The sequence below is a fragment of the Rana temporaria genome, chromosome 2 (genome assembly GCF_905171775.1).
Source record: "Rana temporaria chromosome 2, aRanTem1.1, whole genome shotgun sequence".
NCBI classification, from domain to species: Eukaryota; Metazoa; Chordata; class Amphibia; order Anura; family Ranidae; genus Rana; species Rana temporaria.
The window spans coordinates 485,871,625-486,015,803 of NC_053490.1; the positions used below are offsets into that span (position 1 = coordinate 485,871,625).

The 144,179-nt window shown below is 43.5% G+C and overlaps 1 protein-coding gene across 1 annotated transcript; it reads right to left on the reverse strand.

The window, feature by feature from the left end:
* Window positions 1-13,481: 13,481 nt before the first annotated feature.
* On the reverse strand, window positions 13,482-115,832 carry NRIP1 (nuclear receptor interacting protein 1). Its single transcript, XM_040338804.1, has 2 exons — window positions 115,681-115,832; window positions 13,482-17,605 (listed from the first exon to the last, which is right to left on the reverse strand). The coding sequence occupies exon 2, from the start codon at window positions 17,315-17,317 to the stop codon at window positions 13,895-13,897; it is 3,423 nt and encodes a 1,140-aa protein (XP_040194738.1). The 5' UTR covers window positions 17,318-17,605; window positions 115,681-115,832; the 3' UTR covers window positions 13,482-13,894.
* Between the last annotated feature and the right edge of the window lie 28,347 nt (window positions 115,833-144,179).

A 144,179-nucleotide genomic window follows, 5' to 3' on the forward strand; every position in this document is an offset into this window, starting at 1 on the left:
TGTCATTTGGAGGAGTTGTGTCTCTTCTTTGGTGTCAGTGGGAGGTCATATGCCCAATTGTTGGTGTCCATGGGAGGACACATGCCTAATTGTTGGTGTCAGTGGATGGAATAGTGTCCCAAGGGCTGGATAAAAGCAAGCAAAGGGCCACATCCGACCCGGCCTGCAGTTTGGAGACCACTGCTCTACAGTAAACTCATCAAGCGATGTCTGGCTTTGTGCACAGTCATGCTGGGAAAGTAAAGGACCTTCCCAAAGCTGTCGCTTCAAAGCAAAATTGTCTAAAATGTTTGGTATGTATGCTGCTGCATTAACAGAACACTTCACTGGAAACATCAAAACTCAGTAACTTGAAGAGGTGTCCAAGTGTAGTTGAAGGTGTGAAAGTCGGGTCTTAACAAAACTTTGGCCATACAGTGCACCTGCTTTGAAGCAAGATTTTTAAAAGTATAAAATGGTTAACAGGTTCACTTGACATCTCTTTAAGATTCAGGTATACTATAGTTCACCCAAAAGGACAATCATAAGACTGATGTAAGTAAAGACAGACAGAAGAGCAGAAGAAGCCTCAGGCCCCGTACACACGACCGAGTTTCTCGGCAGAATTCAGCCAGAAACTCGATGGGAGACGTATTCTGCCGAGGAAATTGGTTGTGTGTACACTTTTGGCCGAGGAAACCGACGAGGAACTCGTCGAGCCAAATAGAGAACATGTTCTCTATTTCCTCGTTAGTCAATGGGGAAACTTGGCTCGCCGAGATCCTCGGCGGCTTCACAAGGAACTCGACGAGCAAAACGATGTGTTTTGCCCGTCGAGTTTCTCGGACGTGTGTACGGGGCCTCAGACTTAGCCTGCACCCACTACTGGTGCATACAGCCAAAGAGAGCCTTGATTGGCTCCTCAAAGCTAAAGCAAGTTGATCTGGCAAAAGAGTTAAATTACTCAGAAGCATACATTTAAAATTGCTCACCATATTGGGATTCTGTGATTACTAAAATAAATACAATTCTTGGTACACATATTAGTAACTCATATTGCATACAAGGATATTTTGACTCAGCTAACTTAGATCCCTCTACAACACTAGCAGTAATTGTTGCTGTTTGAGGCCTGCAGAATGGTTGTACTAAAATTAGTCTCCACTGGAGCACCCTTGGTAGTGGAATGGCCAGTAACGACCTGTACCTGAAAAAAATTACATACGAACAGAAGGGTGCACTATGTACCGTATATACTAGAGTATAAGCCGAGGCCCTAATTTTACCACAAAAAACTGGGAAAATGTATTGACTCGAGTATAAGCCTAGGGTGAGAATGCAGCAGCTACTGTAAGCGGAAAAGAGGGTCAACAATGCCCATTTGCAGCTTCACTGTGCCCATTTGCAACCTTACTGTGCCCAGGGCTTTTTTCAGGGGGAACTCAGTTCCACCACCTCTGGCTCAGACCCTTTGTTGCCTGCTCACCACAATCACTTGTAAACACAGAAGTCCGGTTTCTGTGTTTACAAGCAACAGCTCTGCACTCTGTGTGTAACCCCCTGAACTCTGCACTCTATATGTAATGCAATCCTGGAATTTAATACCCCTTTAAGACCCTTCTACTGTTTGTGAAATCTGAACGGGGCCGTGGTTGAGTTCCTGCACCTATTTTCTGAGAAAAAAAGCTCTGACAGTGCCCATTGCAGCCTTACTGTGCCCATTCTGACTGTGCCCATTGTAGCTTACTGTGCCCATTGCAGCCTTACTGTGCCCATTCTCACTGTGCCCATTGCAGCCTTACTGTGCCCATTCTCACTGTTTCCATTGTAGCCTTACTGTGCCCATTCTCACTGTGCCCATTCCAGCCTCAGTGTACCTGTATTCTTGACAGGCTACGGGCATCCATTTTTCAAAAGTCGCGGCTTCCTCCTGGTCCGTGATAGGCGTTTGACACTGAGTTCGACTACCGCCTATCACGGAGGTCCTCTCATCCTCGGACTCAGTTTCCCAGCAGACACTGTGTTCAGTGTTCTGCCAATCGCGGACCTTCTTTCATCCTCAAACAAGAGGACGTCCATGATAGGCGGAAAACTAAACACAGTGTCTGCTGGAAAAGTCAGAGGATGAGAGGCCCTTCATGATAGGAGACAGGGGAACACAGTGTCAAACGCCTATCACGGACAAGGGGGAAGCCGCGACTTTTGAAAAATGGATGCCCGTGACCCGACAGGTACACTGACTCATGTATAAGCTGAGGGGGCCATCTTCAGCCCTAAAAAAAGGGCTGAAAATCTCAGCTTCTACTCGAGTATATACGGTAATTACTTCAACACCTGAGGAAAATGGCATGATGCTACCCAAGGTGCTTCATAAAAAATTGGTATCTTTTATTGAGTTTATCTTGAAACTTGTAATTGTTGTACCTCTATCCACTATGTAAGTCATCCCACTTTGTGCCAATGCCAATATAAACCGATCAGCCATAATATTAAAATTACTGACAAGTACAATTAATAACATTGACTATCTCATTACAAAGGCATCTGAAAGTCAAGGGGATATATTAGGCAGCAAGTAAACATGTCCCTGAAATTAATGTGTTGAAATAAAAAAAATAGGCATTGCAGTTTGTTGCGCATGGGGCAGCGTAGCCACAGACCGGTCAGGGTACTCATGCTGACCCGTGTCCAGAGCCATGAGTACCTACACTGTTCATGAGTACCAGAACTGGAAGACGGAGCAATAGAAGAAGGTGGCCTGGTCTGATGAATCTCATTTTCTTTTACATCATGTGGATGGCCGGGTGCGTGTGCGTTGCTTACCTTGGAAAGAGATGGCACCAGGATGTCGCATAGGAAGGCGGCAAGCCGGCGGAGGTAGTGTGATGCTTTGGGCAACGTTCTGCTGGAAACCAAGTACAATCCTTCATAGAAAAAGCACACAGTACTGATGTATGAACATCAGACACTCCAGGAAAAAAAAAAAGAAAACGCGGGGATGGACTGTAAATTACTTGAGCGTATTTTTGCATACACATGCATAAAAGTTCTTCTAACTTTATTTTAATCAAGGGAGTGTAGTGTAAATGTGCAACGTAGCTTTCTCATTTTTTTTTTTTGTTTTTTAAGCTATATGCAGTGCATGTTTACACACCTGTGTGTACAGGCAGATTGGAAACCATGATCTGCATTGACATCAGTTTAAAAAAAAGAAAAAAAGCTTGTATGCCTAAAAACGCTGCATTTTAAGCAGTAGTGTGCAAGAGGCCTAAATCTGCAACCTTTCCCAATACAGTATAGGCAACTATAATATTGGAGCCAGAGAGCCAGGCATGTAGAATACTTAAAAATAGGTCAGCAACAACAGTCCTTGTATTTCCCTCAGTACAGATTTTCTTTAAAGCGGTGGTTCACCCTGCAGAACAACATTTCAGCATAAAATTCGGCATAGTAGCGCGAGCTACAGTATGCCTGTCTGTATTTTTTTATCCCCGTACTCACAGTGCAATCGTACATAGACGATTCCGTCTGCCGCGGGGAATGGGCGTTCCTAGCAAGAGGGAGGGTGATTGACGGCCGGCTCTGGCACGTCACGCTCCCCGAAGACAGCCGGAGTAGGTCTCGGCTCTTCACGGCGCCTGCGCACAGGCTATGCGCAGGCGCCGTGAAGAGCCAAGCCTATTTCGGCTATTTCCGGAGAAGCGTGACGTGCCAGGGCAGGCTGTCAATCACCTTCCCTCTCCATAGGAACGCCCATTCCCCGGAATCTTCAATATACAATTGCACAGTGAGTACGGGGATAAAAAAATACAGACAGGCATACTGTAGCTCGCGCTACTATGCCGAATTTAATGCTAGAAAAAAAAATATATATATTTTTATATAGGGTGAACCCCCGCTTTAAACTAAACTATACTCATATTTAATATAAAACATAACCAGTCATGAAAAGCAGGCGTAGAAGTACCTGAATAAATGTTAGTACAAGGACTTCAGTTGGTATAAGAGCAGGGTACAGTAAAGCATTTCCAAAAGCACACTGGCCTTTAACATGCTGAAGCCTGTACGCAAAATGCCAAATCTTGAGTATTTCTTGTGTTTGAAAGCTTGGTTCCATCCATGTCTGCACCTTACTACTGGCCAGTAAGGGGGCCCCCCCATTAGTGAATGAGAGATATTGAGAGATTTTAGCATAATTCTGCAATTTTGGTAAAATGCATTGGAATCAGCGAGGAAGGTGAAATTGTGGTGGTTTTAAGGTGTGCAACTGGCTTTAAATGGCTCTTTAAATTTACACTAAATGCTGGAAAAAAAAATCAAGTATGTATTCTTAAGATAGATGTGCGAAAGTTAAAATTCAGCAGCTACAAAAACTGTAGCTGCTGACTTTTAATAAACAGACGTTCACCTGGCCAAGGATCCAGCACCATCCTCTCCCATGCCAGTTTTTTACAAACGGTATGTGTGTTTTTCGACTGAGACAGACACTATAATGGATAGATGCATCAATATACAGTCTTTTCATGTTGTGCTATATATTGTTGTTTCATTATTTTTAGATTGAGAATCTACAATCATACACTCCTGTGGCCCCTGATGAAGGTCTTTAGCTTGTTCATTAGACCAGAAACGCGTTGGGCAATTTCTACCGTCCCCTGAAGAGTGTTTTTATCTTCTATGTTGTTTTTCACTGGGTATTTCTGTTCTCTTTTTTTCTTTTACACGGGACACACGTTCGTCCCTGGTGTTATCTATCTCTGTACGTCTGTATTACAATTGTACCTGCTACAGAGCATATATATACCTTGACATCAAGGTTTATTCTCTGAACAAGTGTCAATCCAATTTTGTCTGATCCACTAAATAAACATTTTTTAACCAAACCTGGAGTCTGGCCTCTAAAGTCCCATCTGGGGGTATTCTTTCTTTTTTCATATTACCAGGGATGTGGCCATCTCTCCAGTCCATGGATCTATGAACTTCCTTCTTTATATATTTAAAGTTCATGTGTGTGTAAAGGCAGGTGGTCCCCAAATTTTAACCACTTCACCCCCGTAAGAATTGTCCCCCTTCCTGACCAGAGAATTTTTTACGATTTGACACTGCGTCACTGTAGCTGACAATTGCGCAGTTGTTGACGCTTTACCCAAACAAAATTGACATCCTTTTTTTCCCCACAAATAGAGCTTTCTTTTGGTGGTATTTGATCACATCTGCGTTTTTTTTTTTCCGCGCTATAAACAAAGAGCATCAATTTTGAAAAAAAAGCAATATTTTGGTATAATAAATATCTCCCAAAAATACATAAAAAAAAATGTTCCCCTCAGTTTAGGCCGATACGTATTCTTTTACATATTTTTGGTAAAAAAAAAAAAAAACGCAATAAGCGTATATTGATTGGTTTGTGCAAAGGTTATATAGTCTACAAAATAGGGGATAGATTTATGGCATTTTTCTTATTCATTTTTTTTTTTTTACTAGTAATGGCGGTGATCTGCAATTTTGACATTATGGCGGACACATCGGACACTTTTGACACTATTTTGGGACCATTGTCATTTATACAGCGATCAGTGCTATAAATAGCCACAGGTTACTGTATAAATGACACTGGCAGGGAAGGGGTTAAAACACTAAGGGGGGGTTAAAGGGGTTAAGTGTGTCCTAAGGAGTGATTCTAACTGTGGGGGGATGGGCTACCACTGACATGACAGCGATCACTGCTCCCGATGACAGGGAGCAGTAGATCCCTGTCATGTCACTAGGCAGAACAGGGAAAAGCCTTGTTTACATAGGCATCTCCCCGTTCGGCCTCTCGGTCTCACGATCGCGGGCCACCGGCGAACATAGATCTCACGTTCGCAGGACCCATGGCGGCAAATTCGAAGGGACGTACAGGTACGCCCATTTGCCTGTACGAGCCCTTCTGCCAGCATATTTCTGTGTGCGCCGGTCGGCAAGCCGTTAAGTAGTGAATGAGTATGGATTATTTTTAGAGAATAAGGATATAATTTAGTGTCCCTTTAAGGTTACACACGGATCCATGTCCTGTCAGGGAGAGAGGAGACCGATCTGTGTCTCTTGTACATAGGGACACAGATCGGTCACCTCCCCCAGTTACCCCCTCCCCCCACAGTTAGTAACACTCACTAAGGTACACATTTAACCCCTCCCTCACCCCCTAGTGTTAACCCCTTCAATGCCAGTCACATTTATACAGTAATTGGTGCATATTTATAGCACTGGTCGCAGTATAAATGTGAATGGTGCCAAAAACGTGTCAAAAGTGTCCGATGTGTCCGCCATAATGTCGCAGTACCAATAAAAATATCGCAGATCGCCGCCATTACTAGTAAAAAAATAAAAATAATAATTCTGTCCCTTATTTTGTAGGCGCTATAACTTTTGCGCAAACCATTCGCTTATTGCGTTTTTTTATACCAAAAATATGTAAAATACGTATCGGCCTAGACTGAGAAAAAAAATTTGAGCTATTGACCGCGCAATTGTCAGTTAAAGCGACGCAGTGCCGAATCGCAAAAAGTCCTCTGGTCAGGAAGGGGGTTTAAGTGCCCAGTAAGGAAGTGGTTAAGCAAATTCTGCCCACTTTTATGTCTGGTAAAGCAACCATGTGTTTTAGGAGGAAACAAAGCGGTCGATTTACTAAACCAAAAGAGTGCAAAATCTGGTTCAGCTCTGCAAAGAAACCAATCAGCTTCCAGTTTTTTTTTTTTGTCAAAGCTTTATTGAACAAGCTGAAGCTACCACAGCCGCACCAGATTTTGCACTCTCCAGTTTTAGTAAATCAACCCCAAAGTGTTTATGGTATTTCAAAAACAATAAATAACAAGCATATTACTATTTATTTCTTTATTCAAATCCTTACTAGGAAATGAACGTTACATTATTAAAAAAATAATAAAAGAATCACACTGCATTATATACAAGGCTTGTGACATCACAGGAAAACAAAAAAACTCCATCTGAACACAAATAAACATTTTCTATAAACTTCAAAACCCCAAAATGATGGAAACCAGATTTCGCTGGGTGGCGCTTGATTACTTCATTTACTATGTTTTATTTTTTATATAAAAAATTTAATCTAGAAAATGCATAACGTTACAGTATTGGGCTTTCAATTGAAACGGAGACTCTTGTTCAAATCAAATCCTGCTAATGGTTTATTTGACTAAACAGAAAAAAGTACAAAAAACACAATACTGTTATTTGAATTAGCGTCTGACCTGGCTGTTTAAAGTCACTATGCACAGGACATTTTCCCATGCATCGACCATGCAGAAGTAAATCACATTTTTAAATAAAATTTTATTTCTGTACATTTCACCCCAAAGTTACAATTTGAAGGTACAATAATATGCACTCATGCAAAACGAAAAAAAAAATAAGGAAAAATATATATACACATGTATTCACAGACTTTATATAACCCCCAAAGAAGATTTTCTTTAAAACAATACAAAAAATTTCTCTGACTTTTATGGAAAACATTATATACAGCAATCTTTAAAAAAAACATCTGAACATACCAATGCATTAAATGACTGACACGTTATATTTACAGATTCAGTCACACGTCTGTACATCTTTTCAAGAAAGGCAATTGCCTAAGACATATTGTTTTGTTTGTACATGTTCAAAAAAATACATTTTATTTCGCAAATGTTAAGCTCAACTGAATATTTCTTTTTTTTTCACAGCTTCAAAAAAAAAAAAAAAATATTGTTTTCTGAATGGAAAAATACAATAACAATGAAGAGCTTATAATTAGCAGGTACAGCAGCAGGTACTTGGTGCTCCCAAAGCAACGGGTAAAGAAATAAAAAATTATGAATGAGATTATTTTGCCATATAAATGAGTTTATATTGGTAGCAGCCAAGCAGACTCTGGCTCTCATTTTTTTTTAGAGGAACTCACAGAATGTATAGAAGAAGCCGATTGGCTGCCATAGGGGAAAAAAAACCTCACTTCAAAACAATGTGTAAACAATCATTATAGAACTTTTTTTAATAAAGTGAAAAGAAAAAATATGTAAATAACAAATAAGCGTAATTTTAACTGGTTTTCTATACAATGCATGCCATTTAAAAGAGGCACAGTCACTTTGCCCATTCAGGTGCTTTTTTGCCACCTTCCCACTGCAGAAGACCACCATTTAAAATTTTTGGTGTCAAGACTTTTTTTACTGGTGGATGCCAGCCAATGACTATATTGGGGCTTGGTGATTGGCTGCTCAAACCAAAACATCATCACATGCACTTCAAAAGCTGGCGTTCATTATCCATTATACCCACTAAGCGAGGGCTCTGAATGAGCGGGTAGATGGCAAAGGAGGCCAAATCTTCGATTACACCCTTCTGCAGTAGTGGGCTAACTGGAGACAATGAATGGACAAATTGATGGCATATAGTTAACACCAGCTTCATGACCACACTGCTGTCATCTGCTAAAAATATACTGTACAGACAATATAACATGTTTGCAAAAATAGCAATATATAAATGGAAAAACCTAACTATCATATGAAAGTTATTGTCCATTTTTTTTTTTTTTTTTTGCTTTTATTTCACCTTTTAACTCAAAATGCTTCTATATACACAAAAATATATATTTTAGGCACACACCAAGTGAGAACATAGAGCATTATTGTTATCTTCAGTGTTTTTCTAGTAGTAAACCTTCTCTCTAGCTGCCTATTATTTGATAGAAGATTTTCAGTGTATCGTATAAAACATTATTCTATTTTTTCCCCCCTAAACTTTAGAACCCAAATTGTTCTGATCGATATTCACACTGGCAATATCAGCTGAGGAGTGCACTAGAATGACGAGTCCGTCTTATCAAAAGGAGGCTTCTTTTTTTTGTAATAGATTGTCAGGAAGCTAAACTGCAGGGGATTTAAATTACCTAACTCCAGCCAATACTTTGGCCCCTCTTACATGAGAGATTCGATCGGGGTCCAGCCGTCTTTTCTTCAGCCAGAATGGACATTAATTTTCCTCTATGGTGTGGCAGATGAAAATAGACTTGTGTCTGTTTACACCCAGTTACCTCCAATAAATTCCAGATACAATAAAACAGAAAAAAAAAAAAAAAAAAAAGAAGGGGTACATTCCCCTCCAGCTGACTGGATCAAGTCGGAGGGCAGCTGGGTGTAAAACAGACAGCCGGTCCATTTACATCGGGTTGTGTGCGTGTTCGCTCTGCATAAGCGGAAAAGGCACAAACCCGTCATGCACCCATTCAGCAGGGTATCAAAAGGTCGATTCCCCGCTGAGCAAAACGGACCTGGTCTATGTGAAAGGGTCCTTACATAGTTTAGGATGGATGAAGAAAGTGTTAGAGCAGGGGTCTCAAACTGCTGGCCCTCCAGCTGGTGCGAAACTACAAGTCCCATGAGGCATTGCACGGCTGAGGCCCCGTACACACGTCCGAGGAACTCGACGGGCAAAACTCATCGTTTTGCTCGTCGAGTTCTGTGTGAAGCCGCCGGGGATCTCGGCGAGCCAACTTTCTTCATTGAACAAAGAGGAAATAGAGAACATGTTCTCTATTTGGCTCGACGAGGAACTTGTCGGCTTCCTCGGCCGAAAGTGTACACACGGCCAGTTTTCTCTGCAGAATTCAGCTCCGATCGAGTTTCCGGCTGAATTCTGCCGAGAAACACGGTCGTGTGTACGGGGCCTGACAGTTACAAGTATGACTCCCACAGGCAGAGGCATGATGTGACTTGTAGTTTTGCAACAGCTGGAGGGCCACCAGTTTGAGACCCCTGGGTTAGAGCCTCTATCAGGGCTTTCAACTGGCAGAATACAATAGCACTGCTTGGGGGGGGGACATTTCCCCATCAACACCGACTGTGCTGATGGGGAATTCAAGCAATTTTCTTTCCTTCCACCACCATCTATGGCCAGCCTTGGACTTTCATGAACCTGGAATTTCAGCGCATATGATAGACATGATTTGATCATCGCTTAGAACAACTGGGTGACAACTGAAGCGTGTAGAAATAGGGGTGTTTATATATGTGCCATTTGAAACCCCTTGGTGATCATTCCCTTCCCTATAGAGAAAAGGGAACTAACCAAGTGTGCAGAACATGCATGCATTACAAAAGCAAACTGGCATGGGTCCTTGTGATAAGGAGTAATGGAGGAGTGAGCGTCATTGGCCAGCCTTTGTGGCATATCACACCAGCTTTTTGTGGCAGCTACAGATTTCTTCAGTTTGTAACTGGCTACAGAGTTGCTTTTGCTTGCTACAATATTTCTCTTGTCAGCTACAAAGCTTGGATGTTTGTCAATCACCAGCTTATGGGTTGGGTATCCTGAGTAGCTGCCGAAGCTTCTAAATCCCAAGGTTGGATCCATATCTTTCCATCTTTGTCCCGATGCATTTTCCATAAACATGCATCAAACTGCATGTCAACACACATTGATGTGCAATAAAGTGCCTTGCAATGTACAACTTCACATGTTGATGTGCTACCAACGATTTCAGTGAAAAATGCATCAGGCAAAATAATGTACCAAAAAGGCCAAGGCGTGACTGAGCTACAAGTCACTGGGTTGCTGTAATATTTATCTTTCATTAAAACGCTGAAACGATCCGTATCTCTTGTGACATGGCCCAAACTCCTTTAGCCTAAAAGTTATCTAGTTCAGTATAAAGCTGCATAAGCAAGATATAGCCCAATTTTTGTTCTGGTGTTGGCATTTTATGGACATGGTGTTTATGTTATTATCATCTATTTAACTTAGAATTTTTTTATCAAATCTTAAAAAAAAAAAAAAAAAAAAGAATCAATCAGATGTCAAACCATTAAAGCTGGATTTGTTGTCGTAGGTTAAGAAAAGAAAGTGTCAATACAAGCTTCAATATTGTTAGCGCAGGAACTGACACTCCTTATTTCATTTACCACTAGGTTACACCACGGTGACCTTGTGGTAACTAGCCATGGCTCACTGTGCTGGCTGCATTGATTTTACATTAAAGAACAGCTGCCAGGAACATAAAACTATCCAAAACTAAACTATAATTATTGCAGTAAGAGTTAAATACTAAAAAGAGAGGGGGGGGGGGGTCACTTTCCTTTTAGTCACTTAAAATTAATGTCACTATATTCAGGCAGCTGACTGACTTAAATATGTTAATAAAAGGTTCATGTATACAGTTTAATTAAATACACGAGATGGACAAATAATATTTAGAATATATAAACCACAACTGACCTGCTGTAGCCCAATTAAAATGTCTTAGCGTGCTCAGGACAATGGTAGCTAGGGGCCAACACTATCTGATCAACATGCACATTTGGGGCGTATTCACATTTCTGTGCTTAAAAACATTTGTGCATTTTCTTGTATGAAGCTGCAAGCATGAACAGACATGCAACTGTACAAATTTGCCATAAGGAAGTTGATGATTGTACTAAATGTGCTTTAGGTGCATATTATGGTGCAATAAAGCATGCCTACAATGCAGAACTTAGGGCTTGGATTCACACCTTTGGACTTAATATGCAATACAAATATTAACCCCCAAAGGTAATGTGCTGTATATGCCTGGTCCAGTGTGTTGTCATTCCTTCTCGACACCCCCCATATGTGTGCACTGAGGGACCATTCAAAGTGAATGGGCTGCCTTATAGCAAAGCACCTTAATGCACTAAAACACACCAAAAGGTGTGACTAGGCCCTTATGCAGCTCACTGTGTAACCTAAGCCAAAGCAGGCACACCTAAATCAACAGTGGCGAGTAGAAACTATGAGATAGAGTCTAAGGGCCCATTCACACATGTGCGTTACTGCAACATGCCATAAAGCAATGTACATGCATTCGTGCACTGCCATTCATGTTCAATGGCAACCCAATGCACCCATTTTCAATAATAATAATAATAATAATTAAAAAAAGTACAGAAATACCTTTTTTTTTATTCAACCTGTGCAAATTTTATATACCCCCCCCCCCCCCCAATGAAGTCTGGCCAGAAAAGCAATCTGACAGCTTTGACCTGAACCAGCAAATGGGTATGCGCAGAAGGTGGAAGGTTCCAGCCCACTAAATTATTCCTCCCAGCTTAAAAGCCCCCAACTACCTAAACCTGATTTGCAACCAAATTACTCTTTTATAAGTAAGAAAATTGCAATAATCCCACCAAATTGTGACATTTGGGCACATGAAATACTGGTTGAGAATCAATAGTTTTGTATTCCAGTATTCAGTCAACTAGAACTTTAAATAGTTTAGATCTCATTCATCTAGCCTCCGTGAAATCATGCCTACCTCTTTGAAAGGACGTCTATTATTTCACAGCAAGACACCAAACTGAAAAAATAATTCTTTGCACAATGTGTGTGCAGGTCCTTAATGTTTATTGTCCTCCTGTCTGTGCCTAAGTGAACTTTCAAGTTTCCAAGGCAGAATGAATCAAAAAATGTAAACAGAATATTTTATGAGCAATATTTTATAGCGACGATAATGTAAGCAACAGGAGGGCTTACGCACAAGGCTGCTTTTGCTTAGTTTGAATTTTGCTGTAGAAGCAGGAAAGAGAAGGGAAAACAGCACTCCCATGGAGAAAATGATTCTCTATTTAAAAACAGGCCTAGTCCTCTTCAAGGCACATCAAGCCATGAGTTAAAGTAAGAACCTTGCCTGATGCTTTCTCTTAAAAAGGTGTGGGCTTAGCCCATTCAAAGCAAAACAAAATGTTTGCCGTAATGCCACTCCGCCAGCTGCTTATGCTCAACTTCTTTTTACTCCCACACCACTCTGTGCACCTACAGGAGCCTGGAGAAGAATTCTTGCGTCTGCTCTAGGCTACAGTTAGGTGTGTACACAGGACTGAGGATTTCCTTCATTGCCCAATGTTGCAGGCCAAGCTACCCGAGTGGCAATTTTAAAATACCACTGTCAATGATTGGGAGAAGGAGTTACTCACATGCTTCTCTATACCTGGAACTACCTGGCATGTCATTTTGCTTTCCTGGGTAAACAGTTCCATGAGAGAGCAAAGAAAATAAAAGTACACGCAACTATGGGCGCTGGGCATTGAAAATAATCTGTAATTTTGCTCTGCATGGTCAAAGCACAAGTTTGCTTTGGGAATGCCACCTGAGACAAGATTTTCACCTAACCTTACCTGTAGCATGAATGGCCTTATCTTGAAAGGGCAAACATGGGTACACACACATTGCTCTACTGATTTCAGCACAGCAATGTATGTTTATCCATTTCACTTACATTACTCTACTGTATGTTGTTTTTAGCAATTAGGTTGAGACCCGGTTCACAATGGGGCGACTCGTCAGGCGACACAGCCGCCTGACAAGTCGCGTCCCATTGTAGTGAATGGAACCGTTCTAATAGGAGCGGCGCATGTCGCTCCGACTTAGAAAAAGGTTCGTTACTACTTTGGGGGCGATTCGGGGCTACTTGCATTGACTTCAATACTGAAGTCATTTTGCAAGTTGCCTCTCAAGACGCCTTGAGATCGCCTTGCCGAATCGCCTCCAAAGTCGGGTCGCCTGTGTGTGAACCGGCTCTGAAGGTTGCCATGAAGTGGAATGCAGTAACCATAATATAGAAAGGTTTTAAACAAAAAGAAAAAACTTTGTGCACGCTCAGCCCAAAATTGCTGACATTATCCTCAATACAAAATGTGAAATTCAGATCTGCAGCTGCTAAATTATACAACAGGCAAAGAGAAAATTATGTACATATAGAAATAGGCTACAGTCATAAGCAAAATCATGAACTTAGGTAGATGAAATGAAACCATGTTCGGAAAATCATGCTTTACTTTTGTAATCATGCATGTTAAACTTTGAAAAAAAATATATATATTTTGAAACATTGAAAGCAAAAAGGGTAATTTTTTTCATTAAATTATTCAGGTTCCTTTTTTATTGAAAGCATATCGAAGAGCCCGTACTTGCTGCCATTGGAATTGTGTAAAGTTTTATTTACATTGTGATTGGAAGGCTTATTAAAACCAAGCATATTGGTTCCTGGGGAGTGGAAGGGTTCTCTTTTTAATGTCATCTCTGCTGCTTGTCCCAACAAAGATTCTGTCCAGCCGGTCTGATCCCGGAAATTATGACCAGCTGCTGAATGTGCCCCCTTTTGCAACATATAATACAATATGGGATTTGTTTTTGTCAGCCTTGGAGAATCCTTTCCGCGATCATTTTTTTCGTTGTCTGCAATAACCCATTTGATGGGACCTTTGTCACTAGGATTTGGACACATATTAATCTGTCCAAGCTCAGTCCGTGGGGAGCTATTTCTGAGAATGTCTGGGGAAGAATGAGGAGGGTTCTTTAATGGAGATGGATACTGAAATGCCATTTGACCAAAACTATTTTGCTGAGAAGGTTTTCCCATAAACATATTCAGTGATGGAAGAATAAGTTCAGAATTGCCTACTAAGTTGCTTTGGTTTCCCCTCATCAACTCTTCAACTGCAACATTATTCCTATGCTGAGAGTCTCGGATACAGTTTTCTGAAAGCAAAAGCTGTTTCAGCACATTAAAACCTTTACTCTCTCTTGACCAGCCTACATTTTTATTTTCACTGAAGACATTCTGAGCCATAAGATGTTTCTGGTCATGATCCATCCTTGTGCCATTCACTTCTTCCCGAAGGAAAGATGACTCGCTTGCACAGGGTGTATAACAAAACTGCCTGTTTCCAGTGTCTGGAGAAATAGGTTTTGCTATTTTGACATGGCTTTCTGTAGGATCATTGGGATGGATTTTTCTTTTTTTGGGTACTATGCAAGACATCTTTGATTCAACTTGCTTGGATTCTGGGTGGTGGATGTTTAAACCTAGATCACAAGAGTCAAATACATCATTGGTCTGACGTAATAAGCGGCTCAAAAGACCATTTTTTGAAACTGATAAATCATGTGGGGTAGGGTGCAGAGATTTTATGTCCTCAGAGGGAGGCCTAGGTGCCTTCTGAAGAAATATACCAGTGTTTGGGGTATTTGCCTCTCTTGTTTGATGGTAATTGGATTCATCTTCTTGCTCGGTTTTGATTTTGACAGCTACAATCTGCTCATCTGACAAATTTTCAGTCCTATCTGGTATGATTTCATCTTTAACAATAGGTTTCTGCACTGTTTCACTTCTGCATTTGTTAGGTGCAGCGAGAAGTAGCTGAAGTACTGTGCGTCGTTCTAAAAGGTTCTCAATTTCAGATCCAGGAAACCTAGAATCTAATGGAGTAGATGGTCTGCTATATCCCCTACCTTCATCAAATGGATGTGACTGATTTGTGATTAGAGGACTGTTTAGTCTGTCAATCAACCCTACAGCATTGGAATTAATTGCACCCATTGGTTTCTGTGGCCTTTGTTCCTCCGAAGTAGTGCTCTGCATTCCACATTGAGCTAAATTTTGTAGCAGCTTGCTAGCGCTAAAAGCAGCATTCGTTTGTGCATTGTCTTTTGGTGTGGGGACTGCAGTTTGAAGTGTTTTGCTTCTTGTAAGCTCCACCAAATGCTTTGAAGCTGGATTAATAATTCTTTCTGGCTGAACACTGCCTACATAGGTAGGGAAGTTGGGCTTAACTGGAAATGGCTGATGAATTAGATTTAAAGGAGATGCAGATGCTGTAGACCTATGCAAAGACAGTGTGTTTAATGGAGAATTATGAATGCTAGGACTTTCTGAAAGATGGACTGGTGGGGTCAAGTTAAACTTTGACAAATCAGCTGTCTTTTGTTGTGTTCGTGGTTCTTCCATTATTCGTGTGTCATCCAATATTGCAGGACTGTCATCCATTTTATGGCCAAGAAGCAACTGTAATAGTGTTACTTTCTGATATGGTTTTAGCGTTGAATCCATGGAAGAGTCTTTGTTTTCCATACCATTTTCAAGTCCATTAACTTTTGGTTCCCAGGTTTTAAGCAAAGATTCTGTTAAATTATCTATAGAGGCTGCTGAGTGCAATGATTGAGGCTTATCAGTCCGATTTTTGAAGGACAAATCTATAGGAGCACAGTTAGAATGAGTACTTTCATCATCACTGCTTTCCTCTTCTGTAAAACTAGGATTGTTATCCGAGTAGTCATCTGTAGTTGTTGGTGTAGCACTTTCTTCAAAAAGAGAATATTTTTCACTATGTACATGGCTTTTTCCAACACTTGAACCATTGTGGCTTTTGAGAAGATGCAAAAGCAAACTGTTGTTGGGTGAAGGCTTTGGATGGTTTTTATCTATATGATTCTTATAACCAACTGATTTAAGGGGAGAACTTGGAACTCCAAGTTGACTTGAAAAAGGAGACATACTGCCTGGATCACTTAGTCCATTAGTTATTGTCCGAGTTTGACTGCTTAGGCTATTTGAAACATTTGCTGACAACTGGAACCGGTTAAGATCTTTTTCAGAGCTCTCCTTTAGTCTTGCCATGGCAGCCAGTCTTTCACTGGCTAACTGACTTGCACTCTGTGCTTTTAAGGCATGTTCCCTAGAGTATTGCTGCAAGTGTGCTTCACTAGAGAGCAGCAGAGCCAACTGACTGCAGGCCACGCTCGGTTTGGGTGAGACAGTAGGACTTGACCTTTTCTCCACCATGTTTGCAACAGCTTGAAGTCTTGCAGCACATGAAACTTGCTCACTTGTGCTTTTGGCAGCACTCTGGGCAGGAAGAGGAGGTTCAATGTGCTTCTCCGGTAGCGCATTTTTACTTAAAACAGTCAGATTGTTCTCAACGATTTTATCTTTTGATCTGCTCTTATTTAATAGTGACCTTAGATGATTGGAGGCCATTCCATAACACGGGTCCTCTTTTTCTTCATGAACGACATCTTGGTTGATGGGAAATCCTTGGTCTTTCAGACTCTGTTTTATCTGCTGAGTCAGAGCAACACTTTGCAGCCTGGAACTAAAAGACTGAAGTAAAGAGGCAAGCAACGTGCTATCCTGCTTCCCTTTGGGGACATTCTCGCCCACTCCAGTTAAAAGAGGTTCATCCTTGCCATTCACACTGGGAGAATCAGATAAGCGTCTCCTCTTTGCAGCGTTCCAGTCTTCTGAAGATTGCAAGAGCCTGGCTTTCTTGTGATGCAACATGCCAGACCCTTGACCATCACTGTGAACGGAGGCATTATTCTTACAGTTATTGAAAACACTGCCAGAAATGTTAAAGTTGTCTTCAATTTTTACACGGCCAACAGAATGTTTGTCAACCACCGTCCCAGAACCTCCAGCTGCTTGATGCATTAGTAATCCTTCTAGGTAGGTTAAAACAATAGAATCCTGTTGTTTTTCAGAGCTAAGCTCTTCTCCATGAGTCATGTTCAACAAACGTATACGGAGAAGCTCTGTCTTTATCGACTTTAGACGAAACAAGAGTCGGAGCAAATTTTCGAAAGTAGGTGGCTGCTATTTTAAAACAGCATTGTATGAGGAATTTCAAATAGATGTCCACTGAAAAACCATTGCCAAAAAATGGAAAGTCCCATCTTAAATTAAGGTTGATACAGCATGTTTAAATGCGACTTTTCCTTGGAATATTTCTCATTTAAATAAGTTGTCACAGATTTTCCACTGAAACGGCACTTCCATCCTTTTCCAAGAATTTACCTGTGAAAAACAAAAAACACAAGACAACCATAAGAACTATTGTTATGATTAGCCAACATCATTCATATTTAAGTTAATTTTACACAGATAAGACTATTATACTAGGTAATACTAGGACATACTAGATCCAATAAGTTAGTATTCTCCTACAGTATTTCAAAATATCTTTTAAAGGTTAATTTTTCAAATTTTGCCATTTTTGTCTCATTTAAGACATTTACTTCATGTTCTGTAGTCACAACATGAAGCGAGAAGAATTGTTTCCAAAGTGAAGCAATTTCTTTTAGAAAACGATCACCAGGACCAGTGTTACTATTGGAAGATGTTCCCTCTTTTTCTGTTCTGGTGAAAACTTTCAGCCCCAGTGATAATGGTCAACAGGAAGAAAGGGTTAAAGGTGACACAAACAGCAACAAAACAAGACAGGGTTCCCCCCCTCTATCCAAAAAAATAAAAAAATATAGCACTATAATACAGTCAAATAGAAAATCATTCTTAAAAAGCTTAAAAGGGGTGTTCCAGCCAATTTTTATGTTTATTAAAAGTCAGCAGCTACAAAAAGTGTAGCTGCTGGCTTTTAATAAACATACACTTACCTGCTCCAGAGTTCCATGACGCGCCGGCCAGGGCTCCGCTCCTCTCCCCCCCCTCCCCGGCCGGCGTCTTCATTTCAACTGTGGGCACCCGGCCGTGACAGCTTTCAGCTTCACGGCCGGGCACCCACTGCGCGCGGCGCCGTCTGATTGGACAGGAGATCGCCTAGGACCTGTGACGTGTCCTAGGCGATCGCCTACAGGGAGGGGCTGCTGTAGGCGATTAAGCTTAATCGCCTAACCAGTCTCTCGGCGGAAGGAGGAAGTGGGACAGGAAGTCCCACTCCTCCTGAAGCCCCCACTCCCCCCCCAAAAAAATTACATGCCAAATGTGGCATGTAAGGGGGTGAGGAGTGGGATAAGCGGAAGTTCCAATTTTGGGTGGAACTCAGCTTTAAAAACCATGCAAGGGGCGCCCATACATGTAGTGAATCCTCATTACATGCATCTCACTATATTAAATACACTGCTGTTGATCGTGTTTTCATGGCCAATAAACATTAAATTCTAAATGTCACTGTAAATAATCTCATTACATCATATAGGTAAATGCACAGGTCCACCAAATCAAGGACCCAGTCTGGTGTCCAACATAAACTCATATACAACGGGCACTGCTCTCTGCACACAAATCTTAGCCATGTGCCCGCTTTAAATCTGCACAGGTTACAGGGATATATTTAAGAGTTCCTGTTACTACACCTACAAATAATGGAGTTCCAGTGTTTCCAGTTAAGGATACTGGTAATGTAGACAATATAGACACAACTGTGCATTTCCAACCTTGGGGCAACCAGTTTGCGGAAGACCCTTTTCTGTTCTAACATGTTTATTCACAAAGTCGGGGTATATAAAGACTTGGTTTAATATATGGTCTGGAGGAACTTTGGGTCTGCTCATCTAACATTCGTGTTCAACCTCACAAATGCTAAATGTTCACAAATTCTCACAGACACTCTCCATAGTTGTGAAGGGGCAACTCCATATTGCTGCCTATATTTTTGGAATAGAATGTTTGTCTGGCCATATGGAGTAGATACATAGCATAAAGCAATTGTCCACACTTTTCACATCACATTCAGCATTTCTGCAGATTTTCCTCCACTGCTTTGCCAACGCTCATCCTGATCTCTTTGCTTTCCCCAAGCCTGTTAAGTACCTACCTCTTCCCAACAAAGAAAGCCCAATTACAGTTTTTAGTTGCATGGAATCTTACATGCATGTTAGGCTGGATTCACACCTATGCATTTTTAGTGCTTTTTGCAGATTTGCACTACAGAACGTGTTCCATAGGAAACAATGTTAAATGGACTGTAGTGCAAATATGCATTTTTAGCGCTTTTTGCATTTTGCAGAGGTGTGAATTCAGCCTAAGAGACTGTTCACACTGGGGCGAATCGTCAGGCGACTCAGCCGCCTGACAAGTCGCGTCCCATTCTATTCAATAGAACTGTTCTAATAGGAGCGACGCAAGTCACTCCGAATTAGAAAAAGGTTCTTGTACGACTTTGGCAGGCGACTTGCATTGACTTCTATACAGAAGTCATTTTGCAAGTCGCCTCTGAAGTCGTCTTCAGGACGCCTTGCCGAGTCGCCCCCAAAGTCGTGCCGCACCAGTGTGAACCGGCTCTTAGGGGATTACACAAGCTATTTGATTCCGTGACTTCTGAAAAACTAATTTGTGAACTAAAAGATCTTCCGAGATATATGCTTGGACCATTCTTTTAAAGCGGAGTTCCACCCAAAAGTGTAACTACCGCTTTAAGCACTCCTCGCCCCCTGACATGCCACATTTAGCATGTCATTTTTTTTTATGGGGGGGGGGGGTGTTTACATTACTTTAGTGGGACTTCCTGTCCCACTTCCTGACTCCTTTTTTGGGCCGCCTAGGCGACTCCTCTCTCCCTAGGCGGCCCCTCCCTGCCAGCGATCTTCTGGGACAACTTAGGTCCCAGAATATCAGCTGGCAAATAGGAGACCACAGCGCGACTCACGCACGGCCGTGAAGCCGTAAGCTGTCACGCCCAGATGACCACAGTTACGATGGCGGCGCCGAGTAGAGGAGGGGGAGAGGAGTGAGCCTCCGGGAAGCCACATTGCTGCACTGTGGGGCAGGTAAGTGTTGGTTTATTAAAAGTCAGCAGCTATGCTTTTTGTAGCTGCCGACTTTTAATAAACTAAAACACAGGTGGAACTCCACTTTAGGGTCAATAAAAAGACCCTTTATATACCCTTTCAGAGCGCCTTTTTCCATTTTTTTATTTCATTTTTTCACTGGCTGTTTAACAGCTCAAGATTCATGACAGAAACTCAAACACTGGAAAGTCAACTCGTACCACTCTTAAAATAGATTTAATACAGGGTAAGTCCACAATTGCAATGTCAAGGTCATAGAGTAGACTGTAAGATTACAGACAGGACTGATGTAACAGCTGGCACTTGATCCAAGCTCGTGGGGTTTAGACTACACTTACCATACACGCTTAATTTACACATACTGTACATTGTGTCACAAGCGTTTATCACGCTTAGGAACATACAGGTATTTGGCCCTGTGTGACATCCAGTGGGAAAATGTGTAGATAGTCTTACAGATACTGATTACAACTGAGTTTATAACTCACGCTAAGTTTGCAAGTAAACAATTTTCTGTCTTTGAGATATTTCAGACTCTTCCGATCTTATATGGAAATTTGTGATAGCGAAATTTCAGATAATGTGAAACTGCTATGATGCAAATTGAATACATATAATCACAGGGCACCACAGCGAATGTTAAAATGGCAATATTTTAGTCAAATATGCAGTCGTAGCTCAAATTAAATCATTGTGAAATCGTGCAAAAAAAAAAAACTACCACAGCCCTCACCTTACAGAGCACACAGCGACCGTGAAGTCAGTGTTAGTCTGTATGAGGGATTACACTGGGCTAAAGACCTTATACCCCCCAACCCCACGTGACCCTAACCTCACCTAGCTACTGGCTGCTCTCAAACCATGCAGTACCACATATTTTGATGGGCTCCAGCAGGCAAAGGTAGCAAAGAGAGGGCGATGAAGGTAACTGAAGCAGGAAATAATGATCTATGCAACTACATGCCCTTCCAAATGAATATATAGCATCTTTAATCCAGACACTTTGGCACAAAGGCAAGATTTTGGTGGGTGGCTACTGATAGGTGGAGCCTGGAATAAATGGGCATGGCCGTGCCCAAAAAGTGCAGTTTGGGAAAACTGAGGGTAAGCCCTGAATAGATTGTCAACATTGATTTAAATGTGAGGACAACACCACAAGAACCTGGGGTTGTTAAATGAAACATGTGATGAGAAGCATGGAGGCTTCCATTACGGACAACTCTTCCTCAAAAAGTTAGGTCCCTGCCTATCCAGTGTCCCAGGTTAATCCAGTGGGTTCAATACTTTGAATCATGCCTCAAATCAGCAAGCAAATAACAAGTTCTGACTTCACTCTGACTTTCCTGAACTGCATGCTTGTTGAGGGTCAATGTCTCACAAAGTACGGAGGCTGGAGACAGCGAAAATGGCAACTCTGCGAGGGTCTTATTTAAAAGTGCAACTCTGAACACTTAATCAGTAAACCAGGGAAGGGAGAAGGTAGTGTGTAAAGTAGATCCAACTTTCATACATCTAAGGAACCCTGCAAAATTTTCTGGCAAAGTGTCCTGTATTCCATTATGTATTTTTATATAGTCAAGCCTGGTGGACAGAGATGGAGGTGTAGACAACTAGGTCCAAAAAGTACCCTGTGAAAGAGTTTTAGGCTTGGTACAGTCAATGGTGAACAACGGTGTGTAATTAACAAAATCCACTCAAGCAGACCTTTTCCACTAGTGGACATTATCTCTTTAAGAAGGAAAATTACACAATGGCAGACAGTCCATGAAAAGCCCCCTATCTTCCTTACATCTCCAGTAATTTCTCAACGCGCCTTCAAAGCTTAGCCTGTGCGAAATGCCTGGGGTTCCGGGTATGGGGAGCATGAAACCTACTTCCATGCAAAGTACTTGGTTCTTGTGGCCAATCACTAGGCCCGGGCACCATTACATGTCGGAGAGGGTGAAGTCACAGCTCATTCTAGTCTGACAATCAATGTGGGGTATTTTTATGCCAACTGCTATGGAGGAGAAAGTGGCGGGGGACTAGAGCTGCACGATTAATCGTCAAGAATCGGTATCGCGATCTTTTTCCCGTTGCGATTCTTGACACAGGGTTTCACGATCTTTGACATGAAAAGAATTTTCTCTCTGCACTTTGGTATGCAAAGAATTTCTTCTCTGCTCTCAGCCAAAAGTCAAAGTCTGGGCAATCTGCCATGTTTTTAAAACATTCTTTATTTAAGGAATAAACTTCTGTATGTAAATTAGGAACGTTTAATCACTTAAACACCAAACCTTTTTCTGACAGCTCTTTTTTGGAAAAAAATAATTTAATGAATTAAAAAAAAAAAAAAACTAGCCAGTAAAGTTAGCCCATTTTTTTTATTTTTTTGTATAAATGTAAAAGATTTTACGCAGTGAGAATCGTGATCTTTATTCTAAGCAAAACAATCGTGATTCTCATTTTGGCCAGAATTGTGCAGCTCTACTGCTGAAAAAGTAAATATCAGCTGATGATAGTGCGCCTCTTTCACAGACAATGCCACTATGTCTTCAATGGTCAAAGTGACAGTGCCTCTTTAAACATTTAAATATTGAGTAAAAGATGTTAAGAATTCTATTAGACCTTTGGGTGAAAACATCAACCCTGTGGCACATATCTTCTAACCCTTTATAAAATATTATTTTTTAATAAAGATGACTTTATTATGTAAGAAAGTAGAGCAGTGATCCTTTTTTTTATAAGAATAAGATGCGTTTCCTTTAAATTAGTCTCTTGGCTTACTGGACATTCATCTATTGACTGACAGCAGAATTAACTTGGTGGTTTCTCTCCGTGTACAGTAATTGATATTTCACTTAAGATTCCTGGAAGAAACAGCTCAGCTTTTCTTGCTAATCTACAGTCTCTGAATTGTTCCTGTAATAATATAAGCAGCACTGCATCGGTAGCCAACAAGTGTTAAACTTTTCCACCAGTTTTACATTTGCCCAGTAAAAAAAAAAAAAAAGCATAAAGCAGCATCTAAATGTAAAGCTTAAATAGTATAAAAGCTCTATACTAGGTGTGCAAAACCGAGCATTAGTTGTGTCTTCAAACTAGTTTAACAAAACAAAACAAAACATGCCATCAGCGAGTTACGCTGCAGTGAAATATACTACAAATGAACCTGATCACAAATAATATATATATATATATATATAAAATTATAATATAAGAAAAAAAAGCTCATTACTGAACTTCCATACAAAAACGAAGACTGTACACATCACGGGAATGTGAGCATCTGGACCACTGTAGGCAGTGTAATGCTTTGGGCAACGTTCTGCTGGGAAACTTCGGGTCCTGCCATTCCTGTGGATGTTACTTGACACGTACTACCTACCTAAACATTGTTGCTGACCTAGTACATCACTTCATGGAAACTGTATTCCCTGATGGCAGTTGCCTTTTCAAACAGTATAATGCAAAAAATGGTTCAAGAACGGTTCGAGGAACACAATGAGGAGTTTGAGGTGTTTACCCCAAATTCTCCAGATCCCAATCCAATATAACATCTGTGAGATGTGCTGAAAAAAAAAAATGTCCGGTCCATAGGGGCTCCACCTTGCAACTGACAGGACTTTAGGCCCTGTATACACGAATGGCCAGTTTCTGTTGGACCGGCTGCCGTATACACGAGACAAATGTCGGCCGGTATGACCGAAAAAGGTCTGCCGATGGGCACCCGATCAGCACCCTTAGCCAATGGCTGAGAGCCCTGGCCGATGTGTTCTGGTGTCAGAACACAATAGTTCAGCGGGGGAGATCGCTGTACTTATATGCAGGGCTGTGGAGTCGGAGTCGAGGAGTCGGAGTCGGGGGAAATTTTGGGTACCTGGAGTCGGAGTCGGCAAACAATGCACCGACTCCTACTAAATTTAGATTGGAATAAAAATAAAAAAAACAAAGTTTAAATGTCCCAATTCACAAAAAGTTATAATTAATGACTTCTCTACTGTAAGAATAAAGACCAATGCATGCAGTGCCTCACGTAAACACAAAACGAACCGTGAAGAAGCATGCTTTTCATGTGCTTCACTATATGGCACGCAACGCACAATTAGGAGCTGCAATACTTATACTTTCCATAGTGTTGTGTTCTGCTTTTACAGGGAACGCAGCGTCCATGTGTAACCTAGCCTCTCACTGATAAGGGATTAAATAAATATGTTTTTTTGCAGGACTAGAGAGTGAGACACTTGTATAAGTGAAGGGAATGGAGGGCCAATAGTTCAAGACTGAAGCTGTAAACCATTGGAAAAACTGCTGTCATTTAGCTAAGATTATAAAAACTTGTAAACTCCGATTGTTAGCTTAAACTTTAAACATGACTATGGGATTCTCCTAGGAAAATCATGTTTTAGAATAAAAAAACTTTGTTTTCATTGTGTTTGTCTTTTGCTTAAACTGTGCAATACAGTAGACTGTTGGCTTCCCAGCCAGTAGTCCTGAGGTAGGTTGCGTTTCTTTCCCTCAAGGAATGTATAAAATACATTCGCATATTAATACAGAGGAGTCGGAGTCGGAAGTACATAAAACTGAGGAGTCGGAGTCGGAACATTTATCTACCGACTCCACAGCCCTGCTTATATGGGATAGGCTACTCCTGGGCTCATTTTTTTTTTCGTTCAGCCCGCTGGGTTAAATGAAAAGAAACCTCCAGTGTGTACCAGGCTTTAAAGGGATCAGCTAATAACGGCTTGGTGCCAGATACCACAGCGTACCTTCAGAGGTCTAGTGGCATCTATGCCTCAACGGGCATATATATATATTTAGATATATTTTTTCTTTAAACAACTATAATTTCCCTTTAAATGTCAATAAGCACATCCCTTGTGCTTTATCTTTGAACTGCCATTTGCATAATCTTGACATGTTGTCTTAATACAGAACAAAGCATACATTTATTTCTACTCCATGTGACCTCATGCTAAACCCCCAGGCTGTCAGCTAATTTGGCACAAAGACATTCAGTGCAACGCTGTACCTACTTACAGCCGCGAAATGACCCGATAGATGAACTCTGAGCTACAAACAATGCTCTCACTGTACTGCCCATGTCACTAAATCAACAACTTGTTTTGCCTTTTGTGATCTGTACAAAGTTCCCTTTATCTTCTAATGGTCAATGGCTAACATAGTTACATTTCCTTTATTGGCTAACTTAAGTTATTAAAAGATGCAAGCATTCATGCTCACATCTTGCCCAGAAGCCTACATCTAAGTGGTTGTAACGTTTTTTTAAATTAAAATACTCCATGGAGACAGTGCCGCATCTGAGATTCAAACCAAGGATCCCTGGCATCTCATTACTATAATTGTATAATTATGATTCATTTTATTTTATTACTTTTACCAGGTATGTGTCCAGTACTTTGAAAGTAAAACGCGTTCATGCAACAGTAGATAGCAGTTTTGTTGGAGTTTTGTTTTGTTGGAGTCGGATGAATGCTGATTGGTTGCTCTGGGTTGCATTGCCCACCACACATCTTCCCCTCTATGGCTGAGATGGGCTTTGTGCATTAGGTTGAGCAATGCATTGTTGATCTTAACGGTTGGGAGCTCTTGAGTGTTACATCCACTTTCCTCCAACACTCCATGCCATTCACATTGCTGGGTAGGTGGCAGACCCCAGACTTTAGCCCGCTGTCGGCTAAATCTGGGTCAAAGGAGAAGTAAGTGCACTCCAGTGACCCACAGGAGAAGTGGGGGAAAAGAGCTTTGGCCATACTCGTACTACGAAAGTTTTTTGCAGATTCTTACCCGTTTCTGCTTTAAAGTCAAACTCATAATGCTTTGTTGCACTTCCTGTGCACCGTGATTCTGAATGTGGGTGACTAATTCATTTTAATCAGCTGGAGCACTTTCACGGTTCTGGTGAGAAAAGTTGCAGTGTCTGCATCACTTTAAAAGTGACCAACCCTTAGGGAGTATCTCACCACAACCAACATTTTCATTACAGAGCCTAAAACCTGACTTGTATCTACGACCCCTTTCACACTGGGGCGCTTTTCAGGCATTTTATTGCTACAAATAGCGTCTTTCGAGCCACCCCGGTGTGAAAGCCTGAGTGCTTTCACACTGGGGTGGTGCGCTTGCAGTACGGAAAAAAAAAAAGTCCTTTAAGCAGCATCTTTGGGGCGGTGTATACACCACTCCCCTGCCCATTGAAATGAATGCCTGCAAAGCGCTTTGGCAGCACCGCAACACGGGTGGCATTAACCCTTTCTTAGGCAGCTAGCGGGGGTTAAAAGTTTCCTGCTAGTGGCTGAAAAAGCGCCGCTATAACAGCGGTAAAACTAGCGCCGCTTTACCGCTAATGCCCCAGTGTGAAAGGGGTCTTCGTGTGGAGTTCTTCACGCGAGCCAGAAACAAAATATTTTTTTAGTGGGGGGTGTTCTGTACACCAATATGGCAACCTGGAACTCCAGGTTGCCATATTTCACAGAATGTTACAGAAAATAACAGTGCTGCAGATTGAAATGGAAAGATCGCTTTTAATGACATTTAAAACATTTACAACATGGCTTGTTTAGTAATCGTATGCACTACTTTCTCTCTCGCTCTACAAAAGTGGAGTTATCCTTTAAAATATTGTTGGTGTCAGGAAACCCCTTCCAAAAAACAATAGCATAAGGCCCCTTTCACATGGGGCGGATCAGTAATGATCCGCCCCGTGAACCTCCGCTTGCTCAACGAGGAAACGCACAGTTGATACCTGCTGAGCCGTCGGATGACAGGGCGGTCCCCGCACCCCGACATCCGCGGCTCCATAGAGGAGCATGGAGCGTCCGTTCAGGTCCGCCAAAAAAACTGGCAGGCAGACCTGAACGGGCCCGCCGTGTGAAAGAGCCCTTAGTAGAGTATTTGAGGGTGGGCATGACCTGGTTGGAGGCTGTCATATGCCACCTTACAGGGTTTTTCTGTGTTATGTATGCCTTTAAGGACTTCCTTTCCCTACTAGAGTATTTGACACCCAGGAGCAGATTATTTTACAACCCCCCCCCCCCCCCTCTCATTTTTACTGCAAATAAAATATAGATTGTCCAGAAAAGACATACAAACTGTTAATACTATAGCGTTGGACGGGTACTTGTGTCCCGCTTTGGTTGGAAATATAGGTGGGAGATCAATCTGCCACTGCTCACTGAACCTCTGGCGCCCTCTGGAGGAACCCAGGTTGGGCAAGTCTGCTATACTGATTCACTGAGCACGTTGCAACCTATGGATGGCTTGCTCTGTAATTGATTGTATGGCAGCAAAGACACTGGCTGCACTGTTTGGAATAAAGACCGCTACCAGAAACAAATCTTTGTATAAAATACCATCTTTGGAATTTGAAGCAGCAAGCAAGGAAAGTCACATCAAAAATAATTCTATAGCAATAACTCAAAATCTGTGCTTGGTGAAAATACACTTTAGCTTCAATTTTACAGACTAGAAGAGCAGTGTGACTGTAACTCTTCCAATATATTTGCTGCAAAAATTATATATACAGTATGGGTACAAGGAAAGGATGCTTGAAGTCATTATGAACAAATCAGCAAGCAGGAAATTAGTGAACAATCTGTCATGACCGCCGAAAGGGACCTCAGAAGACCTTTCCCAATGTTACCTTCTCCTGTCACGTTATACCATAAGCCTCCATCCAGATTTAAAACTTGTCTAAGTCTGCCACCTGCCCAGCAATGTGAATGGCATGGCGTGTTGGAAGAAAGTGGATGTAACACTCGAGGGCTCCCGACCAGTAAGATCAACAATGCATTGCTCAACCAGCTGTACAAAGCCCATTTCATCCATAGAAAGGAGGACGCGTGGTGGGTAGTGGGCGATGTAACCCAGAGCAATCAATCAGCATTTATCTGACTACAATAAAACTACAACAAACAATAAAAAAGTCTAACAACGCTGTGCAAATCATGTACTGTTGCGTGGACGTCTTTTACTTAATAGGTTGTTAAGAGTATATTATATATAAATAAATACACACACACACATACATACATATCACCCTCTAGTTATTGAGGTACTAGAGTGAGGTTTTTCTCTGGCAGTGTAGGTAAATTTAAGCAGGCCTAGCTGGTTGCTAGGCCTGTTTGTTTTCATTCTGGGCTGGCAGTGGCTCAGGGTAACAGCTGATGACTCACAGGCAGTGTCACTTCTCGGGTACCTCCCTCTTCCTTCAAGCATTTTCTAGGATGGCCGGGGCAAAAGAGGTGGAGCTGCCTGTGGTATCTCGAGGTGCCCTGACCAATCCCCAACTTGGTTTAACAGGGGGAATGCCTTTCTTAAATACCTGGGATCAGCCCAGCTGGGGAAGCGGGGTTCACAGGGAGCTCCCCAGTCTGAGGGGGGGGTGATCCTGGCCTGGATTTGGGTGCATCCAGGAAGGGTGTTGAGATCCTGGAAGGAGAGGCACATGAAAGAGCAAGTAGAGGACAGCGGGAAAGAACACTAAGAGTCTCCGTGGAGGACTACTTGTCTCAGCAGTGAGTGAGCACAGTCGGGAGGACTGGGGAGGCACGCCTGAGAGAACTGGGAGATTGCAGTTTGAGAGATGGGCGCAGTGCTCTGCGCCCCGAGCCCAACCTTTTTCAAGCCAATTAAATGTCTCAGGTTCTAATCATGTGTCCCCTTATGGACCGGCCACGGCTGTTCTTTGTATAAATCAATGTATTTATACATCTGTGTATTTTTGTATTGAACCCCTTAAAGCCCTGTTTACCGTATTTGCACTCGTTATATTATATATTAGGATGTTGGCACCAGATTTGAACTCGGGTCACACCATTCTGTGTAATGTTGCCAATTACTGTGAGAGCTAAAGCTAACCCTACAGACCACCAATCCGAAAAATCTCCTTTAGATCTATATAGGGCAAAGGCCTACCCACTTGGATAGAAAATAAAATCAATTAAATATACTTGCACATACCATAATTTTTGTAACTCTAAAGGAAGTATGGGCCCCCTCTCTACAGCTGGCTATACATGGCGTTATTTCAACCAAATCCTGTAAAAAAGGAGCCAGAAGAAAAAGTTGGCTGAACAGTGACTGCATTCAATCAGCTGCAGTCCCTGTTTGGGTACTCTGGCAGCTGCGGGTGCTGGCTACTGCAATACAATAGCAGGATATTCATCTACCCGCACTAAATCACCACATCTATGGCCAGCTTGAGAAAAACTGAGACAAGACCTGTATAACTCAACGTAACCAATCAGATGCACAAAACAGGATTTACTCACAGACATAGAAACAAGGAAGTTTATGAAATGGGCAAGCATCGTCCCCAAAATTGTCACAGACATGTGGTTCAGTGCTGCATCAACTTGGTTCAACCCTGCTTTGCAAAATATAAGCTGGAGCAAAAAAGTTTGCTTCTGATTGGCTGCTGTGAGTTGGCCAACACAGGAATTTTAGAATGTTATAAAGAATAAAGGCCAGAGAATCACGGGTCAAAAAAAGTTTTGGCGTTTGGGAATCCAATGTCCAAACCCTACCTGCTGGCACGCAATGAAGTGTTTCCAATATACCCAGTGGTATCAAACTAGACTGCTAATTGATGACCCGCCCAGTTGATTCTGTATCCTCCAGTTCATTGGAAATATCCATTAATGCCTGGTAATCAAGGCCCTCCCCCCCAATTTCCATCTCCACCTATTCATTTTTTACCGACCGCTGTCCATCCTAGTGCTCACTGCGACTTCTTTCTAAACCCTGTTCTACTAGTTTAGTTTAAGAACCGTATATTGTCATTGTCAATTCTTTCGTCGGCCAAATGCTGTGGCCCCTGACATTGTTAAATGAGTTTGTCTAAAATATTAAAAAAATAGAAAGAATAAAAGCCAGATAAAAATATAAAAAACACAAGTGCAAAAACTCACAGCATGCTGGCAGATTTCAAGGACCAATGCTTTTTTTTTTGTTCCTTTTTATAAATAAAATAAATCGCTCACAATATAAAAGTTTATTTTAGAGTTGTATAAGAAAAGAATAAAACCGAAATATAAACCCCCCTCCCCCCCCCAAAAAAAAACCTTCAATAAACTTTCAATAACCAAGGCTTTTTTTTGGTCCTTTGTATAACAAAAAAAAAAAAAAAAAAGTTTCTTTTGGAATTTTATATGGAAAGAATAAAGCAATATATATAAAAAAAAAACAAAGTGCAAAAACTTACAGCATGCTGGCAAATTTCTATAACCAATGCTTTTTTTTTTTACGCCTTTAAAAAAAGTGCACTCTCATTGCTAGCAACCCCCACGCAGTTTTGTAAAAGATCCCCAGTAATTTGAATATTTGCTTCCCATTTTAGGTCTTAACCATCATCATATTTCATTCTTCCTAAAGTCTAAAAAGAAAAATAACAAAACATCTTCGAAGAACCAGAATTTGTGATACACCAACAGATTACAAGCCTACCTCTCTCTCTCCTTTTTCTCCCAGCATAGTGCCCAGCGCAGGTAGAGCTTGGCAATCAATTTGTTCTGCAGACAGAAAGGCTTCCTTAGAATACTAATGTAAAAACATCCTTCTCTCTCCTACGACTTGACTCCCCAATGCCCGGGTCCTGACCAGCTCGGCGGAGGAGACAATATCCTCTAAGACACCTACTGGTACTAATCAACAATATGCGTGTCACAGTATTGGATTAAACCTCCACTATGCTTGAACTACTCAGCCCGGCTAAGCGTATGCACAAGCAAGGTCAGTGGTTAACACGTCATGCCCACCCAATCCACCGGCAACTGGACTTCGGTGAACGTATCCATCACTTCTGTGCCATTGACTGACTTTTACCTCTAGGGACTCCAATTACATCTTCGAGCGCCGATCAAGCCAGACGGGGAAAAAAAAAAAAAAAAAGGAGCACCAGACGCTTTGTGTTTTCCCAGAAAACGCTGCTTTGATGCACTCCCGTTCAAACAATATTTCCTGTATTTTATTACCGGTACAAAGAGGTCTATTTTTATTGTGTTTCGGTGACGTGCACCTTGACGGAGGTCAGTTTGTTAAAAGGGGGAAAATTTTTTTTTTTTAATTTTTCATTCGATTTGTGCCACTACACCTGAGTGACAATTGAATTGTCTGTGCATGGCTTGCTTTGCCCGCTACGGCATCAAACAGCAGGTAACCTCTTTGTCCACAGACGTCTGGGGGCAGACGAGGGGAAGAAGAAAAAAAAAAAATCTGGAGAGCGATTTCCCTTGACTGAACATCTACTTAAAAATCAGCACTGGATTAAAAAAAAAAAAAAAAAATTGAGGGGGAAGTCAACCGTGCAACATCTTATTAACCTTTCAAATGAAGGCGGAGGAGAAAGAGTTAAGAGCTAATGTAGAACGGCGAAAGACAATGAACGCTAAGCCGTACGTTTCATTCTCCGTACGTCTGACAGCGCCATTGTGTGTTCCCGCATCTGACAACATTTCAAAGTAATTTTCAGGGACACTTTGCTCACGCGGTATTTCTAAGCTTGCTGTCTAGGAAGGACCACAGAGAAGATTTTAGAATTTATAATACAGTTGTATGTAGAACACATGCCCGCCGGTGTGCGTTGTGTAGGGGTGGTGCAATACAACGTGTTGCACCATTTGTGGCTTTTTATTTATTTTTTTACTTTCCCTAAAGCATTTCTAAACCCAAAAGCAAAAAATTTATACATTCTACCTAAGACCTCATACACACTGGGCATTGTAAAAATGCCAGTAGCGTTGCCACGTTAAAAACGTAAGCTTTTTTTAGTTTTAACAAGAAAACCCAAGCTATGGCAGGGGTCTCCAAACTTTCTAGGCAAGTGGCTGGTTTTCTGTCCTTCAGGCTTGGGGGGGGGGGGGGGGGGGGGGCATCATTGGTTTAAATGGAAGAAATTGTGCACTAGTTATGGTGTCAGTAGGGGGAATGGTGCCCTATCATTGGTGTCAGTTGGTGAAATAGTGCCCCAAGAACTAGATAAAGGCAAGCAAAGGACCATATCCGGCCTCGGGCCGCAGTTTGGAGACCACTGAGCTAGGGGATAAAAAACGCTGGTTAGCCAAGTTTTACCGCGTTTACCAGCGTGTGAGCATTTTTACAGGTCAACACCCTCTAGTTCTGGGGGTTCTTTTCAGCCAAAAGACGCGCCACACAAAAAATGCTGATAACAGCCTATGTGTAAATGGACACATAATATAACATGCTGGGGAGTTTACTGGCTGTAGAAAAGTGTGTCAAAAGCAGCAGCTGTAAAAATGCCCAGTGTGCTATGAGGCCAAAGGTGGTGGCGGAATTTGTTTTCTTTTTTTCCTTTATTTTTCCCTTGGGTTATCTTGCCAGTAAGGGCCCTTACACACGGGCAGATCCTTTTCTAAACATCCGCTTGCTCAGCAGGGATCGCTCCAGCTGAGCCGGCGGATGACTAGTCTGTCTCTGCACACTCTGCAGAAACGGACCTGTCAGATCTCCGCTGTCCTCTATGGGGGGGGGGGGGGGGTCGCGCAATTGGATGAAAACGGACCTTCTGTTCGTTTTTCTCCGATCTGATAGACGGATGGAAAATTATTTTATTAAACACAAAAATGTCTGAAACTTTGCTTTAAGAATAATATTTGAGCTCCTATTTGTGTATATAAGTAGTAAAGGAAACTAATGGCAAAAGAAGAGTTGTGAAAAAATATATAGAGTATATAGGGTATAAAAGTTTTTTTAGCCTCCCCTGATTCCTCCCTCATCCAAATGCTAATGTATCCGTTTGATAAAACCTGTTTCCATTATATACTATATTTTAGACCCAATGATGTCATCACTGGGACTCTGCCCTTCTCTATGCAATGCTAGCATATCATATCTGGTGGGAGGAGTTATGCAAATAACAAAATGCCTTGAGGAGTCATGTTGGAACAGGAAGGGGCCATCCCCAAACTGGTCCCACAAAGTTGGGAGCATGAAATTGTCCAAAATGTCTTGGTGTGCCGACTCCTTAAAGCGGATGTGCCATGGGAACAAAATATTAAAAGTCAGCAGCTACAAATACTGCAGCTGCTGACTTTTAATAATAGGACACTTACCTGTCCTGGAGTCCAGCGCCGATCGCAGCAGAGCACGAGCGATCGCTCGTCACTCTGCTGCTCCCCCCGCCATCCACGCTGAGGGAACCAGGAAGTGAAGCGCTGCGGCTTCACTGCCCGGTTCCCTACGGCGCATGCGCGAGTCGCGCTGCGCCCGCCGATTGGCTCACACGCTGTGTGCTGGGAGCCCAGTGTTCCCAGCACACAACGGGCGACAGACGGGATGTGACGGAATGCCCGTCTTTCGCCCGTATCGTGTGGCCGGAAGTGGGTGCAAATACCTGTCTTTAGACAGGTGTCTGCACCCCCCTCCCCCCTGAAAGGTGTCAAATGTGACACCGGAGGGGGGGAGGGTTCCGATCAGCGGGACTCCACTTTAGGGTGGAGGACCGCTTTAAGAGTTCCCTTCCCTGGAACTAAGGGGCCAAGCCCAACCCCTAAAAAAACAACCCCACACCATAATCCCCCCTCCACCAAATGATTTGGACCAGTGCGCAAAGCAAGGTCCATAAAGTTTGGGGTGGAGGAACTTGACTGGCCTCTGTGCAGACCCACCACCCCAAACTCACTCATCCATGTATTTATGGACCTTGCTTTGTGTGCTGGTCCAAATCATTTGGTGGAGGGGGGATTATGGTGTGGGGTTGTTTTTCAGGACTTGGCCCCTTAGTTCCAGTGAAGGGAACTGTTAAGGTTTCAGCATACCAAGACATTGTGGACAATTTCATGCTCCCAACTTTGTGGGAACAGTTTGGGGATGGGCCCTTCCTGTTCCAACATGACTGCGCACCAGTGTACAAAGCAAGGTCTATAAAGATATGGATGAGAGAGTTCGTGTGGAGGAACTTGACTGAACCTGCAGAGTCCTGACCTCAACCCAATACAACACCTTTGGGGTGAATTAGAGCGCAAACTGTGAGCCAGGCCTTCTCATCCAACATCAGTACCTGACCTCACAAATGCCCTTCTGGAAGAATAGTCAAACATTCCCATAGACACACTCCTAAACCTTGTGGACAGCCTTCCCAGAGGAGTTGAAGCCGTTATATCTGCAAAGGGTGGGCCAACTCAATGTTGAACCCTACGAACTAAGGCCCCTTTCACACAGGGCGGATCAGTAATGATTCGCCTCCGTATACTCAGCGGGGATCGCCTGGTTGATCCCCGCTGAGCCAGCGGATGACAGGGCGGTCTCCGCACACTGTGCAGGGACCGCCCTGTCTCTTCTCCGCTCTCCCCTATGGGGGGATCGGATGAACACGGACCGTATGTCCGAGTTCATCCGATTCCCTCTGCAGATGGAAGAAAAAAAATAGGGGTTTCTTCCGTCTGCAAAATTGGATCTTTGCGGAGGCGGCCGATTACGGGTGTCAGAGGATGTTTATCCGCTGACACCTGCAATCTCATTGGGACCAATGTATGTCCCTTTTTCATCCGCAAACGGATGGATAAAAAAGCGGGCATACGGTCCGCACGTGTGAAAGGGGCCCAAGACTGGGATGCCATTAAAGTTCGTGGGCCGGATTCAGATAGGAGATACGATGGCGTATCTCCTGATACGCCGTCATATCTCTAAGGCCAGCCAGTCGTATCTATTCGACTGATTCATAGAATCAGGTTACCTATAGATATCCCTAAGATCCGACAGGTGTAACTGTGTTACACCGTCGGATCTTAGGCTGCAATTCCAGGCCGGCGGCTAGTTGGTGCTTCCGTATCTTTTACGCGTCGAACATGCAAATGAGGAGTTACGCCGATTCAGAAACGAACGACCGCCCGGCGCATTTTTTTTATGTCGTTTGCGTTCGGCTTTTTCCGGCGGAAATTTACCCCTGCTATATGAGGTGTATGTGCGGCGTATCCTATGTTAAGTATGGCCGTCGTTCCCACGCTGAGTTTTGAAATTTTTACGTTGTTTGCGTAAGTCGTTCGCGAATACGGCCGGACGTAATTTACGCTAACGTCGAAACAAATGACGTCCTTGCGACGTCATTTGGAGCAATGCACGCTGGAAAATTTTGCGGACGCGCCTGATTTAAATATTACACGCCCCCTACCCGCCGAATTTGAATTCGGCCGGGGAATTTACGCTACGCCGCCGCAACTTTATAGGCAAGTGCTTTCTGAATAAAGCACTTGCCTCAAAAACTTGCGGCGGCGTAACATAAATCAGATCTAAAGATCCGCGTAACCTATCTGAATCCGGCCCCATGTGTGTGTACGGCCGAGTTCACATATGCGCGGCCGCGGTTTCCAGCCTGGGGTCCGGTGTGTTTCTGTTCACCTTATATTTTTCATTGGGGGTGAAAGCTTTTTTTTTTTTTGCATTAAAATGCGAATGTACGTGGATGGCAACATCACAAAATTTAGCCGTTTAGGCAGTATAACGTAACAGGGAATGGCCCTATGCGACCAGCTCTGTGCAGTACAGGAGATCAGCCGCAGTCCGCTCTCTGCCCGTATCGCACATTTCCACCAATTCCAGTGACAAGGACGTAGATCAATGATCCAGGCTCTCATTATTAGAATTTCCGTCCTCCATGGCTCGCCTAGCGCAGCGTACGTTAAACACTGACATCCAATATATAAGCAGCAGCAATGACACATCATGAAAAGGACGATAATCAATAACGTAGCAATCGCCCTTGGCACGGTGACATTGCCTAGTGGTCATGTGACAGCCAGTCGTTGTCCCCCCCCCCCCCCCCACCTGGCTTGTGACCTTGTCCTCCAGATGACCCGAAAGCCTCCCGCATGATGCAAGACTCCTCCCTGCTGTCTCAGCAAGGTCGAACGGGTCAGCGTGTCCCCATCTATAATCCAGCACCATTTGTCAGCGGGGAGGCTTGAAGGAGGCATGCTTGCTACAAGGAGAGAATGCCCAATTAGGCAGCTGTCACACAAAGCACTGGATGCAAAATTATGCCTTGTCAAAAGAAAGAGCAGCTGCTGGTGCCAATTACAACAACCTTTCCGCCCTTTATGCGCTGGAAACGACGCAGACGAGGTCTACTGGAAATTTGTCACCGTTTTCATGCAGCCAGGCTAGAACAGTTGTGTTAAATAGCCGAGGTTGTGCCCCCGGGGTCACCCGAACGTTTCCACAATGACGTTCTTGAACTTGCGTCCTGTTTTGTGAACAAAGCCCAAAACGGGGTTAATCGCGGCTCCCGTCGCCATGAGTGACATGCCGCTTCCATACCTGTGCGGGGCATAATTCAGGCTGCCGCTTTGTCACCGGCCAACGTGGGATCGTTTTCACCTGCCGTATTACTGGTGTCTGAATAATAATCCGATCTAAAGCCGTGACCTCATCAGTAACTTCATTGCATTCCGCAGAACAAGAAGATCAAAAGAGGACACTGTGTGCTAAAGGGGAAGTCTGGGAGAAAAAGGGAACATGCGCTAAGCATCCTGTTGCAAAGAACACATTTTAGGTTGCAGATACGGATTACAAGACATTCAAAGCAAATGTGTCACAAGTCAGAAAAAGTGCAAAATGTTCACGAGTAAAGGGATCATAGGGGGCAAGCAGGGGTGTTGCTAGGTCTACAAAAGATATGGGACTAGAGCCCATAGCAGTGAAGTAAAGAAAGTCATACGTTTGGACGGGCATACACGTGTATATAATATACATCTGTGTGTATGTATATATAAAGATATAAAGATCTGTATGAAGAGGACAGCAGAGAAAATGCCCGTGGGCCGGGCGTTTGGTGGCATGGGCAGTGGGAACGGTATTTTCTTCATGTAAGGAAAGCTTTTTCCTTGCAAGTTTCACTTCAATTTTATCCACAGGGTCACTAACTGCAATGCATTTTCCATGCATTTAACTGCATCACAACAGTAAAAGTCTGAAAGGGGCCTATTGCCTACAAGCAAAACCTACTAATAAATGAATGCAAACTATTTTGCATTGCAAACCCTCCATGTGAGCACCCCTAAAAACTGATTCCATTCAAAAGCCCTTAAAATTTTGCATCCAGACCTGTTAGTTGAATTTAATCTCAGAGGCATTAAACGGGTTTTACTACAATATGTATGAATTTTTTCTGAATGAAAACCACATTCACAATTAGAATTCTGTTAATAAAAAATAAAACATTTCCTTTCACCTCTTTCTAATTTTCTCACTGTGGCGGTCAAAAATGCCCAACTATTCGAAAATTAAACAAAAATTCCAAAAGCAAAACGTTTTAAACAAAATTCTACTGGTCTATGGCCATCTTTAAACAGTGATTGTACCTTTAGTGTTCCAGGGTCCAATGTCACTCGGCAGCCTGAGGCTACTAGTATAAGGAGGTCCTTCTCCCACCCACCACCAGTGTAAGGGGGTCCCTCTCCCATCAACCACCAGTGTAGGGAGGTACTTCCCCCACCAACCACCAGTGTAAGGGGGTCCTTCTCCCACCAACCACCAGTGTAAGGAGTTCCTTCTCCCACCAACCACCAGTGTAAGGAGTTCCTTCTCCCACCAACCACCAGTGTAAGGAGTTCCTTCTCCCACCAACCACCAGTGTAAGGAGTTCCTTCTCCCACCAACCACCAGTGTGAGGGAGGTACTTCTCCCACCAACCACCAGTGTAGGGAGGTACTTCTCCCACCAACCACCAGTGTAAGGGGGTCCTCTCCTACCAACCACCAGTGTAGGGAGGTACTTCTCCCACCAACCACCAGTGTAAGGAGTCCCTTCTCCCACCAACCACCAGTGTAAGGACATCCTTCTAATACCAACCACCAGTGTAAGGAGGTCCTTCTCCTACAAACCACCAGTGTAAAGAGGTCCTTCTCCCACCAACCACCAGTGTAAGGAGGTCCTTCTCCTACAAACCACCAGTGTAAAGAGGTCCTTCTCCCACCAACCACCAGTGTAAGGAGTTCCTTCTCCCACCAACCACCAGTGTAAGTGGGTCCTCTCCCACCAACCACCATTGTAAAGTAGTCTTAACCACTGACCACTAATAAAAGAAGGCACTTGGCTAACTCACCGTCAATGTAAGCGTGCCCTTCTAAGCTGACTAAAAAGTTTGCATTGCACTGGCCATTAATAAAAAGGGACAATTTTCCAATAACCACCTTACATTCTTTATGGTTTTATTGATCATATATCTAACTTACTGATCATAATAATGCATTGTAAGCTGTAGCTATAATCATTTTTTATCAGGGTTTCTCCAAGCCGTATTTCAAGGGTTCCTTTAGGGTAAAAAGAAGTTGGGAAAGGTTGAAAAAGGCTGAGATAAGGTATATTTAATGTGTTCCCTCTGCCTTTGAGAAACCATTTCCCAGCATGTGTTATAGATTTTTGAATGACACTGAAAGATCACATACAATGTAATAACATAGCTACCAGCATTTTGCAAATACTACACAATTCTGCATGTAATCAAGTATTAAAGGGTGCTTTTCGGGGTGCCATGTGAGAACTGTGAGCTGGTCTGCATGAATACACAGCGATGTATAGCTGCTCCAGAAAATTTCGCAATAGGTTCCTCCTAAAAAGCCCAGCTTTTCCCAACTGCAACATCATCAACATTCAGCAGCAGTCCGCGTACTTTCAAAACTCTTAAGGCTATTCCAGCAGAAAAGTGAACCTAGTAAGAGGCTAACCGTTCTCTACATGCCCGTTACCTGAAAGACGAGGTGTTCAGTAACAAATTCATTTCATTACCATGAAGTTTTCTTTCTGGGTTTTACCGACACTTAGGGGTCAATGCAAACACTATGGATCTGATGTGCTCATTCCGTGACCACTTCCTTAAAAGGGTGTAGTTCGCTTTTCTTGTGGTCAGAAACAGACCACACCATGACTATGTACAAGCCTATTTTTGATGTAGAGTGAGTTGGTTACTGTGGGGTCATGTCCTGATCATACAGACGCAGATGAATGGGGCCATGCCAAACTGACTGCAGTGTTGCATAAGTAGCATTTATCTAATGAAATAGGTTTTTCTATGCCAACAGAGGTTTTGTGAAAATTCTTACTGTACATGGACATGAAAATACATTTTGGCAGTAAAGTATGCGGTTTCTTAGGGCCAAGAACTCACTGGGGAAGAGTGTGCATTTAGGATCCGACAAGTCAAACGTGGACAAAGTGACTTTTTAAAGGAGTATGAAACTAACCAAAGCAGCCAAGATCTCTACTAACCTACTGTGTATTCCCCATTGCCTTGCTGGAGTTTTGACCTAAGGAAACCTGTTATGCCGCGTACACACGATCAGTCCATCCGACGGACTGTTTTCATCGGTTAACTGATGAAGCGGACTGATGGTCCGTCGTGCCTACACACTATCGGTTAAAAAACCGATCGTGTCAGAACGCGGTGATGTAAAACACAACGACGTGCTGAAAAAAAACGAAGTTCAATACTTCCAAGCATGCGTCGACTTGATTCTGAGCATGCGTGGATTTTAAAACGATGGTCGTGCCTACTAACGATCATTTTTTTTCTATCGGTTAGAAATCCATCGGTTAAATTTAAAACAAGTTGGCTTTTTTTTAACCTATGGTTAAATAACCGATGGCGCCCACACGATCGGTTTTGACCGATGAAAACGGTCCATCAGACCATTCTCATCGGTTTAACCGATCGTGTGTACACGGCATTACAGGTCTAAGCAGCTGCCTCTCCAGCCCCCATGTGACAAGACCAGAGGCTGACAATTGGCCATTTAGGCATCTAGTGTTGTACTTTGCCATTTTATAGAAAAGTACAGTACCCATGGGCTTAAAAAGGGAAAAATCAAGCGACGCCTCCATCTATGCTAAACAGTATGGATTGCGGAATCTGCACTGCAGCACCAATGGCTGACTGAATACCCAAACAGTAACTGGATCTGATTGGATCTTCAATAGTATTCCAATCAGCTTAGTAAATTATTAAATTTACATTTGTCAAGCTAAATTGTATTAACCAATTGATCCATGGCTTGAATTCCACTGTGGTCAGCAAGAATTGACCAAAATTTGACCTATGTATGGCTAGCTTTGCTCACCTCATCCACTTAAGTTAAAGCGGACCTTCACTTCAAATTGAAAGTGCTGCTTATTCAACTTCCCACCCTCATCCCCAACACTTTCAATTTTTATTACAGGGATCAGGCACCTTTTCTGCCAGGTACCCACTCCCTCTATCTCAGTTCTCAACTAGGAGAGAATAACGTGCACTTAGACATGCCCCTCGCCTGCAGCCTCCTGGAATACGTCACATGTCCCATGAGGCTTCAGGACCAGTCACACAGAGCCACACCATATTGTGCATGTGCAGTGGGCAGCTAGAGTGATTCTTCAGGAATTCAGTGTCAGCTCCCATATCCAAAATGATGGCGCCAGAGACTTTCAGCTGTAAGAATTTTTTTTAAAACCCAGAAGCTACAGTATTTGTAAGTGTGCCTGCAATGTTCTTACCCGAAACCGATCTGGCCCTCAGCTCCCGGGTGGAGGCGCCGGCATCTTCAGTACGGGATTCAATAAGTGAAGCCTTGCGGCTTCACAGCCTGGTTCCCTACTGCGCATGCGCAAGTCGCGCTGCGCGTCCTCACTGGTCCCTGGGACCTGTGTCTCTCCCAGAAGACAGCGGGGGGGGGGGGGAGGGGCCGGACATGGCGTAGATCGCCGCAGAATCTGCAGCGATCTATCGTCGGAAATGGGAGCAAATACCTGCATTAGACAGGTATCTACTCCCCCCTCCCATTGAAAGGTGCCATATGTGACACCAGATGGGGGGGGGGGGGTGAAACGGAAAAGTGGAAGTTCAATTTTTGAGTGAAACTCTGCTTTAAAAAGGGAAAGATTTTGCACAAAAATAAGAAAAGAAATAAAAGTACACATTAGAAGTAGTAAACCACTCAAACCAAACTACTTCATTTCTCATTGTTGCCAAGCAGCCAGTGTTAAAATACAGACGTTATTAAAAATGAGATACGGTATTTTTGCATGCACATTGAAATAAATTTGTCTTGGCTTACACCGAGATTACCTAAATCCGTAGTCTGCGTTTCCTAAATGCTCCTCTGTGTAACATGGGGATGAATAAAAGCATGGTAAACAAGAATGAGAGAGGTCACACTGCCGTAATCGCAGCAACGTCACCGTCTCGGTAAATAGGTCACTGGATTTACATTCATTAGTTATCAGTTAAATGAGCAATGTATCTGACACCCTGGCTGGCAAGTAGCACAGAAGGAAGGTGGCAAAAAAGGGGAACTGGCGTAAAGGGCAATGCCTTCTCGTTAAGCCCAGAATCTCCTGGAAGACTGCTGAGAGCACTGTGGCCGCATCCAAAAAACACAAGCTATTATTTCCACTTGCAGCCAGCCAAGATGCATTTTCATGCAGCAACCTTGGACTGACGTGAACTGGAAGAGACCCTGTGCACTAGCTCTGCTCCTAAAGGCTGATTTAAAAGAAAGAAGTGCAAAAATCAAAAACAGAGCAGTAATAAAGCTGAAAAGCAAAACTGCTTGGCTGAAAGCACCAATTGTTGCATAATCCCATTTTAATGCTTCAAGTAATTGCATATTCAATGGGATCAACCAAGTGCAGCACACCAGTGTTGACTCTCAGCATGCCAGTCAGCTAGGTTGGAAAATCAATTACAATCCCCATTGTTCTCTACTGAATTGTAATGGTACCATGCTTACTTTACTGCTCTATGGAAATATGGGGATGGGGATATTGTCCAGTGAATTAACACATTAGGTAGAAAAAGATCACTTGGGACATGATTAATCAATTCCAAGGTAAAATCCGATTGTACAGTCTACTTTAGCTTTACCAAAATCAAGAACGAGAGCCTGAGTTGCCTGATTGATCTGCAACCTATAATGTAGGTCAGTGCACTACATACTTTTGACAGATCTGAAGAATAATGCACAGAATGTAATGATGAGCTTAAAGTGGGAGTTCACCCGAAAAAAACTTTTTAACATTAGATTGATGCTCGTTTTGTCAAGGGGAATCGGGTAGTTTTTTTAAAATCGAATCAGTACTTACAGTTTTAGAGAGCAATCTTCTCCGCTGCTTCCGGGTATGGTCTTCGGGACTGGGCGTTCCTATTTGATTGACAGGCTTCCGACGGTCGCATACATCGCGTCACAAGTAGCCGAAAGAAGCCGAACGTCGGTGCGGCTCTATACGGCGCCTGCGCACTGACGTTCGGCTACTTTCGGAAAATCGTGACGTGATAGATGCGACTGTCGGAAGGCTGTCAATCAAGTAGGAACGGCCAGTCCCGTAGACCATACCCGGAAGCGGCGGAGAAGATGCATCTCTAAAACGGTAAGTACTGCTTCGATTCCGATTCCCCTTGACAAAACGAGCCTCAATCTAATGTTAAAAAAAAAAAAGTTTTTTGGGTGGACCTCCACTTTAATGTTAGCTAGAGACAAAAGACAGCCGTTAAAGTGGTTGTATACCATGTTACACCACTTGTACCTACAGGTAAGCATATAATAAGGCTTACCTGTAGGTACTGTAAATATCTCCTAAACCTGCACAGTTTAGGAGATATTTACCATATACACACTTGCATCAACGTCATCGGCACATGCACACTGAAGAAACAGCCGACTTGTGCCGTTTCTTTAGCGGCATGCCGTGAATGGCAGTTCCCAAGCACATGGCTCCTGCCAATCACACTGGAGCCCACAAACCCAGAAATAACTCTGGGAGACATGTCGCTGGTCACAGCAGTGTGTGGGGCCACTGCAACAGCTTTGGTCTAAGGTAAGTATTTCATAATGAGCTAGTATGCGAAACATACTAGCTCATTGTGCCTTTGTCTTACAGGGTTTGTTGGCTTTTTTTTTGCTTTTTTTTCGGGTTTACAACCACTTAAAAAAAAAAAAGTGACTTTTGCATTCTCCTTCCATGCAAATACAATGGCAATAACACGCATGCCTACATCGGTTGATAGTTTGTTCACCAAAAATCAACTTACACAGTTTGGGGTCAACCCACAGCCATACAATCTTTTCTTGGCCAGGCCTTATTGCACATATGGGTAATGATATCTCATAACTTGCCCAAGTTGATCAGTTTAAAGTGAATCTGTGGCTAGGCTATAGACATTCAAGTAATTACATATTCCTAACAAGAATTAAGCTGGTCAAAGATAAATCATGTAGTCTGACTGCTGTATATTTTAAAAGAAAATAGGTTAGTAGTAGTCCACATGGCCACCCATGCAAGAATGGGTCAGGAGGTGCAGCAACTGTTGGCCAGATTGAGAAAAAATAATGTAAGGTCTAAACATCCTGTTGGCCAGATTGGGAGACCTTCATCCAACGTCTGAAGGTCCTTAAATGATAAGTTCACCTTTTGGGAAATAATAATAAATGCACATGTTTATGCAGGGAAAAAAAATGTGCATTATTTTTTACCTACAGTAAGGAGCCTGGAAAGCATTGCACCAATGATCAGTGTATCAGAGGTGCATTGGGAGAGTCCTGTAGACAAGCCCTCCATACTGGCTGTTTACAAGCTGCAGGGCTTGTGAATGAACTAGGAGGTCGCTTCTTAGCGACCTCGCAGTTCATTTAGAAATACAAGCTGTCAGCCTCAAAAACTGATGGTACTTGTATTTCAAGTCATACACAGGAAACTGGGAATGAATGACATGGCCGTGTAGGCAGAGAGAGGCTGCAGCTACTGGAACTTGTAACATGTTCCAACAGGTGAACTTATCCTATAACCACATTGAACGTCCGAAAGTGGAAATGCAATTGGTTGCCCCATGTAGTGACACTATGTTCTTTGAGCTTTTTTTCCTTTTGGCCTTTGTGTAGGAAAAACAATCTACTAGGGAATGTGATACATCAGATTGGCCCTTTTGTCCCTATTCCATTCATGGACACCAATGCCCCCCCCCCCCCCCCCAAGTATGAAGGACAAGGTCATCTGAAGACCTCTGTGATATAAAATTTTATTTGATTCTTCCAGCATAGAAAAACAAAGCCAAGGAAATACGTTCAGACTTGGTGAACAAGCCAGTGCAAAGAGCAATAATAGGCAAGTGCAGTTTTTCCAACATTCTACAAGACTTCATCTGCGCAAGTCTAAGTGCAAGTCAAATTAAATAGGATTGGTTGCAATGATACTATACACTTTTTTTCTACCTGTAATATACTATAGGTAGAATTAAGAGGGCACTTCACAAGGCCACTTGGAAACTACTTCCCGAAGCCTGTGCCGTGTAACTTCCCAACTCTCTGCTTTTCATTTCACCAATCCCATTGAAGCTTCCATGGAAAGTTTGAATCTGAATAGTGGCCGGCAGAAAGATCTTAAGCAGGGTTTCCTAACTAAGGTTCCTCCAGAGGTTGCTTAAGCAATGATCAAATTCTGTCTCTCAGATAAGTTTCCACTGACACCATCGATCTTTTTAGCTATCTGTAAAGTGGTGTTTTTTCCCCCCAATGACCTCAAGTGTAAGGTGCATTTATCCCACTGATCATCTCACTAATAAGTTGTAGATATAGTCATTTTTAGCAGAGGTTCCCCGAGACTGTAAAGTTTCTTCAAGGTTTCCTTGGTTTTGAAAAGGTTACGAAAGGCTGGTCTTAAAGTGGTTGTAAACCCTCTAATACAACTTGTGCTTTTTGAAATCTAGATAGCACAGGCAGCTGATCGCTGCCTATGAAAGTGTACTCACTGTGGTAGTTTCCATAGCAATCGCCCTGCAAGCGTGGGTGACGTCAGGCGCGATTGCGCAGTACGTTTTTATTCTTTAACGGCACACTGTTTCAGTTTCTGTCCCCTTTTGCATGCCAGTCATTATTCATTAACTTCCTCTCTGAACGGCACAGAGGGAAGTCTTGCGATACCACCTTGCAAGTCTATCTCGTAGTAGCGGCAATCAAGATAGAGGCTTGGTTTAGGCGATACGGCGCATGCGCGAGATTAGTAAAAGGGAAACATAGTAAGGGTGGAAATTACGTCAATACTAGATTAAAAACAGCAGTGAAATGGCGCGGCCGATACCCGGAAGTGAAGATATACAAAATATGAGAAATAAGATAATTTTTTGCCAATTTTGATGTATTTAAAAGTTGAAATTTATATATATATATATATATATATATATATATATATATATATATATATATATATATAAACTTGAAAAAATTGGAAAATCGTCGGGGGTTTACTTCCTCTTTAGATATGAACACATTTTTAAATAAAGCTTAATGTATGGGAGGAAAAAGGGCAAGGAGACTGCACTTGGTGTATTTGGGAATTGTTCTTTTTCATTCAAGTAGGGGTTCTCGGATCAAAGGACTGCCAACAAAAAGGGCTGATGTGAACTACTGCACTACAGACCTCATCCTTGAATGATAAACATTAAATACTGAGCAGGTAAATCTATTTCTATGTATGCATCTTAAGGTTTAGTTTTCAATTTTGACTGAATCATACCTTTAATAAACCTAAAAACTTTAAATGATCTTCTTGCTACTGAAATTTCACAGAATTTATGCCAAAGATGAATATGTACAAGCGGAAGGGTGAAGGTATTTAGCATTCTGAATCTATCCTTCCATGGTAGACTATCCCTTTAAATAATTGAAATCCTCTCTATCAACTACAAAGCTGTTTTGAAGCGCTATAGCTTTGTTCTGTACATGTGTTTTAATTAAGTAAGAAATGACCTTGTCATCACGCACAGTAGAAATCCTGGATTATGTCTTACAGCACAGGAAAAAGAGAAGAAAAAAAAAGAAAAAGGAAAAAGAAATAATGTAAGCACCTCGTTCACTGATGAGCGGAGAAGTTTTGGTTGGCTGGATGCTGAAGCAGTTTCACTGCATAATTTTGTGTGCGCTGAATGTCACGGGGCGGGTTGGATTGACCTTGAGTTGCATCAGCAACACAGCAAGGGTCGAGATGCCTGCAGGCGTCCTTGTACTGGATTTACAAGACAAAAACCTTCAAACTGGCTGAAGGACATCTTAAATCTCTTCAAAGGTTTTCTGAACTAATCTGGGCTGCTCTTAGCCGGATCTGTGCCAGTATGAAAGGCAAAATGAAAAACAAGGTCTTTGACAGGGATGTGGTCTCTGGTTAACCCTCTCTGAACAGAGGAGATACACCAAAAACTTTCACCAGGCACTGGTTGGCACAAAGATGTACAAGAAAAACAGGTACATAAATGCTGTGGTAGTCGGACATATGTAAATGTAAACAGGCAGCGTGCAACACATCTGAGAATGTACGAGAGTGGTAATTCGACCATGACTCAACAACTTTTGAAGCTTAGTTTGTAATATAATACCATATACAGATACAGCTAGATGAACAGATATCGCCACCGAGAACAACTTGTAGATATCTTCCCGGCTCCCTATCCTTGATTGTCTTATTCCAACACCCAGACATGCTGAAATACTCGAACATTGATATTGATACATATATGTACTTCTGATCCTTCATTATGCCACATTGTAGAAGGGTTGGGACCCACTTCCAAGATTTTCCAGCATCTTTAAAGCCCCGTACACACTCAGACCTTTGTCTGACCAAAATCACATTGGAATTCCATCGGAGTAAAAGAGAACATGTTCTCTATCTAAACTACGACGGTAATCCCATGGGGCATACACACGGTCAAAATTTCCAATGGAAAAAGTCTGTCTGACTTTTTCCATCGGAAATTCCGACCCTGTGTACGGGGCATATGTGTAATAATCACGACCTCCTATTGCCCAAGATAATGTAAGCACTCTTACATAGAGAAGGAACATTCTCCTAATCGCAAGCAAAACTCGAAATTAAGATCATATTTTTAATGGTTGGTTTATGAGCATCCTAGGCTAACAATTTACAAAGCAACAGGTTCACTTTAATGCTTGGCCCATAGAGTTGCTTATACATACCTTCAGTTCGCTACCCCACCAGTATGTATACAAGGGAAATTGCAGTTACATACCCTGTACTTCCACATATGGGGAGCATGTGAAATTGCTGGCGCTTGGCCAATGAAGCACACAGCATTGTCCTAAGGGGGTGGTGGGAAAGTCCTCAGCCCTGTGTAAGCATGGTGCCTAAACAGAGCAACTTCTCCTCACTCCCAGGGCATTGTCTCCTCAATCCCATTGGTGGTTAGAGAGCCAGTGGCTCAAAGAAAAGACAAGACAAGTATAAACAGCTCCACAGGTTGCAAATAAAGGGAATGTGTTGCCTGCATGCGCACACCACAGCCATACAATAGCTACTCAAAATCATTGGTCTTCAAACTGTGTCCCGGGGGCCATATGAGGCCCTTTGCTGTCCTTTATCTGGCCCTTGGGGCACCTTTCCTTCCACTGATTCAAGACACTATTCCTTGCTACGGACATCAACAATGGAGCACTATTTCTCCCATTGATACCAATGATGGGGCAGAATTCCTCTCCCAATACCAAAGACACATGCTTTACTTCCACTGATGCCAGGACAATTTCTACTCTCAATGGCCACAGTCCGGCCCACCTCAAGTCTGAAGGATAGTAAACTGGCCCTTTGTTTAGAAAGTTTGGAGTCCCCTGCTCTAAATTCTACCTAACAGACTGGGTCAACAGGCTTTTGTTTGCTTCAGAACAGCTTCTCTCCCCATACAAAATTCACAGGAATGCAAAAGCAGCTTGAAGCAGGTCAAATACACTTGCAATTAATTCTGAATTCTCTCAGAAGTGTCGCAAACTGATGTCAAAAGCATGTAGCATTTGCACAGTCCTTTAACATTGGCCCCAAATCCAAATCAGCCTTTAGGCGATTTTTGCAGCGTTTTTACCGCGATTTTGTACAGGTCAAAAGGTCACCAATGTAAAAAAGCAGAAAAACACCCAAATCTGCCTAAAAAAAATCCCCGAACTTGTTTGAGCTTCAGGCATTTTGGAGCTTCTGGCTTTAGGTGTTTTGGAGTGGAGATGTGAACCACCTCCATAGAGAATAATAGATTTTTTCCCTTCCAGAGTTTTGTAGCTTCAGGCTTTAAGCTAAAAAATGCTCAGGTGTGAATGGGGTCTTAGGCATATCATAGCAACAGTTGGTTCCTGTATGAAAAGTGCACATATTCCCATCTGAACTTTAGCTGCTTGTACACCAGGATTAAAAATCGGCCTGCAAAATTACCACATTTGCCCACGTACAAAGTCATTGTTATTATCTACTGCACACCCAGGATCTGAAAATCTGGCAAGTGCGTCAAACCAATGGTGGATACCAAGAATCATCTTCCCACCAGATTAATACTATGCCAAACACAGTTCATTTTTTGTCTTACATTTCTTTAGTTCCGCTCTAGCAGTACCATCAATGGTGCCATCAGCACTGCTAGCATTACCTGCTGAGATATAACAAGCAGTGCTGGTTAAAAGTGATGCCACACACACATACCCCTTCCATTTAATACTTTTTTTCTATATAGAGTGGACATCAAAGGGTGTACAGACAGGGCCATACGACTTAAACATTTATGCTACCCTCCATTTTTAACCAACCTACTATGCTGCTTAAACAAGGCATTTATTCTTCTTTTGCATGGCATCATCTTTAAACACAGACAGTATGTCCATCACTGTGTCAAACAAACATTCATATAGATCTCACCATACACATGAGTTGTAGGAGATCAGACCCTAACTAGATAAGCCACACTGATCTGCAAGCGTGGGGGGTGCGGAGGGGGCCGTGGCCCCGGGTGCAACATTTAGGGGGGCGAAATTCTGCACCAGTGTGTCACTACTGGCTGCCTCCTCCTAATTTTACTTTCCTGTGTCCCCGCACTCTGGCCGCCATGTTCTGTCTCTGGCACCCTGTGATTGGGCGTATGAGGTCATGTGCGGCGGCGGGGCTGGCCTGTCCACGATCGCCATAGCTCCTGGAGTCCCGCCTCCACACATGTTCAGTTTCCGGCAGTGCAGTGTAGTGGTGGGTGTAGGAATCAGGTAGATTAGTGTAGTGGTCAGTGTAGGAATCAGGCTGATCAGTACTATTGTAGGAAGGGAAGGGACTCAGGGAGTGCTAAAAGTCTGCAGGTTAGGGGGCACAAAATACTTGCCTAGCCCCGGGTGCTGACAACCCACGCTACGCCACTGTATGTAAATACCAGTAGTTTGCAGCATCACAAAATCTAGAGCAGACCACCACCATGAGAAAAGCCTGATCCAGAAGCCCTGAGAGGCGCCTGTAGAATTTTATCTTCAAGTATTATATGAAATACAGAGAAAATTAGAATTTCCAGACTTGAACACAGCTGTAACGTTTTCTGAACAGCATTCGCACTTCTATGACTGATTTTGGTAATTTTTGTCTGGAACCGCTCTTTAAAGTATACAAACACAGTGAACCCATGGGAAATTAAATTAAGTGAAATGAAGAGCAGCGATTTGCCAAAGAATTTTATTCTGACCTTATGAGGCTCACCTTTAAATCTTTAGCCTGACTAATATTGACTTAGATTGTATCAAAGCAGATGAAAATGACTGACCCGAGCGAATATATATAAAAGCAAATAAGAGCAGAGCCGCAGTTGTGAACTGATCGTATCTCTTATGCCTAGCATCAGCACAGCGGTTACATTCGGTTCGAGCCGGAGAAATGTAGCTGGTTAAGCTCAGTATGACAATGCCTTCAAGCATCTTTAGCGTATAGGTCACAGATGTCCTTGGGGGAAGACAGGAGAGGTGAAAGAGAGACCAATAATACATGTGGAGGGTGATCGGATTCATTCGCTATGCATCATACAATCTATTTTAATCACCTCTGCATGGTTAAAATAAGGTAACAGCCAGTAGAGATGGGAAGATAAATGATACAAATCATACTGCCTCTGCAACTCAAAGTATCTGTAATGTAATATATATATATACACACACATACATACATACATATACACATACATACACACACACACACACACACATATATACACATTTTACACACATGTACATACACCCACACCGTATATATATAATATTTTTATGATTTAAAATCATTTCTCATACATTTTATATATATAGGGCTGTTACTGATTAAAATTGTTGTGTTCGATTAATTGATTTTTTTTTAATCGACTAATTCCGATTAATTTGAACGCACATACATTTTTCGGATCACCACCATATATAGTCCCCACTAGGGCTGAAACGATTAATCGATAAAATCGATAATGAAAATCGATGTCGATGATTTTCATTATCGATTAGTTGGTCTAACGGGCACCTTCCTCCCTGCCAGTCCTGCCTCCGTCCCAGTGTGAGAATCCTGTGTACAAGCCGGCGGCGTTGCTGTATTCTCATGAGAATGCAGCGGCGCTCATGTGACCAGGCACGTCCCCCTCTCACCTCCTTGCTGACGTCAGCCCCCCGATATTCTCAGCCCCCCGATATTCTCAGCCCCGCCCGCTGCTGCCTCGAGGGAATGCAGACTGAAGTGAGAGAGAGGCGAGAAGCAGCCGTGAGCGCCGTGCTGCACCTGCAATATAAGGTAGTGGCTATGGTTATTACAATGCAATGCAATACAATACTCGCTGTACTTTAATTTCTGTAATGACAACAAGTGCCAAATCAGAAGTATTTATAGGGGGGGGGGGAATAGTGCCCCATCATTGGTATTCTGGGGGGGTGGATTAGTGCCCCATCATTGGTTTTCCTGGGAGGATGGGGGGTAGTGCCTTATTGGTTTTCCTGGGAGGATGGGGGGTAGTGCCTTATTGGTTTTTCTGGGAGGGGGGAAATAGTGCCCCATTGGTGTTCCCGGGAGGAATAGTGCTGCCCCATTATTGGTGTTTCCGGGAGGAATAGTGCTGTCCCATTATTGGTGTTCCCAGGAGGAATAGTGCTGCCCCATTATTGGTGTTCCCAGGAGGAATAGTGCTGCCCCATTATTGGTGTTCCCAGGAGGAATAGTGCTGCCCCATTATTGGTGTTCCCAGGAGGTATAGTGCTGCCCCATTATTGGTGTTCCCAGGGGGAATAGTGCTGCCCCATTATTGGTGTTCCCAGGGGGAATAGTGCTGCCCCATTATTGGTGTTCCCAGGAGGTATAGTGCTGCCCCATTATTGGTGTTCCCAGGAGGAATAGTGCTGCCGGGAGGAATAGTGCTACCCCATTACTTGTGTTCCTTGGAGGAATAGTGCCCCATAATTTTCATTATTATTTCAAATAAAAAGAAAAAATTGCATATTACGCTTGTTTTTATCCGATTAATCGAAACAATAATCGGCCAACTAATCAATTATGAAAATAATCGTTAGTTGCAGCCCTAGTCCCCACTGTAATATCCATAGACCTTTCCTATGGTCGAGGCGGCAGTGGAGCTCCGCGGATCATGTGGTGTGCCGATCCGCATATGGTGACCCGTTCGAATCACAGATCATTTACGTATACATATATACACACACACACAAAATATATATACATATACACACACATCATATACTGTATAAACATACATTATTACTATTATTATTATTAGAGGATTTATATAGCGCCAACAGTTTGCTTTACAACATCGGGGAAGACAGTACAGTTGCAATACAATTCAATACAGGAAGGGTAAATAAACTATGTGTGTGTATATATATATATATATATATATATATATATATATATATATATATATATATACACACACATATACACACACACATACACACACACACACACATAAACCATATACTGTATAAACATACATAAACTTGCATACATAACATTAACATACATACTTAAATACAAAGAACTGCTAGGTCGGGTCAACCAGAAAATCTTCCACATCCAGTTCTTCAATGGGACTCGTCGTCCCCGGAGTGGACACACTTGCTTGTCAATCCCCCCCCCCCCCCCCCCATCCACAGACAATAATGACTCTGATGACAAGCGGCTTCCTTTAGGATAATGGATGTGAACAGTCTCTGTTAAAAGTTTCCCAGTTAACAACATTGTTAAAATGTTTTCAGTGTCTAAGATGACAACTACCTTGTGCTGTACAGAGAGCCAGCATTCCAGGGGCCCAGGAAACTCCCACACAAGTCACAAGGGGAGGCAGGAAAATAATGAACAGCGACTCCTGGGATTCCTGGAAACTCAATGTTATCATATCAGCCGGGTTGTAAAATAGAAGTGAGAGGATGTGAAGCAGAACAGAGACATGCCCTGAGTATCCCCGGGATCTACATTACAGATATGTTTCATTTTACACGCTCAGTCCAGGCAAAGCCAGGAATTCATACATTAAGGTGAAAACCCTTGAGGACTTTACAATCACTTTAAGGGAATCTCTCTGGGGCCCCCAGGTCACCAGAACTAGTGTCCCAATTGGAGGATTTCCTCTCTTACTTTTCAGGGGATAACCTAAAGTTTGGGCTTCTCTTTCACTTTCAATGATAATGAAGGCCGATTGACCCGCCCTGCCCTAAGGAAAGGGAGCCTTGACTGCTGGATGCTTGGCAACTAAGCGGGGTGTCAACCTAATCAGGGAGTGGCTCCGTTGGGATTGGCTACAGTTGCACGAGGTGACTGGGTGGAGCCAGAATTCTAGAAAAGGCTACGCAGAGACACGTCCTACTACTTTCAAGAGAATTTGACGTCACAAGAGTTGCCCGCCCACCTGCCCATTGTGTGTTTCGTCACAGCTTCCTTGGCGGTTTTACCTTGCCAGCAATTGATATTGCTTTATGGTCTAGGCCCTCAAGTTCAATTACGGGGTCAGTTTAATGCCTGTCTCGCACGGATTGTGGAGACAGGCCTCTTATACGGATTATACATTTATAGATGCTCACGGTATAACCGTGACCGGCATGGTTATTGGTATTATGAAGGGTGTTATACTGATATGTTTAATAAAGCTGTGGCCTTGCCCTACTTCCAACTTAAAGTGGTCTATGTGTCTTTTTGGGGGGCAAGGTTCGTTGTGGTTTAAATAAGTGGGGGTTAAGATGAGCCTAAGCTTCTGAGCAGTCATGGAAAATAGAGACGGTGAATCTTCCCAACACGGGCACAGCATAGGAATGTGTAGAAGACGCATTAAGGTGAAAACCCTTCGAGTTTTTCTCACCTGTGCCCAATCCAGTAATGAGCACGAGCCCAGCGGCTCCAGCTCCGGTCTCTCTCATTAGACAGATTGACAGCAGCGGGAGCTATTGGCTCGCACTGCCGTCAATCAAATTTAGTGACACGGGAGCGTGGGCCGAGTCCCGCTGTTTGTGTCAATGGACGCAGCAGTTGGACTCGGGAGTGCACCTGCATGGGTGCCACATTGTAAAGTGGCTTTCTGTGGGGGCACCCACTGAAGGGGAGGATCAGGGGTGCCCTCATTTGCCCAGAGCAGGCAAGTATAACATGTTTTTAAATTTTTTTAGAACCTTTACAACCCCTTTAATTTGCAGGGATTTATCCTCACTTCCTGCTTTGGCTATGGGACAGGAAGTGAAGGGAAATCCCTGCAATGGGACACAGATAGTGAAAAAAACATCTGACAGGGGTTAAATCCCTCTAGTACCCTTTCCAAAAAAGAGTTTTGCCTAGAGTCTTACTATAAGAGTAGCACCCTGCACTTACTTCCCGTATTTCTATGTATAACAATTCCTTTATAACACGTCGAGGAAAACAAGGGTAGAAAATATTTTCTTTCACATGAAGACAAAGTTCATCTGACTTCACTTTCCGTTGTATTTACATTTTATCCACTTGAGATTCTTTATTGTAAGAAAAGAAAACACGAGCGTGGGCGCCAGTACTGAAGGTTTCCTATGAAGTCAAGGACATTACACACAGGTTCTGCAGCCTGCAGGAGATTTACACAGAGAGCACATTGACTCCTTCAGCAGCATAATACAGAGGTATTCAAAGTGTTATTAAACCCAAATCATAAAAACAACATTACATGGTCACACATACCTGATACTATTTGTATTATTTTATATCTTCTTGTCGCTCTCATGTTCAGCACAGGACTGATTTAACTACTTCTGTTCTGCGGCGACTCCTACTGCTAGTGCTGTGTCTATGGAGCCACCACTGCGTGAGCGTTGAACCCCCCCAGACCCCACCAGATTACTGCGTCCTGTCACCAACATGTTTCCTTTTCTTGTTTAAAGTGGAACATCATCCTAAAAAGGGAAGTTCTGCTTTTGAAGTTTTTTTTGGGGTGGGGAGGGGTAGCTAGTTTAGCAGGTACCTGTCCCCACTTTCTGGTCTAACCACTTAGGCGATCAGAGCAGCAGCACCCCCCCCCCCCCTCGCTGCCTGTAACCTAAAACATGGGTCCTAGGAGGCTGCAGGACCCATGGCACGCGCATGCGCAATGGAAATCCGGCTGTGCAATGATCTAGGCGATTTGAAATCCCTGCTCGCCTACCTTCCTTCTGCAGGGCTTCTGGGATGGATCAGAGCAATTCTGATTAGTCAGCACCAGCACAGAGACACTGATTGTTCCCAGAAGAGGGAGTAGAGTAGGGATTTCACAACTCTTGAAGTAGGTGGTGTTTGGGAGATGCTGGGAGGGGGAAAGAGGAAGATAGAGAGAATGTGGAGACTAGAAAGCATGGTGGGGTAGTTTCAAGAACTTTGGCCCCTTTCCGATCAGGTCCGCCTGTCAGTTTTTCTGGGAGACCTGATCGAACCTTGCAGTCCCCCGTATTGAGCGGCAGATGTCGGCAGACACATGTCCACTGACATCCGCCGCTATCCGTTCCTACCCGCAAATTCCAGACGGATGGTGGTCCTATTTTCCATCTGTCTGGCAGATGAAAATGGACAGGCGGTCTGTGTCAGTGTCTGCTTTGCACAGTGGAGCGGACAGGACCTGTCATTTACCCGCTCAGTGGAGATGAGGGGAGCAATGCCCCGCTGAGCAAGCAGAATCCATTGCACGGAGTCGCCCATGTAAAAGGGGCTTAGAGAATGCCAAGGCAAACTAGAAGCAGTGGCGTAGCGTGGGGGGTGCGAGGGGGGGCACCGCCCCGGGCGCAAAATTTAGAGGGGCGCTGTCATGAGTGTGGAGAGGAGGGAGCGCCAACAACAGATGGGACATAGGAACATAAACATGATGTCACTACTCCAGGCTTTACACAGTCTCACACAGTGGATCATGTGACCAGACTGGAGCTAGCTGAAAATAGTTAAGTCCATGGGTCAGGGGGGCGCAAATTACTTGCCTCGCCCCAGGTGCTGACAACCCATGCTACGCCACTGCCTAGAAGTACTTAAAACATGGGGGATTACTGCCTCTCCTACTGGTCCTCCTTTTTTTAAGGGGACCCTTAGGTCTGGTATTGATATACAGTGCAGGTTTAGGAGATTTTAGCAGTACCTACAGGTAACCTTGTTACAGGCTTACTTGTATTTAAAAGATGAAAAAGTGGGTTTACTACCACTTTAAAATTGCCCCTAGTATTTGTACCAATGCGAGATGGTGATTAGATTGTAAGCTCCTTCAGGGCAGGAACTGATGTGAATGTACAAAATATAAAATTACTGGCGCTATAGAAACGCCTATAAAGAATAACGCTTGCTGTAGAGAGCCACTTTAAATGTCCCCAACATTTATGATTGTAGAAGTAGTAGCCGGCAAACAGAATGATTGGATTTAAACGATCAATCATGATTACTGTGATTTGGTTTCTCATTAATTATGTTTACTGATTACCTGTATCAAATATTTTATGACCATTGATATGTTCATTTATTGAATAAAATTATATAAATTATTACTATATTATTATGACTTCTATTATTTTTGTTTATCATCAATATTATGATTATTATTATCATTACGATTTGATTTATTATGTGTCTATCAATCGTGTCTTTGCGACACCTAAATAAATGAAATTAAAACATATGTATTTCAATACTATCTATATACATTAATATTTGCATCGCATGCCTCCTGTAAAGTCCCAATACCTCCTTTTCTATCCATATACTAGGGATGGAGGCATTTGCCTTTGCCTTTTGCTACATGTGCCAGGTCTCAGCTGTTCTCATAAAAACCAGAAGATAGAGTTTAAATCCATGAGGATGAGGGGGGCGTGTTTTATGTAAATGGGTGGTGACCCAAAGTGATTGACGTTTTTTTACGAACGGCGCATGCACCGTCCGTGTACATATCCCAGTGTGCATTGCTCCAAAGTACGCCGCAAGGACGTATTGGTTTCGACGTGAACATAAATTCCGTCCAGCCTCATTCACGGAAAACTTACGCAAACGACGTAAAATTTTCAAATTTCGAAGCGGGAACGACGGCCATACTTAACATTGACTAGGCCAGCTATTTGTTCGACTAACTTTACGCCGGAAAAAGCCATACGTAAAGGCGTAAAAAAAATGCGCCGGGCGCACATACGTTTCTGAATCGGCGTATCTAGTCATTTGCATATTCTACGCTGAACTCAACGGAACCGCCACCTAGCGGCCAGTGTAAATATTGCACCCTAAGATACGACGGCGTAGGAGACTTACGCCGCTCGTATCTTAGCCTAATTTAGTCCATCAATCGTGTCTTTGTGACACCTAAATAAATGAAAGTAAAACATATGTATTTCAATACTATCTATATACATTAATATTTGCATTGCATGCCTCCTGTAAAGTCCCAATACCTCCTTTTCTATCCATAGACTAGGGATGAAGGCATGCCTTTGCTACATGTGCCAGGTCTCGGCTGTTCTCATAAAAACCCGAAGATAGAGTTTAAATCCATGGACAAATGAGATGAACACTCAGAACTCTCAGATTAGAATCTCTTAAACTTTCTGTGCTCTCGGCTCAGTGTCATTGGGTAAAGAGTCAAAAGACGACCTTTTGTACCCAGAGCAATCCAACTGACCATTGGTCACCATAGACAAACAATGGCAGGAAGCAGTGCTGTGAGAATGACCTACTGTACATCGGCTCCCGTCTGTTTCATCACCAGCAAAGAGGAAAAGTCCGAATGAGAAATCAGCTCAGGACTGGCGTCATAATATACAGCAGAGACCTATATACATACATCAGCCATTCTCAGAGATGGTAAACAGGAAACAGCTTAGAGACACACTCAATATACAGTAGGAGTTAAAGGGCAACTCCGTCCAAACATAACCAGTACACATAGCAGGGATATGCAATTAGCGGATCTCCAGCCGTTGCAAAACTACAAGTCCCATCATGCCTCTGCCTCTGGGTGTAATGCTTGTGGCTGTCAGAGTCTTGCTATGCCTCATGGGACTTGTAGTTCTGTAACAGCTGGAGGTCCGCTAATTGCCTATCCCTGAGTCACATAGCATCTGCTAACTGTAACACACAAAACGCTCATTTCTCAAAGCTTTAAAATAAAATCTTTGGTTTTAGCCATGTGACTAATTCTCAAATCTCACTGGATGGAAAATAGCTGGCACTTTTCTGCAGCTATAGCCATGGGCAGTGATCAAATTCAGTACAACCAGCCTGCCCATAGGCGGATTCAAATTCGTCTGATTTGGTAGGAATGTCAATCTGCCTATGGCCCTCTTAACTCCAAATGTGGTTTTCTTTCGGGGGGGGGGGGGAAATAAAATGAAAAGTCGTGCTTAAAGCAGAGTCCCACCCAAAAGCGGAAATTCCGCTTATCTGTCTCCTCTCTACGCAGCAGCAGGACTCGGAAGCGCGCACGCACAAGTGCCCCCGGGGAATGCGGGTGGCGGCACTCAAGAAGAGGAGGAGCCAGGAGTGCCGCTGGGGGACCCCAAAAAAGAAGGATCAGGGCCCCTCTGTGCAAAACCTATGCACAGAGGTGGCAAGTATAATGCCACGTACACACGATCATTTTTCAGCATGAAAAAAACTTTGTTTTCAGCATGTCTAAAAAACGAGGTTTTCCCAACTTCATCATTAAAAACGACGTTGCCCACACACCATAGTTTTTAAAAAATGATCTAGCAAAGCGCGGTGAGTGACGTACAACACGTACAACGGCACTATAAAGGGGAAGTTCCATTCACCTTTGGGCTGCTTTAGATAATTCCGTATTAGTAAAAGACGATTCGCGCTTTTCTGTCTGTTACAGCGTGATGAATGTGCTTACTCCATTATGAACGGTAGTTTTAGCAGAACGAGCGCTCCCGTCTCATAACTTGCTTCTGAGCATGCGCGGGTTTTTTACGTCGTTTTAGCCCACACACGATCATTTTTTACAACCCGAAAAACGACATTGTTTAAAACGACGTTAAAAAATGTATCATGTTCTAAAAAAAAAAATTGTCGTTTTTTAAATGACGTTTTTTTAAAAACAGATAGCTGGATTCAGGTAGATGCGCGCATTTTTACGGCGGCCTAGCATCGTATCGTATTTACGGTACGCCGCCTTAAGTCAGAGAGGCAAGTGCTGTATTCACAAAGCACTTGCCTCCTAAGTTACGGCAGCGTAGCGTAAATGGGGCCGGCGTAAGCGCGCCTAATTCAAATGAGGATGAGGGGGGCGTGTTTTATGTAAATGGGTGGTGGGTTTTTATGAACGGCGCATGCGCCGTCCGTGTACATATCCCAGTGTGCATTGCTCCAAAGTAAGCCGCAAGGACGTATTGGTTTCGACGTGAACGTAAATTACGTCCAGCCCCATTTACGGACGACTTACACAAATTTTCAAATTTCGACGCGGGAACGACGGCCATACTTAACATTGACTAGGCCAGCTATTTGTTCGACTAACTTTACGCCGGAAAAAGCCATACGTAAAGACGTAAAAAAAAAATGCGGCGGGCGCACGTACGTTTCTGAATCGGCGTATCTAGTCATTTGCATATTCTACGCCGAACTCAACGGAAGCACCACCTAGCGGCCAGCGTAAATATTGCACCCTAAGATACGACGGCGTAAGAGACTTACGCCGCTCGTATCTTAGCCTAATTTAAGCGTATCTGGTTTCCAGAATACGCTTACATTTAGGACGGCGTAAATTCAGAGTTACGTCGGAGTATCTACTGATACACCGGCGTAAAGCTTTCTGAATCCAGCTAAGAGTTTTTTTTCATGCTGAAAATTTATCGTGTGTACGTGGCATTACATGTGTGTTCTAAAAAAAAAAAAAAAAAACACACACCTTTAAGCACTCGGGAAGATTTACCCCCCTACATGACCAGGCCATTTTTTGCTGTATGGCACTGCGCTACTTTACCTGACAATTGTGCAACGCTGTACCCATAAGGAAGTTTATGTCCTTTTCCTCCCACAAATAAATCTTTCTTTTGATGGTATTTTATCACTTCCGACTTTTCATTTTTTACGCTATAAAACAAAAAAGTAAATTTAATTTTTTTTTTTTTATAAATTGCTTTAAAGCGGGAGTTCACCCAATTATATATTTTTTTCCCTTTTCCCCTTAGATGGATGCTCGTTTTGTCTAGGGGAATCTGCTAGTTGTTTTAAAATATGAGCCGTACTTACCGTTTTCGAGATGCATCTTCTCCGTCGCTTCCGGGTATGGGTCTTCGGGACTGGGCGTTCCTTCTTGATTGATAGTCTTCCGAGAGGCTTCCGACGGTCGCATCCATCGCGTCACTAGTAGCCGAAAGAAGCCAAACGTCGGTGCGGCTCTATACTGCGCCTGCGCACCGACGTTCGGCTTCTTTCGGAAAATCGTGACGCGATGGATGCGACCGTCGGAAGCCTCTCGGAAGACTGTCAATTAAAATAGGAACGCCCAGTCCCGCAGCCCATACCCGGAAGCGACGGAGAGGATGCATCTCGTAAATGGTAAGTACAGCTCATATTTTAAAACAACTAGCCGATTCCCCTAGACAAAACGAGCATCCATCTAAGGGAAAAAAGGGTCATGTGCGGGTAAACCCCCGCTTTAACTATCACAGGGAATATAAATACCCTCTGTGATAGCAATAGTCAGCTACAGGTACTCGTTATGGAGTGATTTGCGGTAGTGCCGGCTGGTCGATCCGGGCTTTCGGTGGGGCGGGAGATCCCTGGAAAGCCGCGGGAGGGGAGGAAGGCTTGTAAAAGTAATCCAGTGGCTAGTTAGCCGTTTTAGTTGTTTTTACAAGAGAGCTGGCCATCACTTCTAAAAAATAAATAAAAAATAGACACCTCGTTGGTTGTCAATTGATTAACAATCCAGAATTCCATTCAAGTAGCAGGTCTGGGTGACATTTTAAGGGCTTTTGTATGTAAATTAGACTCAGCGATGGCAAGACGGAACGCGATGGCGAATTTTTAGGATTTCCGTACCAGTATTGTACTAGTCTGACCAGTTTAAGATTTCAGCCTACAATACATAGAAAACATTACAGTATTTATTTTGCATATACAATTATCCTTGTACTAAAAAACAAAACAAAATGAATGCTACAATAATTTGTACATCTGGCAACGTATAAATACAAAACAAACAAATTGACTGATAGACGCACAATCGCACATTTTTATCTACAAAAAAAATAAAATAAAGAAAACTGAGAAACGATCGAGTTGTTTTGTATAAACAAGAGTCTGTGAAGAATGGAAAGCAGTAAGATAAGCAGGTCAGTTCGCCCCGTCATTCTGTTCTTCAAATAAAAACACATAACAAAATGAGTTATTATGGAAGCAGATCCCAGCCCACCGACTTCTACATGTCTCACCGGGAGCCGGCTGCATCTCTTCCCAGGTCTCTTATTGGGTAGGGACTTCACTATGCAGGGATATATGAAGCATGCAAACAGCAAATATTTTAAGTGCACCTGTCTCATCTACAATGATGTAACTATTTATTTGTCCCGACAGCAACAGAATGAAACACATGAGCTTGTTATGAACTTTCAATGCATCTGGTTTAAAGGGCTTAAAGCATAAATCTAGCCCAAAAAAATAATCTTTTGATTATATTTTATTTATTTATTTATTACAGGCAATATACAGCGCTGCCAATTTATGCATCACTTTACATAAACACTCACCGGCCACTTTATTAGGCAGGGTTTGACAAATTTGCTTGGAATCTAGGAGCCAGCTAAAAAGTTAGGAGCCAGAAAACGCACCCCGTCCCGAAGAGCTTGCGCGCAGAAGCGAACACATACGTGAGCAGCGCCCGCATGTGTAAACGGTGTTCAAACCACACATGTGAGGTATCGCCGCGATTGGTAGAGCGAGAGCAATAATTCTAGCCCCAGACCTCCTCTGTAACTCAAAACATGCAACCTGTAGATTTTTTTAAACGTCGCCTATGAAGATTTTAAAGGGTAAAAGTTTGTCGGCATTCCACGAGCGGACGCAATTTTGAAGCGTGACATGTTGGGTATCAATTTACTCGGTGTAACATTATCTTTCATAATATTAAAAAAAATGGGGATAACTTTACTGTTGTCTTATTTTTTAATTTAAAAAAAAGTGTAATTTTTTCCCAAAAAAGTGCGCTTGTAAGACCGCTGCGCAAATACGGCGTGACAGAAAGTATTGCAACGATCGCCATTTTATTCTCTAGGGTGTTAGGATAAAAAATATATATAATGTTTGGGGGTTCTAATTAGAGGGAAGAAGATGGCAGTGAAAATAGTGAAAAATGACATTAGAATTGCTATTTAACTTGTAATGCTTAACTTGTAATACCAGCGGCCACCACCAGATGGCGCCAGCTCACACATCTGGTGGTAATAACTTGTAATACCAACGGCTCACCACCAGATGGCGCCAGCTCACCAAAAAAAAGTCGCCAGGACCCTATTTCTAGTTGCCATGGCGACCTGGCGACCGGGATTTGTCGAGCCCTGTTATTAGGTACACCTGTTTAATTGCTTGGTAACACAAATTGCTAATCAGCCAATCACACGGCAGCAACTCAATGCATTTAGGCATCTAGACATGTTGAAAACAACTTGCTGTTCAAACCGAGCACGATAATGGGGAAGAAAGAGTATTTAAAAAACGACCAATTTACTGGGATTTTCATGCACAACCATCTTTAGGGTTTACAGTGAATGGTTCGAAGAAGAGAAAATATCCAGTGAGCGGCAGTTGTGTGGACGAAAATGCCCTGTTGAGGTCAGAGGAGAATGGGAAGAGGTATGCAGAAGACCACACCGGGTGCCACTCCTGTCAGCTAAGAACAAGAAACTGAGGCTACAAATCACACAAGCTCACCAAAATTGGACAATAGAGAATAGAATAAAACGTTGCCTGTTCTCAATAGTCTTGATTTCAGCTGCGACATTCAGATGGTAGAGTCATAATTTGGTGTAAACCACATAAAAGCATGGATCCATCCTGCCTTGTATCAACAGCTCAGGCTGAAAGTGGGGGATATTTTCTTGGCACATTTTGGGCCCCTTAGTACCAATTGAGCATTGTTTATACACCACAGTCTACCTAAGTATTGTTGCTGACCATGTCCATCCCTTTAGGACTACAGTGTCTCCATCTTCTGATGGCTCCTTCCAGCAGGATAATGCTCCATGTCACAAAGCTCCAATCATCTCACCACTGGTTTCTTGAACATGACAATGAGTTCGCTGTACTTCAATGGCCTCCACAGTCACCAGATCTGCATCCAATAGAGCACCTTTGGGATGTGGTTGAACGGGAGATTTGCATCATGGATGTGCAGCCGACAAATCTGCAGCAACTGCGTGATGCTATCGTGTCAATATGGACCAAAATCTCGGAGGAATGTTTCCAGTGCCTTGTTGAATCTCTGCCATGAAGAACTAAGGCGGTTCTGAAGGCAAAAGGGGGGTCCAACCCGGTACTGGTAAGGTGTACCTAATAAAGTGTCCGGTGAGTGCATAGTACACATTAACATTAGTCCTGGAGCTTACAATCTAAGGCCCCCCGACTCACATTCATTACTAGGGCCAATTTAAACAGGAGCCAAGTAACCTACTAGCATGTCTTTGGAGTATGGGAGGAAACCAGAGTAGCTGGAGGAAACCCAGAGAGGCACAAGGAGAACATGCAACCCACATGGGCCATTTAATCTGGAATTGTAGTCCCAGAAATAAAGACAAAACGCAGAGGGGAGCCGGCTGTGATCCTAGCTAGGAGGACAGGGGACATCGATTGCTGTCACACAAGTCTGTACCCCCCCGCCCCCCCCCTTTGGGTAGACACAGCAGACACCTTAGAGAAGAAATGCCTTCATTCCATTTATTTACATGACTCATTGTTCAGGCCTTAAGTCAGTGATTGGAAAGTCACAGCCAGGGAAAGGGACGGTGGAAAGGCCAGCTGGCGGTACACAAGGGACCTGGATACTGACATTTCCAGGAAATACCACAAACACACACACATTATATATACAGTTTTCCTTGTAACCTATAGCTTGCCCCTGGACTGGCGAAATAACACAATCGGGATGGGAAAATTTTGAGTTGCGTGTCTTTTCAAGCATTAAATTGGAAAGAAAGGCTACACAACAATATACCTTTAAATGTGGCTTCCCCGTGGCTTTGCTATGCCCTGCACACATTTTCTATGTGGTCGCCCAAGTTCTGGCTGATCCACGTATTCTCTGCCAGCAGACAAGTCTCAGAGCGCAGTAACGTTTCACTCTTGTACCACTAGGGGGCGTTTGTCCCAACAGCAGGTCTGTCCTAAAGAAGAGGACAGGATGGAGCTGTGACATAAATCTTTGGGGCAGGCATCACTCTGTGCATCAAATGGTCGACAGGTATGGGAGGAGCACTAATGCATATGTTTAAAATTGGATTCATTCAGATTTATAATTATGGAATAGCATTTATGGGCTGCATAGATTCTTTTTATTCTTTTTTTTTTTTAGGGTGAGCCAAGTCCTTAAAAAGGTATAAAAATGTTGTACCACTAAAAAACAAAAACAAACAAAAAATTAATAAATAAAAAAATAAAAAACAAATCTGAAAAATCATGTCTTGCATTCTTTTTCAATGTTTTAATGAAAACAAGTTCTCCAATGACTCATGACATCACCCACCATTCTCTTCATCCTGTTCAATCAGAAAACACTTTGGGGTTGATTTACTAAACCTTGAGAGCGCAAAATCAGCTTCTGTCTTTTTTGTGTGTATAAAGTGGGTTCTTCCCACGATTTTTTTTTTTAAAGTCAGCAGCTACAAACACTGTAGCTGCTGATTTTTAATAAGGACTCTTACCTGTCCTAGGCACCCGCAATGTCGCCCCCCCCCCCCCCCTGGGGCCGATCCTGGCAGCTCCCGGCGCCACCATCCTTACTGAGCGAAACAGGCAGCGGAGCCTTGCGGCTTCACTGCCCCTTTCCTTCTGCGCATGCGCGAGTCACACAATGCTTTTGTGAATGGGCGGCTGCTTTCTAGGATACACACAGTTCCCAGAAGGCAGCGCGCTCCATTCCCCAGAAGACAACGCGGGGAGGACGAGGAAGAAGACCTGCCATGGTATGGGAAGAGGCAGATTAGGTACATCTGCATAGCAACCACCATTTCTGGTAAGTAAACACGATTTTTTTTTTATTATTATTATTTTGCAGGATTTTGGTGCATTTTTTGTTTTTAGGGCGTTTTTTAATTGAAGAAGCTGAAGTTAGAAGCTGATTGGTTACCATGCAAAGCTGCACAATATTTAGCATTCTCCAGTTGTAGTAAATCAATCCGCTTGTATTCATAAAAAATACAAATACAACATAGTTCCTGAATGGTGCAGGTGCTGAGGGAGCGAGTCCCTGTGCTTAGTATACAGAAGACAAGCAAGCGATCCCTCACGTTTAGTATACAGATGGCAAGCAAACGACCCCGTGTTCAGTATGTAGATCGCAAGTCACCATTGGCTCTTTCATACTGGTAATGGACTGTGGTGCCCTCTGAAGATCGACTCGTTTGGATCACTTTTCAGAGGGCATTTGGCAGGCCTTAAGGAGGCGTTATACGTCGCCTCCTCACCATCTGTTTTAACCCTGTAATGCAACACTACCCTGCTGCAATTGCACGTGGTTGCGGTGCAGCCCCATTAAACTCAATGGGCAAGTTTGACAGGCTGTGCCACCTGTCAAACTCTGCACCACACGTTTAAAAATGGCAGGGCCGCAAAGCAAAGAATCGCAGCCACGGTAAGTGTACAGCCCCGTCCAGCTATATTTTGCCAATGTGGGTTGGTGGCTGGGGGGGGGGGGGGGGGGGTGTGATTAGGGGGTTGGGTCTGTAAAACCTTGGCTCAGTCATCTGTTTTTTACCCCCCAACTGAGAGTTTTGGCCCGGCATACACAGTGGCCTGGAACAGGTATAGAGAAGGAACTCTGTAGGTGTAAAAGCCAGGCGGATAGCATTTTCAGGAGGAGGTCATTAAAGGCAGACTATAATTATCTGACAGATTTACTTTAATGCCTGTCTGGGCAACAAAGCCTCTTACATGATAAATTTAAATGTCATGATAGTCACCAAAATCGCTCGCTTTCAAGCGGCGCGCATTGTTCTAGGAGCACAAAGGGGTTAACACAATCCAGCGCACACTTCCTCTTATGCGACTCCAACTCATCTAAAAGCACCTTTAAAGTGTATGATAATAAATGGGAAAATAAAACTCTGGCGTCATTTTTACTGGCTGCCTCCTTATTGCCTGTAACAGAAGGGTCAGACGCGCTATAAGTAATTTATTAACAGGTTCCACAGAAAGAATAGAAAAGGAAAAGCATGAAATAATTCCATCTCCAGCAGATCAACCGCTTTTACGGAATAGCTAATGAGCGGGCTTCCTACTCGAGTAATTGACTTTCATTATTCATTTATCAGCAGGATGACTCTTGCAGCATCCTTTCTTCTCTGCCGAGACACCAAATGTTCTGCAGCGATCTCAAGTCAAAGCTGTCTATCCCATGACGTGCCAACGCTGGCAATGAAAAATGGACGCGCTGCTCGCTGCAGCCGATTAAATTAAAGATTTTACCTGTCTGCGCTAAAAAAAATAAAAAAAGAGAAGTCGGATCTGATTGGCTGGCATTAAATCCATTCTCACAGCACATCTGCATAAAGGATTGTATTAGACATCCCATAGTTTCCAGGCTCTGCCTTTCCTTCAACCAGTGCAGTGCGGGTGACTGAATAAAAGGATCTGATTGCCAGGCAAGCAAAAATTGGTCAATGCTTCATTCAGGCTCGGTTCACATCTATGCAGCTTGCGATTGGTGCGTTCTACAGTGCTGTGTGTTCTGTACATACAATTTTACTACTATTTTGTTGCAATTTGAATTTTATATGTTGCTTTTTGCCCAATTTGTTGTTGGGCAGATTAAAAAACGCAAATCGTGGCAAAAACGCATATATGGCGCTGGCTTTTTTATTGGCTGGGCAGTAAGGTTGTGTGGCGGGGGGTAAGCTCACTTGCTGGTTGCTGCCTGGCTTACCAGTGCCCATCAATGCTGACCACTAAACTCACCTGCCTGACACACTGATCATTACACTAACCTACCTACCTGACCTACATACACTGACCTACCTTTACTACGTACACTAACCTACATACACTGACCTACCTGACCTGCATACACTGACCTACATATACTGACCTACCTTTACTACGTACACCAACCTACATACAATGACCTACCTGACCTGCATACACTGACCTACATGACCTACATATACTGACCTACCTTTACTATGTACACTAACCTACATACACTGACCTACCTGACCTGCATACACTGACGGTAATGACATACTGACGGTAGTGACATACATACGCTGACCTACCTGACCAGGAGGAGACAGACTTCTTCATGTGTCCTCAGCTGTGGTGTGGTGTACAGCGCGCCTAATGCCCATCATCACAGCAGGCAGCCAGTCGCCGGAGGAGAGCCGCCCGCCCGAGGGGGGGATTTTTATTTATTTTTTTATTACAGGGACCAGAGGTCCCCAGGCCCCCACACTGGAGTGGTGCGCTGGCAGGACGTACATTTTTTTCCTGCAAGTAGCTTTTTTGAGGTGCTTTAGTGTGTGTATACACCGCTCCTAAAGCGCCCCTGCCCATTGAAATCAATGGTCAGTGCCTGCAAAGCGCCACGGCAGAACCCTTGTGTCAAGAAGAGGAGTGACCCCTCCCCAGAGCACTGCCAGGAGGAGGGGAAAACTCTGGCACTTTGGTGCCCGGGTGCAAAGCACCCTGCGCACCCTGCCTAGGATCGGCCCTGACTACTGACTCCCTGATGTACACTACACTGACCTTACCTAATAGTATACAGACAGACCAATAACTACTGACCCCCATGGTGCAACACTGTACCTCATTTTATGGTATACAGACTGCTTCTCAACTACACCTAATTTCATAGTTAACAGAAAGACCTAGAACTACTGCCCCCTGATGTACACCACCCCTCAAAGTATACAGAGACATTACCTACTGACCCCCTATTGCTCACTACACCACATCTCATTAGCCATGCCCTCTGTTCCCAGGCTGAGAAGGTTGGCTCTATGCTCTCGGAGGTGAAGAAAAGCTCATGCTACACAGCACAGTTACATAAGAGCTCGCTATCATTAAAGAAATATTGTTTCATATGCTGAAAAGCACTCTTCCCACGCAGTACATAATGGTTTTCCATTAATCTGAACAAAGTGAACACCTCCCAGCACAAACAGAACACAAAAGGAGACAGATAAACTCCAAAGACTATTTCCATAAGACCGAGGGGAAAAAAAAAAAAGGTGCAGAATACAGCTACCGTATAATCATTACAATGGGAACCCTAAAATTAAATGTTTTTGTCTTCTGATACAAACAAGGGTTGGCAAGATTTGACTTGTAAAAGGAAAATTCTAAGCAAAGTGGAAATTTCTGTAATATACAATATAGGTCTCCAGTTACCTATTACATCATTATACAGGCACATTCTGCATTTACTGTAAAAACAGATGTCTCTATCAGACAATCCTTAGGGGGCAACAATAAATACTCCTAGGGCCCATTCATACTATATGCATTGGGCAGTCTCAACACATAGACAAGACAAATGCCATATGTCCGATTTTTTTTAGACTTTCTGCATTGGTGGGTGCTGAAAAATGTAGGACGGGTTGCATTTTTGCATAGCGCAATGCGAGACACCACACCATGTTGTATACCTGGTTACCCTGCCATGAAGGTCCTAGTTCAGATACTTTCTATAGCCGGGGTGCCCAACCTTTTGAAGCGCGAGGGCCACTTAAGCGACTTGGTAACTGGTCGTGGGCCACAATAAACAGGGCGGGCGGATGGCAGGTCCATGTCTGCTCTACATATGCAGAGCGGACACGGACACAGCCCACTATACTCCTTTACACTAACCTGCAGGTGCACTGCTCTGCGGTCAGTTTGAAAGCAGCACAGTAACCATTGCAGAACAGATATGCCCATATATACCCTGTGATTTTAGTAATAAACTGACCTTTAATAACAGTAATCTATTCTATTCCATCCCAGAGCAGGAGGTCGCGGGCCACATCAGAGGGCTTCCGCCGGCCACATGTGGCCCCCGGGCCACTGGTTGGGCACCCCTGTTCTATAGGGATGAAAATAGTCTGCCTTTTGTAGGCCTACAATGTCGCCATCACATTTGCCCCTGGTGAAGACTGCCAGTGCCCACTGGCAGACATGGTTCTCCGTTGTTATTGTGAGGAAGCCAGTCCAGAGCAATAGCGTGCAGCCGAAGCTGGAGCAAATCCATGTAGACAGAATAAGGTCAACAGCACTAAAATGCAAAAAAAAAAAAAAAGGTAAAACCAGTATATTAAGGAAAAATAAATTGGCTATTGATCATAATACTAAAAAGGTATTCCCATTAGGGTTTGATCTACACCTGTGCCAAAATTATGGACACAGATTCTCTTTAACTGTAACCTCTATGGCTCCTTCCCTATACCAAGGAAGAGTGCATTATGCGAATCCGGTGTTGGATAATGAAGTTCTCTGACACTAAACTGCATTTGAACACTCAACTCAATCAAGAACACAGATAGGTGGTACATTGACACTATGGCCAGACTGAGGGAGAGAGAATAAGGCCCCTTCAACTTCAGCTCTCTTTGCGATACGGTAGTCCAGAACAAAAATTGAGTGCACTGTATCCTTAAGGGTGGTTGGATGTAAGCCGATGTGTGTTAGCCTATATCTACCTACATCCAGGTCCATTAAGGTTGGAGCGTAATAAATTTGGGTCCAAGTCTAATTTTGCTGACCTGTTCAAATGTAGGTAGATATAGGTGGATGAGCATCACCTTACATCTGGCCACCCATAGGGATTTACCCAATGGACATGGATGTCAGACATGTAAAATTTGTTTCTATTGTGAATTTCCGACTCACAATGTGAAAGGGGTCTTAGGATTTTCTATGCCAATAAATGGCCTGGTCTTGCTCTTCCATTTCTAACCTTGCAACTCTAGTTGCTAGAAACTGGAATAGTCAGTCAGCATACACTATATTACAGGAGACAGGTCTGCCTTATAAGCAAAGGTTACAAAAACCACATTTACACAAGTCTTAGTTAATCCAATCTGTGCAGTCCTTCGGTCACAGATATTAAAGTAAATTGCTGCTTACTGTCATGGTACTATGTAAGGAAAAGAATGGCATTTTCAAATTGCTGCTCCGTCTTCTGCTCAGCTCGATGTCGATGAATGGAACAAGCCAACTAATGAGGAAAGTTTCCTTAGCTCTTCTTTATAGAATGCAGGCAAGTCTCTGTATGTGATAACAAGCACTTCCAAGGGTCAGCACTGCTCATTATCTCAACCAAGTTAAACCTCTATGCAGCCCAGTCATCGGATGCAATAGTCGAACTTGCAGTTTCTCTAGATTTACGCCATCTATGGCCCACCTGTAAAGTAGGGTTACATAAATGCAGACGGGAGACTTCTCGGGAGTACTATTTAAGTTTCAGGGTAGTTCTGCTGTAGTAATCCATTTGTGATCTGCGCCCTCATTCATGTATCCACATCCTAGACCCAAAATATTAGAGGGTTTTTATCAGTACATATTCAAAATATTCTGTGCAAAAATGTGTTTTTCCAAGAGCAACCCTACCAACTGCTTTTCGATACATGTTTCTTCTATACAAAGTGTCACCACAGATAGAGACAGTCTGACAAACAATTAAAATTTCAAAATAAGGCAATGGAAGCCAGCATCTTAAGATCAACGGCTTTTGTTTGTAAGGCACGGAAACTCTGCAACAATACGCTTCTGGCAAGGTTGATAAAATATATCCAAAGCTATAGCTGAAAACGTTATTTGGCAAGGAGAACAACAGAGATTTCAAGGTCTTGCTAAAGCTTCAAATTCAAAATCTAGAAAACTGCCTGCCTCCATAGACTGAGACCGATCTTAACACTGACCTTCACATACCAGCACCTATGTCCTTCATACCATTTAAAGTGATAACTAAAAGAAGGAACATATATCCAAGCAATGTGCTCACCTTTGAAATAATGTAAATATCATAAGATGTCTATGGAGCTTTATGACTCCTCTTTATGTTAAATTCTTCCACTACGGAAAAAAAAAAAGTTACACAAACAGTTCAGATAAAATTCCAAAATTTCCTTCTAATTTCTTCATACAGGAGTCATATTTCCCAAATACAGCTCCATAGAATTGGCAAGTGAGATGCAGTCTCATCTTTCACCTGCAAGGGGTGCTGTTTTGCCAGTCTAATAGGTGTGATGCTTCCTCCCACCCATTTTAGCATGACTGACCTACCCCAGGGGTCAAGTCCTGGGAAAAAAAGTGTGGGAACTCCCACCCAAGATCCACTCCCCCACCAAAAAAAAAAAATGATACGCTCATATGCATAATTACTAAAACGCATGTTTTTTCTAAAGCAAGTTCTTTCTAAATCCCGCGATAACTCGCGGCAGACCTCCGCAATGTCTCCTGGGAACAATGACAAAAGCTCCCAGGAGTCATTGCGGCATCGAGGAAGTGACGGAATACCGGCACATTACCTGATAAAACCATATACAGGAAGCGGCCAGTAACATAAAGGATTACAAAGGTTTGCCTGCCCCTGACAGTGACTCAAGCTGGGCATCGCCGCTTAGTGAAGGATTGGCTCGGGCGTCTCTACTGCTCTCGGCTGCTCTAATCCTGCAAAGGGAACTGCGTTCCTGCTGTGAAAAAAGTGCAGGAACTCCGTTCCCACGCGTTCCCGCAGGACTTGAGCCCTGACCTACCCCCTTCCTAACAAGATGACTTGTTCCTCTACCCATATAGTTCCCATCTATCACAATTGTACAGCTATAGGCCATCTTATGTCTAAAGGACAAGCCAATCATCTGAAGAAAATGCTGGTCATAGACGACTTGCATTTCGGCCAATGACTGCTGACTTGAACAAAAAGCATATGACCCTGTCAGCACCATACAGCACAGCAAAAGTCAGGTGGACAAATATTGGCTATAGAATAACTGCATCCCACTACATGTTGGTATGGCAGCTGCCTGAATACAATAAGCAGTGGAGATTGCTCCCTCCATGTTATTTAGCGTGGATGGAGGAATCTATTGATTTTCTCTCATTCAGCCTGTAGCATTAGAAATTTAACCATTTGTATATAGCATAATAAGCAATGGAACAAGGGTGCCTATCTGCCTAGTTTCACTGTAGAGGCAATTAACACGAGATGCCAGTAGCCCAGCAGATACAAGCAGGAAACCTGACCTAGAAGGAACAAGTAAGCTGCCATTTGTTTATTCAAAGGCTTCAATATTTGTGGTGTCAAGGACATGGAACAAGTATGTAACTTAAGAGTTGGTTAAGAGTAGGGCTGCAACTAACGATTATTTTCATAATCGATTAGTTGGCCGATTAATGTTTCAAATAATCGGATAATAGCCTTAAAAAAAAAAATAGCATTTTTACATTTTTTTGGGCCAATTTGTTGTTGGCTGCCGCAAAAACACATTACATGCTTGTCTGCAGCTTCTCCATTGAAGTATATTGAACCAAAAAAAAACGAAATAGCACTGTTTTGCGTTAAAAAGTCCTTGCCCTTTCCAAATACACAGCAGCTAAAAAAAAAACATGGATGTGAACATGTCCCATAGGAAAACATGTAAATGAACTGTAGTGTGTTTCTGCAAAAAGCACCAAAAAAGGTGTAAACCCAGGCCTGAGATGTTTAGTAACATAATGGGGTTAAAAAAACAAAAATAAGTACAAAAAGAGCAAATAATCGCTACTGTAAAGGGGTTCATTTTTTTTACTGTGGGACAGTGAAAGTAATATTTACAGTAGCGATTTGCTTTTTTTGTACTATAAAGGGCTAATTTTTATTTTTTTTAATCCTATTAGGTTACTGGCCGATTAATCGATTATGAAAATTGTAATCGATTAATTTCATAATCGATTAGTTGTTTCGGCCCTAGTTAAGAACGTGTGCCGATACCTGTCCAAACTACAGATGATCTAGCCACCCTTCCATGAGAAGCCAGGCAACGACCATGGAGGTAGATATACATTTCAACGGGAACTTTATACAGGATAGTGTATTGACACTTGAGCAGCCAGGGCAAATCAAATTTAAAAGGAAACCTGTGATGTGAAGAACCCGAAGGCTTCCAGTGCTAACTTCTAAAACTGTGGTGGCCTGCTCATTATATGCCGATTTAACGTTGCCAAACAGTTCTTAGTCATTCAACCACGATAGTGATCACAGAACTGCGCCCCTGCTTGCTTTTATCCGGCCCTTGAGGCACTATTCCGTTAACCGACACCAACAATTGGGTATATGTCCTCCCACCAACACCAAAGAAAGAGCACAATTCCTTCCAATGACACCAACAATGAGGAAAAATTCCTCCATATAACACCAATGATAGGGCACAACTCTTCCCACTGACACCAACGATGGGGAATATGTCCTCCCACTAACACCAATGAAGGGGCAAAATTCTTCATAATGAAACCAACGATGGGGCACTATTCCTACCACTGACACCAACTACGGGCAATAGTTTACTCCCACTGACACCAGGACGTTTTCTACCCCATCTGGCCTCAGTCCGGACCCCCTACAGTCTGAAGGACAATATACGGGCCCTTTGTTTAAGATGTTTGGAGGCTTGTTATCAACAGGATGAAGAAAAAAAATCCTTTAGAAGACAGTCTTCTACCCTTCCACACATTTCATCGTTTAGTTTTCTGATTGACGCGTACCTTTAATAGGTTTTCAGTCCTGCCGGAGAGATACAAGTTAGACAAGTTCTTGGAAACTCGAAATAAAATGATTGACCTGGCCTATGACGTGATCAAGACGTTGATGCTGCGATGCGTACTTAACCCTGCCTGACGCTGAAACTCTGTGCTGATTCTTTGGTTACAAGATACTTCATAAACATACTTCCCAGCCATGAAGAAGGCCCCTTTATGGTCTGAATAGTCTCACGTTTGGTATGGGTCACATGTTTGTGCCAGCAGCAATAATTACTGGGTCATGCAACCGAGGTCAGGTTACTCCCTTATCACGCATTCTCCCATGACCTCAAGAACTGGAAAATATTAGAGGTGGAAACCTAACCTCTATTAACCTCCAGTAACCCCTGCAATCTGGAAGGGCAGTCGAGTAGAAGTAAACAATCCGTCAGCTCAACCAATACTGTTCCACGCTTTAAATTAACAGAAAAAAAAAAAAAGTTGGCCGCGTTCCATATCAAACAATAACACAATAGCAGACTGCGACTCTACCGTCTGTATAAGCCTGTAATACCACTTGCTGATTTAACCTCTACTGCACTCACAATTGTTTAATCGCAGCTTTCCGCAATTGGACGGTGATGTCAGTTTTCAAGCCTGAGGCCCCATACACACGATAGAATTTATCCGCAGATACGGTTCAGCGGACCGTATCCGCGGATAAATCCTCTCTAAGATTTCAGAGGATTTCTATGCGATGGAGTGTACACACCATCGCATTGAAATCCGCGCTGAAATCCTCTGCCGATGACGTGTCGCGCCGTCGCCGCTATTATGACGCGGCGACGGGCGCGACGCCGTCATATAAGGAATTCCACGCATGCGTCAAATCATTACGACGCGTGCGGGGAATCCCTTTGGGCGGATGGATCCGGTAAGTCTGTACAGACGAGCGGATCCATCCGTTGGAATGGATTCCAGCAGATAGATATTCTGTGCATGTCGACAAATATTTATCTGCTGGAAATCCATTCCAGGGGAGATTTATCTGCGGATAAATATCCGTTGGCGTGTACACACCATAGGATCTATCCGCAGAAACCCATTTGATGGGATTTATCTGCGGATAGATTCTATGGTGTGTATGGGGCCTGAGAGTCGGAAGGGTGAGAAGGTATGGATCTGTAGAAATGACACAAAATAACCTGACCTAAAGGGGACAAAATGTGAAGCACAGGAGGCAAGTTTCCCGTAGGCTCATCATCATAGTGCATGTCATTCTTACGCTTGTTAAACCCAAATAATCCCTTCTTGATGTTGAACTGTCACTGAGTTGTCACAGCCAGATCCCGATCTCCGTTTATGATTAGGAGCTGGTGGCACAAGCTCCTGCTCATGAGACCACGGTTATGGCCAGTCACAGTGATCACATGATTGGGAAGTCTGTCTTGTCCCCTGGCGTTAGGATCCACTTTAATGACTGTCGTAGGTGGCAGGAAGGGGCTAAAACAGTTAGGTCTCATGCATACGAGTGGTTATGCTGCATCAAATCTCAGCTCTACTCAACAGTATAGTTCATGTGATGACAAGAAGCATGCTGATAGGAGGAGAAAGCAGTGTTATAAATAAATCGTCCCTCTGCTGCTTCTCTTTTTTCTGTCCAGTCACAGGTTGGGGCAGGTCCATGACAACCTAGGCTTGGTAGAAGTGGGTTGAATGATGATGGCTGTCATTCAACACAGAAGGGCGGCTAGTGCACAGTGCAGTTCAAGACAAAAATATAAATCCTTCTGTATAGACACATTTATTACTTCTAGATGTTCTAATCTATAACAATGGTCTCCAAACTACGGCCCGAGGGCCGGATGTGGCCCTTTCCTTGCCTTTATCCGGCCCTTGGGGCAGTATTCCTTCCGCTGATACTAGACACTATTCTGCCATCTTACAACATTGGGCACCATTTCTACTACTGACACCAATAATGGGACACTATTGCCCCCCCCCCCCATTCTGAATGTTTACTCCCACTGATGCCAGCAAAATTCCCACTTATGATGGCCACAATCCAGCCCTCCTAAAGTTTGAAGGGCAAAAAAGCGGCCCTTTGTTTACTGTAGATTGATTGTTTTGTTTGGAGACCCCTGCTCTATAAGATAGCAAATCTTCATGTTATGAGTTTAGATTTGAGAAAGAATCTTGAGAAATGTGTGGATTCCCCCCCAAACACGTTGCCTGCAATCCCTGTGGCCCATCTGTAACTAATGTTACCCTGTTCTTAGCGATGCCATCAGGAGATTGTGGCTGCCACTCATCTACCCTCTGGGAGCAGATCTTGTCTAAGGAGATGCATAATAAGGTATCTCACTAACGAGGAAACACTTGTGGCAGGGGATACCTATAATCCGACCTCAAGCTTTGTGCAGACATCTCTGGATAACAAGAAGCTAAATCACACGAGTAGTGGGATGGTATAAAATATAAGAAGTCCTGTACATAGAGTATTGTTGTCATGGTTGCAAGGAAGTGAAATCAAAAATGTTGGCACATTTCAGAAATCCTTCATAGCTTTCAATTTGAATTGAAAAAAATATATATTTTTTTTATTTAATATAAAGTGAGGAAGTGAGGTTTTAATGTTTCTGTTTGGGAGATTTTCCTTTACTACCTGTTATGTGACATCTGTCATCTGGACAGAAGTGATGGAAGCCGGGACACAGCAATAAAAATGACATCACCATAATATAAAAAAAAGGTGCCTCAAATTACAAACCATCTTTTATAGCAATAATATATTCTATATCAATCTAGCACAAGTTACGTTTTCTATTTTCATTCTGCCAATCATTTCCTACAAGGCCCGCTGACATGTTGGTATTCTCAACCCCCAAATGAAAAACTGTAAAAAAAAAAAAAAAAAAAGTAAACTGGAGAGAGCACTAGCCTCTACCACAAACATTGCAACGTGAGAGGGAGGTTGCACAATAGAGAACCACTTTTTCACCCTAAAAAAAATTCTAACATTACATTGAGCTCAGTCTCGTTTTCTTTTTTCTGTACATACCTCGTATAGCTGTTTTCTTAGCCGGCTTCCGGGTAGTGAATCCCGCGGGAGTGGGCGTTCCTATGCAGCAGTTAGTGATTGACGTGATGACAAAAACTACCCACCCCGTCGCATAAGGAGCGTCACGAGTTGCCGAAAGAAGCCGAACGTCGAGTCGGCTCTATACGGCGCCTGCGCACCGACGTTCGGCTTCTTTCGGCAACTCGTGGCGCTCCTTATGCGACGGGGTGGGTAGTTTTTGTCATCACGTCAATCACTAACTGCTGCATAGGAACGCCCACTCCCGCGGGATCCACTACCCGGAAGCCGGCTAAGAAAATAGCTAGACGAGGTACGTACAGAAAAAAATAAAAAATAAATCGGCATACTGTCAATGTCGAGACTGAGCTCAATGTAATGTTAGAAAATTGTTTTTAGGGTGAACTCCCGCTTTAACAAGAGACTACATCTCCCCCGTGAAGCACACAAAAAAGCCAGATGTAGCTGGCAGAAACTCAAATTTAAGCCCAATTCCAGCTAAAACTCTTTCATTGGGTTTTGGATAGAACAGGGAAAGTTTAGAGACACCATTGGGTTTCTATTTTGCCATTTGTCCCCGTTAGGGAGAACTTCCTGTTCGCCCTGCTTCTTGTGAAAAGCAAACCCAGAACTGGTGTGTGTTTTTTATAGGGCAGGGCAGCTGTAACCAACACCTCCAATCTCATCTCATTGATTGGACTCCAGTTGGCTGACACCTCACTCCAATTAGCTCTTGGAGATGTAATTCGTCTAGGGGTTCACATACTTTTTCCACCTGCACTGTGAATGTTTACATGGTGTATTCAATAAAATGGTAACATTTAATTCTTTGTGTGTTATTAGTTTAAGCAGACTGTGATTGTCTATTGTTGTGACTTAGATGAAGATCAGATCACATTTTATGACCAATTTGTGCAGAAATTCATCCCATTCCAAAAGGGTTCACATACTTTTTTATTGCAACTGTATATGTGTTGCGGGGTGAATGGGCCCTTCATCTGGGTGCACATAATTAGGTTGAAAAAAAGACAAGTTCATCTAGTTCAACCAATAAAAAAATAAATAAACAAATTCCATATACACAATCCTTTACCCACGGTGGAACCAAAGGAAGGCAAAAAACCCCAGCAAAGCATGCTCCAATTTGCTACATCAGGGGAAAAAAAACCTTCCTGATCCCCCGAGAGCAGGGTTGCCAACTTTCAGTAAATTTACAAACAGTTTGTAAAATCCATAATTGTTGCATCTGGTAATGAACGAACATGCAGCCTACATGTCCGTAATGGACAATCAAGGACAGATGCAAAAAGTACAGATTTTACAAACTGTTTGTAAATTTACCGAAAGTTGGCAACCCTGCCCGAGAGGCAATTGGATTTTCCTTGGATCAACTTTACCTATAATGCCGCGTAAACACGACCGTTTTTTCGGGTTGTAAAAAATTACGTTTTTAATGGTCTAGAAAAAACTTTTTTTTCAACCGGATCATTAAACCGGCCTTGCCTACACACGATCGTGAACAAAAAATGCTGCAGCAAAGCGCGGTGATGTACAACACATACAACGGCACTATAAAGGGGAAGTTCCACTCGGATGGCGCCACCCTTGGGGCTGCTTTTGCCGATTTCGTGTTAGTAAAAGACGATTTGCGCTTTTCAGTTACAGCGTGATGAATGTGCCAACTCCATTCCGAACGCTAGTTTTACCAGAATGAGCGCTCCCGTCTCATAACTTGCTTCCGAGTATGCACGTTTTTTTCACTTCGTTAAAAGCCCACACACGACTATTTTTTACGACGTTAAAAACGACGTGAAAAATGAGAGCATGTTCTAAATTTTTAATGCCCATTTTTTACATCGTGAAAAATGCTCTGGAGCCAACACACGATCGTTTTTAATGGCATTAAAAAAAAACGTAATTTTTTACAACCCCAAAAAACTTGTGTGTACGCGGCATTAGACCCCTTTCACACTGAGGCAGTTTTCAGGCATTTTAGCGCTAGAAATGGCACCTATAAAGTGCCTGAAAACTGCCTCCCATGTCGCCTGAATGTGAAAGACCGAGTGGGGCACTTTCTCCAGTTCCCCAATATCCTTTTTGTGAACTGGGGCACAAAACTGAACTGCATATTCCAGATGAGGTCTTACTAATGATTTGTACAGGGGCAAAATAATATCTCTCTCTGAAGTCCATACTTCTCTTAATACAAGAAAGGACTTTGCTCGCTTTGGAAACCGCAGCTTGGCATTGCATACCATTATTAAACTTATGATTTACCAGAACACCCAGATCCTTCTCCACCATTGATTCCCCCAGTTGTACTCCCCCTAGTCAAGCAAATTCTTAGCCCCAAGTGCGAAACTTTACATTTATCAACATTAAAGTGGTTGCAAACTCTGTTACACCACTTAAGTCTATAAAAAGGCTCGCCTGTAGGTACCGTAAACATCTCCTAAACTTGCACAGTTTAGGAGATATTCAGTATATGTGCTGCTGCCGACTTTATCAGCACAGGCGCACTAAAGAAACGAGCCGCTGGTGTTGTTTGTTCAGGACTCGTGCGCTGATGAGCGCAGGAGTGACATCGTAGCTCGGCCAATCACAGTGTCGGAGCTGCGAACCCGGAAGTAACTCCTGTGGAAGATGTCCGCTGTGCACTTGGAGGACCAACAGTGATTCAAAGCATCGTTCTGAGGTAAGTATTTCATAATGAGCTAAGATGTGATGCAGGGTTTGTTTGTTTTTTAAACTGAGGTTTACAATCGAAACCTAATTTCCCACAGCTGCCCAATTAGACAGTACACTGAGGTCGGGTGCACGGTGCCTTTAATTCTATAACTTGCAGGTAAACACATTAACCAGAGAAAATCATAAACGGCTCCTCGCACACAGTTGATGTTAGGTAACAGATGCTAGCGTTGTTTTAACATGAACCATTCGCCGAACACGCCCCGCAGTTAAATAAGTACAGGGCGCGCAGTGCGGGGAAAGTCCAATGTCCTGTGTTCAGAAGGGGTGTGACAACCTAGATCCAGAAGATGGAAAACAGAAAACAAAGCGGCCTTCTGATATCCAGCAGTACAGGTCTCTCTCTGCCTGATTGCCAAGTCAATCACACGTCCTTGAGACTGCGTTAATATTAGACAATGTGGCCTGACCTACGGCTGACATTAAACCAGAGAACAACCTTGAACTGTAAGTGAACTACAAACCTTATCCCCGGCAGCTTTTTCTCTCATCAACATTTTATTAATAGGATCCAATTGCCAGAGATATCTCAATTCTAACTTTACAGTGTCATGCTGCTGAGAAAAGACATTCCATATAGAGCTCAGGCAAAAACACGAGCGCGGGGCTGCAGAGTTACAGCGGATATAGTTCTAAAGGTAGCAAACACTGGAGGCAAAAAAGGTAAATGACAAGGGCCATTTATATGCAGTCGTTTAACCACTTGACCCCCAGAAGATTCACCCCCTTCATGACCAGGCCATTATTTGTGATACAGCACAGTGTTACTTTAACTGACAATTAACGGTCATGCAACGCTGTACCAAAAATATATGTACGTAATTGTTCCCACAAATGGAGTTTACTTTTGGTGGTATTTAAAGTGAAGTTCCACCCAGATTTTTATTTATTTTTTGCTAATCTGTTCTGCTACACTGCATTAAATACTTAAAGCGGCAGTCAGTGGCGCATTGTGGGGGGAATATCTCCTAAACCTTACAGGTTTAGGAGATATTCTTTATACCTACAGGTAAGTCTTCATATAGGCTTACCTGTAGGTTAAAGTGGTAGTACAGAGTATACTACCACTTTAATGGTTAATAAATTTGCCATTCAATTCTCAGATTTTTTTATGTACTCACGTTTGTTTTCTTCTTTGCAGAGCACTTCCATCTTCACTGTGGGCATGTGAAGCCCACTAGAAGTCTGTTCCAGTATAGGGTGCTGCCCAGCATGCACCTCCCAATGCCGCACGTGCGCAGTATACACGGGCTGTAACGCAGGAAGATTATCTTGTTGCCATAACAACGGGCGGCGACGGAGGAAGTGTCCGCCCCATTGTTATGACTATGAAGATAATCTGTTGTCTCCTGGGATTGATGACACGCATCTCCCAGGAGATATTTGCAAATCTGGAAATGACGTGAGGGGCCGTGAAAGAGGAAGTGAGAATAGAATAAAGATTTACTAAAGTAAGTGATCCAGAAAAAAAATTAATTATATATCAATTTGTAATTACTGCTGAATGGTGAGGACTTCAAAATGTGGCCGGAATCACCATTGCGTTTTTTTACTTTTAAACAAAAAAAAGACAGGCAAGAATTAATTATATATAATTAGTGTGTGTCTGTGTGTATATATATATATGTGTATATATATTTTTTTTTACTTTCTGCTATAAAACACATCCAATAAATAAAAAAATCTAATCTCTTTATTAATTTAGAGCAATGTGTAAAAAATCCCAATAAGCATATACAAGCAAAAGTTATAGCGTCTACAGACTATGGGATATATACTGGATTTTTTTTTTTTAATACTAGTAATGGCAGCGATCAGCGACATATAGCGGAACTGTGATATTGTGGTGCACAAACACATACTGACACTTTGTGGGAACCAGTGACACTAATCCAGTGAACTGTACTAAAAATATGTACTTTCACTGTACTAATGACACTGGCTTGGAAGGGGTTAAACATCTACAGCAATCATAAGGGTTAAATGTGTGCCTAGCCAGTGTTTTTGTGTACTGTGTGTGGTACTATTTTGAATAGAAGTGATGGATTTTATTCCCTGCTTTGGATGGAAAGAAAATCCATCACATCCCTGCTGTCAGAACGGAGGTCTGCCTTGTTTACATGGGTCTACTTGTATAGCGCTACAAATGCGAACTAAATCGCCTCAAGGCGCATGTGTCCAAGTTCGTCCAGATCCTTCAGAAGAGGTGGGTCGTTTTTTTCCTGAAGGCCCGAAGGTTTTCTTCCATGTGGATGTTCTGCACAGAACGGCCGCCCTGTAGCAGTAAATCTGGTCATTAAGTGATTAAAGTGGAGTTCCACCCATTTTTTTTATGTTTGTCTGTGCTGCATGCCCTAATCTCATAGTGTTCAGAATGGACAATTTTTATTTATTTTGTTGCTTGTAAATACCTTTATTTTGTAGTCCATTACTTCCTCCTACTTATTAGCCTAGGCTATTAAGTCACAAGGCTATTCGCAAGGGTTTCTGGAATAGGCATCATGTATCCCAGTAGTCCTTGCAAATAGCCTATTTGCATAGAGAAGGGGCGGCAACTTCCTGACACTCCCGTTGCTATGGAAACCTGACTGAAACCTATTACATCGCTTGTGCAGCACTGAGCATGTGCGAGATCTGCAAGGCTGAAATCCAGGAAGTCATACAGTCTGGCTTCATGATGCCCACACTTAAGATGGCCACGGTCTATTTCTAGATTATAAACTGAATGCTCTAACAACCTAACAAAACGGACCTTAGTTTACAGACTAACTTTTCTAGACTACAGTAAGCTTGTGTATTACAGGGGTATTTATATTTAAAAAGTGAAATTGTGGGTGGAACTCCCCTTTAAATAGACTGCCTAATGCACAAAAAGACACATGTACAAGTTTTAGCAACACACAATGCTTGGCAGTGTGTTACTGTGTGTTGTGCTGCAGTTTAAGAAATATGTTTATAGGAAGTGGGAGCAGAGTGACAGGGAGATTACCTCATCAGTGCACTGCTTCTCCTTTTAATGCCCAATCACAGCCTGAGGGGGGGGGGGGGGGGGATCTGTAAGTGAAAGTAAAACTGCAGCAGAAAGCATACAAGTCTTTTACAATGCCAGACAGGTCTGTGCTGTGAGACAGGGCTGTGTAAATCTACGGACTGGATGGACAGCAATACAAAATATGTTAGTCAGGTAAAACAGCTCCCTTCTACCTACATCATCTGTGTATGTACCGGTTAACCAGGAGTTCAGCTTTAATTCTGATGTGGGTTGCTGCATGCGTGTTCCAGGTCAGTGACTCGAAGTATTGATGTCAGAGCCAGCCAAGCACTTAGAACCTTCGGAGGGAGGTTAATGAAGGCAGCTTCCATGTATTTCTCTCCAAGCTGGCTTCAATTTAAACCTGTTGCAGAGACACAGACGTGACCTCGTGGCTGTATTACACAGTAGTATAAGGCCTGTTTCACATGGACTTCAGCTTGTATAAAAGAGAAGTGTGAACAGCAAGCTTTGAAAAAGAATTTGCAGAGCTTTCAGTAAGCTTAGTTGAAGCTTTCAAAAGTACCATTCAGCTCCAGTTTGTAAACACGAAACACAGATTTATTGGGAGTGCTGATTGCCACTTTAAACAAGCTACTAGCAGGTTTCAGCAATCATTGAAGCTTGTTGAAAGCCTGCTAGCAGCTTGCCTATTATAGCAGGGCTTGACAAATGTGCTTTGAATTTAGGAGCCAGCTAAAAAAAGTTAGGAGCCATTTTTTTTTTAACAAATCTTACCAACATGATCCCAAAGCTGAACTTATTATTTAACATCAGTGGTAGGCAATCTGGGGCCCTCCAGCTGTTGTGGATCTACATTTTCCATGAGACAGTGCAAGGCGGACAGTTACAATTACTCCCAGAGGCATGATAGGACTTGTAGTTCTGTAACAGCTGGGAGGGCCCCAGGTTGCCTACCCCTGCTTTAACCTTTTCACAGCCAGAGATGTTTTTGCACACCAACAAAAAAAAAAAAAGAAAGAAATTAGGCCTGAAGGCTACATAAAACCCACAAAAATATACATTTTCTCAGAGCTTTTTTTCTCAGAAAATAGGTGCAGGAACTCAACCACGACCCTGTTCAGATTTCAAAAACAGTAGAAGGGTCTTAAAGAGGCATTAAATACCAGAATTGCATTACATACAGAGTGCAGAGTTCAGGGGGTTACACACAGAGTGCAGAGCTGTCACTTGTAAACACAGAAACCAGACTTCTGTGTTCACAAGTGATTGTAGTGAGCAGGCACCAAAGGGTCTGAGCCAAAGGTGGTGGAACTGAGTTCCCCCAAGTTCCCCCAGAAAAAAAGCCCTGCATTTTCTAAAAGCAGAAATCCTGGAGAAAAAAAAAAAATAATAAAAAAAAAAATGCTCTCATTCCAGTGTGCACAGAGATATGCAACATGTGCATCGCAATCAATGTTTTTGGTGCGTGCGTTTACATCTGTATGTGCGTATATGTGGAGGTGGGGGAGGGAGGGAATTATGTGCTTGGGTTTAATTTTTTACATAAAAAAAGAGAAGTATGTTTTTTTGCTATTCATACTTACCTCGGTGGATGGAGCATCAGACTGATGCTGCAGCTGTCCCCCGACATCTCTGCACCGAGAACCGAGCCACCGTACACCGCCAATGGCTCGGTTCTCACTCCTTCCCAACCAGGGCGATGCCGACTGTCACTTAGCATAGCTTCTGCTCTACTTCTCCACGCTCATTGGAGCGCTGAGCCGTGGAGGGGCGGGGAGTGGGTGTCCCAGCGGCTCACTGAGACTGCCATCAATCAAGGCAGCTGGCGGATCCCGACTTGGAAGTCACGATGACGCACTGCCCCGACTGACGGCAGTGACGTCAGCGGAGAGCGGACCTCAGAACACTCTCTGCTGAAAAGGGGTCACAGGAGTGCAAAACTAATTGCACTCCTGTGACCCAGAGGAGAAGCCCAGCCTAAATGGCTCAGGCTGGACTTCTCCTTTAACTTATTTTTTGCCGACAGGTTCTCTCTTTCATTAAACATCCAGGGTGTAAAATACCCTGCATGGCTCCTCTTTGCTCCACTGAATGGAACGCAATGCACAGTGCACTGCAATACATTCTTTTCTGGCCTTGATGGCCAGAGAAACTGTCAACTGGGACCTGGAAATTATGTCACACATTCCACTTCCGGGTCAACAACTAGAAGGGGAGGAGAGCGGACGTATGTGTGCTTTGCCCCCCCCCCCCCCTCTACTCAGGGGCATCAGCTATGCCAATCCCAGCCCACAGATGGGCAAGTGGAGCCTGGGATACAACCGGAAGGGTGGGGGACAGGGGCACGGTGTGGGGGGCATTCTTCTTACATTTAATGAAGTTACAACATTTAGCAACTTATTGCTACACTTAGAGGTGCCTCTCTTCTTTTATACCCTGTAGAAAATATGCTTTGATATACAAGTGCTTTGGATTACAAGCATGTTTCTGGAACTAATTATGCTCGTAAACCAAGGTTTTACTGTAATGAGAAAGTCTGCACACTTGGGCTGCAATGAATTATATAACACTCCGAGATGTTCCAGATTTTCAGCATATGCCAAATTTTCAAAACATCTAATAAAACGACATAAAAAGACAGCAAAATCTTGTGCAAAAAAAATAAAGCCCAGCCGTTGCTTGCACACTATATTCCGCTTCAACCGCCACAACATGGAAAAAAGGCGTCTTCCGATTCATAAAAATGACAAAGAACGCTTACCGTGTCACAAAGGTGGATCGTGCTACCCTTTACGCCAAGGCAGTCATTGAGCGTGAAAAATGGCAGAGGGGCAGGAGGACTGTGGGAAATCCACTTAATTGTCACATCTCCACTCTGCAATGGCCTAATTAACGCACTGTCTTCACATCGTGACCTTTTGTTCCAACCTATTATCGCTACCAAGCAGAAGTTCAAACACTTAAGAAGCATAAACTTAATTGGGTAAAATTCACAAAGTGGCATCAGAAAAAAAAATAAAAAAAATAAAATGGTGTGCCTCTTGTTTTATATTCGATTTTTGGTTACTGCAGCAAATAAAATGTACTGTAATGTAATGCTGATCAGCTCCGGCTGTGTAAAATCACCGACCATGTGCCCGATACACGCCCGAACCAACCAAAATACATAACCATCACATGTATAAGATTAAACAAAATATACTGGAGGGTGCGTGACCTGTGACTAAACCTCGGGAGCGAAACACATCAGCTGAGTTCGCAACATGCTCTCTTATGCACGATGGCTGATTTTTCGGAACTTGTTAAATGCATTTTAGCCAGGGCCAGGATGAGCTCCTCTGATGCCGGTGATCTGACAATATGGTTCCGGCTATCGAGATGGTTCCTGTAAGGACTGCGCAGACGCAATCCTTGCCGACGGAAATCATCGGTTCCTGTAAGGACTGCGCAGGGGCAATCCTTGCTGACGGAAATCACCGAACATCCAGGGCGACGTGGAATTTGAGGTAAGTGGCCAGTCAGCCTCACGTCCTCGCTACGCTCGCTTGGCCTCCTGGCTCTTTTTTTAACATCCTCCAATCCACGGGGATGTTAAGGAATGAGCCTGGATGCCGGCCAAGGTTCGGAGATTTCCGTCGGCAAGGATTGCGCCTGCGCAGTCCTTACAGGAACAATCTCGATAGAGGAACCATACCGACAAGTCACCGGCACCCACATGTTGTGCGACACCCCAGTGAGTTTTAGACCCCTTTCACACTGCAGCGATTTTTAGGCATTTTAGCACTAGAAATAGCGCCTCCCTTTCATTTCAGTGTGTCTTTTCTCACTGGGGCATTGCGCTTGCAGGATGTTAGTAAAAGTCCTGCAAGCAGCATCTTTGGGGTGCTTCAGGAGCGTTTTATATAGTGCTCCTAAAACGCCCCGTCCATTGAAATTAATAGGCAGTGCTTCCAAAGCGCCTGAAAATCGAGTGTTTTTAACCCCTTCTTTGGGGTTAAAAAGTGCCCGCTATCGGCCGAAAAGCGACACTTAAAAAGCGCTAAAGTGCCGCTAAAACAAGCCGCGCTTTAGCGCGAACGCGGCTCAGTGTGGAAGGGTCTTACAGTGGCACTTTGAGAGGTGCTCCAAGTTTCAGGATTACACAACCCATCACCTTTTTTCCTTTCTGCCCTCCACCCTCACGTGACTGAGGCCTAATATAGTATAAACATTATTTATAAAGCAGTGAATGCGAGATTCACTAAACATTCACTGTAATTTAAAACCCAAGCACCAGGAAGATTCGCCTGCAGTGAATATTTAAAGAATGCCACCTTGACTACTTTATAAATATACCCCAAAGTGTTTGTTTACTTCTTATGTGTTGTAACCAGAGCAGTGAAGACAGCCTGGATAGACACATACACAACACCATGCGATGCCCTTCTATTACCGGTGTAAACATTGTGTCAGGGATTCTGATTAAGCATGTTATTGTGTCAAACTGGAAGCCGATGTTTGGCTCAGGCTGGCTCCAGGTCATGACTCCATGGGATTATATATAGAAAAATGGTGTCATTTAAAAGATGAAGGACAAGTTCCACTAATCGTCATGATGTCATCCTGAGCTCATTACAGGTCCAAGGTCATTTATGAGTCATTTATCTGGAGCCGCTAAGCATAATGCCAACACTGAAGTAACACAGACACTGGACATAATGAACAAGACCTTGAAGTGGAGGGGCCATATTTCACAAAATACATAATCAGAGCTCAAACTAGGTAAATCAGGTACCCTAGCTGTGCCATGCCATACGATGTGCAGATAAAAGTTGTATTTCGGCCTTTACACAGCACTCGAATGTCGCAGAGATTAGCGCAACTACAGGGGGACGTTCACTAACCACTTATGACATCTACGATGGACAAAACTATTTCAGAATATTTACAATTTCTGTAAAAAACACACAATGGGGGTGGTTTATGAAAGGAAAATCCACTTTGCACTACAAGTGCAAAGTGCACTTGAAATTGCACAGAAAGTGCATTTGGAAGTGCAGTCGCTGTAGATCCGAGGGGGACATGTAAGGAAAATAAAAACCAGCATTTTAGCTTGCACATGATTGGATGATAAAATCAGCAGAGCTTCCCCTCATTTCAGATCTACCCCTCAGATTTACAGGGACTGCACTTGTAGTTTTCACTTGTAGTGCAACGTAGATTTGCCTTTCGTAAATAACCCCCAAGGTGTCCATTCATAATGTTGTGCGTTACAAATGCACAGATCTCCGTTTTAATTCTGAAAAATGCTCACGCATCGTGGTGCGCTTGTCATGTGCTGTCAACGCCTATTACACAGGATGAGAAAATTAGACGGAAAATAGCGCTTTCAAAGTGATCATACGATAATCTGATTGTTAGTACACAGCTTTCGAGAGCTAATGACAGTTCATGCGAAAATATCAGAAAGGACGAATCATGAACAATCAGAACAATATAGAACAATTTTAAATTTAAAGCGGATGTAAACCGATTGATTTGATAGCATGCTGGAAATGCTAGCGGTCATAATTGCTTGTGTTTTAACCAAACTGTCAAACCAGCCAATGGCTGGTGTGATAACTGATCACATGTGCAGCATCGTGACAGTTGCAGATTAAACAGAGGCCAAGGTTGCAGCTTCCTTGGCTGAAAACGATAGGAGTGATTACTTCCACTTTAATCAGTAAAGTATTATGCCGCGTACACACGGTCGTTTTATGTGATGAAAAAAGATGACGTTTTTAAAAACGTCACTTTAATTGACCGTGTGTGGGGGAAAACTTTGTTTTATGTCTTCTAAAAAACGACCAAAAAAAATTGAAGCATGCTTCAATTTTATGTGTCGTTTTTCAAAACGTCAACTTTTACTTCACAGAAATTGACCGTGTGTAGCAAAAAACGTTGTTTAAAACGACGTTTTTTCATCCGCGCATGCCCAGAAGCTACTTATGAAGCGAGCTTCAATGGAAAAACGTGGTGGAACGTAACCTCGCTTTGCTAGAACATTGTGAGAAAAACGATGGTGTGTAGGCAACTTCGTCTTTGAAAATTGAAGTTTCAAAAATGTCGTTTTTTTTCCATCACATAAAGTGATGGTGTGTATGCGGCATTAGTCTGGAAAAAAAACAAATCGGAAGACCAAGACTGCGCATGCTTGGTTTTACCAACAACTTAGGCAGTATATATTGGACATTCACATCAGTCTCTGCCCTCAAAGAGCTTACAATCTAAGGCCCCTATCTCAATTATAGAGCCAGTTTAGACAGGAGCCAACTAACCTACCAGCATGTCTTTGGAGTATGGGAGGAAACCAGAGTACCCAGAGGAAACCGAAGCAAACACAGGAAGAATATGCCAACTCAATGCAGGTAGTGCCGTGGTTGGGATTTGAACCAATGACCCTAGTGTTGGCAGGCAAAGGTGCTAAACACTTAGCCACTGTGCTTCCGTTTTCATACAAACGTTTACATGAAATCTACTGGTGTAAAGCCATTACACACGTAAAGTCAGTCCACAGTTTGGCTTAAAGGGGTTGTAAGGGCACACTTTTTTTTCCACCTTAATGCATTCTATGCATTAAAGGTGAAAAAACATGAGGATTAGCGTCCCGCCCCCCAGCCCCCTCGAAAGTATGCGCCGCGAACGTGCTGGCTTCTCGGCTCATTCATTGGTTGATTGAAAGCAGTGCAGCAATTGGCTCGCGCTGCTTTTAATCACATCCAATGTTGCGGTGTGATAGGGGGTGAGACCGAGTGATACAGTCTGCGGCTATGGCCGCCAGCTTTATCATGGGAGCGAGCCCGCATGAACTAACCCCCACGGGAGAGAGCTCACATGAAGGGGGTTAGCTCTTGTGGGGAGGAGCAGAGGCAGCCGCCGAGGGACCCCAGAAGACCAGGTTCGGGGCCACTCTGTGCAAAACAAGCTGCACGGTGAAGGCAAGTATAACATGTTTGTAAAAAAAAAAAAAAAACCTTTTAAACCACTTCCATTCACCTCGCTTACAGCCTTCAAATCACACATTTCTGGATTACATTCTGTTGTCTCCAGAAAGCTTTTTACCCGGTAGAAAAGCGACCCTTAACCACCGGCAGTACAATACAGTAATCAATCTTGTCATTAGAAAATGATGACAGCACAGGAGACAGCCAAGGATCCTGGAAATAAGAGTATAACCCCCCATTGTTCATCAGCCCCTCGAAGGCCTGTGTGATCAGCAGAGCATGCTGGGAGTTGGAGTAGAACATCTGCTGAACCCCAGGTTATCGGCTTTCTATGGGGCTCTATGGAGCTTGCACACAAGCCAAGCTTAGTTCAGCAGTTCAAGGTCAACTGCAGGATTCGGCTTTTTCTATTCCTACCTATAAATCAAGCAGACGAGCAGCAAGCTCTAGAAAAAAAAAAAAAGAAAAAAAAAAAAAAAGGGAAATGTAAAAAGGAACACTGCAGAAAGTTTAATGTACGGTAATAACAGACTGAATCAGCCAGGAAAAGGAAGATTAAAAGGAAAGCTAAAGTCTATTTTCTGAAGGGGCACCTGTTATGACTTTCTATTTTTTTACCTTTGTATTACATTTCATTATGGAAATGGCAGACGGTTATCTGTACGTCATCCAGTGTAATCAGCATTCTTGCTGGGCAACTGTTGAAAACCAAATCATATGATATGGTATAGATAGCATTGTGTTCAGTGAATCAACCCGAATATGTGCCCACCCCACCAGCAGTGATCTATAGAGAAACACGAAGAGTGTTCTGTATACGTAAATAGCAAATATGGCTAATCAACTATAAAAATACTAATTTTACCCTTCCTGTGCTAGGACAGGAAGTTAAAGCAGAGGTCCGCCAAATTATTATTATTTTTTTTTAAAGCCAGCAGCTACAAATACTGCAGCTGTTGACTTTTTACCTGTCCAGGGCGCCCACGATGTCAGCACCCGAAGCCGATCGCCCCCGGCTCTCGGATGCTGCTACCGCCATCTTCGGTAAGGGAATCAAGAAGTGAAGCCTTGCCACTGGTCCCTGCTGTTCTCTGGGACCTGTGTGTCACTGTCTCCTAGAAGACAGCGGGGGGGGGGGGGGGGTTGAGTGGCCTAGATACTCACAGGTGGCTCAGGTATCTATACCCAGAAGTGGGAGCAAAAAATACCTGTATTACACATGTATCTGCCCCCCCCCCCCCCCCAGGGTTCCAAAAAGCGGAAGTTCAATTTTTGGGTGGAACTCCGCTTTAAGAGAAATCTCCCCAACGAGGACAAGCAGCAATTAAAGTCAGACACTGGTTCAAAAGCTGGCCATACACTAGTAGATTTTCAAATGAACTTCATATGAAAATTCATCATTCAACATTTCAATAAAAAAATTCTTCAGAATTTGCTTTAGAAATTCTATTTTGCAACGAATGGACCCCACCTGCAGGAAGTATACCCCCTGTCACTTTTGAAAACCGAACACCACTTATTCAAATGAATGGGGCCACTCTGCAAGCGCCCTACAACTGTGTGCAATGCACGTGGTTGTGGCACGCTAGTGCGATGATCATAGGGTTAAAGTAGGCAGCAAGGAGGCAATACGCCACCTCTTCACCACCTGTTATATGCTCTCTGAAGAGCGATCTGAATCAGGCTCGCTCGAGACCAAAACTAGTGTGAATAAGCCCTAAAATATACTGTATTTATTGGCGTATAACACTCACCTTTTTACCCTGAAAATAGCGGGTAAACTGTGCCTGCGTGTTATTCGCAGGGGGCTGTGGAAAGTTTTTTTCCTGAAACTTCCCTCTTAAAAGTTAGGGTGCGTGTTATTCGCCTGTGCGTGTTATACGCCGATACATATGGTAATTCAAGCAAAAGTTATAATATATGGCCAGCTTTGCCCTTTCCTTCTCTAATTAAAAAAAAATATATAAAATAATTTCTTTCTTTCTGGTCTCGAATGGAGAGAAACCCTCCAAAGAGGAACCCAAGCAGCAAAACAGAAATATAATACATTGACTAAAAAAAAAAAAATCCAACCTTTCTAGACGTTCCCGCTAAGAAAAAACAAACAAAACTGCTTTGGCTGTAGTTGAAGTTTGAGAATTACCCTTGCAAAGTCTGACACCAACCATAGGGGGCTACAAGACAACTGGACTCCAGTCAAACAAATAAATTACACACATGAAATACATATGCGAGAACCATTCTGCCTGCCAAAGGATTTCTATTTCTGCTCATTCATTCCTGAGATTCACACAGCTCTGTGACACGGCACAGCCAATAGGAGGATGCCACTGTCTCTGGTATAGTTTTAGACTGCGGGAGGAGTACAGTGGTATCACTCTGATGAATGGACAAAAAAGGAGCAGCAGAAGAGTGTGGAGGTCATCTGTCACTTAGCTTTTCTCCCATCAGCATGTTCCATCTTATTGGCTACCACTCCTCCTCCTCACATTCTAAAGCCACTAAACAGGAGATGGCAAGTGGCTACACCAAGTCAAATTCAATTGCATTTGAAAATATACATCATTTATTAATGAATACAAAGTGCATTTTATTTTTGTTTGGTGTTCAACTTTAAAAGGGATCAGTGTGATCGGAGCTGCAAGGATGGAGGTTTGGAAGATATGCTTGGCTTGCCGCGCTCGACTATAGTTATAAAAAAAAAGTAGCCGCTCGATGTTATAAACCAAAGATAATGCGTACACGTCACTGTTACTGGTTTATTGGCTTTTTATTGCAGCAAATACAGCAGAAGCACAACAATGGTGTCAAAGTTTTACACTGTTACGGAAGCATGTATATTATTGTGCACATTACTGCAACGCCTGGCACCAGCTACATGCGAAGGCGTGATTTAGTGCCATTTATTTTGAATGGCACCCCAATATACCTTGCCAACGGACATGTGCCACATTGCACTGCACTATGCGCATTGCAGGGCCAGTTGCTGAACCTCTGAACTGCGTGACAACCCATTCATTTTGAATAGGCTACCTAATGCAGAGCATGTTGATGTCAAAGAAAGGCATGTGCTTTTAATGCACTGCCCATCAATGATAATGTGTGACCCTAGCCTTAGAAAGGAACTTCACCCTGCCCATCAGAACTAAAATCAGCCCATCTTGGTAGGATAGAACAAAAAAAATAACACATTTTTCATCCATGCAGTCCAGCACTGTCTTCCTTGGACCCAAAAGCTTCCATGTTGTTTCCTATCTTCTGAACCGTCATCTTGGATTTGGCAGCCAGCGGTTATTTTATAGGAAGCGACAGTTGGCTCCCAAATCAACGATGGCAATGCTGCCCCCTCAACCAATGGTGTACTGTAGATGGTTCTGACTCCTCCTTATATATGACCTAGCCCCAGGATGGCACACCACTGCGTATACATGCTCTAGATCAGTGGTCTCCAAACCACGGCCCTGGGGTCGGATGTGGCCCTTTGCCTGCCTTTATCCGGCCCTTGGGGCATTTTTCCTGCCAATGACACCAGATTGAACATGGTTTACTCCCACTGGGCACAGTTCCTGTGAAGTCTGAAGGACAGTAAACTGGCCCTTTCTTTAGAAAGTTTGGAGACCCCTGCTCTAGATTGCAGGAGACAGTCCTGAAGCCTCCTGGGAAGTGTGACGCGACTATCCCAGGTGGCTGCAGGCAGCTGGGCACTATGTCTTCCTCACCTAGGTCAGACATATAAAAGTATAAATTATCAGATGAACTGTACATACTTTATTTACCATTCTTCCAAAATAAGTGTTGTTTGACACATTCTGTATAACCTTTTGCTTGTACAATTTACCCAGAAAGCAATGAACAAAAAAAAAAAAAAAAGAAAGAAATATAAAAGTTTAGGGATGGCGACTTCAAAAAAAGGGTGCTTATTACAAAACTCCATAAAAATATATATACAGTATGACAGCTGAATAGGTAAAAAAATAAGCTGGCCATGCCCTTTAGAATTTTGGTTAACCTTTTTCATTTTTTGAAAATTATTTTTATTGTACTTTTGTTTTAAAAGACAAAAAAGTACATATAATACAAAATAAAATAAAAAATTTAAAACGGAAATTCTACAGGTGCATAGCCAACTAAAGCCTCGTACACACGATCAGTCCATCCGATGAGAACGGTCTGAAGGACCGTTGTCATCGGTTAACCGATGAAGCTGACTGATGGTCAGTCGCACCTACACACCATCGGTTAAAAAAACGATCGTGTCAGAACGTGGTGACGTAAAACACAACGACGTGCTGAAAAAAACGAAGTTTAATGCTTCCAAGCATGCGTCGACTTGATTCTGAGCATGCGTGGATTTTTAACCAATGGTTGTGCCTACTAACAATCGGTTTTGACCTATTGGTTAAATTTAAAGAAAGTTGGCTTTTTTTTAACCTATGGTTAAATAACCTATGGGGCCCACACACGATCGGTTTTGACCGATGAAAACGGTCCATCAGACCGTTGTCCTCTGGATAACCTATCGTGTGTACGAGGCCTCAGTCTTTACCCAGTTTGTTAGATTTTCTAATGGTCAGTTGGGTCAAATCAACATTCATTTTCGACCGTCGTAATGAGAACATTTGTGAGCTGCATGAAAAATATAATTTTTTTTTTAACAAATGAATTTCTAAGAGTGAATGTGGTTTTAATTTGGGAAATAACATTGACCGTATTTCAAACTTGATCGTTAAAAGGAAATTGAACGCTGAAGTCGTTTTTAAACGACGTTCGTCAAGTCATCAAATGTAGTGATAATATTCGTATGCATTTTCATACGGAAGTTTGTTCAAAAATCTACTGACGTATGGCCAGCTTAAGATTTAGGAAAGCTGAGAAAAGAGGCGAAAGTTTGCTTTAACGTGTGTAATCGTTTCATTACCATATGTTATTTACTTGACTTTAACATGAGCCTGTTGCTTTGTTGTATATAGGGAAAAGGAAAGGCTAACTTCAAACCTAATGACAGAGGCGAGAGAAGTTCATTGGCGTTCACCCACTCAAGGTTGCCTGGAGCACTGCATAAACTTTAACAGGTGCTGTGTAGAAAACAATGATAATGAGCAGAGAGAGACTTCTGAGAAGTGAGAGCACAGGATGACGACAATGCTCCAAGCGCCGTTCTCCATTGTGTAGAGTCTTATGGCGTGCTCCTACTAGATCACACATTCCCCGTCACACATAGGAGAGCTAGAAGACAGCAGATTTCACCACTCACCATCATCTTTGGCTCAGCAGTTCTCTTCTTTAAAGGGGTTGTAAAGGTTTGTTTTTTATTTTCTAAATAGGTTCCTTTAACCACTTCAATACAGGACTTTTATACCCACCTCAATACCGGGCCTATTCTGGCACTTCTCTCCTACATGTACAAATCATCATTCTTTTGCTAGAAAATTACGCAGAACCCCCAAACATTATATATGTTTTTTTTTAGCAGACACCCTAGGCCCTAGGGAATAAAACGACGGTCATTGCAACATTTTATCTTGCACGGTATTTGCGCAATAATTTTTCAAACGCCTTTTTTTTGTAAAAAAAAAAATCATAAATTAAAAAAATAACAAAACAGTAAAGTTAGCCCAATTTTTTTGTAAAGTATGAAAGATTATGTTACACGAGTAAATAGATACCTAACATATCACACTTTAAAATTGCCTTGTAATAGGAAATGTGTGTGACAGGTCCTCTTTATGGAGAGATGCGGGGGCAATAAGACCCCACATCTCTCCTCCGGGCTGGAAAGCATGAGATTGGTGAAAAAAAATGTCACCGATCTCATGATTAGTATTGCTTACTGTGGCAAACCTAGCCACTTCTGGAACGCTGGACGTTACATGTCAAAGGGTTGTCTGTATTATATGCTATGTATTCTGCTGGGTCTTATGTGGGCATGGTAATTTGTATGCTAGCAGCCGTAAGCCACTAGCATTCAAGTACTTCGTTTTATGTTGCCCAATCGGTGTTCGGCAGTTTTAAACCGACTCTCACAACACATAACCCCAGACCCCAGCTATCAACCGACTGTTCCCTCGTGCAGCAATGCCTGATGGGAGAATTATCCAAAATGTTAAGTTCCCCATGTGGTCCTCACTGTATTACCCCTGCTAAATCTGTTTGGCTGTTTGGAAACCCCTTGCATGGGGAATTATATAAATATGAAAGCCTGTGAATAAAAAGTCAGTTAACTCCCAGAGCTGTGTTTCGTCCGGTTACTGGGGGGGATTTGGGACATTGCCTTACTTTTCAGCGCTGACTGTGGATTTACCCTGGTTACCAGCGGAGATCGTGGATTTTAATATTGTACTCCGCTACACTTACTAGCTGCAATCGCGGCTTTGTTTACTTACGGGTACCCGAGCGTGACGTCATCACATCGCGCCCGGGCCTCCGACGTTCATAGAGATGACTGGTGACCATCTGGTCACCAGTCATCTCTATGCTTCTTGCCTGCGCCAGACAATTCTTTTTCCGGGCCCCCGATGGCACGGGAGAGCCCGGAGAAGCACCGGATGGTGGCGGGAGGGGGGGGGGATGTCCCCTCCCGCCGCCTATAAGAACGATCAAGCGGCGGAAAGCATTTGAAAATATTATATATATATATATATATATATATATATATATATATATATATATATATATATATATATATATATATTTTGCCCAACTGCTCCTAAAAGTCCGTTTACCAGCAGCAGTGTACATTAGGCCTAAAAGCAATACAAAACAAAAAAAAAGTCAGAGTACCCACCCCAAAAAAAGCAGAAGTCTACCTAAAAAAAGGGCAAAGTGCATAAAAAAAAAAAAAGACCGCCAAACTATGCCTAAAAAACAATATTTTTAAGAATAAGTGCACTATCATGGTACACAATGGGGGGGGGGGGGTAAACTAGCCCCTAGCCCCCTCCCAGGGCCCATGCTTGATATATAACTATGTTGGAGGGCCTCAGAGGTTTGTTTACATCCTGCTGCCAATTCTATGTGCATAGGCTGCAGCAGCTTCCCAAAAGGGTTGTCTCCTGGGTTAACTATGCATGCAATTGTAAAAAAAAAAAAAAAAAAGAATGAAACAAAAAAAGTCAAAGTGCACTTAAAAGCAAAACAAAACAAAACCCCCAAAAAATAAAACCCACCAAACATGAAAAAATCTCTCACCCCCTCCCCCAAAAGAGCAGAAGTGTAACTAAAAAAATTACAGCCAAATATACAGGAGAAACAAACATTTTACCAAAAAAATAAGTGAAAGTGTACCCCAAAAAAAAGGGGAAGCACACACAAAAAACAAACATGTACCAAAATGTTTTTAATTTTTTTAATATAATGATGGAATATTAGAAACTCTTGTCAGTTTTCAATGGCTACTGTGTCACCACTAGGGAGGTTCCTCTTCTTTCTGTCCTAGTGGCCATTGTCAGCTGGACTAAAAGTGAGGGGAAATCTAAAAATTGTGAGTTGTCACCAGCCCAGTAATACAGGAGAAAGTTTTGAATGGGGACATGTTCCAGCGACAACAGTCTTAAATTGGATCTACATGCCATTTTTGCTCGTGGGAAGCTGTACAAGCATGTGCTATGCAGAAGCCATCGGTGTTTACCCAAGCATGGCCACATACTCACTATTATTGGCTGCTGTACATGGCTTGCCTAAGGCTCCATTCACACTTAAACGCATCAATTTACTGGTGTTTTTTATTTTTTATTTTAAGCGTTTTAGAAGCGTATTACAAGCGTTTTACAGCTTCGGGCATTTTTGTTTAGCCAATAGAAAGCACTGGGGGGTGCGAGGGAGGAAATTAGGGGTGGAGAGTTTCTGTTTGAGCAGAAAACGAGCGACAAAATGCTCGAAAAATGATCAAGTCAGGTGTTTCTATTGAAGTCTATGGGGCCAAAAACGCTTGTAATCAGCCAAAAATAATCTCATGTACTTTGAGCGACGGGCGTTTTGCTTCAGGCAACAGAATGCTCAGATGGGAACAGGGGCAATTTCAATGAATGGGATTTGGCTTGTTGAGGGTTTAGGAGCTTCAAGCAGAAAATCACTTAGGCGTGAACAGGGCATAACATTATAACATTATTATATGGTCCAAGTACATTTTTTGGAGTTAAATCAGAACTGAGGGGGGGTATATAAATATATAATAATCCTTTGCAAGGCGCCTATGAAAAGCTTGACTAAAATGATTGTCAACATTCAGCGGTAGCTTGCATGTGCTTTTTAGCATAGGTAAAAGAAAAAAAAATTTGCAAAGGTAAATTTCATGTTAAATTCCCGAGTTCTGTACCTATAAAAAGAACCTTTACACACCAACGTGATTGGCATTATTTTATTTTTTTCCCATAAACATAACTTTTTTTGGTTAGCGGTTCTTTAGTTCGGAGTCAGGATGTTTCCTAATATCCTTAGCCTCCTTTAAGTCAGCGCTGTTTCTGTGTGAGTGATAATACCATGTAGAAGGTAGTAAGCCGTTCCTCATCAGTCATCACGTACAAATCGTCTGTATTCAGCACTGCAGCTCATTTTCAGGCAAGGGCAAAATGCTTAGGCCTGCAAATATGTACCAATCGTTTTATGACTCACAAACCATAAAGATAATAAGTGACTGTGGTGCAGGTTAACTGAATTACAGCTTTTATACAGCTAAATAAAACAAACCCAATCCTCCCCTAATGTAAGGAGAGACTGGTGATGGCCACTTTGAAGTATTCTGTCCTTACTGAAGTTAGGTGACATCTGCTAACCTGGCTGGAAAATAAGAGCCAATTTAAAAGCACCACTCCGGAAAAAAACTTCCTCCTACCCTCCTCCAACACATCCAAATCTTTTTCTGTTCCCCTTACCTGGTGAAGACAGAGATACCCAAGTCAAGTTCCCTGACTGCCAGGTGTGAAGGACCATTGATCCAGCTCTGAGATAGTGTCCTGAAACCATTGGTTTCCTGTGACCCCCCTGTAATGGTTTTGTCCTCTTCTCTCTCTCCTGTGGGGACACCCCTGGTGACCATCCAATAGGATGGTGACAACCAATGGGAATCCTTCAGGAGGTACACAGAAGAGGAGAAGACTTGGACCAGGGGTGGCTAATAATTGTGGCTTTAGGCAAGTTAAAAAGGCCATTAGACATTTAATTTTTTTACTAAAGTGATCAGTTAGAGGGAGGTGGTGGGGGGAGGGGGAGAGTCGGAGGGGGCCATTTGTATTCTCAAGAAGGGCTTTAAAGCTGGTCATAGATGGTTCAAGTCTTGGCCAGTTCAGCAGGAACCGGACGAGAAAATTGCATTCAAGATCGGACGGCGTAAGAGCCTTACGCCTGTCGGATCTAATGGATATCTATGCGTAACTGATTCTAAGAATCAGTCGCATAGATACGACGGCCCAGATTAGGACTTACGACGGCGTACATGGCGTTGCGCCGTCGTAAGCCCTTTGAGAATCTGGGCCTAAATCCCTACAACCCAAATTGAACCCAGCACCACATTTTATTCATTATTAAATTGCATGCATGCCAAGTAAGTAGTGTAATAATAAAAGTAAATATAATAATAGGTACTTATTACCTTACTTATTTGAACAAAGATGGTGCCATCCTGCAGAAAAGCAAACACATTAATGGCCGCCGGAGATGTTGGCTCATAAATGATACACTTACGTACATTCAATTCTGGCGTCTGTGCAGTTCTTTACAGTTTCCACAAATGTCTGATACAGATCAGTCCCTGCTGAAGCATTTCACTTTGCGATTTGCTGCAGAGTTACAATGTTGCAGTCTAATTACAGGGGGAAAGCGGACGTAGGAAATGCTTCTTCTGTGCAGCACGCAGTACCTATGACATCATCTCAACCAAGTAAAGTCACAGGACTGGAGCTCAAGGACCCTTTTTTAATGATGAAGTAGGAACCTTATTGAAAAATAAAAAAACTGTTACTGTCCCGTATATTGTGACATGTTTGGAATCTTTTACGCAGACTTCTAAAGTTATCTAAACTTTATAGTAGATGTACACTCTAAATACCATTGTGTTTGCTAAATCCTGGGGTATAATAAATTGCCATTGTTTTATTTTTATAAAATATAGTTTTCACCCATTTTTCATCAGTTTTTGCATCTCAACACTGAATGTCCTACAGTCTTATTCAACCATGTCATGTCTACATTCACTCCCATTGGTTACACATCAGTGCTCTGGATTGGTTTCCGTAAAGAGAAAACATTGGACCAATGCCGACACAAGTAGACCCCATAAATGCAAGTAACCTTTGTGTTTAGTAGCCTACAGTGGGTAAAAGGTCTCCTTAAAGCGGTGTCCACCCAAAAATGTAACTTCCGTTTTTTTGGATTCCCCCTAACCCCCCCTCCCCAGTGTCACATTTGGCACCTTTTGGGGGGAGGAGGGAGCAGATACCTGTGTAATCCATGTATTTGCTCCCACTTCCGGGCATAGATCGCCGCAGTATCCGAAGCGATCTATGCCATGTCCGACCCCTCCTCCGCCCCCCCTGATGTCTTCTGGGAGACACACAGGTCCCAAAAGACAGCTGGGACCAGTGAGATCGCGCAGCACGACACGCCAAAGATGGCGGCGCTTCCACCCGAGAGACAAATTGGCTTTGGGTGCCAACATTGCGGGCTCCCTGGACAGGCAAGTATCCATATATTCAAAGTCAGCAGCTGCAGTATTTGTAGTTGCTGACATTGAATTTATCTAAAAAAAAAAAATAATCAACAGAACTCCGCTTTAAATTAATACAAAGGAGCCGATTTACTGAAAACAAATAGACTGTTCACTTTGCAATGGAATTTTCCCTTATCTTAGTGAATGTGGTGAAAATTCACTTTACAAAGAATACCCAATCACATGCATGGAAAATAAAAACAGTACTATTGCCCGCACATCACTGGATGATGGAAATCAGCAGAGCTTCACCTCGCTCACTAAGCTAAGGGAAATTTTCCTTGCAAAGCGATCAGCCTATTTGCCTATTAGAAAATCAACCCAGAAATGGTAAACTATACTTGGCGAGTTAAAACAAATAAAAAGCTACATTTTTATATACTGTAAAAACTACAGGTACATTAATCATGCATTTGTGTTGTATCAGCTAGTACACAAGTGCACACAATAATAAGTCAATGTATTTTGTTATAAACATTGTTCCTAATAATAGGAATTTGTACACATGTGCTACGTCCATTTTGATGCATAGGCAAGAGGCGCACGTGCTCGTACTGAGGGAACTGTTCCACTTTTTATGATAGCTATGCTTAGCTAAACAGCATTTGACAGAAACCCAATCATGTCAAAGGCTGACTAATGATGTGTAAAGTCAAAGCTGGATCTTCAGGTCAATGTATTGTAGAGAAGCAGCCTTCCTCCACCAGCACTGCACTTTATGGCTTGCTATATGCTTGTGTCAGCTCTGTGTGCGCCACTTTGTTGCTATCCTGAGTGTTTAAATGAAAAGAAGAAAATAGATCATTGATCCCAATGGGACAGGTCACATAAGAGACTTACCATGCAGCTGAAACATATACTTGTTCTACAAACTAAAATACATAATAGAAGATGCCTATATAATTCCAGAACCATGATGGTCAAGAAGACATAAGATTGTGGTGAGCAAGACGCAACAGCTCAAAAAACTTTTTTTTTATTTTTTTTTATTTTTTTTTAACATAAATGATTGCTATAACATTCTTGCACATATTACTTAAAGGAAACTGTTGAGAATGGCCCAAAAAAAAAACAGAAAGAGAAGACCCTCCAGAACAATCAAAAAGGTACACGACACAATGATTAACTCTCATAGATCAAATCAGCCACAAATTATATTTTTTTCCTATAAAAAGGAAAAATTTACAAAAATTACAGTTAACTTTCTCTAGATAAGAGCAAGGGGAGTAGAGTGGTTGAAATAGATGGAAACTTGTATTTTCTCAACCTTAAAACTACCCTTTTTATTTTTCCATGCATGGCAAATTAAAAGGGTTACTAAAATATTGAGTAAGTTTCTTTTTAGAGCTAAAATAGGGCTGTAGACTTCTCCCTGGCCTCATATTGAACAGCTGGTCCAACCAAGAGGCATCCATCAATGTCACATGTGAGTGAAAGAGCCGAAAGTTTACCCATAACCAGAAGAACATGACTTTTCTTCTAAAAGCCAAAGCAGAGTGAGAGCAAGAAAGGGCAAGCCTATGCTTCTTATGGAGAGAAAAGAAGCAGAGTTACGTGACCATTTAAATTTTTCCTGGCACGGGTAAAGGAAAGGGTCTCTCTCTCTCTGCCCGGCACGGGTAAAGCAAAGGGTCTCTCTCTCTCTCTGCCCAGCACGGGTAAAGCAAAGGGCCTCTCTCTCTGCCCGGCACGGGTAAAGCAAAGGGTCTCTCTCTCTGCCCGGCACGGGTAAAGCAAAGGGTCTCTCTCTCTCTGCCCGGCACGGGTAAAGCAAAGGGTCTCTCTCTCTCTGCCCGGCACGGGTAAAGCAAAGGGTCTCTCTCTCTCTCTGCCCGGCAAGGGTAAAGCAAAGGGTCTCTCTCTCTGCCAGGCACGGGTAAAGCAAAGGGTCTCACTCTCTGCCCGGCACAGGTAAAGCAAAGGGTCTCACTCTCTGCCCGGCACAGGTAAAGCAAAGGGTCTCACTCTCTGCCCGGCACAGGTAAAGCAAAGGGTCTCTCTCTCTGCCCGGCATGGGTAAAGGAAAGGGTCTCTCTCTCTGCCCGGCACGGGTAAAGGAAAGGGTCTCTCTCTCTGCCCGGCACGGGTAAAGGAAGGGCTTCTTTGCTGGACAAGGGTAAAATGAAAGGGTCACTTTACTAGCACAGCTGAAGGAAAGGTTCTCTTTAAGTAGTCTGAGTGTCATTATTCTTCTCATACCTAAAGGGGCTTTCCACTTTCAACGTGAAAAAAAAAAAAAAGGTACACCATTTGGCAAGGATCGCACCTGTCACAACCCTGACAATGAATTTTTACAGTGATTAATGAAAAAAGCGAATACAAGGCCACCAGAGTAGCTTTTTCTTCTATGATGGAGCTCAGGCCTCAGGAACCTATTCACTCACTGGTGCTGTTGTGAACTGCACAATTAATTTCCATTTTTATTTCTAAAAGGTGAGCTATTCTTTTATCACGAGCACAAAAGGAAACAGTGTAGTTCAAATTGACATATAAATGAAAACGTATAACCTCTAGACAACATAATTCATCCTGAGCCTTTACCATTCCACCAGAGCTGAGCAGAAATTGAATGGCCGGATCTCAGTTAGTGCAAGCACTTCGTAATCAAGGAGCATGCAGACCGCTAATCAGTAACATAAAAAGAACCAATAATTAAAAACAATGTTTTTCTGAACATCAGATCAAACAACCAAAATGTTCCACTATACTAAAATGTTTGTAAGTAAATAGCACTGATTTTTCTTGTTGTAAACGGATCAGTAGCTGGTTGTCAACAGCAAGTTGATATCTGAAGCATCATTGCAAGAACAGTAGACGGCCAATATAAACACACCCTGATAAAGACAATCTGCAGAATCACTCGAGAGCAAATTACTGGCATGCTGGAAAGCTCTTATTTGAAAGCCACTTTAACATGGACCTACAGTGTCAAATTAACATACCATTACTGTAATCTTCAGCCCGCATGCTATCTTGAATTGATAAGAAGCAGTCCATAAGCATATCCTTTTCATGTAATAAAATCAATTCCTCCCCTTCTGGTACTCTGTCGCATGACTAACACCAAGATGGGGCTTTTTTTCCCTTTACATTTTCCACCGGCCACCAACGCAAAGGGGGGGGGAACTTTACTGACCACCAACGCAAAGGGGGGGAACTTTACCGGCCACCAACGCAAAGGGGGGGGAACTTTACTGGCCACCAACGCAAAGGGGGGGAACTTTACTGGCCACCAACGCAAAGGGGGGGAACTTTACTGGCCACCAACGCAAAGGGGGGGGAACTTTACTGGCCACCAACGCAAAGGGGGGGAACTTTACTGGCCACCAACGCAAAGGGGGGGAACTTTACTGGCCACCAACGCAAAGGGGGGGAACTTTACTGGCCACCAACGCAAAGGGGGGGAACTTTACTGGCCACCAACGCAAACAGGGACTTTACTGACCACCAACGCAAAAGGGGCAATTTTACCCTGACCATCTATAGGAAAAAATTTCTACTAATCACCAATAAAAGGATTCTTCACTGTATGGGGCTTTCTTTCACCTACTCATTGCCAATGTTAATGGACATTTTGCCATTGATGACCAATGTAATACAGCAAATGTTACTTTGCAAAGCAAATCATGTGTAAGGAAAAAAAATAAAAAAAAAATAAAAACAGCATCTTTCACTGAGTGTGACTTCAGCTTCCCGCCCCCTGCTTTCTGAAAGCTCAGACAAGCTGTATAAATGTTGGATTTTGAAGGGCAGTAGAGAAGAGATGACTGCAGATACAAAAAAAAAAAAAAAAAAAAGGTACAACTTATGTAGGAGGATTTGTTTCAGGTCTGTGTATCACCTGAGGCTATTCACCTCACTGGGTATAGGTGAGGGTTTACAACCACTCTAATGAAAACAAAACTGCATTAAATTGTGCCTTCAGCTCTTTGTTCACATGCTTTTTGTAGTGGTCTTTCATTGACTATCGAACCGGCAAAGAATTTGCAAACTTTCACAAATTAGTAAAAATGGTAAAAGTAAGCTGCTAAATATTCAAAAAGGACATAAATGTACTAGAAGATTGTTTTCTTATAAGGACCAAAAATGTTAAAATTGCATTTTCCATAATAGGCATCCTTCGCACTTCTTGCACTAAAACTACCGTCATTCTCAAAGTGTTTGAAGTCAATTAAGGCCTCATGTACACTGCTGCTGATAAAACGGACGTTTAGGAGCAGTTGGCCATTTTTTTCAGCTGCCCCTTTCAGCTGCCTCTCCTCTATATTATCTTATCAGTGCATGTACACAGGGTCGTTTATAGTAATTTCTAGGCAGTTGAGTTTAGAAGCATTTTTTGGAACGCAAAAAAATGCGTTCAGAAGCGGAGTTAACAGGCATTTCAAGACGCGGCATGTAAATGCGGCAAAACAAACGTTTTAAATGTGGGTTACTATCTGTCAAGTTAAATCGTTCAGGAGAGGTTGTAAAAACGTCCCGTGTACATGAAGCCTTGTGCCCCGTACACATGATCTGAAAAATACAGTTTTCGACGCGATCGTACGATAATCGGATCGTTACGTACAGAGCTTTTGAGAGCCGATCATGACAGTTCATCCTATATTTTATCGGACAAGCATGAAAATGTACTGGTACGATGCCAGATCGTACGATTTTTTTGCTTAAAGCGGGAGTTCACCCATTTATTTATTTTTAGACCTTTTCCCCTTAGATTCCTGCTCGTTTTGTCTAGGGGAATCGGCTAGTTGTTTTAAAATATGATCCGTACTTACCCGTTTTCGAGATGCATCTTCTCCGCCGCTTCCGGGGTATGGGTCTTCGGGAGCGGGCGTTCCTTCTTGATTGACAGTCTTCCAAGAGGCTTCCGACGGTCGCATCCATCGCGTCACTAGTAGCCGAAAGAAGCCGAACGTCGGTGCGGCTCTATACTGCGCCTGCGCACCAACGTTCGGCTTCTTTCGGAAAATCGTGACGCGATGGATGCGACCGTCGGAAGCCTCTCGGAAGACTGTCAATCAAACTAGGAACGCCCAGTCCCGCAGCCCATACCCGGAAGCGACGGAGAGGATGCATCTCGTAAACCTTAAGTACTGCTCATATTTTAAAACAACTAGCCGATTCCCCTAGACAAAACGAGCATTCATCTAAGGGGAAAATGTGTAATCTATGGGTGAACCTCCGCTTTAATCAGTACAGTTGTCCGAAAATACAATACAAATACATTACAACACATGACATCACTTCGGATGTTGTTTTCCGTAGTAATAGAATTTGTGACTTTAGCAACCAATCCAATTTCTACTTGTGACTAGTCAGCGAAAAAAGTCGTCCGATTTTCGGATCTTGCGTACGGGGCATAAGACGGCAGTGATGATTTGTGATTTTTACAAAATCAAAAATCAGATGTTTTGTTTCAGGCAAATTGGCACTTTTCACACGATCATGAATCGAATTAATCCGTTTGCTAAAAAAAAAAAAGTTGTAGTAAGAATGCTTGAAAAAATGTTTTGATTGTCAGACCACCGTGTCAACTTCAAAAACGACCTCTGTAACCTCCGTCATCAAAGTGCTTCCACCCCAAACGGAGCAGCAACAGTTTAAACTAGGGCATGCAAAACAGCATTAGGGAGTTAATGCACCGCGACTTTAAAATAAACATTAGCCCATCACTTGTAATCTCCTTTCACAAAACCCTCCCATTGTGAACTGGATCGCTGACAACAACACTCATATGTATTTCCATTCTTTATGATAAAAATCGTGACTTGCAAGAGACTCCTGAGACAGAGGAACAGGACAAAACGCCGGACAACATTAACATGACTTGCCGAGCAATAAACACAAATCAGGCGGCCCGTCACTTTGTTGGCTGCTATTTTGAAGTTGACAAACATTGACTAATACTTGATGACGATTCAGTGATGGGATCAGGTTCTTCACGAGGGCAAAATACTACTTAAGAAGGTTGCAGAGAGCTGGAGATTATATATATATATATATATATATATATATATATATATATATATATATTATATATATATATATATATATATATATATATATATATATATATATATATATATATATATATATATATATATATATATCTCATGAATATGCCTGAAGTCCTAGCCAACAGCAAAGTTTAAAAACACGAAGACAGATCCTAAAATTAATACACAGACTTCTTTAGTAAGGAAAATGGACCTAAAACAGGGGGAGCAGGTAGATCCCGGACCTGCCGTACCATCAGCTTAGGGAACCTGGGGTCCGCTAAGCCAATTATCACAGCAAGGGGGGTTTGTACCAATTCCTGACCCCAGCAATCCGCACGGCTCGCCCCCAACCCCTGCACAACTCACCCTCGGCCCCTGCACTCCGCGCGGCTTGAGCCCCCGACCTCTGCGTGGCTCGACACACACACCCCCCCCCCCCCCCCCCCCCGACCACTGCACTCCGCGCGGCTTGACGCGCGTGCGCACACACACAAATCCAGGCTATTTCATGTGGCCCTCGCACCTCTCCTGCAGCTGCTCTGGTCCTCCTCCATTCCCTTACATTCTGCTTTCAAGCAATGCATCTAGCTTATTCCCAGCAGCAGCATAAGCAAAGGGGGTGCACTGTGATTAGGGGTGCAACGGATCGTCATTGATCCGTGATCCGAACCGAAAAAGATTGATCCGAACCGCACACACGTGATCCGAGGATTTAAAAAAAAAAAAAAAAAAAAAAAAAATTTGCGCATGTTCAGTCCACACACAGCGTGGTCATGGCGAACGGAGGAGCTTGAATGCCCCGCGTCATTTAAATCCCCTGTATGGGAGCATTTTGTCTTCCCTGTCAAATATAATGATGAAGGAAAGAGGTTAGTGGATAAAACCGTGACGGTGTGTAGGCACTGTGGCACAAGAATGCCATATGACAGTGGGAACACATCAAGTATTGTCACTAGGGGTGCAACTGATCCGTACGGATCAGCACCTTCGGGTCGGGACACACGGCGATCCACGGGCCTCCCGGTCCATAGGAAAGGCCGCGGCTTCGGCCTAGCTATTGAAGCGGCGGCCATTGAGGTCCATGGATGCAGGCTGCTCCTCGGAAGTTTGTGGGCACTTGAGCTCAATATGTCATTGACTCCTAACAGCCCAGCGATGAGCTCCATGCTGCACCTTGAGGAATCCACACGGGGAGCCGCTGCTGCACCGGGCGTCCTGCTGCTTGCCAGAGAAGAGAGAGGAGGCGATCGGGGGGGATCTGTATGGACTGAGCACGTAGGGGGGATTTTCACTAGACACTCAGCAGGCCGATCAATGACACTAAAGGGATCTGATGATTGGGATAGTTCAGGTCACAGTAGGGAACTGGTGACACCACTTTCGTACATGGGGCTGCGACTTCCACTTGGCTGCACATATAAGTATTGCGAGATGCAGTTATTTCAACACAAAACAGAGCTTATACGCTTAAATACAGTATTTGTAAATCTGACGGACTGTTTAAATGTGAAAATTAGAGGTGTTCTGTCACATTAGCAATAAACAGTCCATCGGATTTCCAAACACTGTATTTAAGCATATAAGCTCCGTTTTGTGTTGAGAAGAACTGTGAAATCTAAAACTCTGGTGGGTGTAACAAGATTTGTCTTTTTTTTTTTTGCTGATCCGAAAATGATCCGATCCGTGACTCCTGATGCGAGGATCGATCCGATCCGTGAGTTTTTTGATCCGTTGCACCCCTAACTGTGATGTAAGCGAGAGTGGGAGACTCAACTTCTGATGGTGGGGTGGCTCTTGACATCTAATGTAAGGGGAGAGGATGTGCTGGACATCTAATCTTACAGATACAATTGGCCCTTTTGAGGGCAATCATAATGCTCATGCGGCCCTCTATGAAATTGAGTTTGACACCCCTGAATTAGAGGAAGTGAATGCTACATGAATCATTTGCCTTTACTCAAGATGGCCATGGCTAGAAATGCTAGGGGGGTGTTTTTCAAAGCAATTTCTCAACTAAATAAATCATGGGAACTTGGATGGATGGGGGAGTTTTCTTTGAATTTTAAAATTAATTGAATAGTATTTTAAATAAAAAATTATAAAAAAAAAAAAATTAAGATCCACAATTTAGAAAGCAACATATAATTGAGGATAGAGAGCTTCCAGGTACCCCAAGGCCATGTCGAAGGGAGATGACCTCGATCAGAAGCAAGGTGCAGCTAAAAATCATTTTCCAAACCAGGACACCTTCATTGGGGCCCATCAATACATAAATCTATAGTGAGCCAGAAAGCAAGAAAATCTGCAGGGCGCAACACCGCATTAATTATCTGATAACCCACTGAGGCACTAATGATCCCAGCATGTCAGCCTGCTTTGGACATTGACTTTTCTAATATATGCCATTAAAAAAAATGACAAGGATCCATTTGCTACACTGTACATTCTACTGTATCATGAAAACTGCAAACGACACATTTTTTTAACAGGCAACCCTTTCAGTAAAATGATACAATACCGTACACAGTATACACAGCGTATAATGTAACATAGTAAAGAGGATGTAAAATAATAAGTACCATCGCCTGGTATGGTATGGGACATTAAAAGACGCATCCACTCAAAAAAAAAAAGTTATAATATATATATTATATATATAAAAAATACACACAAAACACATAAATGTATACACTATATATATATATATATATATATATATATATATATATATATATATATATATATATATATATATATATATAAAACTTTTGTAGATACTGGAAAGTTAAAGCATCTGACTGTTCCTCATCTCCTTCCAGGGACCCTACTGGTGAGATCTTTGTGCTCACCTCCTGGGTTTGCACACTGACTGGGACCATCATCAATGGTTCCAACTATCTCTATAGATTTATTTCCTATTTATTTGTTTTTTGGGAGCATGCAACATTCGAACACTCAAAGTAGGTTAGGATGCACAAAGTCCCCAGGCAAAAATAAGCTGCATTAGGAATAAAAAAGGTAAGGAACTCACTATTGAGGGTTCCAAGATATAGAAGAAGACAGGAGCTGAATCAGCCCATAAGACTCCACCTCTAAATAAAAAAAAACTGGCCAGTCCAGCCCTTTAAGGCAGTCAGTCATTCTCATGCTTACCATTCTGAAGATGAACATATTTCCCACCACTGAATGATTTGGTTAGACTCCGGCACAGCCTATGTATCTACAACTACAAATTGGTCATCTAGAGTACTAAAATTTGCATTTTGCCCGAGGGCCCCATGCCACTAGGGGGCCCCCATCAGGGTTGCCAGGCTCAGTAAAACCAGGGACAGTATGTAAAAATCTATGTTTTTTTTTACATCTGTCCCTCATATGCCTGAAACCGACATGCTTTTGATGTGGAAATCCCAAGATTTTAGCTGCCCCGCCTCTGCACTGCCTCCTGGGGTGGTGGCCATCTGTAAGCCCAGGGGCCCCATAATCTTCTATTGCCCGGGGGCCCCATGAGTTGTCAGTCCGCCCCTGGGTGTAACCGTATTATATGTGACCTTATACTAGTACGCAATGAAAATAATTGGTTGATCTGTAAATATTCCCTCTAAAATCCATTAATGGTGCAAAAATTATCAAAAAAAAATAATAAATACAAATCACATAGAACAATGTAATGGAATTGGATGAATAACTTGTGAGCACCAACCGACGCACTAAAGCCAGAAACGCATAAGCCACAGCCTCTACACCAACAAATGCATAAAACCTATTTTATTCATAAATGCAATTAAATAAACAGGGATTATTAAATAGGAATGCGCACAGACACTCTCTGCTTTCCAATTGCTCAGAATAGGCACTCGAAAAACAAAACATCAAAAGGCTTCTGACACCACAAACCAGCTTATTTAATATGGGAAAAGGCTGCGACCCACAGCAACCAATCAGCTGTCATCTTTCATTGTTAAAGCTGTAAACTGATAAAAGGAGAAATGAGGCTGGGTAATATGGATTATTACAGTTGACATTCCATTGCTGCTCTTTGCACAATCTAATTACATAAACCCTTATTATAAAAGGGAGTAAACCATCCGACTTGCACAAGTCCAAAAAAATAATAATAATTTTTCTTCTTTTTAAATTGTATTTCCTGATACAATGTAGCAAATATCTTATATTTGTTGTTTTTTTATTTATACATTATTTAGAAATGAATGTCATCAACATAAAAATAGCAAAGCACACATACGGCAACAAATACTTGTAAAAACTGATTATTAAAAAATAACTAACTAAAAAAATAATCTGCAAATGCGAACCATCATTTTTTTTTTTTTTTTTTTTTACAACAAAGACTGCAATTTTCTGTCAGTCAATAAGCACCAATCTGCCTCTTTACATTTGCGTTCCATGAAATGTGACATCTTAAATTGCGATATAAAGTCAGAACAATGCAGGGGAAGCCAGCTGTGGTTAAAGTAAACCACACTTGCGAGATGATTACAACCATAACTTGGGAGTCCTGCCAGTTATTGGCCAGTCAGCGTGAGTCACTGGAACAATCATTTTCCCGGCTCTGCTACATACTCTAATCATGAGCTTTTTTTTTTTTTTTTGTATATTTTTTTTCTTTTTTTGCTGTACAATATAACCTCCGTCACCCTACTGAAAAATCGGTATGTCTTTCCAACAGATGTCATTTTTTTTAACAGAACAGACCATGGCCCGTTACGTATTTTTTGGTCTCCATTGACACTACTTAACAAGATCAATGGCAAGTCCCAATGTGCAGCAACCAATAGCAACCAACAAGTAATCCTATCAGATTATCCTGACTGCGCTGGTAAAACTTGATTTTACGAGAAGTCTTTTCACCCTTCATTTTTATACCAGCAGAGATGACATATGGGTCTTATGCCCCATAATCATAACGTTCTGCAGATTTGTCAGTTGCCCCAATAGGAGTTCATTCAGAAAAAGTGACCACGTGCCGTCCTAGACGCTCCCTGTGCATATAGGTTGTCAGTGTGATGAATCAGTAAATTGATCACATCCTAGAAGGGCTTGTCTGACATTTTCACCCTCCAGCTAAGCATGAAATACCTTTAAATACTTCCATGTAATAACCGTACAATACGTGTTGCAACACACGCAACGCATGGCCCCCTATGCTTTAAAGGAAGAGAAATAAGAACAACACCGCTGACCTCTCCTTCTGAGTATGCAAGCTTCCTGGCTGCGGCTCCCGCCCCCCAAGTTGTGACATCAATGACCCCTGGACCTGCGTGCAGCTAGTGAGATCACTAAAGTCTTAAAGTGACACTAAACTATACCACAGTATATGCACACTGTTCTCTTCGATCCTCCCAAGATCTCCTGTTCTCTAACTCTCCTGTCACCCCATCCCATGCTCACCTCCAGGACTTCTCCAGAGCCTCTCCCATCCTCTGGAATGCTCTACCCCAATCTGTCCAACTATCTCCTACTTTGGCTGCTTTAAGACAATCCTGGAAAACGCATGTCTTTCTGGCCACCACATGACAACTGTACATTTATTGTCTCCATCAGTTCCCCCCCCCCCCCCACACACACACACACAGTTATTACCTCTTGTATATCTTTTTTTTTTTCCATAAAGAATTTTTATTGAAAAGATTTGCATATGACATAAAATGGATCGGCTCCATGAGCCCAAACAAAAAAGTCGTACAGGTAGATTTCGGCAAAACATAGATACAGTATATCTGAACTACCTCTTGTATATCTTGACCCTCCCTCTTAGATTGTAAGCTCTAAGGAGCAGGGCCCTTTGATCAGGGCCGGTACAAGGGGTGGGCAGGAGGGAAAGCTGCCCCTGTCGCAATTGTTTATTGCAGGGATGGGGGGGGGCACCCTAACCCTAAGGGAAAGGGGGCGCAGTTTGGCACCTTTGCCCTGGGCGCTTGATGACCTTGTCCCGGCACTGCCTCCGATTCCCCCTGTATTAAAGTGTATAGATTTGTACTGTCTACACTCAAGTTTTAAAGCAATGCCAAAACTGTGGGCACTATATAAAGCCTAAATAATAATAATAAGCTACCTAATGCCCCTGAAATCTATTTTCATTAAATAATTTCTGTGTTTTTATGCCTCCTTGGAATGTCTTCTTTGAGCTCCTGAACATCTCCTTTTCCCCCTTCACAAAGAGTAGTGCATGCCAGTTGCAGTCATTTGCACTTCTCTATAGGGGAGATTTACTAAAACTGGAGTGTAAGAAACCTGCTGCGGCCCTGCATAGAAACCAATCAGCTCCCAGGTTTTATTGTCAAAGCTTAATTGAACAAGCTTAAAGCGGGGGTTCACCCAAAAAAATGTTTTAGCATTACATTCAGCCGAGTTATCAGAATGACAACCGGCTGTTTTTTTTTATTTATTTTATCCCCGTACATACCGTATTTTCACCGCCGCTTCCGGGAATGTCTTCTGCGGGACTGGGCGTTCCCATCTGATTGACAGGCTTCCGACCGGCACATACTGCGCGTCACGAGTTGCCGAAAGAAGCCGGACTGCAAGTCGGCTCTATACGGCGCCTGCGCACCGACGTTCAGCTTCTTTCGGCAACTTGTGACGCGCTGTATGCGACGGTCGGAAGCCTGTCAATCAATTAGGAACGCCCAGTCCCGCAGAAGACATATCCGGAAGCGGCGGTGAAATAAGGTATGTACGGGGATAAAATTAAAAAAAAACAGCCGATTGTCATTCTGAAAACTCGGCTGACTGTAATGTTAAAATTTTTTTTTTTTTTTGGTGAACCCCCGCTTTAAGTTAGAAGCTGATTGGCTACCATGCACAACTGCACCAGATTTTACACTCTCCAGTTTTAGTAAATCTCCCCCTACGTCCACAGTCTCCAGTCCATCTCGGGAGTGAGTAAGAGAGGGTGGCTATTTATACAGTGGAAGCGATCGTAGCCACGCTCTAACAGGAAGTCAGATCACAGCAGCTATAAAAAAAAAAAAAAATTGGAGGCGGCCGAGATCAACAGAAGATACTCTTTTTGAGTTAGGAATACATACTTAATTTTGTTTCAAATCAGGGTCTTAAGTGCCATTTTAACACTTGCTCCAGGTCAATGGCATTGCAACAGCCAGGTAAACCGCATTTTCAAAAGGCAAAGATTAGCCTATACAGGTCTACTTTATTGTCTTCTAATGTCTAGTTGCCTCAACTAAAAACAATAAAAAAAATAAAAAATAAAAAAATAAACTCAAGTCTCAAACACGTCCCGTCAGGCACACAACAAATGAATGGAGGGCTTTGCTCTCGGCAAATAGTATAATCTCTCAGCCCAAAGAGCTAGCACTTCATCACAGCACCCTATGCATCATAACGCAGATGTCACAACAATATTGTCAGACATATTATTATTAAAATAATAGTAATAAGAAAATCATCAGCCTGCTGAAGAGATCAGAGCCACCAGAGAAGCCACCACACAAGTCTCACAAACACGGACATTCTACTCCCAGCAAAACAGGTCACTTTTGCTCAAATAGTCGTCTCTGTAGTAGTATGTAACATGCAGATCTGCACGCCTGTCCATATCCCATATTAGTGTCATGTAGTAATATTAGTGTTGTGTAGTAATATTAGTGTTGTGTAGTAATACTGCTACAAGTAAACATCCTGTGCATGCTACATACAGCAAACCTTCATTTCACACCCCCCCACCCTGATGAGTCAAATCTTGCAGTGTGACAACCAAGATGTGTGTGTAACATCCCGCCCCCACCCCCAGGCAGGTTAATGATTACTGCCCCTTTTCCTGTAAGTAACTAGTCTGGACTTCTGTGACCTGCTCTCCATCCTGGGGGGGTGGGGGTTGGGACCCCGGGTGGCAGTCCTCCCCTGAAATGTCACTGTGCCAGATTCCCAAGGTACAGCATTACCTCATTTCCATGAGCCAGAGGTCTGATCACAAAGCCAGACATCCTGCTCACACAAGGGGGCACCCAGGCTGGAAAGTGTCTGTCATTCCTGATCCCAGCACCCTACTCTGCCCCAAACACCCAACACCCTGCTCCAAGCACCCTACACCCTGCACCCAGTAACCTGCCACCCCTGCCCCCAACAAACCGACAATCCAGCACCCTGCTCCAAGCATCCTACACCCTTCCTTCCAGCACCCCGACACCCTGCACCCAGTAACCTGCCACCCCTGCACCCAACAAACCAGCACCCCAACACCCTGCCCCCAACAAACCAGCACCCAATAACCTGCCACCCTGCACCCAGTAACCTGCCACCCCTGCCCCCAACAAACCAGCACCCCAACACCCTGCTCCAAGCACCCTACACCCTTCCTTCCAGCACCCCGACACCCTGCACCCAGTAACCTGCCACCCCTGCCCCCAACAAACCGACAATCCAGCACCCTGCTCCAAACACCCTACACCCTTCCTTCCAGCACCCCTGCACCCAGTAACCTGCCACCCCTGCCCCCCAACAAACCGACAATCCGGCACCCCAACACCCTGCTCCAAACACCCTACCTTCCAGCACCCCGACACCCTGCACCCAGTAACCTGCCACCCCTGCCCCCAACACCCCTGCCCCCAACAAACCGACAATCCAGCACCCTGCTCCAAACACCCTACACCCTTCCTTCCAGCACCCCGACACCCTGCACCCAGTAACCTGCCACCCCTGCCCCCAACAAACCGACAACCCAGCACCCCAACAACCTGCTCCAAGCACCTTACACCCTTCCTTCCAGCACCCCGACACCCTAAACCCAGTTACCTGCCACCCTGCTCCCTGTAACCTGCCACCCCTGCCCCCAACCTGCTCCAAGCACCCTACACCATTCCTCCCAGCACCCCGACACCCTGATCCCAGTAACCTGCCCCCAACACCCTGGAATCCCAACATCCCTGCTCCCAGCACCCTGCATCCCAGCTCCCTGCCCCCCTACCCCCAGTACCCTGGCACCCCTGCTCCTAGCATCTCAGCACCCTGGTACCCCTGCGCTCAGCACCCTGTCACCCCTGCTTCCAGCACCCTGACATCCCAGCACCCTGCCACCCATGCTCCTAGCACCCTGTCACCCCTGCTCTCAGCACCCTGACATCCTAGCACCCTGTCACCCCTGCTCTCAGCACCCTGACATCCCAGCACCTTGCCCCCAGAACCCTGCCACCCATGCTCCCAGAACCCTTTCACCCCTGGTCTCAGCACCCTGACATCCCAGCACCTTGCCCCCAGAACCCTGCCACCCCTGCTCTCAGCACCCTGCCACCCCTGCTCTCAGCACCCTGACACCCCTGCTCTCAGCACCCTGACACCCCTGCTCTCAGCACCCTGACACCCCAGTACCCTGGCATTTCAGCACCATGTCACCCCAGCTCCTGACACCCCTAAACCCAGCATCCTGGCACCCCAACACCTGCTCTCAGTACTCTGCTATCCCTGATCCAAGCACACTGCCATCCAAGCACCCTTCCACCCTTGCTTTCAGCACCCTGCCACCCTCGCCCTGTCTCCCTGCCCCCAGAAAACTTCGGGCAGGGTGTTGATGGGTGGGGGTCCCGGATGGTGCAGAGGGCAGAGCAGGCGGGGTGTATTGATCATAGTAATGCCCGATCCCCCCCTCTCCAGCCTCCCTCCACCTCCCCCCAGCCTGGCCGAGTCAGACACAAGGCTCATCCGGAGATACAATGTAACCAGCAGCATTTCCCGACACAATGCCGCCTGTCCCCTCCGTCCCCCCGGTCCGCACTCACCCCCAGAGCTCCGCTCCTCCGTCCTCTCCGCCCCGAACACAAAGACTCCACATTGTCCCTCCAAATCCAGCGATCTCCTCCGGCCCCGTCCTCCTTCCTCCTCTCTGCAGTAATGTGTGAGTGTCAGAGCCTCCCTCCCCGCACCACTAATCCTCCTCCACCACCTCACCCGGCACTGCACACTGCTCTCCCCCCTCCCTCCGGACTCCTCTCCGCCCGCCCGCCATCCATCCGCACAGCTTAACCCTTCCTTCCCTCCCTCCCTCCACCCACACACACACTGCTGTCACTGAGCCTCTGTACTCCGCCACTGCTACCGGGGGCGCCATCACACCGGGGGGACACACTGCTCCCTCTAATTACAGGGGGGACTGGGGAGACTAGTTACTCTATAATATCATTCATAATAATAACATGAGAACAATTGTTTACTTATTATTATTTTACTTACAAACCAAGTTTAATAAATGCAACCGAATGGACTGAGGGAGGCGTAATATTATTATTATTATTATTATTATTATTAATATTATTATTAGTTTATTCCTAATTCTCTAGTTGGAATTCAGGTAGAACAAAAGCCAAGAAATGGGTTGGGGAAGGCAGCAGAATTATTATTATTATTATTATTATTATTATTATTATTTTTGTACCCCTGCTCCTTATAGTTGGAAACCAAGTGGAAAACTAATGCAATGGAAAGGACTACTGTGTATACTGTATATATATATATATATATATATATATATATATATATATATATATATATATATATATATATATATATATATAAAGGAATAATTATTTATTTACTGCTATTCTTGTTAGAAACCAAGTAAAATAAATGCCATCTATTTGTCTTGGGGAGGCTATATACTGAATAACAATAACAACAACAATAATACTACTACTACTCAGTGGTGGCCCGTCCATCGAGGGAGTACGGGCACCCTCTTCTCCAGGGCTGGACTGGGACAGAAATTTGGCCCTGGACTTCATCCAGACTGGCCCACTTTGACAGGTCTCTCCCATGGCGGCCGGACAACTCCCGCACCTCCCCCCCCCCACCCGCACCCCCTCTCCCCCTTCACTAGCCACTAGCTGTTCTACTTTATTAGAGTAGAATGGCTGGTACTGGTACTCTTATAGGCAGTACCAGTGGGGAAGCTAGACTTTTTTTCATCCGTGGCAAAGAATCAGTTTGGTGCCCCCCTTATGGGACAAGATTAGGCAGAAGGGAGAAACTCCCAGGCCATAGCTGTTGAGTCAGCTGTCTGTCCCCTCCCCCCATGCTCCTCTGTCATCCCCCTTGCTCCTCTGGTCCTCCCCCTACTTCTTTGTTCCCCCCAGGTGAGCGCTGCAGGGAGGGAGAGGAGGTAAGCACTGCAGCAAGGGAGAGACAGAGGAGTGGAGGGGGGCGGCGGTCCACTGTCACCGAAGCCGGCCCACTGAGCCATCGGCACCTAGGGAACCTCCCTGTAGTCCCAATGGCCAATCCATCCCTGCTCTTCTCCTATCAATGCGTTTAGCCCCCTGTTCTACATATCAGGGCGCCGGACTATGGATTCTAATGCGGGGTGGGTGATTTTTTTAAGCACCTGATTAGAACCAGAGGCTCTAATAGGCTTCAAAAAAGGTTTGCCTCGGAGCGCAATGCTGTGCGCTCCGAGGCAAACCTTTTTTGAAGCCTATTAGAGCCTCTGGTTCTAATCAGGTGCTTAAAAAAAATCGCCCACCCAGTTGTGTGGCGATAGCGAATACATTTTTTTGCTATTTTCACATTAAAGTTCCTCCCCGCCAATCAGGAGGCAGATCGTGAAACCTTTTTCCCAATTGGCCAAAGCGCCAGGCGATCCTATTGGATGCCTATCGCTTTGGCGGAAGAGGAGACACGCGGCAGAGGAAGCTGGAGGAGCGGACACCGGACCCACCACACGAGCGGGTAGGTGCCGGACCCCTGCGCAGGGGGGGGGGGGTGCTGTCAGTGCCATGCCACTGGGGGGGTGTTGTTTGTTTGCCGCCCCGCAAAAGAAGAACCCACCAGCCGCCACTGCTACTACTAAAAAAAATAAAAATAATATTATTATTTTACTGCTGTTCTAGTTAGAACTCAAGTAGTATAAATGCCATCTAATGGGCTAGGGGCTGCAATATACTCTATAACAACAATCATAATATTAACAATACTAAGAATTATTATTATTATTATTATTCAAGCTTTTTATAGCACCAACAGGTTGCACAATGCTTTACAAAATGAAGGCAGACAGTACAGTTACAATACAATTCAATACAAGAGGGATCAGAGGGTATTATTATTATTATTACTATTATTATTATTATTTTACTCCTATTATTATTCTGGTTAGAAGCTGAGTAGGATATCTGCCATATAAAAGGCTAGAGGAGACTATATAAAATAAAAATAGATTTCTTTAATGAGAATTACTGTTTGTTCATTTTCTAGAAGTACATTTGTACAAACACAATTCCTCCTTTCTTGAGTTATTTCTTGAGTTATTCTATGTATGCCTGACTGGTAGAAGGATAGGATGTTGTCTCTTTTTTTTGTTTTTGTTTCAATCTTGTGTTTTTTTAGGTTTTCAAATATAAAGAAAAAAAAAACAGAGCTTAAATTTACAATAGACAAATAAGTTCCATTATAAGAAGTTACATATATTTAAGATACAATATCTGCTTAATGTCTCTTTTTTTAATTTGCACTTGGGTTTAGGTGGATTCAGAAAGACTTAGGCCGGCGTATCAGTAGATACGCCGGCCTAAGTCTGAATTTGCGTCGGCGCTAATTTAAGCGTATTCTGGAAATCAGATACGCTTAAATTAGGCTCAGATACGAGCGGCGTAAGTGTCTTACACCGTCGTATCCTAAAGTGTAATTTTTAGGCTGACTGCTAGGTGGCGCTTCCATTGCGGTCGGCGTAGAATATGTAAATCACTAGATACGCCTATTCACGAACGTACGCCCGGCCGACGCAGTACAGATGCGCCGTTTACGTAACGCAGTATCAGGCCTAAAGTTATTCCATCAAATAGCTGGAATAGTAATGTTAAGTATGGCCGTCGTTCCCGCGTCGAAATTCGAAAATTTTACGTCTTTTGCGTAAGTCGTCCGTGGATAGGGATTTACGTAATTTACGTCCACGTCAAAACCAATAGGACGTGCGGCGTACTTTGCCGCAATGCACACTGGGATATGTACACGGACGGCGCATGCGCCATTCGTAAAATACGTCAATCACGTAAGGTCACCCTCCATTACCATAAAACACGCCCCCTCAGCTAAATTTGAATTAGGCGCCATTACGCCCGCCCGATTTACGATACGCCGCTGTAACTTAGCAGGCAAGTACTTTGTGAATCATGTACTTGCCTCGCTAACTTACGGCGGCGTAGTGTAAACACGATACACTACGCCGCTGCAACGATACGCCTGCCTACCTGAATCTAGCTAATATTGCGCTTAGTAGAAGCCCTGGATGATCCTGCATTGCATGAATCTATCTATGGCCACCTTTTCGGGCATCGGGTTGCCCGCGCATTTGTATTCAGCTCCCCGAGTCAATACTTTGTAGAACCTCCTTTCACTGCAATTACAGCTGCAAGTCTTTTTGGGGATGTCTCTTCCAGCTTTGCACTTCTAGAAAGTGACATTTTTTCCCATTCTTCTTTGCAAAATAGCTCAAGTTCTGTCAGATTAGATGGAGAGCGTCGGCAAACAGCAATTTTCAAGCCTTGGAACAGATTCTCAATTGGATTTAGGTCGGGACTTTGACTGGGCCATTCTAGCACATGAATATGCTTTGATCTAAACCATTCCGTTGTAGCTCTGACTGTATGTTGAGGGTCGTTGTCCTGCTGGAAGGTGATCCGCCGCCCCAGTCTCAAGTCTTTTGCAGACTCTTATGCCGCGTACACACGATCGGAATTTCCAACAAGAGAACAATGAATTTTTCTCCGACAGAATGTTGGCTCAAACTTGTGTTGCATACACACGGTCACACAAATGTTGTCGGAAATTCCGAACGTCAAGAACGCGATGACGTACTACACTACGACGAGCCGAGAAAAACACAGTTCAATGATTCCGAGCATGTGTAGGATTTGTGTGCGTGGGAATTGCATATTCAGACGATCGGAATTTCCGACAAGAACTTTTCCCATCGGAAAATTTGAGAACTAACTCTCAAATCTTTGCTGTCAGAAATTCCCACAGAAAATGTCCGATGGGGCCTACACACGGTCAGAACTTCCAACCAAAAGCTCACATCAAACTTTTCTTGTCGGAAATTCAGATCGTGTGTACGCGGCATAACAGGTTTTCTTCTAAGATTGCCCTGTATTTGGCTCATCCATCTTCCCATCATCTCTGACCAGCTTCCCTGTCCCTGCTGAAGAAAAGCCTCCCCACAACATGATGCTGCCACCACCATGTTTCACGGTAGGGATAGTATGTTCAGGGTGATGTGCAGTGTTAGTTTTCCACCAAACAGCATTTTGCTTTTTGGACAGAAAGTTAAATTTTGGCCTCATCTGACCAGAGCACCTTTTTCCGCATGTTTCCTGTGTCCCCCACATGGCTTCTCACAAACTGCAAACGGGACTTCTTAGGACTTTCTTTTAACAAAGACTTTCTTCTTGCCACTCTTCCATAAAGGCCAGATTTGTGGAGTGAACAAATAATAGTTGTCCTGTGGACAGATTCTCCCACCTGAGCTGTGGATCTCTGCAGCTCCTCCAGAGTTACCATGGGCCTCTTGGCTGCTTCTCTGATTAATGATCTCCTTGCCCGGCCTGTCAGTTTAGGTGGACGGCCATGTCTTGGTAGGATTGCAGTTGTGCCATACTCTTTCCATTTTCAGATGATGTATTAAACAGTTCTCTGTGAGATGTTCAAAGCTTGGGATATTTTTTATAACCTAACCCTGCTTTAAACTTCTCCACAACTTTATCCCTGTCCTGTCTGGTGTGTTCCTTGGCCTTCATGATGCTGTTTGTTTACTAAGGTTCTCTAACAAACCTCTGAGGGCTTCACAGAACAGCTGTTTTTATACTGATATTAAATCACACACAGGTGGACTCTATTTACTAATTAGGTGACTTCTGAAGGCAATTGTTTCCACTAGATTTTTGTTAGAGTTATCAGAGGAAAGGGGGATGAATACAATTGAACAGCACACTTTTCAGATATTTATTTGTAAAAAAAAAATGTGAAAAACATTTATCATTTTCCTTCCACTTCACAATTATGTGCCACTTTGTGTTGGTCTATCACATAAAATCCAAATAAAATACATTTACGTTTTTGGTTGAAACATGACAACATTTGGAAAATTTCAAGGGGTATGAATACTTTTTCAAGGCACTGTAAGCTTTAAAGTGGTAAACCCTGCTAGGACACTTGTACCTGTATGTAAGCTTACAATAAATCTTACCTATACATAGAATAAACATATCCTAAATGTGCACCGTTTAGCAGCTTAGTCTTTCGAACAGTCGGAGGCCGTGAACCTGGAAGGAAGACCGAGAGAAGATGGAAGCACTGTCAGCAGTTACAGCGTGTCACTGGAGGGCTTCGTTTTAAGGTAAGTCTTTCATAATGAGCTGGTTTGTCATGCATACTAGCACATTATGCCCCAAAGAGGAAGTAAACCCTCTTTTTTTTTAAAACACCCTGCAAGGCAAAGGCATATTGAGCTAGTATGCATAGCATACTAGCTCATTATGAAATACTTATCTGAAATTGAAGCCCCCGCAGCGGTGCTCGGTCACCTCCTCTGTCGGCGCCATCTCTCCACAATTCACTTTCGCATATCACGGCTTCAGCGCTGTGAATGGCCAGAGCCACGATTACGTCACTCCAGTGCATGTGCGCGGGTGCCGCCACTAATGGCATGATCGCCGTTAGTAACGGCGTGCTCAGTGCGCCTGTGCACAGTTGTCTACGGCGCATAATCAAAGTAACAAACATGTTATACTTACCTGCTCTGTGCAGGTCCAATCCTCTTCTCCTGGAGCCCCCCCCGGCACTCTAGGCTCCTCCTCTTCGGCAAGTACCCCCATGGAAAGCCACTTTCAAGGGGGGCACCCATGCCTTCTCGCTCCCGAGCCACCCTGTCTGTGTCTATTGACTTGGCCCCGCTCTCCGCTCGCTCGGCACAGCATTTAATTGACTGCAGAGGGAGCCAATGGCTCCAACTGCTATCAATCTGTCCAGGGAGGAGGGAGAGAGCTGCTGCTCTCGCGCACCTCACTGGATCAGATTGGGCTCAGGTAAGTATAGGGGGAGGGCTCAGGGGGATTTTGCAGTGTAGAGGGTTTTTCACTTTAATGCATAGAATGCATTAAGGTGAAAAACCTTAAGGCAGGCCATAGATGGTGCAAATTTCTTTCCTGCAACCACTTAATTCCCCCAACAACACAGACAATGCTCACAGTCACAGGGGAACCCTCTTACCAAGCAATTGCCTCCTCCTGGCATGGTGGCTGGCACGGGTGGGGGAGGCCATTCCCGCTGGGAGAAGACAGTGATTTGCTTGCGTCTATAGTAGCTGTTAGCGATAATCGCAACTGAATTCGACAGGCTGGTTGTACCCAAGTTTACTGATTGATCAACTTGTTCCTGCTGAACCGCCTAAGATTCGGACCGTCTATGGCCAGCCTAAGGCTTTTTTTTATTAATATTTCTTTATTATACATATTTCAACGTTACAGACCAAGATACATTATCATTGATTACTTTATAACTGTGTTTCATTATACAACTAATACATAATTTCCTTATTTCTAACATCTTACATATGGTCAATCCAAGACATATTTTTACTCTTTTTTTTTTCTTTCTTTTTCTTTCTCTCTCTCTTTCTTTCTTGCATTTATCGTCTTATATATCATAACAAGCATTTAGACACAAATAATAACAACATATATACTCAAACATAGGCAAACAAATCCCAAAACAACAAAAAAACAAAGGCTTTATAAACACATTAACTTGCAGGGGGAAGGTTATTTTTCTTTGCTTTTCTGTTTTTTTTTTTTTAAATAGAATAGCTTACTACAGCTTTAAAGCGGGGGCTCACCCTAAAAAAATAGTTTTCTTTAATCGTCCAGTTTCGTTTCAGATTCCGGCGGGGAAATAGGCGTTCCTATGAAGAGGGGAACATGATTGACGTCCGGCTATGGCGCGTCACGCGTTCCGAAAATAGCCAAAATAGGAGTCGGATAAAATACGGCGCCTGCGCAGTCAGCTCCTAGTCTGTGCGCAAGCGCCGTATAGAGCCGTGAAGAGCCGAGTCCTACTCCGGCTATTTTCGGAACGCGTGACGCGCCATAGCCGGACGTCAATCATGTTCCCCTCTTCATAGGAACGCCTATTTCCCCTGAAATGAAACTGAAGGATTAAACGGTAAGTACAGCGCAAAAAAAAAAAAAAAAGGCATACTGTAGCTGACGCTAGTATGCTGGTTGGGATGGTACATAGTTGTTTTTTAGGGTGAACCTCCGCTCTAAGCTTTAACATGTAATTGTAAAAAAAAAAAAATGTAATTTATTTATTAGGTATAAAAATACTTTCTGATGCACAGTGCTCTAACAAAAAAAATAATTAGGGTTAGGGTTACAACTATTTGAACCTTGATCTTCTTAAAGCGGAGGTTCACACAAAAAGTGAACCTCCGCTTTTTGGATCCCTCCCAACCTCCGGTGTCGCATTTGGCACCTTTCAGGGGGGAGGGGGGGCATAAACTACCATTCAGGGACACCCCGTTCTCAAAAATCAGCTTGTGCTGTAACGAATCACAGCACAGTGATTGGACACAAGAGGCGGGATTTATGATTTCTCCAATCACAAGCATGGGGCGGGATTGTGCTTCTCCAGACATTCCCAGCCAGGGCAAGTGCTGTCAGTGAGTAAAGCGGTGATGTGGCGGCCATTTTTTGGGGCATCAGATTGGCCCGGGGGGGGGGGGGTGGCTGTGTCAGTTTTATTCCAGGACACTGTATTGTCCTGGAATGAAGGTGCCCGGGACAGACCTGCAAAATACGGGACTGTCCCGGGCAATCCAGGACAGGTAATCACCCTAGCATATACCTGTCTAAGACATTTGCAGCACTAAGGTATTTGCACCACTTCCGGGTTCTGACTCCCACGGGAGTCCAGCCTCGTCATGTCACCCCCCCCCCCCCGCTGTCTTCTGGTAAACACTGTTCCTAGGAGAGAGCGGGGACCAGTGTCGGTGCGCCGTGATCCTTGCGCATGCGCAGTAGGGAATCGGACAGTGAATTCCTGACTCCTTCACCGAGGATGGCAGCGGAAGCAGCCGAGGACCGAGCGATTGCTCAGCCTCCTCTGCTGACATTGCGGGCGCGCTGGATAGGTAAGTGTCCATTTATTAAAAGTTAGCAGCTCCAGTATTTGTAGCTGCTGGCTTTTTAAAAAAAAAATCGGGTGGACTTCTGCTTTAACCACTTGCTTACTGGGCACATAAACCCCCTTCGTGCCCAGGCGAAATTTCAGCTTCCGGCACTGCGTCGCTTTAACTGTCATTTGCGCGGTCGTGCGACGTGGCTCCCAAACAAAATTGGCGTCCTTTTTTCCCCCACAAATAGAGCTTTATTTTGGTGGTATTTGATCACCTCTGCGGTTTTTATTTTTTGCGCTATAAACAAAAAAAGAGCGACAATTTAAAAATATATATATATATTTTTTACTTGTTGCTATAATAAATATCCCAATTTTTAAAAAAAAAAACTATTTTTTTTCTCAGTTAAGGCCGATACGTATTTTTCTACGTATTTTTGTAAAAAAAATCGCAATAAGCGACTGGTTTGCGCAAAAGTTATAGTGCCTACAAAATGGGGGATAGATTTATGTTTTTTTTTGTTTTTTTTTACTACGATTTACGTTTTTTTTTTTTGTCAGGGCAGCGATATTGCGGCGGACGTATCGGACACTTTTGACACAATTTTGGGACCATTCACATTTATACAGCGATCAGTGCTATAAAAATGCACTTATTACTGTATAAATGTGACTGGCAGGGAAGGGGTTAACACTAGGGGGTGAGGAAGGGGTTAAATGTATTCCCTCATTGTGTTCTTACTGTGTGGGGGAAGGGGGGTGACTGGGGGAGGTGACTGATGCTTTGTCCCTATGTAAAGGGACACAGATCGGTCTCCTCTCCTCTGACAGCACGTGGAGCTGTGTGTTTACACACAGAGCTCCACGTCCCTGCTATGTTACTGACGATCGCGAGTGCCTGGCGGACATCGCGGCCGCCAGGCACTCGCATCGGCTGCCGAGCGATGCGCCGGGCACGTTGTTTCCCCACTGCGCGCCCCCAGCGGCGCGCACAGGGAACAACAACAGCAGGACATCCAGGGACGTCCACCCGGCACTTGAGAGCCGCGCTGTGGACGTCTTTCGACCATAGCGCGGATCTCAAGTGGTTAAAGAACTATAGGCAAAACGTTTTTTTCATTTTAGATAGGGAAGGTTATAACTACTGTCTGATAAATTTTTTTGACATCTGTGACTGTGTCCCATTGCAGAGATTTGCGTTCACATCCTGTTCCATAGCCAAACAGGAAGTGAGAGAAAACCCTTGCAAATTAAGGGAATTCCTTGGGGACCCCTTTGGTTCCCATTGGAAGATTTCAACTCTATTGCTTTTCTGGGCACAACCCAAAATGTGAGATTTTCTTTTACTTTTACTTTCAATGATAATCGTAAACAGGATAGAGAGGGGGAAACTCCCTAACAGGGGCACAGACAGCAATAAAAACTGCCAGGTGTTCTCTGCCCGAAACGAAAAGAAAGTTTTGCCTTTAGTTATACTTTATAATTAGTGCGGTTATTTTGAGCATTTGAGTATCAGCACCAAAAATTTCAGCATACAAATGCTCATCAGCAATAACATCTATGTGGATGTCTTTTCTTAGCCCATACATATTTGTCATCCATCTTTGTAATGAATGTGATGATCCAGTGCACATTTATCAGACTAGAAGGCTAATAATAAGTTACTGACCCATAACTAACTTAACTCCTAAACGTAACCATAACCTCAACTCCTTAACCACTTAAGCCCCGGACCATTTTGTTGCTAAATGACAGGCACTTTTTGCGATTTGGCACTGCGTCGCTTTAACTGACGATTGCGCGGTCGTGCGACGTGGCTCCCAAACAAAATTGCCTTAATATTTTCCCCACAAATAGAGCTTTCTTTTGGTGGTATTTGATCACCTCTGTGGTTTTTATTTTTTGCGTTATAAACAAAAATATAGCAACAATTTTGAACAAAATGCAATACTTTTTACTTTTTGCTTTAACAAAAATCCAAAAAAATATATAAAAAAACATTATTTTTTTTCTCAGTTTAGGCCGATACGTAATCTTCTACATATTTTTGGTAAAAAAATCGCAATAAGGGTTTATTGATTGGTTTGCGCAAAAGTTATAGGCCCAGATTTACAGAGAGGAGGGCGCACATTACGCCGCCGTAGAGTAACCACTGTACGCTACGTCAACGCAGCGCAGAGAGGCAAGCATTGCATTCAGCAAGCCAGTGCTCCCAACGCTGCCCCAGCGTTGAGTGGGTTTCGAAGGCGCACGTCGGCGTAGGTGGAAGTGGGCGTGAACCCATGCAAATGAGGCATGACCCCATGCAAATGATGGGCCGAGCGCCAGACAGGTACATATCACGAACTGGGCATGCGCCGTGACGTGGACGCACCCCTATGCGCCTGCTGACAACCACGCCGGCAAAACTGCCTAAGATACGCCGGATCACTGTGTACGCCGTGAACATAACGTACGCCCAGCCAGACACACGTCCAATGCACAATACGCCGGCTTGTGTTCCCTGGTGCAGACCTGAGCATGTCTGTTGCTGGGTTGCACCTCCTTTATGGGGAATAACTTCACGGCGGAAGTACAACTTACGCGCATTTCACGTAACATGCGCCGGGCACACGCACGTTCGTGAATCGCCGTATTTCCTTCATTTGCATGTTTGAATGGCTAATCAATGGGAGCTGCACCATGCTCCCAGCCTAAATGTGCGCCCACTCTACGCTGGCGTAAGCAAGATACGTCGGCGGGGTGTAGCCTGTTTTTAGGCGCATATTCGTTTGTGGGTCTGGCGCACAGATACGACGGCGCACATTTGCACTTACGTCGGCGTAACTTGTTATACGTCGGCGTAAGTGCTTTGTGAATCCGGGCCATAGTGTCTACAAAATAGGGGGTAGTTTTATGGCATTTTTATTTATATATTTTTTTTACTAGTAATAGCAGCGATCAGCGATTTTTATCGTGACTGCCAAAATTTGGCGGACACATTGGACACTTTTGACACCATTTTGGGACCATTGACATTTTTACAGCTACCAGTGCTATAAAAATGCACTGATCACTGTGAAAATGACACTGGCAGTGAAGGGGTTAACCACTGGGTGGCGCTGTAGGGGTTAAGTGTGCCCTAGTGAGTGTTTCTTACTGGGGGGATGGGCTGTGTGTGACAAGACAGTCATCAACGCTTCCGATTACAGGAAGCGGTGATCACTGTCATTGTCACTAGGCATAGCGGGGAGATGCTTATTTACATTAGTATCTCCCCGCTCTATCTCTCCGTGAGATGATTGCGGGTATCCCCGCGGTCGGGTTCACAGAGCTTGCGGCGGGCACGCGCTGCCAGAGGCGTGCGCGCGCACAATGGCGCTTCCTTAAAGGGGACGTATATACACGTCCTGCCCAGGAGTACCATTGTGTCGACGTATATATGCGTGAGGAGGTCTGGAAGCGGTTAACGGAAACTCGGCGGAGGCTGGCATTGCAGACCTGTCCAACTAAAATTGCTAACTGTATGGTTCTCATGCTGACCAGGGGTCTTCAACACTTTCTAAGTCACTGTCCTGGCTTATGGCCCGTACACACGATCCGAATATCGTACGACGGATCGTACGACTTTTTTTGCTTAATAGTCGCAAGTAAAATTAAATAGGTTATTAAAGTCCCGAAAATTCTCGTACGACCGAAAAAAATTATCGGAAGTGATGTCATGTGTTGTAATGTATTTGTATTGTATTGTCGGACGACAACTGTACTGACTAAACGAAAATCATACGATCTTACATTGTACGAGGAACATTTTCGTGCATGTCCGATCGAAAAATATCGGATGAACGGTCGTGATCGGCTCTCGAAAGTAGTGTACACACGATCCGAAAATCATACGATTCTTCATCGGATGATCGTTTTCGTCCGATATTCGGATCGTGTGTACGGGCCATTACAAGAACACAGATCAGGAGTTCTGGTGCCATTGACTGCATAACCATTCTAGGTCATGGTCTCAGAACGTACAAGACCCATAAACTAGTATTTCTTCAGAAGACGTTTAGTAGGGGAAGCACCAGTGACAGCCCGTAGAGTCAGAGGCTCTAAAAGTCTTCAAAAATGGGTGGGCTCGGAGCACTGCGCCCCGAGCCCACCCAGTTGTGTGACAATAGTGAAGCAGGAGGAGGAGACACAGGGGAAGCCGGATTCCCCCCCCCCAAAAAAAAATATACCACCAGATGCCACTGGGCAGCACCCAGATTTCATTCAGCACAGGTTTCCTTTCACCTTGACACATAACTATACACTTCAAGATTTACCATAGGTCTAGCCTGCTATGTGCTTGTCCCAACACCACTTGTCCCAACAGGTAAGCATAAAATAAGGCTTACCTTTAGGTACTGTAAATATCTCCTAAAACTGCTTGATCGTGCCATTTCTAAAGGGCCTGTGCCGTGACGGCGGCTCCCATGCACATAAGCGAGAGTGACGTCATTGCGAGATTACAACATGTCCTTGTGTACTGCGCCTTAATAACTGAGGCTGGCTGAGGAAATAATAAAACCTTGCCCAAATGGAATATACAACCTAAAGCAGTGGTCTTCAAACTGCCAGATGTGGCCCTTTGCTTGCCTTTACCCACCCCTTTCTTACTGACACCAACAATGGGGCACTATTCCTCCCACTGACACCAACAGTGGGTAACTGATCATGTTACTGACATCAACAAGGGGACACTTTTCTTCCCACTGACTCCAACAATGGGGTACTATTTCCTCTACCCACACCAATGAGAGGGACACTATTCCTCATGCTGACACCAATGATAGGGCACTTATCAACCTACTGACACCAATGATTGGGCACTATTCCTTCCATCAACACCAATAAAGAGGCAGTATTCCCTCCACTTAAACCAATGATGGGGCACTATTCCTTCCACTGACACCAATGATGGGGCACTATTATTTCCACTGAAACCAACAATGGGCCACTACTCCTCCCTCTAATACCAAAGATGGCATTGTTTTGTTCCACTGATGCCAGGACATTTTCTGCTCCTATCAAACCCCATAAAGCCTGAAGGACAGTAAAATGGCCCTTTGTTTAAAAAGTCTGAAGACCTCTGCTCTAAAGGATGACAGCAGTGGAAAACAGTCTGCATCTTGTCCAGTAGAAGATGATCCTGCACACTATGTCTGAAAGGACGTCAATCATCTGGGCGACTTCCCAGAGGACATTCCTCCTCAGCTTGGAAACGTCTACTCCCGCGGGGAGAAGTACCCGGAAGCCAGATTGCAAATAAAGATTATACGGTATGTACAGCGTAAAAAAAAGCAAGAAATCACACTCCGAAGCCAAGCAGAGGTTATTTGGTTTGACATAACCCGACCCCCAGAGCACCTTGCTCAAATGCCCAGTTAGTCTCTGCTGCTGCATAGAGCCGAGCCGCTCAGCCTCAGCAATCCAATCTGCCAGAGAATATAGGCTGGGCGGTAGCGGCAGAGTGGTCCCCAGACTCCCCCCCTTCTCCGTTCTTGCCCTCCTTCTTCTCTGAAAGTTGGGCCCTGGGAACGGGGCTAGCATGTGATTGGTTGCTAGGACATCGACGGCCCTATACCAACCCTGTGCTTACAAGGAGGAGGGCAAAGATGGAACTTCCTCCATCAAACCTACCCGGCCAGGGGGTGATATCACTGCAGGCAGGAAACGCTTAAAGTTCCACCCAAAAATTGAGCTTTTCGGAATCCACGTATTTTGCTCCCACCTCCGGCCATAGATAGCCGAGCCACCCGCTGCTATCTACGCCACGTCTGTCGCCTCCTCCATCCCCCTGCTATCTTCTGGGAGACACACAGGTCCCACAAGACAGCAGGGACCAGTGGGATCGCGCAGCGCAAGTCGCACATGAGCAGTAAAGAACCAAGCTGTAAAGGCGCAAGGCTACACTTCCTGATTCTCTTACCGAAGATGGCGGCGGCCATGGGCGTCCGCTCCATAGGGCAAGGGGGGCAATTGACCCCCCCTGGAAAATCGAGAAGGTGTTGAAGAGTCTCGTGGCCGCCTCCCCCTCCAGTGTGAAGCCGCCTCCCCCGCCAGTGTTTATGTGTACACAGGGGGAAGGAACCTGCTGCCTGTGGTGCGCTGATGGCTCATGTGAGGTACTGAATGGGATGGGGGAGGGGGGTCCATCTGTGCTTAAGGGGAGGGGTTTGTGCAGAAGGGGGGTCTGTACTGAAGGGGGTAGGTGCTGAAGGTGGAGGTCTGTGCTTAAAGGGGGTCCATCTGTGCTGAAGGGGGGTCCGTGCTGAATAGAGGGGTCTGTGGGGAATGGGGGGTCTGTGCTGAAGGGGGGTCCATCTGTGCTGAATGGAGGGGTCTGTGCAGAATGGGAGGGTCTGTGCTAAAGGGGGGGTCCATCTGTGCTGAATGGAGGGGTCTGTGCTGAAGGGGGGGGGGGTCTGTACATTCTTTAGGCTATATTTATATGGGCATGGAGTGAAGCTGAATTATCTCAAGAGCTATTTCACACTGCCAGCTGGCCGCGTTATCGGTAAAGCGCCGCTAATTCAGCGGACGCCCATGGCGGCGGCAGCACCCGAGGGACAGATCAGCTTCAGGTGCCGACATCGCGGGCGCCCTAGACAGGTGAGTGTCCTTATTTTAAAAGTCAGCAGCTGCAGTATTAGTAGCTGTTGACTTAAATAAATAAAATAAACTGTTTTACCTGTCAGAGATTTTTGTCCATCCAGTCCTGAGAATTACAGTGTCTGCCAAACAGCACAGCCCGATTGGTGGCCTGACTTACTCTACTACCGTTATGCAATACACAGCTTCATCACCTCCCTGCCCCAGCTTGTGATTGGCCAGTGAGGGAGTATCAGTAGCCTGATAAGGTCATCTTTCTCCTCCCCATCAGCACGTTGTATATAAGCTAGTGTTTTTGCAGCACATCTGATTGGTTCCTGCTGCTACCCCTCCCTCTCCTAATCAGACTTCCGCCACAGAAGGGATGACATAAGGCTTACATGAAGACAGATTCTGGTAATTAGTTTCATTTAAAAATAATTTTAATTACTTTAACGAATATACAATTGCACTATATTTTTTTACATATCTGACAGAAGTTCTGCTTTAATAATCATCACCGCTATCCTAATTAAGTTATTAATAGTACTTTTGTTGTTGGAGTCTTTCAGAATGAAAACTTAATATATTATTTATATAAGCATTTATAACAATCCTAAGAACCATGATTATATTTTTTAAGCACTTAAAAACTAAATGTAACAAAAGTAATACCAATATTACTTATATGTTATCGCCCTTCTTGTCTTGAATTCCATTGTAACTGTTCTGAATATTATAAAGCACTGCACAAGCTGTTGGAGCGATATAAATCCTGTATAATAATACAAATAATAATAAAATAATAGTAACAATAACAACAACACATGTACAGCATCTTAGTTTAGTACTAGTATTAGTGGCAATAACGATTCCAAAAACAATTTTTTGATGGCAATAAGCATATTTAGCTTCTAAAAACTTAGTAGTAAAAATGGCATTAATGATAATAATTATAATAACAATAACAAAAACAACCTCCCCAGCCGATCAAATGTCACTTAACTTACTGAGCTTCTAACTAGAATAATAGTGCAAATAATCTTAAAAAAATATAAGAATATTACCATAAATTATAATAAAAAGATTATTACTATTATTATTATTATTATTATTATTATTAATAATAATAATAATAATAATAATAATAATAATACAAATAAAATAATGCAACTTAGTCAGGCCACTTTTTGCGATTAGGCACTGCGTCGCTTTAACTGACAATTGCGCGGTCATGCGATGTGGCTCCCAAACAATATTGACGTCCTTTTTTTCCCACAAATGGAGCTTTCTTTTGGTGGTATTTGATCACCTCTGCGTTTTTTATTTTTTGCCCTATAAACAAGAATAGAGCGACAATTTTGAAAAAAATGCTATATTTTTTATTTTTTTCTATAATAAATATCCCCAAAAAATATGTAAAAAAACATTTTTTTCCTCAGTTTAGGCCGATACTTATTCTTCTACATATTTTTGGTAAAAAAAAACAATAAGCGTTTATTGGTTGGTTTGCGCAAAATTTATAGCGTCTACCAGCTAGGGGATAGTTTTATTGCATTTTTATTAATATTTTTTTTCTAGTAATAGCGGCGATCAGCGATTTTTATCGTGACTGCGACATAATGGCAGGCACATCGGACACTTTTGACACTGTTTTGGGACCATTGTAATTTTTACAGCGATCAGTGCTATAAAAATGCACTGGTTACTGTGAAAATGACACTGGCAGTGAAGGGGTTAACCAGGAGGGGGCGCTGTAAGGGTTAAGTGTGCTCTAATGTGTGATTCTCACTGTGGGGGGGGCATGGCTGGGTGTGTGATGTCACTGATCATCATTCCCTATGACAGGGAACAGACGATCATTGACACGCTCACTAGGAAGCACGGGAAGAGGTTTGTTTACACTTACCTCTCCTCGTTCTTCCTCTCTGTGACCCGATCGCCGGACACCGGCGGCGATCGGGTCCGCTGTTCCCGCAGGGACGGTCGAGGAGAAGAGGACCGTGTCGCAAAAGCGCCGCCAGTGGCACGCTTGCGACCCATGGCTGGGATCTTAAAGGGGACATACATGTACGCCCTTGTGCCCAGCTGTGTAATTTTGTCGACGTATATCGTCGTGCGGTGGTCCTCAAGCGGTTAAAAAAACAAAAAAAAAACAAAGGGCCAGTTTACTGTCCTGCAGATTTTAGGGGTGTAAATGGGTGGAACTGTGCCCCATCGTTGGTGTTATTTTTAAAAATTGTGCCCTATCATTGGTGTTATTGGTAGAAGTTGCACCCCATCGTTGGCGTCATGGGAAAAATTGTGCCCCATCATTGATGTCAGTTAATAAAATAGTGCCCCAAGGGCAGGAAAAAAGCAAGCAAAGGGTGGCATCTGGTCCCCGGGCCTGCAGTTTGGAGAACACGGATTTAGACCTTAGGTGCACTTTAAACAGAAATCCTTGGTTGTCAGGAAGAGGAAATACAATCCGGGGTGGCTCTCTGGACGTAGTTGCAAGCAACTCAGAGAAGCACAATTCTGCAGATTACAAAAATAGTATCAAAGAGGAAGTAAACAACTGCATTATAAAAAAAGAGTGAAAGTTACACATGGAAGTTGTTTAGAAGCAGACAAACTCTTTCTAAATGTCTTTTTCATCAGCCCACCTCTGTGAATGTATTTGTTCAATCATTTTCACCAGAAGGAGAATTCGGGGGGGGGGGCTCATATTAGGATGCCCACGTGTCCCGGATTGCCCGGGACTGTCCCGCAATTGACTGTCCCGGGCACCTTCTTTCTGGGACAATACAATGTCCCAGAATGAAATAGAGGACACAGCCACCCCCTACTAACTACATTTCTGGAACTGGTTGCTAGAGCCAGTGCTGCCTGGCATCTTGCAACCAGTGACAATTTACTATAAGACAGTGAGACCGGGAGCGAGGTCTGCGCCTAGTGCAGCACTGCTGTCCCCACCCACCTCGGCACCTCCTCCTTCAAAGCAGCAGGGACTGGTGTGATCTTCACTCTCCAGATAGTGACGCCACTCCTTTCCTTCAATGCACGTGGCTCATGCAGAGGGAGTGACAGCAGTACTGCATCTGGTGTCAGGCTATGGATGGCAAGCGGCACTGCATCTGGTGTCAGGCTATGGGTGGCAAGCGGCACTGCATCTGGTGGCAAGTGGCACATTCACCTGATAAATAATCCGCCGCCAAATTCCCCATAAACCCAGAGACTACATTTCCCCCCCACCCCCAACCCCCCCTTGACTTTTTTGGGGGAAGGTGAGAGAGGGGGTGTGTCCCTGAATGGCAGTTTGGAAATGTGGTCACCCTAGCTCTTATACAGAATGGGAGAAAAGTGAATTCTTACCATTCATACTAAACTTGAAAGAAGAAAGCTGTTTGGTTGTTCTAGGCCAGTAGTTCTTAAATCTGTCCTCAAGTACCCCCAACAGGCCGTGTTTTGGGAATTTCTCTTACAGTAGATAAAATAGCTGTCCAAAATACCAAGCCATTGACTCTGATTTAGCCACTTCCGGACCGCCCACCGTCATTATACGTGATCTGTTTGAAGAGGAATACTGTTGTTATGGTAGCAACTAGCTACCATAACCCCGGTATCCTCCTCTTCAGTGGGCGGTCCTCTACAAGATAAAAGTGGTCTCTGCGGCGGATACGCCGCAAGATCACTTTTATCGGCGGCGGGAGAGGGGGCCCCCCTCCCGCCACTCTCCGGTGCCCTCCGCCGCTTACTGGAGCCGCTGGCAGCGGTGGAGGGGATCCGGTCCTTTCCCTTGCTGTGCATGGAGACGAGTGAGGGGAAGATGGCCCCCACCAGTCTCCATATCACTGCAGGGCGGAAGAGACGTCAAATCACTTTTTTGCATTCAAGTCCAAATATGAGATGTGAGGTCTTTTTGACTTCAGATCTCATATTTAAGAGGACCTGTCATGCTTTTTTCTATTACAAGGGATGTTTACATTCCTTGTAATGGGAATAAAAGTGACCCATTTTTAGAGTGTTAAAATCAAAAAATAAAGTAAAATAAATAAGAAAAACGCTTTTTTTTTTAAAGCGCCCCATCCCAACAAACTCACCCGCAGAAGCGAACGCATACGTGAGCAGCGCCCGCATATGAAAATGGTGTTCATACCACACATGTGAGGTATCGCCACGATCTTCAGAGCGAGAGCAATAATTCTATCCCTAGACCTCCTTTGTAACTCAAGACATGCAACCTGTTGAATTTTTTAAAAGTCACCTATGGAGATTTTTAAGGGTAAAAGTTTGACGCCATTCCACGAGCGGACGCAATTTTGAAGCGTGACATGTTGGGTATCAATTTACTCGGCATAACATTATCTTTCACAATATAAAAAAAAATGGGGCTAACTTTACTGTTGTCTTATTTTTTTATTAAAAAAAGTGTTTTTTTTTCCAAAAAAAGTGCGCTTGTAAGACTGCTGCGCAAATACGGTGTGACAAAAAGTACTGCAATGACCGACATTCTCTAGGGTGTTAGAAAAAAAATGTATAATGTTTTGGGGTTCTAAGTAATTTTCTATCAAAAAAATGTGTTTTTAACGTAAACACAGAGTCTGAAAAACAGGCTCGGTCCTTAAAGGGGTTGTAAAGGAATTTTTTTTCCCCTAAATAGCTTTCTTTACCTTAGTGCAGTCCTCCTTCACTTACCTCATCCTTCCATTTTGTTTTAAATGTCCTTATTTCTTCTGAGAAATCCTCACTTCCTGTTCTTCTGTCTGTAACTCCACACAGTAATGCAAGGATTTCTCCCTGGTGTGGAGTGTCGTGCTCGCCCCCTCCCTTGGACTACAGGAGAGTCAGGACGCTCTCTACCTTGCAGATAGAGAAATGAGCTGTGTGTTAGTGGGCATCCTGACCCTCCTGTAGTCCAAGGGAGGGGGCGAGCACGACACTCCACATCAGGGAGAAAGCCTTACATTACTGTGTGTAGTTACAGACAGAAGAACAGGAAGTGAGGATTTCTCAGAAGAAATAAGGACATTTAAAAGCAAATTTGAAGGATGAGGTAAGTGAAGGAGGACTGCACTAAGGTAAAGGAAACTATTTAGGAAAACAAATTGTACCTTTACAACCCCTTTAAGTGGTTAAAGCACCTGTGCAAAATAAAAGAAAACCTGCAAACATGGCCTGTTAGGGGTACTTGAGGACAGGGTTGAGAAGCACTGCTCTAGGCAACCGCTTCACGTTTCCTTACGCCACCTCATGCACATCAGCTGCTTTGTCTGCTCAAACCTTTGCAGCTGTCGGCTATCCTTCAGAGAAATTGGTGCTCATGGATGCATTTGTCAGTGTACACATGAATAAGAGGTAGTATGTGGGGCACTGGCTTTTGGCTTCCAATACCAACTCTATGCAGACGACACCCAGATCTATCTCTCTACTCCTCAGCTCACCCCCTCAATCTCCTCACGGATCTCAAACTTACTGAATGACATATCGGTATGGATGTCACACCACTTCCTCAAACTCAATCTTTCTAAAACTGAGCTTGTTATATTTCCTCTTTCACACCCCCTATGACTTTACCATTAATGTTAATAACACAACCATTGGTCCCTCCACACATGCCAGGGTGTAATCCTCGACTCTGACCTCTCCTTCAGCCCCCATATCCAATCACTGGCTAAATCCTGCCGCCTTAACCTCCGCAACATCTCCAGAATTCGACCCTTCCTGACTAATGACACCACAAAGCAACTTATTCACTCCTTGATTATTTCCCGCCTTCACTAAATAGCTTCCTTTACCTTAGTGCAGTCCTCCTTCACTTACCTCATCCTTCCATTTTGCTTTTAAATATCCTTATTTCTTCTGAGAAATCCTCACTTCCTGTTCTTCTGTCTGTTACTTCACACAGTAATGCAAGGCTTTCTCCCTGGTGTGGAGAAAGTCTCTTGAGGGGGTAGGGGGCAAGCAGGCAAGTCAGGACACTCTCTATTTTGCAGATAGAGAAAGGAGCTGTGTGTTAGTGGGCGTACTGACCCTCCTGCTCGCCCCCTCCCTCCTCAAGAGGCTTTCTCCACACCAGGGAGAAAGCCTCGCATTACGGTGTGTAGTTACAGATAGAAGAACAGGAAGTGAGCATTTCTCAGAAGAAATAAGGACATTTAGGCTTCATTTCCATGGACGTTTTTACAGACACTTTTTTTAGCCTTTTTTACATCTTAAAAACGCCTGTCCATGTTTTTATTTTTTTAAATTTTTATTTTTTTATTTTTTAACTGGAGCTCAAAAACGCAGCGGTAGCCCCACCCCTTATAGAATCCACCCACTCCTTCCCCTGTATTCCACTTGCTTTGGCAGACTCCAGCACTGTCCTGTTCTCCCAGAAGCTCCAGACAATGGACTGTCCCTAAGCATCATCATGGAAAATGCAAGGAAATTACATTGTACATGCATTGTGAATGGAGGAGGCAAGTGTGCAATCATGGCAAGGAAAGCCTTGGACAGGAGGCTTCACAGGACTGGTTGCACTGCTGTAGAGAGCCTGCAGGATCGAGGAGTAAGGTAAGTATTACTAATTTTCCCTGTATCCCTAGACTTACCCAACAATTACCCTAATGCCACGTACACACAATCACAATTTCCGACAACAATTGTTCGATGTGAGCTTGTTGTCGGAAAATCCGACCTGGTGTATGCTCCTTTGGACATTTGCTGTTGGAATTTCCGACAACAAATGTTTGATAACTGGTTTTCAATTTTTCCGACAACAAAAGTTCTTGGTGGAAATTCCGATCGCTTGTTGCCAATTCCGACTCGCCATTTTATCTGATATCTGTTACGTCACACCTTGGAAGACCTATTAACACTGGAAATGACTGGGCTAGATTCAGTAAGGAGATACAACGGCGTATCTCCAGATACGCCGTCGTATCTCTGATTTGCTGCGTCGTATCTATGCGCCTGATTCTTAGAATCAGTTACGCATAGATTTGACTAAGATCCGACTGGCGTAAGTCTCTTACGCCGTCGTATCTTTGTTGCAATTTTACGCTGGCCGCTAGGTGGCGCTTCCGTCGATTTACACAAGTAATATGCTAATTGGGTAGATTCCCAAACGTACGTACTCCCGGCGCATTTTTTTACGTCGTTTACGTTAGGCTTTTTCCGGCGTAAGGTTACTCCTTCTATATGAGGCACACGCAATGTTAAGTATGGACTTCGTTACCGCGTCAAATTTTGAAATTTTTACGTTGTTTGCGTAAGTCATTCGTGAATAGGGCTGGACGTAATTTACGTTCACGTCGAAACCAATACGTCCTTGCGGCGTACTTTGGAGCAATGCACACTGGGATATGTACACGGACAGCGCATGCGCCTGTTCTTAAAAAACGTCAATCACGTCGTTACCATCCATTTAAATAAAACACGCCCCCCTCATCCTCATTTGAATTAGGCGCGCTTTCGCCGGCCCCATTTACGCTACGCCGCCGTAACTTAGGAGGCAAGTGCTTTGTGAATACAGCCTGCCTAATTCAAATGTGGGACAGGGGGGCGTGTTTTATGTTAATGTTATGTGACCCAACGTGATTGATGTTTTTCACAACGTTTTTCATGAACGGCGCATGCGCCGGCTGTGGACATATCCCAGTGTGCATTGCTCCAAATACGCCGCAAGGACGTATTGGTTTCGATGTGAACGTAAATTACGTCCAGCCCTATTCACGGACGACTTACACAAACAACGCAAAATTTTCAAATTTCGTTGCGGGAACGATGGCCATACTTAACATTGGTACGCCACATATACGACTCATATAGCAGGGGTAACTTTACGCCGGGAAAAGCCTAACGTAAACGGCGTATCTGTACTGCGTCGGCCAGGCGTACGTTCGTGAATTTGCGTATCTAGCTGATTTACATATTTCTAGGCGTAAATCAGCGTACATGCCCCTAGCACCTAGCATAAATATGCAGTTACGATCCGACGGCGTAACAGACTTACGCCGGTCGGATCTAATAGAAATCTATACGTAACTGATTCTAAGAATCAGGTGCATAGATACGACCGCTCAGACTCAGAGATACGACGGCGTATCTGGAGATACGCCGTCGTATCTCTTTTGAGAATCTGGGCCTAAGTGACAGGAAATCTCCCCCACAGAGAGACGTCTTTAAAAAGCCTACAGAAGTTCTAATCCACCCCCGTTAGGAATAAATGGAGTGAATTCTGCAAAATTGATATGAAATTAGCTTTAAAAAAAATAATCAATTTTTTTTTTTTTTTTTATTTAGGGCTGTTATTGAGAGACATTTAGGGCAGTTAAGTTGATTTAATTTAGTGTTCTTTGTTTTTCTCCTTTTTTTATTACTGTGTGTTTGATCATTATTTACATACTGTAGTCTTTGCAGCTTTCTTTTCTTCTGTTAAAAATGTATGTGGAATAATTAGGCTAATCAGGCAGTTTTTTTTGGCACAAGAACGGGTCCAGGATAGTTGAAAGCAGCTTCAAGGAATTTTCTTGGTCTTTGTTGTCTGTCTATGTATCATCAACCAATGTTGTATGCTTCAGATAACTTCGATCACTTGCCTTTTGTAATGTTTTATCTAAAATAAAGGAATTACAAAAAATAAATAAAAATTAGCTTCAATAACCTTAAAAAGTTATCGTGAACATACAATGTGCCTGTATTCCATAGTCTGTTCAGCCTGAGACGCATGCTGTGAATAGGTTGGGGGGGGGGGGGCATGGTGGCTGAACAAACTACTGTATTTATCGGCGTATACCGCGCACTTTTTTCCCCTTAAAATGAGGGGAAAATCGCGGGTGTGCGTGATATACGCCGATACCCTCTTCCCGCGCTCAGTTTGAACGCCTCCGCCGACATATACCGAGCGCAATACACTCGGGTACATTCGGCCAGGCTCGGCTTCGCTCGTAGTCACGCTCTGTGATGTTTATGCGTGAGAAGCCGAGCGTGGCCTAGCGTGCCCGAGTGTACTGCGCTCAGTATATGTCGGCGGAGGCGTTCAAACTGAGCTTGGGAAGCGGGGATTAGACTCGGAGACAGCGCGGGAGAAGCCAGGAGGACACCACCGAGGCCGCAGACGGACGCCGGACCGAACAAGGCCACCGATGGACGCCGGGCAAGACACCAAAACTGTAAGTTATAAAATGTTTTTTTACAGGAATTTCGGGTCTACATTAGGGGTGTGCGCTATACGCCGGAGCGCACAATTCCCCCGATAAATACGGTAGTCTATACAGGTATGCTGCGTGTCTGCACAATGTCCTGTACCTCCGAATAGACACGGCCAGAGGATAAAAACTGACCATGCTTACACAGATCAGCTTCTGTGCTTTGTGTGGTCAGTTTAGAAGAAGGAAGAAAGGTGTCTGGCAGGATAAGCCAGGTATTTCAGACTGAAAAAGTATATGAAAATGATAGGGACTATAAGGGACCTATAGGGACCTCACCTTCTCCCCCTCTCCCCTTACCTCTTCCTTTTCCCTTTATCTTTCCGCTATCTTTTCCCTTTCCCCTCCTCTCCAATCCCTTTATGTTTGGAGACCCTATATTCATCTTAGCCTCTTTTTTAAATTGTGAATTTCATCATGAATACTCAACATGCCATCAATATGTAGGAATATCCTTCCCTGCTAGGGGTACGCGGAGTTAATCCCCACGCGCTCCTCAGGCTTAATCTACATCAGGCCGGTCGCCAACTTTTTACAGGGGAATCTTCAATTATTTATTTATAGCTCTTTATATTTCTCACATGCTTCAAATTTATACAACCTTCTAAAGTATACTATAGGCTATATACCGTATTTATCGGGGTATTGCGCGCTCCGGCGTATAGCGCGCACCCCTAAAGTGGACCCGCATTCCTGTGGAAAAAAGATTTTTTTGTACTTACAGTTATGGTGTCTTGTGCGGCATCCATCGGCGGCGGCATCGTCGGGTCCGGCGTCCGTCTGCGGCTTCGGGTGTCCTCTTCGTCGGGTCCGGCGTCCTTCTGCGGCGTCCTCCCCGCTTTCCCGTGCCGAGTTTGAATACTGCGCCAGCATATACCAAGCTCAGTACACTCGTGTATAGTCGGGCAGGCTCGGCTACTCTCGCGCTCACGTCCTGTACGTCCAGGACATGAGCGCGAGAGGAGCCGAGCCTGCCCGACTATACACGAATGTACTGCGCTCGGTATATGCCGGCGCAGTATTCAAACTCGGCGCGGGAAAGCGGGTATCGGCGTATATCGCTCACCCACGATTTTGCCCTGATTTTCAGGGCAAAAAAGTGCGCGGTATACACCGATAAATACGGTATACACTTATGGGGTTATTTGCGAAAGGTAAATCTACTTTGCACTACAAGTGGCAAAGTGCACTTGAAAACGCAGTTGCTGTAGAACTGAGGGGGACATGCAGGGAAAATAAAAAACAGCATTTTAGCTTACACATGATTGGATGATAAAATCAGCAGAGCTTCCCCTCATTTCAGATCTACCCCTCAGATTTACATAGACTGCACTTCCAAGTGCACTTTCAGTGCATTTTCAAGGGCACTTTGCATTTGTAGTTTGCACTTGTAGTGCAAAGTGGATTTGCCTTTAGTAAATAACCCCCTTTGTCTCAGATGCTCGCCCTCTTTTTCTCTCCCCATCCTTTGTCATGGTGCATACAACAAGCTTTATCATAATCCAGTCGGTAGACTTAATAAATTATTAATATTATCAAAAGAGATCGAAAAAACAGATAGTAGTGTTGGAATATCCAATGAATCTTTCCTAATTTCAACATGTATTTTTGTGCTAATGATCATTATAATAAATATATATATATATATATATATATATATATATATATATATTTATACATATATATCATTTGTGCTAAAATCCAAGACCCTGATGAAGCAAGTCATCCTGCGAAACGCGTAGGAACTTTTTCCGGATTCTTTCGCCAGGATAACAAACACCCTGGACAACCTAACTGTAAATGTGATTTTTAATCAGTTCTGTCTTATTTTTATTTTTTTAAACAAACTATCTGTATGTGTGGAATAAAGGCAAATTTTTACATTTTCAGTGGTTTTAGTATTCATTAGACCCTACAAGGTATATGTAAAGTCCCACCCAGTTTTGTTCTAATATAGTGTATCAGTCCTATAATGGTGGAGGTGAGCAGTGATGAATAGGCCTCATTTAGCAATGTCTTGGGAGTACTTATCAATGTCCTGGGAGTATTCCAGTCAGGTTTTATAAAGTATGTAAATGTCCTCCACCTATAGCAAGGGCTTTATTCAACTTTAGTCAGAACTGTACAGTGTCAGGTCACCTGAGGTCAGGTGACAGATGCACGCCGTTGGCGTCAGGAGTGCACCGATAAGGTAGTGGACCTTAAGGCTGACTGCCGCAGATAGAGCTCCGAGTGGTTCAGGAAAGCAGGTCCTCTGGAGCACCAACACTAACCCCACTGGGAGCTAGAGCATGATATTCCCCAGGGCACAGAGTCTAAGAGCCAGCAGGTGTTCACCACAGCCCCTAGTGATGGGGAAGGGCTGCGCTACAACTGGCTCCAGGTGGTGGCTCCCGGGTTCTCCCAGCTCACGCTCACGGTAGGCTACTGGAGGATAGAGAGGAAGCAGCAGACCGGGACAACAAGGGATAGTCAGGGGATAAGCCAAAAGATTGGGGAAACAAGCAGACAGGGGTAGTCAAGGAAAACGCCAAAGGTCAGGGTATGAAGCAGACAAGGATAGTCAAGAACAAGCCAAGGACGGTAAACAGAATCAGATGTAGAGCACACGCCAAGAAGCACACAGGAAGCCAAACACACAATATTGATCAGCGAGGCTTGGCTTGCAGTACACAGGTTAATATAGTGTTCCCAGTTAGAGGCTAGGGTGGAGCCATGCTTGAGGGAAGATTACTTAAAGTTGATGTAAACCCGATTCATGAAATTTGAGCTGGGCACATATATCTGCAGTGTTTTGTTATCTCTCTTCAAAGAGCTAAGTCCCATAGCTCTCTCCTGACCCGTTCCTCTGTTATCAGCCTGATAGCTCCAGTCCTGACAAATTATCAGACACATCAGATAAAAGCAGCCCGAAATTTCTGTCCGGGGAGGTTGCTATAAATAGATTAGCAGGAAGCTGGTCCTGTTACAAAACACCTCTGAGAGTCTCTGCCTATGTGGAGAGGGGGGTGTGTGCCTTTCCTCCAATCAGCAATTTTAGCTATCTTGGCTGTATGGACAAACATCACACTCTGTGTTACACAGGAAGAGAACATTTTCTAACACAATCTGAACTTTCTAAACAGTATATACATGTGAAGACAGCAGAAAACTTATGTAGGTAGATTTGGTTCATCTCAGTGTATCATCTGAGGCTGTTCACTTTACTGGGTGTATGGAGAGTTTACATCCACTTTAGGCAGACAGGTGAACAGGGTCGGTCTCTAAGCTGAACACAACAGAGAGGTAAGCAGACAGACATGAACATTACTGCAGACTCATGACACACAGTTTGTTTTTATTTACAGATGCCCCTTATCTGCATAGGCAATTTTGTGGTAAAGGTGAACTATCCCTTTAAGGGACATGTGCTATTGATATTGCCGACCACTGTAAGCTTCTGATGGCTTCATTTGTATTTTTTTGCTAGCAGTAATTGTGTCTTTACTTTTTTTTTTTTTACTTGTTACTGCTTTTGGACACTTTTCCCATAACTTCTCAAGTGCATTTGTTTTTAAACTAAGTCCAGGATATGGTTTGACAGCGAACTAGAGAGTAATGTGTCTCCTCTCGCCAGGTCTGGGAATAGGGAGCAGAGGCTACAGAGACATGCTGTTGGCTTTCTCAAGCAGAAACACACTTGTTCACAGTGGCTGACAAGGCACCAGAGACTTTTCAGTAAGCAGAAAGCATATAAATCTTTGACCTGTTTTAAGGGATAGGGCACAGGCTGCAGACGGCATTGTGGGTCAGCATCAATCTCCTCTTTATCAGCTGGGAAAGGAAAATGAATGTGGCTAATAGAAATGGCTTTATGTGAGGACATGAGTATAATGTGACCGCAGTCAAGATGGCGGCGAGCAAGTTTCATGTCATTCCTGGGGAGGTTTTCAGAAAATCCTCCATATTAGAAGCCTTTCAAACCAGAACAAGACAATGCAGAAAATCAGCCCTGGGAAATCAGTGATGTCTGCTATATGATAGATAAGAGATATTATACCCAAAATCAAAAATGTAATATATTGCAGCTATTCATATCCACATCAGAACAGGTAGCCAAGTCACAGCAGCTTTCCTGTGCAGCTCTGCAGCAGGAAAACACTTGTTGTACCCTACAGACCCTACTAACCCCCGTACTATATCCTCCTAACCCTCTGTGTGCCCTTCTGACACCCAGTACTATGTCCTCCTGACCCCTCTGTGTGGCCTCCTGACCCCTATGTGTGGGCTCCTGACCCAGTTTCATGCCCCCCAGTTCCATACCCTCCAGACCCCCCTGTACTGGGCTTTTATGACCC

Bases quoted from the DNA above. Each gene is read 5' to 3' on its own strand.
- NRIP1 (XM_040338804.1), bottom strand. From the start codon at position 17,317: ATGACTCATGGAGAAGAGCTTAGCTCTGAAAAACAACAGGATTCTATT.